Source organism: Panicum hallii, chromosome 7 (assembly GCF_002211085.1).
Source record: "Panicum hallii strain FIL2 chromosome 7, PHallii_v3.1, whole genome shotgun sequence".
Classification (NCBI taxonomy): Eukaryota; Viridiplantae; Streptophyta; class Magnoliopsida; order Poales; family Poaceae; genus Panicum; species Panicum hallii.
This window is the reverse complement of record NC_038048.1, coordinates 47,924,434-48,048,951: the sequence shown is the minus strand read 5'-3', so window position 1 is coordinate 48,048,951 and position 124,518 is coordinate 47,924,434. Positions and strand designations below refer to the sequence as shown.

The 124,518-nt window shown below is 47.0% G+C and overlaps 14 protein-coding genes, 1 long non-coding RNA gene, 1 other non-coding gene and 1 pseudogene across 32 annotated transcripts; 9 read left to right on the top strand and 8 right to left on the bottom strand.

The window, feature by feature from the left end:
- Positions 1-15,670: 15,670 nt before the first annotated feature.
- Positions 15,671-19,575, bottom strand: LOC112900925 (annotated as a pseudogene).
- A 2,397-nt stretch (positions 19,576-21,972) lies between these two features.
- Positions 21,973-22,053, top strand: TRNAL-AAG. Its single transcript has one exon. It is a non-coding gene; the product is annotated as a tRNA-Leu (tRNA).
- Positions 22,054-24,391: 2,338 nt separating this feature from the next.
- On the bottom strand, positions 24,392-25,756 carry LOC112901459. The gene is made up of 2 exons (XM_025970385.1): positions 25,524-25,756; positions 24,392-25,433 (listed from the first exon to the last, which is right to left on the bottom strand). Exons 1-2 carry the CDS (start codon positions 25,754-25,756, stop codon positions 24,392-24,394), a joined length of 1,275 nt encoding a protein of 424 aa, XP_025826170.1.
- A 21,238-nt stretch (positions 25,757-46,994) lies between these two features.
- Positions 46,995-47,390, bottom strand: LOC112901512 (cytochrome c-like). Its single transcript, XM_025970442.1, has one exon. The coding sequence runs from the start codon at positions 47,334-47,336 to the stop codon at positions 46,995-46,997; it is 342 nt and encodes a 113-aa protein (XP_025826227.1). The 5' UTR covers positions 47,337-47,390.
- A 644-nt stretch (positions 47,391-48,034) lies between these two features.
- On the top strand, positions 48,035-51,619 carry LOC112899316 (NAC domain-containing protein 82-like). 4 transcript variants are annotated; one of them, XM_025967739.1, is made up of 7 exons: positions 48,035-48,276; positions 48,391-48,658; positions 48,762-49,178; positions 49,395-49,672; positions 50,154-50,543; positions 50,638-51,036; positions 51,141-51,619. In XM_025967739.1, exons 3-6 carry the CDS (start codon positions 49,022-49,024, stop codon positions 51,028-51,030), a joined length of 1,218 nt encoding a protein of 405 aa, XP_025823524.1. In that variant the 5' UTR covers positions 48,035-48,276; positions 48,391-48,658; positions 48,762-49,021; the 3' UTR covers positions 51,031-51,036; positions 51,141-51,619. The 4 variants fall into 4 exon arrangements, with proteins under 4 accessions (XP_025823524.1, XP_025823526.1, XP_025823527.1 ...); XM_025967741.1 differs by having other exon boundaries at positions 48,391-48,661; XM_025967742.1 differs by having other exon boundaries at positions 48,364-48,658.
- Positions 51,620-51,834: 215 nt separating this feature from the next.
- LOC112899319 (ras-related protein RABC1) lies at positions 51,835-54,919 on the top strand. The gene is made up of 6 exons (XM_025967746.1): positions 51,835-52,106; positions 52,212-52,280; positions 52,970-53,035; positions 53,542-53,663; positions 54,098-54,226; positions 54,538-54,919. Exons 1-6 carry the CDS (start codon positions 51,950-51,952, stop codon positions 54,643-54,645), a joined length of 651 nt encoding a protein of 216 aa, XP_025823531.1. The 5' UTR covers positions 51,835-51,949; the 3' UTR covers positions 54,646-54,919.
- A 2,712-nt stretch (positions 54,920-57,631) lies between these two features.
- On the top strand, positions 57,632-59,919 carry LOC112899315 (ABC transporter G family member 5). The gene has a single exon (XM_025967737.1). It carries the CDS (start codon positions 57,888-57,890, stop codon positions 59,817-59,819), a length of 1,932 nt encoding a protein of 643 aa, XP_025823522.1. The 5' UTR covers positions 57,632-57,887; the 3' UTR covers positions 59,820-59,919.
- LOC112899318 lies at positions 59,888-61,920 on the bottom strand. Of its 2 annotated transcripts, none has more exons than XM_025967744.1 (7): positions 61,645-61,920; positions 61,365-61,467; positions 61,115-61,276; positions 60,970-61,016; positions 60,387-60,546; positions 60,240-60,303; positions 59,888-60,136 (listed from the first exon to the last, which is right to left on the bottom strand). In XM_025967744.1, the coding sequence occupies exons 1-7, from the start codon at positions 61,861-61,863 to the stop codon at positions 60,076-60,078; spliced, it is 816 nt and encodes a 271-aa protein (XP_025823529.1). In that variant the 5' UTR covers positions 61,864-61,920; the 3' UTR covers positions 59,888-60,075. The 2 variants fall into 2 exon arrangements, with proteins under 2 accessions (XP_025823529.1, XP_025823530.1); XM_025967745.1 differs by having other exon boundaries at positions 61,651-61,919.
- Positions 61,815-63,365, top strand: LOC112899321 (acyl-coenzyme A thioesterase 13-like). 2 transcript variants are annotated; one of them, XM_025967747.1, is made up of 3 exons: positions 61,815-62,239; positions 62,279-62,422; positions 62,977-63,365. In XM_025967747.1, the coding sequence occupies exons 1-3, from the start codon at positions 62,015-62,017 to the stop codon at positions 63,118-63,120; spliced, it is 513 nt and encodes a 170-aa protein (XP_025823532.1). In that variant the 5' UTR covers positions 61,815-62,014; the 3' UTR covers positions 63,121-63,365. The 2 variants fall into 2 exon arrangements, with proteins under 2 accessions (XP_025823532.1, XP_025823533.1); XM_025967748.1 differs by having other exon boundaries at positions 61,837-62,212; positions 62,977-63,362.
- Positions 63,366-66,448: 3,083 nt separating this feature from the next.
- Positions 66,449-69,505, top strand: LOC112899317 (probable magnesium transporter NIPA4). The gene is made up of 9 exons (XM_025967743.1): positions 66,449-66,970; positions 67,506-67,562; positions 67,650-67,740; positions 67,833-67,993; positions 68,094-68,221; positions 68,301-68,438; positions 68,799-68,891; positions 68,996-69,104; positions 69,193-69,505. Exons 1-9 carry the CDS (start codon positions 66,799-66,801, stop codon positions 69,315-69,317), a joined length of 1,074 nt encoding a protein of 357 aa, XP_025823528.1. The 5' UTR covers positions 66,449-66,798; the 3' UTR covers positions 69,318-69,505.
- A 266-nt stretch (positions 69,506-69,771) lies between these two features.
- LOC112899322 lies at positions 69,772-71,189 on the top strand. 3 transcript variants are annotated; one of them, XR_003230028.1, is made up of 5 exons: positions 69,772-70,031; positions 70,197-70,492; positions 70,568-70,623; positions 70,705-70,790; positions 70,868-71,189. It is a non-coding gene; the product is annotated as an uncharacterized LOC112899322 (long non-coding RNA). The 3 variants fall into 3 exon arrangements; XR_003230027.1 differs by having other exon boundaries at positions 70,173-70,492; XR_003230026.1 differs by having other exon boundaries at positions 69,772-70,492.
- A 375-nt stretch (positions 71,190-71,564) lies between these two features.
- LOC112899570 (thylakoidal processing peptidase 1, chloroplastic-like) lies at positions 71,565-74,182 on the bottom strand. Of its 3 annotated transcripts, XR_003230072.1 has the most exons (7): positions 73,605-74,182; positions 73,133-73,201; positions 72,987-73,055; positions 72,799-72,885; positions 72,580-72,729; positions 72,433-72,500; positions 71,965-72,038 (listed from the first exon to the last, which is right to left on the bottom strand). XR_003230072.1 is itself a non-coding variant. In XM_025968084.1 (6 exons), exons 1-6 carry the CDS (start codon positions 73,860-73,862, stop codon positions 71,969-71,971), a joined length of 621 nt encoding a protein of 206 aa, XP_025823869.1. In that variant the 5' UTR covers positions 73,863-74,177; the 3' UTR covers positions 71,565-71,968. The 3 variants fall into 3 exon arrangements, 1 of the variants encoding a protein (XP_025823869.1); XR_003230071.1 differs by having other exon boundaries at positions 71,565-72,038; positions 72,433-72,729; XM_025968084.1 differs by lacking the exon at positions 72,580-72,729 and having other exon boundaries at positions 71,565-72,038; positions 73,605-74,177.
- Positions 74,183-74,556: 374 nt separating this feature from the next.
- On the bottom strand, positions 74,557-78,625 carry LOC112899569 (farnesylcysteine lyase). Its single transcript, XM_025968083.1, has 5 exons — positions 78,040-78,625; positions 77,749-77,922; positions 75,453-75,812; positions 75,079-75,254; positions 74,557-74,986 (listed from the first exon to the last, which is right to left on the bottom strand). The coding sequence occupies exons 1-5, from the start codon at positions 78,532-78,534 to the stop codon at positions 74,698-74,700; spliced, it is 1,494 nt and encodes a 497-aa protein (XP_025823868.1). The 5' UTR covers positions 78,535-78,625; the 3' UTR covers positions 74,557-74,697.
- A 2,012-nt stretch (positions 78,626-80,637) lies between these two features.
- Positions 80,638-82,695, bottom strand: LOC112900176. The gene is made up of 4 exons (XM_025968952.1): positions 82,307-82,695; positions 81,722-81,978; positions 81,438-81,640; positions 80,638-81,352 (listed from the first exon to the last, which is right to left on the bottom strand). The coding sequence occupies exons 1-4, from the start codon at positions 82,684-82,686 to the stop codon at positions 81,314-81,316; spliced, it is 879 nt and encodes a 292-aa protein (XP_025824737.1). The 5' UTR covers positions 82,687-82,695; the 3' UTR covers positions 80,638-81,313.
- A 1,478-nt stretch (positions 82,696-84,173) lies between these two features.
- Positions 84,174-92,232, top strand: LOC112900396 (protein CHROMATIN REMODELING 24). 2 transcript variants are annotated; one of them, XM_025969231.1, is made up of 21 exons: positions 84,176-84,577; positions 84,939-85,187; positions 85,282-86,171; positions 86,452-86,582; positions 86,673-86,727; positions 86,907-87,140; positions 87,223-87,278; positions 87,376-87,466; positions 88,069-88,206; positions 88,292-88,375; positions 88,645-88,854; positions 88,946-89,017; positions 89,658-89,738; positions 89,813-89,931; positions 90,034-90,145; positions 90,512-90,580; positions 90,662-90,756; positions 91,137-91,265; positions 91,412-91,483; positions 91,571-91,703; positions 91,788-92,232. In XM_025969231.1, exons 2-21 carry the CDS (start codon positions 85,010-85,012, stop codon positions 91,965-91,967), a joined length of 3,129 nt encoding a protein of 1,042 aa, XP_025825016.1. In that variant the 5' UTR covers positions 84,176-84,577; positions 84,939-85,009; the 3' UTR covers positions 91,968-92,232. The 2 variants fall into 2 exon arrangements, with proteins under 2 accessions (XP_025825015.1, XP_025825016.1); XM_025969230.1 differs by having other exon boundaries at positions 84,174-84,577; positions 90,512-90,756.
- Positions 92,233-93,418: 1,186 nt separating this feature from the next.
- On the bottom strand, positions 93,419-95,132 carry LOC112901722 (protein STAY-GREEN LIKE, chloroplastic-like). Of its 3 annotated transcripts, XR_003230341.1 has the most exons (4): positions 94,744-95,122; positions 94,294-94,650; positions 93,801-94,152; positions 93,419-93,691 (listed from the first exon to the last, which is right to left on the bottom strand). XR_003230341.1 is itself a non-coding variant. In XM_025970691.1 (3 exons), the coding sequence occupies exons 1-3, from the start codon at positions 94,927-94,929 to the stop codon at positions 93,892-93,894; spliced, it is 804 nt and encodes a 267-aa protein (XP_025826476.1). In that variant the 5' UTR covers positions 94,930-95,122; the 3' UTR covers positions 93,712-93,891. The 3 variants fall into 3 exon arrangements, 2 of the variants coding, with proteins under 2 accessions (XP_025826476.1, XP_025826477.1); XM_025970691.1 differs by lacking the exon at positions 93,419-93,691 and having other exon boundaries at positions 93,712-94,152; XM_025970692.1 differs by lacking the exon at positions 93,419-93,691 and having other exon boundaries at positions 94,058-94,196; positions 94,744-95,132.
- A 6,391-nt stretch (positions 95,133-101,523) lies between these two features.
- LOC112899350 lies at positions 101,524-104,950 on the top strand. 5 transcript variants are annotated; one of them, XM_025967782.1, is made up of 6 exons: positions 101,524-101,821; positions 101,901-101,940; positions 102,316-103,279; positions 104,227-104,268; positions 104,353-104,427; positions 104,564-104,950. In XM_025967782.1, the coding sequence occupies exons 3-6, from the start codon at positions 102,374-102,376 to the stop codon at positions 104,675-104,677; spliced, it is 1,137 nt and encodes a 378-aa protein (XP_025823567.1). In that variant the 5' UTR covers positions 101,524-101,821; positions 101,901-101,940; positions 102,316-102,373; the 3' UTR covers positions 104,678-104,950. The 5 variants fall into 5 exon arrangements, with proteins under 5 accessions (XP_025823567.1, XP_025823568.1, XP_025823566.1 ...); XM_025967783.1 differs by having other exon boundaries at positions 101,565-101,821; positions 101,901-101,979; XM_025967781.1 differs by having other exon boundaries at positions 101,566-101,821; positions 101,901-103,279.
- The last annotated feature ends 19,568 nt before the right edge of the window (positions 104,951-124,518 follow it).

The window sequence follows — 124,518 nt, the reverse complement described above, 5'->3', positions numbered from 1 at the left end:
GAGAATCAGGCTGAGGGTCCCATTTGACTGTAATCCTCTTTATCCATCAAAGAAATTTGAAAAATAAGTAGTCGATGCCACGTACCCCGCAGCCCCCGAGCCTTAAATCCAAATCCCACAAATATGGAGATAAGGATCTAAAAACCGTGGCATGCAGGCTAAAAATGGTGACTTGAAAAATTACCAAAATGATGATACACTTGATGGAAACTAGATCATCAACCCGAAATACCCCTTTTTTGGGCTAACTAGCCCTGAAAAAATAATTAATCAAATATTTAATCCAAACAGTCCACCAAATGACCTCTCATATTCGGAATATTCCCAAAAAACAACCCTTAAACTTCGGAACAGTAACTTTCTCGACCCCGCTGGTTATTTAACCCCGCGACAATAGTAGGGAAAAAATTATGCTTTCAATCCGCATTTTTCCAAGAACCGCCAAACTCCCCAAACAGAGCCAAACGCCGCCGCCACCTCTCCGCAGAAATCCTCCCCTTCCAATCTTCCCGCCCCTCTCCCCGCAGCCCCCGAGCATCTCGTGGCCAGCGAATTGGAGATGGCGCCCAAGAAAGCAGAGATCGAGGGGAAGAAGAAGGAGGCGCAGCCTTCGACCGCGGAGTGGACACACAGTAAGTGATCCCTCAACCATCTTAAGAACCTAGTATTCGAGGGGTTGCTGCAAGAAAAGAACCTTATCAACTGGCGCCCCTCTTACCGTGAACCTTTTCCCATGGGAAATGTTGACGAAATCGCCACATTTCTCCATTTTGCCGAACGGGGGTTGGCCCTCCCCTCTTGTTCCTTCTTCCGGGGCCTTCTGTATTACTACGGGCTTGAGCTTCATCATCTCAACCCCAATTCTATTTGCCACATTTCAATTTTCATCTATTACTGCGAGGCTTTTCTTGGAATCGAACCCCACTGGGATCTTTTCCGCTTCCTCTTCCGCCTCAAACCACAGCCCACCTCCAAGAATCTTTCCGTTGTGGGGGGCGCCGGCATCTAACTGCGTCAGCAGGCCGGTGACAAATATCTCACATACAAATTCCCCTCCAACCTTTCTGGATGGAAGAACCATTGGTTTTACATCAAGAACCATGCTCCCCATCTCCCGATGAAGTCGAACAGACCACCTGTAGTGAGGGGAGAGTGGAATCTCGAACCCTCCGGCGGGGAGATGGATCAGGTCAAGGAGATGCTGGACGTCATAGAGGCACAGAAGAAGAAAGGAGTGACCGGCGCCTCCGTCATGTTCGTATTTTACAAACGCCACGTCCAACCCATCCAACAGCGCCATCACCTGGGATTCGAGTACACAGGCCCCGCTGATCCTTCTCAAATGTGCGCAGAGGATTTGCCAGATGTAGCCACGCTCCAGCGAGTTCAGCGGGTGCTGCTGGACGTGGACGCCGTGCCGTACATGCCCACATTGTTTTCCGCATGAAATCCACCCAAACCAGTGAGTATTCGACTTCTTTTTTGCTGAAGATAACCTCTGTTACTCCATTACTTAATTGAAGAACTCTCTGCAGGGGCACACAGAGCTGTACCGCAGCTACCCGCCGCGATCCGACATTCCCCGACCAGACCACCTCCTCCCCACTGCCGCCGCCGCTGAAGCCAAGAAGGCTCGCCTTGCTGCAGCTCAACGCAGCAGCGAGTCCACCGAGGGCGTGAGCTCGCAGGCGGGGGAAGGAGTTGAAGGAGAAGCACGCCGGGACAACTCCTTCGAGCAAAGCGTGGAGTTGACCAGCGCTTTGCCGATGGTGCCGCAAGGCCATCGACTGGGGCGCAAACGCAAGGCGCAGGAACTCAAAACCACCGGGTAAGAGCCTACTGGTTTGTTGTAATGCGGTACCTTAATGCTGAGTTGTACTTATGACATCCTCCTGTAGTCCTTCCGCGTCCTCCGCCCGGGCCGAGCCCGAAGAAGAAAGGACGAGCCCCGCGGCCGCCGCCGCCGTTACCATCGCCGTGGCGGGGACCGCGCCACAAGCTGGTGAAACCCCGCCGCCAGCAACGGGGACGCCGCGTCGGGCCGTGCAGATGAAGAAAGCCATTAAGAAGAAATATGTACTGTAAGTCTGCCTCTGGTTGCGCAGCAAATGATTTGATCTTTCGACCTATGTATTGACTGACTTCGACTTCATTAGTGCTGCAAGTGCCGCGGACCTCCAGCTGACGCCAGCTTCGGCTACCCCCGCCCCCGGGTCCCCAACCCGGGAGGAATCATCAAGTGCTGGGCCAGTCACCGCTGCGTCAGCCCCCAAGGCCTCGGCCCCAGAAGGATCAGCGCCCGCGGAGCCAACCCCCGGGACAGACGCGACGCTGCCCAACCTGCCGCCGCCTGAGCTCCGACAAGTTGAGATCGGGGCCTGTGGCGAGAAACAAGTCGAGACCCTTAGCGCCACTCCCACGGATGGCGCAGGTGAGCATCTGACCGCCCCGGCTGGCTACCGGGAACTGCATGCTGTATGCTGAGAACATATGTGATTGCAGGTGCGCAGCAGCTGACTACTGAAGAGGTCGCGGGAGCCTCCAGGGGACCCACTGAGTTGTCGCTGGCCGGGTCTGGTGGCCAAGATGCCGTCGCCACCGACCCGGCAGATGACCTGCTGTTGATGGACGACAATGTAGAAAACCTCAAGAAGGCGCATGACTTTACCATGGTAAGACCTGAGAGCCTTTCTGCTAGTGGCTATATCGAGTTGCTAATCTGGGTTTCCCCTTTTTATGCAGAGTGTGATCGCCCACTCCCGGAAGCAGGCAGAGGAATTGAAGACCCTTGACGGCGACCGCAAGGAACTCGCTGCCCTGAGGAAGCGCCTTGACGACGAGAAGACGGAAAACGTACATCTTGAGAAGGTCAATGCCGAGCTCCAACGACAACTTGAGGAGCAGAAGAAGGAGCTCGAGGCACATAAGGAGCAGCTCAGGGAGCAAAAGAAGGCGCACCAAGGTAAACCATTGCTTCCCTCGGGTACTTGCACTGTATGACTCAACCTGGGTTCTGAAAAGCTATCCACCACAGAGCTTAGGAGAATCTGAATTAGTAAAGAAGAGCTACTTACTGACGTGAAGAACCTGCTATATCGCCGTACAGATGACGTCGAGAGGCTGCAGAAGGTGATCGGCGACACTGAACAACAGTTCGTCGACAGCCTTCAGCGAATCAAGACGATGGGCGAAGAACTTGAAGGCCTCAGGGGGGCCGCTCGGGAGCTGGTGGACGTGGTGGATCCACCAGAAGAAGGCGAAGCAAACCCCCGGCCCCTGCTAGAGCGTCTCCGCGAGGCCCCCAAGAAAGTGATGAAGATCCTTTCCGAGGCACCTGTCACGTGCATCAACAATGCCCTCGCAATCGTGAAGTCCTTCCTGCCGAGCGCGAAGCTGGAGATATTTGCTCAAGGCATGGCGGTAGACTGCATCGAGGAGCAATTCGACAGATACCTCCTAGAGGCTCAGCCTGTATCAGAACACATAGTTCAAAGTGTAATGCAGGATTAGGATAATGAAAACAAGTATTCACTTCCTTGTACATATATGTTTTCATTTGATGTCTTTACTTGTGTATGTGCCTAGGCTGAATTGGTATTCAGGCTTACAAGGCGTAAGTAGTAGACACTACCCTGGGTGCAACGACCCTAAAGGTAGCCATAGCTCCATGTAGGAGCTTGTCTAACAAGTTGACCACGACCCGAACTTGTGGGTCTAAAACTGTTAGGAAAGAACGCGAGCATCGTCGCGCAATTGCCAGGCTTTAAGACAAAACTACCCCGAGTGCATCGACTCTGGACGTAGTCGGGGTTGCTCCTCATAGGAGCGCGCTCCGCAAGTTATATAGGACCCGGACGGACGGATCGAACTTGCTGGGAGTGAATGCGGGCGTCGCCGCTGGTATGCCATGCTTTTGGCCCGGACAAGACTACTCTGGGTGCAACCACGCAGGATGTAGTCGAAGCAGCTCCGTGCACGAGCTCATCCAACAAACTGGGAATAAACCAGTCGAACGGGTCGATTATGGTTGGAAAAATGCGACTGCTATCACGTGCGACCATCCAAGGTGCGGCGGAAATCGATATGTAGAGGAGTTAGACGGAGCCGAGGGTTCCATCACAGAATGAAGTCGAGAGGATATGAATGTGGCCATAGCCCCCGTAATATTCATGACAAGAAGTCAATTTATATAAGTGTTTGCACGTGACTGCGGCTATCGTGCGCGTAAGAGGGAATGTACAACCCGAATCTTGTGGCTCATAGCCTCCAAATTGATTCGAGGAAACAAAATCTTCCAAGCCCCCGGGGATTCAGCCATCATCGGGCCTCGTTTTATGGGTAAAACTTGCGCAGGTTCTGAATGTTCCAGGAGTTCGGGACATCCTGACCCTCAGGATATTGTAGCCGATAAGACCCAGGCCTTGTAACTTGCTTGACGACGAACGGGACCTCCCACCTTGAGTTGAGCTTGTGTAGGCCAGATTCGTCCTGAATGCGACGCAAGACCAAATCACCAACGCTGAATGACCGCTCCCTGACGTTGCGATCATGATATCGCCGGATCCCCTGCAGGTACCGAGCTGACTGAACAAGAGCGGTGCAGTGAGCTTCCTCTACGGAATCGAGCTCTAACTGCCTCGCCTCATCCGCCTCGCCTTCATTATACAGTTCGACCCTTGGAGACTTCCACATGAAATCGGCTGGTAAAATAGCTTCAGATCCATATACGAGGAAGAAAGGTGTTTGTCTTGTGGCTTTGGACGGCTGAGTCCGAAGCCCCCAGACGACATGTGGCAGCTCATGCACCCATTTGCCTCCCTTCTTGCTGTTTTCATCATAAAGTCTCTTCTTGAGGCCTTCGATTATCAAGCCGTTCGCCCTTTCGACTTGTCCATTGGCCCTTGGGTGTGCGACCGAGACATATTTAACTTTGATGCAAGCATTCTCGCAGAACTCCCAGAACTGGTTTGCCATTAAGTTTGATCCCAGGTCCGTGATTATGGTGTTGGGGAAGCCGAAACGATGCAAAATATCTGAGATGAAGTCGACGACCCGATCTGGCGTGAGCTTGGCTATCGGCTTGTACTCAATCCACTTAGTAAACTTGTCGATAGCCACCAGAACGTGGGTAAAGCCGCCTGGCGCCGTCGTGAAGGGCCCGATCATGTCGAGGCTCCAACAAGCAAAAGGCCAGGATGGCGGTATAGTGATGAGGCTATGGGCTGGAACATGAGTCTGTTTGCCAAAGAATTGACAATTTTGGCACCTGCGCACATGATCTTCCGCGTCGGTGACTGCAGTGGGCCACCAGAAACCGGCCCTGTATGCTTTCCCCACCAGCGTTCTTGAAGCCGCATGGTTTCCGCAGATGCCCTCGTGGATCTCCCGCAGTATGTCGTAACCATCTTCCTTTGTGACGCACGTCATGAGAACTCCTGACCGAGCGCCATGCCGATAAAGCTTGCCGTCGACCAAGACGAAACCCTTGCTCCTTCGCAGGACGCGCACCGCCTCCGCGCTCTTGGCATCAATTCCCGCTGGTAGTCTTTAATCTCGAATGAAGTCGATAAAAGCCTCTCGCCAGTCCTCCCCTAGCACCATAACCTCTCGATCGGGTTGTTGGGGACCCACGTCGATGGTTACCTGCGGAGAAGACTTGATGGATAGCTTCTTGAGCTCCTGGACAAAGACTCCCGGCGGGACCTGAGCATGTGTGGACCCCAGTTTGGACAGGACATCCACGCCAACATTGTGCTCCCGCAATACATGGTGAACCTCCAAGCCGGAGAAGTTGTTTTCCAATTTGCGCACTTCCTGTACATAAGCATCCATCGTCTCCTTGTTGCAGTCCCATTCCTTGTTGACCTGTTGAACAACAAGAAGGGAATCGCCATATACCAGTAGTCGCTTGATCCCTAGTGATATTGCCAAATGAAGCCCGTGAAGCAAGGCTTCATACTCGGCTTCATTATTGGATACCGCCCACAGGATCTGAAGGACATATTTCAATTGTTTGCCTCGTGGAGAAATAAGCAGAACATCAGCACCGCCGCCGTGGAGCTTGAGGACCCATCAAAGTACATGGTCCAGTGCTCTGGCTTATCTACTAGAGTAGGGACTTGATTCTCCCTCCATTTAGCCATGAAGTCGACTAGAGCCTGTGACTTGATTGCAGTGCGTGGCTTGAAGTCGATGGACAAAGCCCCCAGTTCCACTGCCCACTTAGATATGCGCCCCGTGGCATCTTGATTATGAAGAATATCCCCCAACGGGAAATCCGTGATCACAGTAATCTTGTATCGTTGAAGTAATATCGTAGCTTTCTTGATGTGATTAAGATTGCATATAAAACCTTTTGAACAGCTGAATACCGTACGTTGGATTCGGAGAGGACCTCGCTGACGAAGTAGACAAGCCTCTGCACTCCAAACGCATGGCCTTCCTCGCTTCGCTCAACTACAATGGCACTGCTGACAACATGAGTTGTTGCCGCAATGTAAAGTAGTAGATCCTCCCCTGGCAACGGTGCAGTAAGGGTCGAAGGTGACTGAAGATGATGTTTCAGATCCTGCAAGGCCCGTTCGGCCTCCTCCGTCCATTGGAACTTATCTTGGCGTTTCAGGAGCTTGAAGAAAGGTAGTCTTCTCTCCCGAGTCGGGAGATGAACCTGTTCAGAGCCGCCATACAACCTGTTAACTTGTGCACATCCTTGATTGTGGCCGGAGCCTCCATATCAGTGATGGCCGTGATCTTTAAAGGGTTGGCTTCGATGCCCCGATTGCTGACGATGAACCCGAGCAATTTCCCTGAAGGTACTCCAAAAACGCACTTGGTGGGATTGAGTTTCCACCGGAATCTGCGTAGACTGCTAAATGTTTCCTCCAAATCTGCTATCAAGTCGTTGGACACCCTGGTCTTGATGACGACGTCGTCCACATAAGCCTCAACATTCCGGTGCAGCTGATCCGCGAAACACATCTGGATCGCACGCTGATAGGTTGCTCCTGCGTTCTTCAACCCGAAGGACATTGTTTTGTAGGCGTAAGTCCCGTACGGGGTGATGAATGCAGTCTTAATTTGGTCCTCCTCCTTAAGCGCAATCTGATGATAACCTGAATAACAATCAAGAAAACAGAGAAGAACACAACCAGCCGTCGAATCGACAACTTGGTCAATGCCGGCAGCCCAAAATGTCCTTTGGGCAGTGCTTGTTGAGATCAGTGTAGTCGACACACATTCTCCATTCATTATTCTTTTCTTTACAAGAACGGAATTCGCTACCCACTCTGGATGGATTACTTCTTTAATGAATCCAGCCGCGAGACGTTTAGCAATCTCCTGTTTAATGGTCTCACGCTTATCGTGGGCAAACCTTCGCAGGCGTTGCTTTTTAGGCGTAGCCTTCGGGTGTACATTCAAAGTATGCTCGATCAACTCGCTAGGCACCCCTGGCATATCCGCTGGTTTCCACGCGAATATCTCTCGGTTAGCCCGTAAGAAGCTGACAAGTGCGAGTTCCTATTTGTCACCTAATCCCGCACCGATGACAGCGGTCTTAGATGAATCTCCCTCCTGAAGCTGGATCGTCTTGAGGCCACGTCATCAGTCGACTGGATGCTTGACTTGCTGGCCTTCTTGGAAGGAATCTCCAGTCCGGATTGGGAAAGCTGCTGCGCGGCCGCGAGTAATTCTCCCGAAGCATCTGGCACGCGAGTAGTTGAAGCATACTGGATTGCCTCCTGATTGCAATCATATGAATTTTCAAGTCGCCATGGAGGTGAGTACTCCACTGAGTCCTGTCATCTTAAGAAGTAGATAGACGTAATGCGGCACTGCCATGAACTTGGCGAGTGCCGGACGACCCAATATGGCATGGTAAGAAGATTCGAAGTTAGCCACTTCGAATTTGATGAATTCGGTACGATAGTTCTCCCGCGTGCCGAAGGTAACTGGGAGGACCACCGTACCAAGCGGGTGTGCCGCGTTACCTGGGACGATGCCGTAAAAGGGGGACTTGCTGGGAACCAGCATGTTCTTGAAATCCAGGCCCATTTTCTTCAGAGTGCTGACGAAAATGAGATTGAGCCCGCTCCCGCCATCGATGAGGACCTTGTTGAGCTTAACCTCCGCCACCACAGGATCCAGGACCAAGGAGAATTTACCGGGCTCAGAAAGCTCGTCCACTGGTGTCGCGAGAGAATGAGATGGGACCTCCGACCAACGGAGTGGTCGTGGTACCGCCGGCTCAATAGACAAAATCTCCCGGAGGAGCAACTTCTGGTCCGCCTGGAACCAAATTCCTCATCTCCACCGAAGATGACGTTGACGACCTCGAGGCGTCTTGAAACTTTCGGTTGCGCGCTTGATCCTCGTCATCCTCAGGTTCTTTGTCCATAGGCTTCTTGTTTTCTTGCCACCACCGGAGTTGCTGAACGTCCTCCGAAGGTGGTAACAGTCAATGGCGGCATGATTGGCACCTGGGTGCCAAGGGCACTTTTTCTGCAGGAGCTTCTCAAACTCCTCCTGCGTCGTCGACTTCTTGCCCGCGAAGGACGATCGATAGCCGCGATGACATCATCTGGCTTTCGTTTCCGGGGCGGATCCGAAAGTCCCGCTGGCATTGTTGCGTTGTCGTTTGGCGCCGCAGATATGTGATAGTTCATATACTTGAAATGCTAGACATATATTTGTTAGTGTGAAATATGTGTTTGTTTGTGTAAAGCTTGTGTGTGTTTGCGTGAAGCTTTTGAAAATTTAAAGTGCAAGTAAAAAGGGTATTTTGCAATTACAGAAAAACCTAGGGTTGTTTTTGCAAAATGTATTTGGATTAGGGTAATTTCAAAATAAGTGAAATGTGATTTTGGTAAACATGTTTTTCTTATGTTACCCCTTGTAAAAATATATGTTTATTTGAAAGTTGCATTTGAAATGTGTGTGTTGAAGTGTGTAAAAATTTTGGGTAAAATGGTGAAAATAAGGGTGTTTGTGTAATTTTATAAAAGTACAAGTCCTTTTATGCAAGTTTCTGATTTACAAAAGTAACTTTCAAAATTACTCAGGACTAAAGTGTAAAAGTGCAAGTCATCATGACATGTCTATCCACTCATTATGACGAGTCTATCCCGTCATTATGACGTGTCATAAATTCTTGCAATTAGGTCCTGAATATTTTAAAATTACACTCTTAGGACAAAAGAAATTCAAATCCAACTTTTGTTCAAAACTTCACGCGTAAAAATATAAATTTTGAGTTTTTGGACTTAAGCCATAAAGCAATGTTGTAGAGTTTGAAAAACTCTCCAACTTTCATTTTGGGCATTTCCTCATTAGGGTTTTGGATTGATGTGAAATTTTGCTTTATAGAAAGGTCCCTGTGATTTTCTAAAATTACGCATAAGTCCTTGGGGAAATCCACCCCTCCTTCTTCTCCTCTGTTCTTCTCTCTCTGTTTTATTCCTGCCCCTGGCGCTTATCTTCTTCCCACCGGCGGCATCCCCTTTCTCAGACCCCATCCTTATCTCCACCGGTTCCCTCCCTCTATCTCCCCTCCACGGGCACTGGCGCAGGGCACGGAGGCGGCGGCCGCAGGCGCGCCTGGGCGCAGCGCACGCGGGCTCGAGGGCGGCAGCAGCTCGTGGCGGGCGGAGGCTGAGCGCGCGCGGGGACGGCTCGGCCGGTGAGCCGCGGCGGCGGCCAGATGCAGGCCCGGGCGGGAGCGGGCCAGGCGCGTGCAGCAGAAGGGCGCGCGCGCAGGGGCCCGTGCAGCGGGAGCCGGAGGCGAGCCCGAGCGGCGGCCACAGCGGTGCGGGCGCGCAGGTGGTGGCTCGGCCCAGGAGCGAGCAGGCGAGCAGCGGGTCAGCAGCGTGGAGCGAGACGCGCAGGCAGCGCGGGCATACGAGCCCAAGAGCACGCGGGCACTGGTGGCTGGCACTGGTGCGAGGTGTGCGGTGAGCGGATCGTGGCAGGTGGCGCGGACTGGTGTGCAGAGCACGCGGCAGTAGGCGTGCGTGACGAGGAGGAGTGCGTGAGCAAGTGCTGTGTGCGGTGACTTGACGGGAGTGCAGACACAGGGAGCCGGCGAGGGTGCGGCAGTAGCGCGAACGAGCGCGTGCAGGGAGTGGGCGCGGCGTGGCCGGTACCAGAACAGGGGCAGTACGAGCGGAGGCAAACGGCCCGGAGGCGAACGGCCCGAAGCAAGTAGCAGGCGGCCGCAAATGCGGGTATGGACGTGGCTCGCGCGGGAGGCGTGGCGCAGACGCGTGAGTGGTACGCGGGCCAGACGGCGCTGAAACGAAGCTCGCGGCGTGGCGGCGCGCGAGCAGAAGAGGATCGGTGTGGCAGCGCTGGAGCAAGCTCGAGGCTCGCGGTACTGGCGCGCGCGTGCGAGTGGAGTTGCGGCTGCGGCATGCGAGCGGTGTAAGCAAGTTGCGACACGACCCAGAACGCGCGCGGTTCGGGCGGGCGCGGATGAAGGTGAGGCGTGGCGGGTCAGGACCGACCCGCACGGAGGGCAGCGAGGCCGCACACGGTGATAATTTGGCAAGGACGGCCACGGAGGGACCTGCGACGTGGCAAGGCCGAGGCGAGTGCAGGCCCGGCAACAGGAGGAAGAAGAATAACCATGCAGGGCGACGACGTGTAGAGCGATGATGCGTGGAGGTGGCGACCGGATGCGATGAACTCAGAGGAGCCACGCACGGCGAGCTCCCTCGGTCCTCGCGGAGGCGGAGAGGCGTTTATGGCGCGGCGAGTCAGAAAGGAGGAGTTACGGAGTGAAGGCAGTAATCGGGCGTGACGAGCTCGGAGGAGATGCGGTGCAACCAGGCACAGCGAGCTCCCTTCATCTATACGGAAGTCGAGGCGGGAGCAACGCGACGCGAGTTTGACGTGCAACGCATGACCGGCGAACTTCTTCGTCAACCACGGAATCTCGTCATCGTCGAGCTTTTCTCATCGCCGATCCTGTTCGCCACGGGAATTCACTTTTTACTGTTCTTCTTCCACATCCAAAACTACCCCAAGGTTTGCCCTAATTCACTGAATCTTCCTAATGCCGGCGACTACTTTGCCAGAATATCGTTGTTATCTTCCTGTTATCTGTTTTCCCGGACCAGGGACTCGATTGCTATGTTTTAGAAAGTTCTAGGGTGTTCTTTGTAAAATTTCCAAAGCTTTCTGTATTTCAAATTGATGAGCTTCTACACTTCATAGATTTTCATAGGAAGTTCATAAAAATGTAAGGTAAGTTTTGTTTGAAACCTTAAGTCAAACTCTACAAGTTCTATGTTATGATCTTGAGTTGAAGTCTTTGATGTGTGGTCTAGGTCAAATGTTAGGGAATGAATGTTTTATTGTGCTTTATATGGTATGCTTGTGTTATAACTGAAAAGTAAGCCATAGAATATAGATCTTAAATAGAAATATGTGATGTTTCGTTAAACCTTTCATATGAGTGCTCATATCCCTGCCATTAAGACATTGTCCCCATCTCGATTGCTGTTTCTTTAGATTCCTTGTCGTATAAGAATCCCCGTTAGTTCTTGTGCGTCTGCTGCTTAGCCAAAACATCTCGGCAGCTGTGCTTCAGTGTCAGGCTATCAGTTCAGCCGCTAAGCATTCGTTTTCCTTGAGTTTAGGATATTCTGTGTAACAGCTGTCAGTCGATACTTCTACCATCGGCTGGTTAGCTGATACGATTGTTACCTTTCTAAGTATCGGCTACTGCCGATACAGTTCTTTTGTTCTATCCTACATCGACTGCATATAGTCGATATATCAAAGGTGTATACATAATCTTAGGGTTCTTGCCATCGACCTATCCAAGCCGATTTTAGTTGCTCTCCATATCAGTTATGGCCGATCAATCCTTAGTTTTCTCGTCCTTATCCACATACTTCTATCAGTCGATTTATCGACTGAGAGATCGGCTATATATCTATCGGTCATATACCCTTAACCACATTCCGTTCGGCTATACGTCACTCAATTGTTGTGCTGACGTAATCGAGTCGATATAACCACACTTAGTTACCTAGAATAACACTTAAGCACATCTCAGTTAATACAACTGCTTTAGGAATCATCCTTCTACCAAAGTAATCGATGCTTTCATCGATCATCTAGGAACCTGGTGCACCTTTTCATCGGCTAAACCTCTGTTGTTTCCAATCGGCTCTGTTGTAATCTTCAACGAGTAGCCGAATCTAATTAGTTGTCCACCTAAAGCTCTGTTTAGGTTTAGCCCAGATCTTTTTGATTGTTATGTGAATAGTGTGTTATATAAGTGCTAGATTGCAGCTTTGCTGTGAAATAAAATAGTTTTGTGTGCACGCTTGAATGTAATATTGCATTACATGTAGATACGACTACTTCGGCAACGGTACCTACGAGATCTCCCCGGAGTCTACGGAGGATGTTTCTGAAGACCAAGTGAACATCACCAAGGAATTAACTGAAGCCCCGAACCAAAGTTCGGAAGATATTGACATTTCTGACTTCAACCCCACCAGTAAAGGCAAGCCCCGGACATATCCCACTACTTTATTACACTACAATCTATGTCTATTTATCTATACTTATGCATTAAGTCTAGGAGTTGTAATGAAACCCTAGATGCATGAATACTAGGGATCCAATGTAATGCTCCTGAGTCCTTATCGGATAGGTGCTCCGCTAATAGGACCGGTAGAAGTCGGGTGATTTCCTGTCACTCGCGCGATATAGGAGTTGCATGTTTACTATTCTGCAACCACTATAAGGATGACGGACAGGGTCATGTGCTGTGTCATGACCTGGAAGTTTACCCTGTCTGTTTCGTTAAAAGTTGATAAGGTCGATATGTGTGGTAGTGGTGGCTAAGCGTTTGAACAGTACTAGCCACATGCCGCGAAATATGGTAAAGCGGTAAGCCTAGTAACCAATCGGCCCGGTAAGTGGACATACTCCCACCACTCGATCTTTATGTTATGTTCACACGCACCGACCTGTTGGAGTACGTTCTGCATGGCAGACAGGAATACGGGTTTTGTAGTCGCGCTACAGACGTATGTCCTGCACGAGTGATGTGCGTACGGTCCTACAAGTCGCTTGTGGTGGCCTGTCCACGAGTCGGAATGAAAGGCAAACGGTTGCTTCGGAACGCCCTGTTGGTATTCCAAGCGTGTGTGTTAGGTTTACCTTGCAAGGTTGAATCTCGATTCAGGAATCGTCCGCCTCTCACGATGCATGAGACTGCTTATCCCTTCTGCCACATTGAGTAAAAAGTATAATTGTTGATGAGATAATCTGGGTGAAGGATAATATCTATCATGCTTGTTTAGTATAGATGCTAACCTAGAATGGCTAATCAAGCTAGAATCTGAAAGCTAAAACTTGAAAATAGTTTATACTCTCTGTTGCTTTTCAGCTGAAAATAAATCCAGAGCTTTTACAATGCCTTCATAAGTCTAGTTATGGGCTAAAGTATACCCAATCCCGGGTAAGCCTTGCTGAGTATTAGTATACTCAGCCTTGCTAGTTTTGTGTTTTTCAGGTAAAGCCCTTGAAGACCCTACTCTTTCCCTTGTCATGGCCCTGTGCTCTTCCAGAAGATTGGTCCGAGGAATGGGATCCGTCCCCGGCCAATACTGATGATCTCGAGTGATGTCGTGTCAGGGCTTAGCATGACATCCGTCTTGACGACATGTTGTAATCGTCGCGTATGTTTTCCGCTGCTAAAAATCTAGCTTAAACAGTTTATATTGTTTTCTCTAAGTTTGAAACTTTGTACTACTTTTATAAACTCTTGTAATGTAATTCCCTATTATGTAAATTGTGATGGTGATTGTATCTCTGGACTCACCTTCGTGTGAGGTAACCTTATTTGATCCTGTGTATCACCCGACAGGCCAAGGGATTATACCGTTTGAAGCATGTTGGAGCCCTCGGGAGTGGACTCGCGTACTTGAGCCGGTATAATTCAGGTTGGTTCTGCCACACCAGCGCCCCCTGCAACGGATGGATTCTTGGAGGTGGGCTGTGGTTTGACTCGGAAAAGAAAGCGGAAAAGATCCCAGTGGGGTTCGATTCTGAGAAAAGCTTCGCAAAAATGAATAAAGATGGAAATGTGGCAAATGGAGTTCAGGTTGAGACGATGGAGCTCAAGCCCGTAATAGTAAAGGAGGCCACGGAAAAAAGAACAAGAGGGGAGGGTCAGACCCCGTTCGGCAAAATGGTAAAATGTGACGATTTCGTCAACCTTTTCCATGGGAAAGGTTCGCGGAATGAGGGGCGCCAATTGACAAGATTCTTGTCTTGGAGCAATCCCTCGGAAACTAGCTTATTCAGATTGTTGAGGGAGCACTTACTGTGGGTCCATTCCCCGGTCGGCGGCTGTGCCTCTTTCTTCTTCCCCTCTTTCTCCGATTTCTTGGGCGCCATCTTCGGATCCGCTCGCCACGAGTTGCTCGGGGGCTGCGGGGAGAGGGACGGGGAGATCTGGGGGATTGGGGTTTCTTCGGGAGGATGAAGGCGGCGCGCGACTATATTTGGGGATTTTTTGGCAGTTTTTGGCGGATTGCAGATTGGAAGCACAGTGTTTGCTTGGCGTTACCGCGGGGTTAAATAACCAGCAGTTGGGGAAAAGTTTTAATGTTTTGACGTTGAAAAGTGGTTTCCGAAAATATTCGGAAGATGAGGGGTCATTTGGTGGATTCTTTAGATAATATATTTGATTAATCATTTTTTCAGGGTTAATTGTCCTGAAAAGAGGGGTTTTTCGAATTTCAGATTTAACTTCCATCATTTGTACCATCATCCTGGTAATTTACCGTGTGGATATTTTTGCACTGCATGCCACGACTTTTGGATCCTTATATCCAAATTTGCGGGATTTGGATTTAAGGCTCGGGGGCTGCGGGATACGTGGCATCGACTACTTATTTTTTTCAAATCTATTTGAAAAAGTAAGTAAGGAGGATTCAAGACTAATACGACACTCAGCCTGATTCTCCGATTCAACCTAAGGCTCGGGGGCTACTCCATATGGAGTGTGATTTTTCAATCGCACACCGTATTAAAAATATAATTCGGGGCATGAGCACCTCATAGTTTCGATGCAGCCAGTAAGTACTCGAAGAAGAACTTCAAGATGGATCTTCAGGAGAAGCCGAAGTCTACTTCAAAAGTACTCGATAAGCCTGCAGTACTCAGCTACGAAGAGCTCGGAGGCTTGTCAGACCCGGGGCCACGGGACTGTGTACATAGCGTAGTTTAAAGAGGTTTAAGAGATTAAGTCCGTCTTATCTCTTATTTATCTCGTTTATCTCTTATTTATCCCGTTTAAGTAGGAGATAAAGCTAACCGATACAGAAGGAATCTGCTCGAGATATGTTCTGGTACGATTTCTTAGCTGGTGTTGGTTAGTATCCTTGTAACCCTGGCCTCTCAGATATATAAGGGAGGACAGGGACCCTCTCAAAACAAGATCTCCAGATCATTCTACACCAAAGGTAATACAAACCACCACACAGGACGTAGGGTATTACACACCTCGCGGTCCGAATCTGTCTAAGTTTTGTGTTCCTTGCACCTTCGAGTTCCTGATCTCGGCGTCTCTTCACCTAAAACTTACCACCTTGGGTATATCCCTCGGTGGGCAGCCGGTTAAACACCGACAAGTATTACAACGGGTTTAGGGGGGGAAATGAGGTGAAGGCTCATCTCTGCTATCATTTTATTAGGGGAAAAAATAGAGTAACAGAGACTAGATTAGTAACTGTCGGAGCACACCTGTGGTTGATAACCTCCCAACATTCCCATAATATGTTGCATCCAGGCATAAAGCCTCTTCGTCCTTCAACACCCCCTCAGAACCCTAATCAGCATCCAAGACCACATTCTACACATGCCTAGAATTGTATGTTTGGGTTGTTCTTCAACTCCCCAAAGTATTCACAGACAAAAGCTCATTTTGAAAGATCAGCAAATGTGCGTAGCCCCGCCCCCTCCCCCCCCCCCCCCCCCCCCCGACCCCACCCAAACCCTTCTCTTCTCATGTGGACAACACCTGGGCAAAAGGAATAAGAAAGTAAAAACAATTCAACCAACCAGCATCCGTAATACCTGGACGCTGCACGAAAAGTGAAACCATGGAACATGAATCGACCCCGCCCCACCCCCCGTGCCCAAAACCCATCGAACAAAAAGAAAACAAAGAAAGTGAAAAGAAGTGCACACAGCATCAGCACCACATCAGTATTCAACTATTCATCAATATGAGTTCCCAGAAGCATTAGATATTTACCTGCAGACGTGTTATACCACATTGAACTACACAGTTACAACCACCTTTACTCGAGCATTCCTTGATAAATTTCCTAACAAGATGGCCCCTACACTGCTTTGTTGGAGCTTCATACCTGGACCTCTCGAGTGGACAAAATTTATTGAAGAACTCATGACATTTTCCTGGGAATCATTCAGAGAGACACAGTCATCAAAAAACAATGCCCAAACCAAACCGTCTGGTGTACATGCAAATTCACCCCCGGCTTCTCTTGCGCATGCACATGGTACAGGGGCAGACAAGCAGTAGCCGAAGCAGTCACCAGACTCAGCACAGCAGTCCCCGTCGCCAATTCTTGCAGAGATGGTGACATAGTTCTTCTGGGGAACAAGGTTTCACGGTATATAATAGAAGGAAGGTGGGGGTTTCTTGCTGCCAAATTCATTTGCCATTGATATCCTTACTTTTTCTTCTCCCTTTTATATAGCAGATGCATCTTGGATAGACCTTAGATGAGAATGTGCCAGATGCTGTGCAAACATTGAATTTGCTTGGGTGTTCTCTGAAGTCTTCCAAAATCAATTATTCTTCTACAGATTTATATTTCCCACCTCCCCTATCCCATCCATGCAACAATTGGTTCCACAAGTGAGGCCTCACTTGCCGTTGGCTCATTTGCCAGTTTTTCTGCCATTATCAAAAGCATGTGATTGTATATTATATCCTGCAGTATGATCATTGCCTAGTTGTGCGGCAGTGAGAATACGAACGGAAAATTAAGAATCTTGTATGAGCGAACACATTTATCCTCAACTATCCTGAAAACTGCTTCTAGACTGGGCATGCAGAATTTTGATGTGTCTAGGTCTATGCTGCATTTTATTGTCATCTTGACCTCACCCGTAGGGGATGATGCTATACAGAGTGCAAACAAGGTGCTTTCTGTGTATATTTAACAGCAGATCCTGTCCCAGTGTTGTGAATCACAGCTGTGTAATCGAAACTATTTTCCCACTTTTGAGGTTGCTTCACCATGCTGTTCATGGGTTAACAAAGGAAGTAGACATTGTCCTTGTTCTATAATGCTGAATTGGCGAGCCTTTATTAGGTATGATATGATAAGGTTCAGCAGAATCCCATCAGAGGAAGGATGTTAGTGGTAGTATCATAGGGGGGGAAAACAAGAATAAGTACTAGTTCCACAACCAGATTGATGATCGCTAAACATAACTAACTAATCTCCCCTGATGCATACAGAACTCAATGGGACAAACACCAAAGGACCATGATCTATGTATGAAATTTGAACATTTCCATGGTCTGTTATTTTAAGCACAAAGACTGACAGAATGATCAAATAGAATGGTGCATGCAAACCTGAAGAAATCTCTGATTGGTTTTGATCAGGTGGATGCATTGCTAGAGGACCTGCATCACCCGAGGAACAGGTGTTTTGAACGGATTGGAAATAATGCCAAGCTGGGTCTTGGGCATCATGAAAGCCATCAGGCTCGGGCTTGGGCTCTCTCAAGAAGACAACATGTCGGAAAACTCTAGAAAGGACAGCATGTTGGAAAACTTCATCCATCATCTGACTTGCCCTCTTGTGTGCAGTAGTAACAGAGGAGGACGGGGATGATTGAGGATCAATAGAGTGATCCGCAGCGAAATTAAGAGTTTGTTCTAGGCTGTGCGTTCTCTCCCCATCCAAATTGCAAGGACCACCATGGATGACAATGGAAGTAGAAGACTGGTGGTGACTTTCATCCAGCGCAACCGTTCTCGTATGGTAGCAACTAGCAACCATGCTCCGGCCCCTGCAACCCATCATTGTGAACCTCAGCAGCGGCCAGTAAGATAACTTAGTCTTTCCGTCCTATCGCTGATCCCATAATACTACCAATCTTTACCTATTTTCTAAAAAGCGGACTGCGGTATTTTGACTTTTGGTACGTCATCCATCGTTGACAACTGGGCAAAAAAAAAACACCTCCACCTATTACTGCTCGCGCAGCCTCAACCTTTTCTGCGCGTTTGGTTGGAAGCAACGAAGAGCGGAGTGGTTCCGGTACGGAATATTCGCGTGAGATGCGGAACGATCGCGCTCGCCCGAAACGACCGGACGCGAGCGCTCTCGTTCGCTGCCGCCTCACCCCCCCTCCCCGCTGGGCGGCATCCACGGCCGCTCCTCGCCGCCGGAAGGAGCACAGGCGCCGCCCCCCCCCCCCCACACCCACGGACGGGATCGGAAGGAGCGCAGGCGGCCAGGCGCCGCCGCACCCCCCCCCCCCCGGCGGGCGGGATCCAGGCGCCCGCGCCCCCGCCGGAAGGAGCCCAGCCTTGGGCCGCCGCCGCCCCCCGCTGCGGACGGGATCCAGGCGCCAAGGAGCCCAGGCGGCACAGGCGCCGCCGCCCGCGCCCCCGGCCCCCGCCTCCCCGCCGCGGACGGGATCCAGGCGCCAAGGAGCCCAGGCGGCACAGGCGCCGCCGCCCGCGCCCCCGGCCCCCCGCCTCCCCGCCGCGGACGGGATCCAGGCGCCAAGGAGCCCAGGCGGCACAGGCGCCACCGCCTGCGCCCCCGGCCCCGCGCCTCCCCGCCGGCGGACGGGATCCAGGCGCCCGAGCCCAGGCGGCCAGGCGCCGCCGCCCCCCGCCCCGCCCCCATCCAGGCGCCCGCGGCCGCCGCCGGGAGGAGCCCAGGGCCGCCGCCGCCCCCCGTCCAGGCGCCCGCGGCCGCTCCCCGCCGGAAGGAGCCCAGCGCCCCCCCCTCCTGCCCGCCGGAGGAACTCAGGCCGCCCGGGCCGCCGGAGGATCTCGAAGCCACCCTTCGCGGAACGTTGAATGAGATGGTTCTCCAACCAAACGAAGAACGGAATGGTTCCGCTCCACCGCGCTCTCCAACCAAACAAAAAATGGAGTAGCTCTGTTCCGCCTACCAAACGTAGAATGGAACGGCTCCGTTCTCAAAAATTAGAATGGAGCCGTTCCATTCAAGTCGGCTCCCCAACCAAACGGACCCTTAGTCCAAGGCGACCACCAATTGGCGTCCGCGGCCCCGCCGCCCGCCAGCGCCTCCGCCCACCCGCGCCTGCCAACCAGGCCGCCCCGACGCGCCGGCGCCGCATCGTGCCGTCGCCTCCAGCCTCCGCGCTCCGCGTCTCCGCGCCCCCGGCCAGCCCGCCGCCGCAGCCCCCCTGTCGCCGACCGTGCCGCGGCCCCCAGCCTGCTGGCAGGCCGCAGACACGCACGTCCCTGGCCCTGCGCAGCGCCCTGCGCAGCCGCACATCCACAGTCAGCGGGCCCGCCGCCATCCGCAGCAGCAGATCCCGCCGCCTGCTGCGCCGACGCACGGCCACTAATCTACTCCTCATCTATTCCTATTGCTAATTCTTGTGTTGGACTATGATTAGTAGAATAGCAATTGCTGAAAACGAACTCTGAATCTGCTGTGTGCTTGTGTGCTATGTCTGACAAACAGAATGCCTGTGAGGTGAGAACTTTACCCGAATAACCCGACCTGAAATTCCTAAATTATCCGAACGCCCAGGCCTAGATAAATTCATGTGACCTTTTCCTTTTCCTTGGATCTGTTATTACTTCATGGAAGTGTACCTCAGATTCTTCTTATTCTTCACTTTCATTGATCTTTCATGCAGATCCTAAGAAGCACATTGTCGGAGAATTTTTCCAGCCGGGCGGCGGACTGCACCCGCCTAATTCTAATTTAGGATAAGTTTGGGGAAGTCAATGAATGCTTATCCAGAGGTGCATGAACACGGAAAGCGCACAAGGGTTTAGAATGGTTCAGGCCTCCGGAGCATAAAACCCTACGACACCGTGAGATGTATTGCTTATTTTGGTGAGGAATAACTGACTCTGTGTGAGTGTCAACTTCCTTGTGTGTGTGCGCGAACTAGAGAGAGCATCTGAGAGAGCTTCCGAGAGCTTTGTGTGTGAGAGCCTGTGTTCTAACATGCGTGTTCTCCCTTTTATAGGCTCAAGGGGAGCGCGTACACTGAGCGGGGTCCCAACAGATGGATCCAGCGACATGTTAAATAACGTACACATTAGAGCCTTAAATGCCATAGATTCGGAAATCTTCCTCTTCGATCCCCGTGCGTATCCTCCCCAGCATATGGTCATATGCCGTCTCCCTAGCACAGGGTTTGCTCCCAGTAACATGCGTAGTGGGAGACGTGTTGTCACTATAGGGTCAGTTCCCGCTGATAGGCGAAGGGTCAGTTCCCGCTGATAGGCGAAGGGGCTATATTGACCTGCCGTGCTGTAGCCTTTGCACATTGTAGCAGAGCATGCCGTGGCCTTCCTGCAGCAGGTCATAATAACCCTTCGCTCACGCGAGCGGCGCTGTGATGTGACTACATGCCCCTCGCCCGCGCACGCGGTGCGGTGATGCGACGCGCCGCCTCGGTAACTGGCGGGCTTACCGTGGTGTCAGCGTACCTGCCCAACGTGTCAGTGGGCAGCCCATGCCCTGTCTCGGGCACGCGCACCTCAACCACCCGCATTCAATACGGTAGTTGGGCTGCCTTCTCGTAGAAGGCTAGCTGCCACCGACACATGGCGGTGCTGGTTTAGCGGCCGCTTCCTCAGGAGCACGTGGCGGCACCAGACCTCTTCCCCGGTGGGAAGGGAGGTCCGGGCCCCCTGGCTGGCCCAGACGCTCAGGCCCCCTGGGGTTCGGCTTCCACACGTAGGGGCCCAAGACCACCCCGCGATGGTCCAGACCCGCGGTAGCCGTTTCTGAGCACCTTATCCACACGAGCATGTGGAGGCGCCGGACCGAGCGCGGGGGGAGGTCCGGAGACCGTGCCCCCGGTTGTCAGGCCCGGGTCGTACACCCTGTCGCCTAAAGGCTTAGTGCGAGGTTACGGATAACCTCGCACCCCTTGGCTGGGCACACTAGTAGGAGGTAGTCCTGTCTGGATGCACCGACACACATCAAAGCTAATTACTCCAGCATGTGTAGTTCATGATATACTTACCAGATTCTCACTCTTACCCTTTTGGAAATGCTCCTGAGGATGTATATGATTCTTCATACGAAAGAGGTAAATCATAGCATGTATAATTAGCTCTATTTAGCGATTTTTGCGCTCACACGATCATAGCAGTAAGGCTGCATTTTTTACTGTTTTAGTTGTCCAAAATTAGCATACAAATAGATGCACAAATTGTATAATAATATGTCACACTTTTATAAAATCATTTCTAACATACACACGTAAGTTTTGTCTGTAGCAACGCACGAACATGTTGCCTATATATATAAATATACATAAAAGAGAAAACAATGTTTCTTTCTTTTCCATTTGAGGGGGGGGGGGAGGAGGAGGAGGACGAAGAAGAATTGGATAGAGATGTAGGTCGAGAATGGCGTCTGAGAGGGCGCGGTCCCCGACGGGCTCCCAGCTGCTGTCAACAATGGGATTCTTGGAGAATCCCATTGTTGGACCAATGGATTGGGAACCCATCCTTCCGCTCAGGCTTCGCACGCGGGGAGAGAGACCTCACTCGGAAAGCCAGGCGAGCGAAGGAGGAAGCTGATTGGGGTGTCGCATTCGTATTGGTAGGGTTTGCCTGGTTAGGTGGTGCCTGGGGGAAGAGGAAGGAATGGTAAAGGACCCAACCGAGGGACCCTTCTAAGACTAAAAGGTACATTAAAAACATTTATCGATTATTTCCAACGCGTTGAGATGGCCGAGTTGGTCTAAGGCGCCAGATTAAGGTTCTGGTCCGAAAGGGCGTGGGTTCAAATCCCACTCTCAACAGAGTGTGTTTATTTTTTTCTTTCTTTCTTTTTTTCTACTCTATGTGTTCACTCTAAGGTTTTAATTTACCAGCTCTTCCAGTTATTTTAGGAAGAAAACCATATTTATCTTCCATAAATCTCCTTCTGGATGTTTTTCTATAAATGTAAATGTTCTTCTGGACATTATAACATGTCTAGCTACTAAACTCTCATCAAATGGTCAGAATATAAAGAAATAATTGGCATCACCACACACCATACCTATAGCAGTCATGATTTTTCTAAATAAAATGTCGTCCAAGCATGTGCACTCTATTACTTTACTTGTGAACTTAAATTGCATACTTAATCGGTGCAAAGAAAATCAAATTTCTATGGAGTAGATCAAGTTTGAGAAGAGATGCATTTGTATATTTATATTGAAGGCTCAATATTGAATTCTTCATTGTTTCGTTAAATTGCATACTTATTTGTTGCAAAGAAAATCAAATTTCTATGGAGTAGATCAAGTTTGAGAAGAGATGGATTTGTATATTTATATTGAAGGCTCAATATTGAATTCTTCATTGTTTTGGACTCCGAGGAACACTAAAATTAAATTCGAGTTTTGGCCAAAGTTCATAATCATAGCTGCCTAATTTTCATTCCTTTTGAGCCTTTGGACTAAAGCTTTATCTAGGACTTATAGCCCTATATACCAGCTATAACTTTTGTAGAACTTTACAGCGAGTTAAAGTTCGAATTTGGACTACATGTATTGAATCCAATAAAAGATCAGGTTCAAGCACAATTAATGCACAGAAGATTCAGTTGAACCTTTAGGTTTCGCTCAAATAACAACTTTAAGTTTCGCTCAAATAAATGCAGAGCCGTCGATCTTCTCCTCCTATTCGTCAGCACTAGAAAGGCGCACGGCTTTGCCGCGCAGGACCCGTATTTCGTATCGTCGGATTATAGTTTATATAGACTTTAGTTCATGCACAGAGTAGTAATTATTGTATATGTAGGTGTCATGGTCTGCAGCCCGTTATTGTACTTGGTATATATTTTGGACTCTCTGTTATCGTGACACTACTATTTAAGTAGGATATTATTTTGGTATGGAAATGGAGCTATGTTATATTTAGTGTTTTTGGTTATTATTTATTTTAAAAGTTTGTTGTGTAGCAAAGCTTAAGGTTTTGAAATTTTGAGCAATTTTTGTATTCAAAACTTTTTGACATAAAGATGTTTTGGTGTCCGAATCGTAGGTAGAATGGATGTATTTAAACATTTATCTAGATGGACCATAAAAGTGCTTTGAATTTGAAATTGTACTATATAATAAAGCTATAGATTTTAAAATTCTAAGCAACTTTTGTATTGGACACTTTTTAATTTAAAAATATTTTGGTGTCCATATTGTATGTACGACGGATCGCATGCAAGCATTTGTGCAAACGAGTTGCGAAAGCATTTTAAATTTTAAAATTTACTCTATAATGAAGTTGTAGTTTTTGAATTTTTGATCAAATTCTATATTGAACAACTTTTGATTTCAACGTGTTTTGGTGTTCAAATTGCAGGTATGATGTTGCTCATGTAGAAGTAACGGATGGAACGAGTTGTGGTTTGATTTAATTAAAATCTGAGTGTTTTTTTAAAAAAAATCGAGAGAGAGGACCGGCGGGTTGATTTTATAAAAACTTAAGATTTTTCTTTGCCAATTGCCATGAACCGAGAAGGTTGGACGGCGGTTAATTCTAAGAAAAGTTGTGGGGTTTTTCGCAAAATTACTTAAGAGAGGAGGCCGTTGATTCCTCTAAATTCCAAAGATTTTTTTGCAAAATGACCTGAACTCGCACAATATGTGCCGCCTGTCCGGCCGATTCGACGGTCTGAAATTGCATGTGACGTGGCTGCGCTGGTTGCCCCTCTTTTGTTGCATGAATCGTGCATAGAGATGCTTGCTTGCAAGAACAGAGCAACGCTCGCGATCCATTTCGCGAGCTCCAATCTGTTGTTGCAGCTGCAATCCATTTCCTTGCGGCGTCCATGTCCTTGCCACATCCCTATCTAGAGAAACCACTCCAGAACGTAACGAACCAAACTCATCCTAGCGCAGTCAAACTGATGAGACCGCTAGCTAGCTGTTGTTCGAATGAATCACCGACGAGATAGCTCGCTAGAGTAGTAGTCAACTAATAATCCTTAATTAATGTACACTTACAATACGTACTCTGATCTGATCTACGTAATATAAGAAGATGATGATGATCATCGATAGATCAATCATCAGATGATGAAACTCGATCATAAATCATAATGCATGCAAATGCAATTCATAATAATGCACGTTGATGATCTATCGTATCTGATCAGAAATCTAGCAGCGTGGTGCTGAGGTTGAGCAGCGTCCCCAGCGCGCTGGGCGCGAACTTCCTGGCGAAGAGGTAGCACACCGTGGTGGGCCTGCCGTTGTACAGGCAGCTTGTGCCGTTGTTGCGGATGGCCGCCACGAACGCCGCCGTGGTGGCGGCCTTGCCGAAGCGCGCCGGGTGCGGCCCCCCGCGCGACCAGTCCACCCAGGTGACCGTCCGGTTGGCGTTGCGCGCGCCGTGCCACAGGTGCAGGTACGTCGGGATGTAGTGCTCGTCCGGGTAGCACGATGGCGTGCAGTGCCGCCGGAACAGCGCGTAGTAGCGCTGGTCCGCCACCACGTCGACGGCCAGCTCCCGGCTGAGCTCGAACCACTCGGAGCCCTTGCGCCACTGCTCCTCCAGGATCTCCGGCGCCATCCGCGGGTTGTAGCGCCCCGCGCACTGGGGCACGTCGATGTTGTACGACTCCACGTAGCTCTCCGCCGAGTTCACCAGGTACTCGTACACCGTCCGGAAGTTGAACACCGGCACGCAGCTCTCCGACACCAGCACGAAGCGCTGGTTCGACCAGTCCAGCAGCGCGTTCGCCAGCAGCCGCTTCTCCGCGTCCACCAGCGTGATGGATCCCCACGACACCTCCCGGCTCGGGATCTGCCGCCCGTGGAACGGCGACGACCGCCGGTAGCGCCCCGCGTACCCCGGCACCGCGTGCACGTACACCGAGTAGAGCCCCTCGTGCCCGCGGAAGAAGCGCTCCCACAGCGGCGCGAACGGCAGCGGCCCGCGCGTCAGGAACAGGAACGCCACCTTGGGCACGCGCTGGAACGGGTACTCCTCCAAGCGCGGCGCCATGGACGCGCGCCAGAACAGCTCCTGGTCCGACATCGAGTGACCCCACGGAGGCCCGGGGTCCACGAACCCACGGAACTCCAGCAGCACCGGCGGAGGAGGAAGGCCTGCTGCTGCTGCTTCGTCGTCGTCTTCCATCCTCATCTTCTTCTTCTTCCTACTGTTGCCGCCGCCGCCGCGGCTGATGCTTCTTGTGGCGCCGGGGACGACGACGACGGCGCCATTGTTGTTGTTGTTATTAGCTGCTTCTGCCCCTGCCTCTGCCTTCAGGGAAAGAGACGACGACCCCATGCTGCTGTAGTAGTAGTAGCGCGACACGTTGGCGCTGCCCGCAAGCCCGATCAGCACGCCGGCCATCAGGATCACCAGCGCCACCACGGCCTTGAGCAGCCCCGACGACCACCAGTACACTCTGCGCGGGGTCAGCGGGAAGCTGCTGTACTCCCCGCCGCCAGAAGCCTCCTCGTCGTCGCCGGCACTGCCTCGACGGGACTTGAGGGTTCCCGGCTTCATCCCTCAATCAACACAACAACTGCCGTTAGTTGCCGCCGCGCGCGCCTATCGATGATCAAATGATGAACTGTTTGTTGTTGATTTCTCGGCAAGCGCGCGATGATCCCAGCCCGCCTGCCGATCGCTCGAGCGTACATTGTTCAGCCAAACATGTCGCGTAGGACGAAACGGCGGGATGAATGAAGTTGCAGGGAAGCTCGATCGATGGCAATGGCATGCAGCAGATCGAGAGACAACGAAGCAGCAGAATGCCCGGCCCTATGGAGGAAGAAGCTGAGCACCGTACCAGATCGATCGAGGTTGGAGAGATGGCCGGAGATGGCGATCGACCATAGCCGCCCAAGAATAAGGGAGGGGAGAGAGAACAATGCATGCGTGCATGCACTAGCTAGCTGCAGATGGGCACGTGGAGGCCGGCCAGCCACTGCGAGCGACGCTGACGGGAGGGGAGCGGTCCATGGGCAAGGCAAGCTCGGTCGGTCGACGCGGCGCCCGCGTTCATCGCCTCCACTCTCCCCTTCCACTGCCACGTATAATTAATATAACTATCTCAATGATTTTTTTCATTCGCTTGAATTTTTTTATAAATATTCTTATAAATAGATAAATCTACAAACTATATCTTAAGTATTTTTTATGATAGACGATGTAGTTGTACTCATTTTATTTTATTTTACTGATTTATTAAATACTACCCATGGAGTTGGTCAAAATCAAACATTATCATCTTTGATCAATAATATCTTTAAAAATAATTAATTTTAAATAGAAAATTTACATGTTATGATAATTGATTTCATTATGGATCAACTAATATCATTTTTATGTATCAATCTTTAAGATTTACTATTTTATGATCAAAGTTTAAAAGGTTTGATTTGGGGGAAAAACCTAAAAATAGCTATATTCTGAAATAGAGGGAGTAAATAAGGTTGGCTAAAGTTTGGGTAAGAGATCAACAATGACATATATTTAAGAATGGAAACAACACTCTCTTTTCTATATAAACTTTACAAAATACATTACAAACACAAACATTCATATACACGTACTACTGTGAAGTGTGAACACATACATACATATTTTAGCTCTATATAAACACCACCGCGATACTAAACTAGCAAAGAAATCTTGAGATTGATAAAGTATGACAGATGTCTCATTGTCAATAGACACATTATTTACCAGTGAAAGAATAATAAGTGAAAATGCAAGTATTTGTGTTAAGATAATGATTCAAATCTGAATAAACAGATTTCACCATAAGAAATCTATTTAATAGAGGCACTCAGTTTGTAATAATGGAATATTTAGCGTTGATTATATTGGTGATGGTCACTACACCAAAGCAGCTCAATTCCGTCGGCCAGATGTAATTTCGTCGCCCAAAATTAAGCCGACGAAAATAAATAGTTTATTTCATCGGCCAACACAGGCCGACGAAATTAGAACTTATTTTCGTCGGCCACTCTAAGGCCGACAAAAAATGATCCATATTTTCGTCGGCCAGACCCTGGCCGACGAAACAAAGAGACTATTTTCGTCGGCCTGCCCTAGGCCAACGAAAATATATCAATTTTCGTCGGCCCATTTGGCCGACGAAAATAAAGGACCCTAATAGCGCCGTTCAATCGGATCTTGTTATAGGCCCGGCCCACATGCAAGTGTTCTCTCCCCCCCCCTCCCGCTACCGCCCCCGGGCCCGCCGTCACCCCCACGCCGCGGCCCTCGCCGCCGCCCCGAGGCCCCCGCCGCCGCCGCCGCCTCGGGCGCGCGGCCCCCCCTCGCCCCCCCCCCCGGCCCCCCTCGCCCCCCCCCCCCACACCGCCCACGCTGCGGCCCCCGCCGCCGCCCCTCTGCCCCCGCCGCTCGCATTTTGGATTTTTTTTGTTTCCTTTCTTCATTTATTTTTGCTTTACTTCATATTAATCATACTGATGGTATCTTTGAATTAATGCTATGTACTTCATATTAATTATGAACCAACCAGAAGTCTTGCTTGAGATAAACCAACTAGAGGAAATATGTTTCTGTTCTTGTATATTTGTTTCAGGACAACATCTTATCGTCTGGTTCACATTTCCAGGTGAATGGAGAGATTTATAACCATGAAGAGTTGAAAGCAAAGTTGACAACTCATCAATTCCAAACTGGCAATGATTGTGAAGTTATTGCCCATTTCGTAAGCCACATATCTATTTCTTACACCCTTTTACAGTGACATAACTTTTGCCAACAATTTGATTATCTTCATCGATGCATCATCATTCATCATAAGCTATTTAATCCTGGCAGTGATACCTTTTAATCTTGCTTTTACATAGTATGAAGAATATGGGGAAGAATTCGTGGATATGTTGGATGGCATGTTCTTGTTTGTTCTTCTTGATACATGTGATAAAACCTTCATCGCAGCCCGTGATGCTATTGGCATCTGCCCTTTATACATGGGATGGGGTCTTGATGGTATGTACAGCGAATAATTCATTCAATTTTTGTCCTTTGCAGAAATTTAGGGGTGTGAATGTTTATCCATCTAAAATTTATTTTCTGAAATTTGCAAATCGCTTGTTTTGTTGTACTACTGTTGCCGTAGTCAATCAGTGCTTGAAGGTCAGGGTCCAAATTCCTGGTTGCAGCCAGCCAGTTACAGCGAGTAACTTGAGAAACCGCACAGAAGGCTTTATTCAAATTTGAATTTTGAATGCTCATCTCATAGTAAATAAATAGCAGAAGCATCGTTTTCTATCCATTCCTGTAATAATTTGAAAAGAGCTAACAGTTGCAAATTCTAGATCTTACCATCTGGGATTCAATGCTCCAGCTGATAGGAATTATCTAAGGGGAAATTTCCTGCAAGGCCCTCAAACAAATCACGCTTCCTTCTATGGCCCTGGAAAACTGAAACGCCCTTTTGTGGCCTCCTTTTTATTTTCGTTCTCTTCCATGACCCTCCCGTTAGACCCGTTAGGCCAATCTGTTAGGATTTGAGGTTTGAGGTGAGAAGTAAAAATTTCTTGGACTGAGCGGCGCGCGGGCGGCGGGCGGGCTGCATGCGGGCGAGCGGCGGCGGGCGGGCAGCGGCGGCCGAGCGGCGCGCGGGTGGCGGGCGGCGGCGCGCGGGCGGCACGTGGAAGGCGGGTGGCGGCGCGCGGGCGGGCGGCGGGCGGCAGCGCGCGGACTCGGGAGCAGAGTCACCCCAGGGGCGCGGCGGAGGGCTCCCCAGGGGCACGCGCGGAGGAGGCCCACCCCTAGGGCTGCGCACGCGGCGGAGGCGCCAAGGGGCGCACGCGCACCGCCAGGGGTACTATTGTCTTTTCACAGTCATTTAACTGGAGTTAACTGCAGATGTAACGGCAGGGCCATCGAAGGGAAGGAAAATGAAATCAGGGTCAAATAAGGAAGTTGCAATTTTGCAGGGCCGTAGAAGGAAGCGTGATTTATTTGAGGGCCTTGCAGGGAATTTCCCCATTATCTAACTTGGTGTTCAGGATATGAAGCTATATTTTTTTAATGTTTGGATATACACAAGAATTTGCCAAAATTGGCTTTTATATGGAATTTGTTTCTGGAAATCGTAAGTAGTAAGTATGTACTGTCTGGACTTGTTCCTGGTTGTTAGACTTAGACTTGCTGCATGCAGACTGGTTATTGGCACGGTGTATTATTGGAGATAGGAACATGGGCTATGACCAAGATTGGTATCTACATGTCCATGAAATGTCGATAGTTTATGGTTACTGAATGTAAAAATCAAGGCGACAGTTTGGAGTTTCAGACAACCACACAGTTTAAGTGTGGCTCTTATGGACCTTTTGGTTTTCATTACCCGTCTGGAAGTAATGTCTATTCTGTTGCCGAAGAATTAAAAATAAAAAAAGTACTATGCAGCTATGTTATTTAGGAAACTATTGTTCTTGTGTTCGAAGAAGTGTTCTATGATCTAGCAGCTTGATGGAACCTCCAACGAATGGGGCTGGTGTAAACAAAAGGTATCATGGATTTGATACTTATGTTCCTAAATCCTAAACTTGGCTTGCATCTTGCATTGTTCGTACTGATTTCATCTGATGATGTCTTGCATATACAAAGCTTGGAGCAAATGCTATTCTCGCGGTGTCACTGGCAGTGTGCAAAGCTGGAGCTATGGTGAAGAAGATTCCTCTTTTTTTTAGCAGGGATCCGATTATTTTCGTCGGCCATTAAAGCCGACGAAAATATTACGTATTTTTATCGGCCACTTAGGCTGATGAAAATACGACCATATTTTCGTCGGTCGTATTGGGCGACGAAAAGTTATTTTCGTCGGCAGCCGACGAAAAAGCGCCTATTTTCGTCTACTTTATTTCATCGGCCTAATTTTGTCGGTTGGCCGACAAAAATAGCTATTTTCGACGGCATTAGGTCTATTTTCGTCGGCCGACGAAAATATACTATTTTCCTGTAGTGGGTATATCAAAACGGAAAATCATAAGGTTCGTCTTTCCTCTGTGTTTATTTCTTGATGGGTCTAGGGACCCGATGTCCCCAGCGGGCCTACTTCTTGCTGACCAGCCCGAGAATGTGCCCGGACGAGCGCCCTTCTTCGTAGTCGATAGCTCTGTCCAAACAGCCCAGGCCCGTTATCCCGACTGAAGTCGGTCAGGGCAAGCCTGACCTATGCCCCCGACCTGGGAGGTGATCGGAGACCATGTCTGTACCATGGCTCCGACTGAAGACTCTGACAGGGCTCCGCCCTGCACGTGCGCACCTCCCCAACCGCTAGGCTGGTCGGGAGGCCAAGCCCAGCGTACTAGCGAGCCCCAGGAGTAGGTGCAGATGATAAGGATGAGCCTCGGGGTCAACTTGTCGAACACGGTCAACCACTCGTTCCACGGGGGTGGTCATAGTACCCTCTGCTGTGGCAGCAGGTTGCCACTATTTCTACATGCCCCAACCTTGTGAAAGGATGGGTCGTAACATCATCATGATATGGCTGGCACGCCACCGTCACGACGGAGTGACTGGGCATGGCGCAAAAAGGACGGGGCGTGACAGTCATATCATACCTATCGACGTCCCCACAACCTCCGATCGACGGAGCATGACGCGCAGGGACAAGATAAGACGCTCACCCCACGACGCAGGACTTGGACGGTGGTCATCAGAAGACTCGATTGACGGGATGGGCAGACCCGACTGACGAAATTGACGACCCCGACCGGTGGGATTGGGAGTTCTCTCTTTCTATCCTTGCACCTTTAGCTCCCCTATAATGGAGTTCCTCTTGGGCTATAAAAGTAAGGATCATCCTCCTAGGAAAGAGATGCTATCTCTCGATAGATCCGAACCATAGACTCTCAAACCTCACAACTTCCGCTCGAAAGTTTATAATTCCCCAACTCTCACGAGCACCTGGGCTCAAGTGTGACACCCTGGGTGTCTAAAAGACTAAACAAAGATCTATAACAAGAAATCAGGTATAAAAGAGAAATAGAAGTATACAACGACCTATCAAAATCTATACCTTTTAAGCAAATATATATGTGTATATGTATATGCGCATATACATGTGAACCTTTGCAAACAAACCCTTGTAACTTTCAAAGTTGATCATAAATGACTCTAAAAATTTAATAGCACATCTGTCGTAGCAAGTGCAATAAAAGTCTAGTTGAACTCAAAGGCTAAAAGTGTAAAAATTCACATAAAATGACATATCATTTAAATACTAGTTTTTGGAATGTTGGAATGTTCAGGAGTCGGTTATTTACATAGTTGGGTCAGTCTTGCTGAGTATTAGTATACTTAGCCTTGCTCGTGGCAGGTGCGTCTTTTGAAGAAACGATAGCTGGTTTGATTTGGCCTTGTACCTTACCTCCTGGTTAGTCCGTGGAGTGGGATTCGTCTCCGGCCAACGATAACTCTACCGAGTGATGCTACGTACGGGCTTCATCGTGCATGTTTAGGAGCCGGTTATTTACATACCAATAGTCGGGTAAGTCTTATTGAGTATTAGTATACTCAGCTTTACTTGTGGCACTATTTTCAGGTGCGTCTTTTGAAGAAATGATAGTTGGTTTGACTTGACCTTGTACCTTGCCTCCTGGTTGGTCGGTAAAGTGGGATCCATCCCCGGCCGACGATAACTCCGAGTGATGCCACGTACGGGCTTCATCGTGGTATCTGAATCGACGATAGATGATCGTATTTTCTTTCCGCTGCTTTTAAACTCTGAATAAAGGGTTTATGTTTGGAACTCTGAAGTAATTGTTTTAAAAACTCGGCTTGTAATAAATAATTGTCAGACTTGCGAGGTAAAAGCTACAGTATGTTGTAATCTCTAGACTTGCCTTCGTGCGAGTTAAGTGTATGCTTTATTTCGATCAAAATATTAAGTGGTTGCATCGGGATTTACCCGACAGACTGTCGGATTGCTCTGTTAGAAGTGCATGGTAGCCAGCTCGTCTTTCTGGATGATAGTTAGTGCACTTGAGCCAAATTAATTCGGGCGGTTCTGCCACATCAAACAATACATCCGACTGACCCGACTGGACGTAAGGCACGATTGCCTCAACCAGTATAAATCTTAAGTCATTGTATGCTAGGTCATATCCGATCATGACGCGCGATACACATTTCGAGTAGGTTTAGCTGTCGGCCATTTCTGTAACCAATATTTTTTATATTTTTTTACTACAACAGGAAAGAAGATCACTGACTGATCATGTATTTCAGTTTCGTGGGTGGTATTAGCCAGAGGTGACCTTGCAACCTATGCAATGCATTGTTTTTGCACTGTTTTTTTTTTCCTTTTTTTAGGTTTGGGCATTAAGATAGCTCTTTTGGTGTGAGTACACTGCCGGAGAAAGGCACATCAGTGCCGGTCACAGGGAGACTTAGTGCCGGTCCCTGTGACCGGCACTAAATGGCCGGCACTAACGTGACAGCCGTTAGTGCCGGCTTTATTGACCGGCACTAACTGGCGCGTGTTAGTGCCGGTCTGTTACTCCAGCCGGCACTAACTTGCCCGACCCTGCCCGGCTCCTGGCAGCAAGGTTAGTGCCGGCTGGTATAACTGGCCGGCACTAAATCTTTTTTTTGTTTACCTTTTGTTTTTCGTTTTTATACGTATAGGGTTTAGGGTTTAGGGTTGATGTTCTTACCTTTTGTTTTTCGTTTTTCGTTCCATTATACGTATGGCTATGCGTATTTGTACCGTATGCGACTACATAATCGTACTTTTTGCATTGCACAGTAATATTAGGACAGCATATTACACTAATATTATATATATATATATTCATCATGTATGGAACACTTAGGAGTTTAAAAGTACTTGAGATATTACAAATTAGTAAGAACATCAACTATAGTAATTTATCAAATTCCCCGTCGTCGGATCTTTTTCGGCGACGCTTGTACGGACATCGCCATAAAATTCGCCCTTAGGATTTATGACTTCATCGAGCAGGAATCCGCATATTGCTTCTTGAATTGCCCTGATCCGAGCCATTTCAATGAGTTCTTCTTTCATCCGCCAATGCTGTCACATTTTTCGAAAAAACATGAGAATAAAAGATAATGAATTAAAATGATGAGCAGATGTGATTGTGCTCACGTACATTGAATGCCTCCACTGTCATTTGCCCTTTTTCACTTGCAAAAGTGTTGATCCACTCGCATACGTAGTATCCACATAAGTTGTTTCCTTGTCCCTGTCTCCAACACTATGGACAAATGTGGGTTAAGATATAGAATTTTTCTGATGTTTATTACGAATGACATTAGTAGCGAGAGTATATTCATACCGGAAAATCAGTCACCCAACAAAGAGGCTCGATTTCACCTATGGGCAAGCCTATGTGTTTGCGGAGGTAGCGATGCCATGCAGTATTTACCACCTCGATGAGATCTTGGTACTTTGATTTATCTTGCCTTAACGAGTCGTACACCAAGACCTTGTGCTCCTCAATCCGAATACAAAGCAATATCCAATGAAAGCTGTGCATATACATACGCATAACCAATTAATATTGATTAAAATAGTTATTAAATAGTATTATTAATAAGAAGGGATTGAAAACAAGAGGCTAACAAAGAATGACTCACTGATGGTTGTATGGCAAGAGAATGAAGGGACACATGCTATTCTTACGCAACCCCCTGTATATAATATTGACTATTTCTTCAGGGCTTTGCTCTACCGTTTTCTCGTGTATAATATCGGGGTCGAAGAACCCGACGTTATGGAAGTTCTTTTTTCGGCAAATTTGAATTTTTGACCTACGGGACACAAGAAAAACGGGGATCAGTCAACACACAAGGCTAAAAATAATGAAACGAGAGACAATACTCACATGCACCATACACTCAGGAGGGACTTGTCAAGGGCATCTTGATGGTATAAATCGTAAAGTGCTTCAAACTCGATATATACTTCACCTGCCCCCCGCCAGAAATGCTCATCTTTAATCCGGGCTGGGAACATCTCTAATTGATTAGCTTTAGATTGCACGGCATACCATTTGTGTAACTCGGCCATTCTCGTTGGTAGGAATGGTAATAACTCTGGCCATATCAAAGGTTCACCAAGTACAAACTTTTTCCTGCCGCGGGCATCCTGTAGGGCCTCCCCAAGCAATTGAGCCCTTGTTAGATCAGTTTGCAATATCATCCCAGCCATGGTCAACGGATCTCTTGATTCATCAGGACATTCTTCACGCGGCACTATCAACGAAGCGATCGATTGTTTGGACTGCTCTCCGAGCTGGGGAACGGTCTTTGCATTGATCCGTCGATTCTTGGGGTTGTTGTAGCACTTTCTGATCTGCCGATCATAATCCGACTCCCTTTCTTTCTCCTTGGTGGGATCTTTAATGAAGTATTTAACGAAGTGTGCCTTCGCAACCGGATCTATTTCTGGCTTCTTGTTCGCAGCCTCCCTCAGTAGCTTGCGCTTCAGCAAGAAGGTTTGAAACGATTCTTTTGCCTCTTTCTCTTGTGGAGCCTTCGCTTTCTTCTTTCTTTGCTGCTTATGAGATGGCTGGACCGAAGGTACCGTGTATGCCTTCTGTCGCTGACTCTGATTCTGTTGTGCGGCTGGTGATGATGCCGAAATTGGCTCGCTTTGTGCGGCTGGTGATGGCGGATCCATGCTGGGGTCCCGTGCAGGCGGTGGAGAAGGTGGGCCAACACTAGGATTCCTGTCATCAGGTGGCGTTGGTGATCTTTGCCTTGAGCACCGAGCGGAATCTGTGGCTGCTTGCACCAATCTTATGTCGCGCTTTGGCCACGCAATCCATGTGTGTACGGCATGTTGTAGTTCTGTTTCTTCAGGACTTATAGGGATCGGGAGGTCCAAGTCTTCCCAGCGTTCTTCAGTAATTCGGTCAACAAAGACTCTGGCGAATCCTTCAGGAATTGGCTGGCAATGTATTGTCCTGCCTTCTTCTTGGACTTCCGCATAACCCTCAGCACAAACTTTGAGCTTTTTCCCATAAAGAACCAGAAGCTCACACTGGGTCCTAACGGTAATGTCGTCGATGGGGTCCCTCGTCCTGTCGGCACCCAAAGCAGGGTGCTCTGTGGAAGCAACACTGCTACGACGCTGGGAAGGGGTGCTGAACTCCACATTGGCAGCTGGTTGATCCGAGCGTTGCCCAACTGCTGCCTCAAGTGACATTATCCGGTTTTCTAGGCTACAGATCTTCTCTGCCACTACTGCCTTGCTTCTGCATCGGCTTCGGTAGGTTTCGAGATCTCTGGAAAAGCCATATTTCCACGGAACTACGCCCATGCCTCGGGTCCGTCCAGTGTGTTCCGCATTCCCAAGAGCGTAAGTCAGCTCGTCATTCTCTCTGTTGGGCTGGAAGGTTCCTTCTTCCGTACGCCTCATTGCCTCGTCAAGTCTTTGGGCAGCCTCTCTTAGTACGTCGCTAGTCACAAACATTCCAGTGTCGGGGTCCAGTGTGCCTCCATGAGCATAGAAGTAATACCTTGCTCGTTTGGGCCAACTCAAGGTCTGCGGTACGATTCCTTTTGCAATTAAATTATTTTCCATCTTTTCCCATTTCGGAACAGCAACCTTATAACCTCCAGGCCCAAGTCTATGGAAGTTTGTCTTTTTGCTAGCATTCATTTTGCCTTGAATCGAGGCTGCCATGCTGTCAGCACTGCGCTTGTAATTCACGAATTCATTCCACCATTCTCGTTGCTTCTTCCAGACTTTATCAAAATCTGGTGTGAGGCCCTTGTTCACAAAGTTTGCCACCAATTTTTTCTTGAACGAGGCGAACTGAATTGCCATCTTCTTAAATGCCCATCCCTTTACTTTGTCAGCTTTGCCTGGGGGAAAGTTGAAGTGCAACGACACCTCTTTCCATAACAAATCTTTCTCTGAATCTGGCACGATATCTTCAGGTCGATCAGAGACTTTATTTCTCTTCCAAAGCTTGTACTTTATGGGGACGTTCTCCCTAACAAGATATCCCAATTGATTTACAAAGGTCGTCTTAATTTGACCAGGGGCTAGTGGCTCGCCGGTTGCTTCATTGATCTCCGTGATGGTCGTACATCCTACCATCTTCCTCTTGGAGCCACGTTTCCGTTTAGGCCTCGTCGATCCTGATGCCTGAAAGAATCGCAAATTTATCAAGCGGGTTGCTAGCAACTAGTGTACGTCACGGCAGGTATTGACAAAACGTTTATCCTGATGCCTGGAAGAATCACTAAATTTCATACCTCGGCTTCCTCGGCATTTTCTTCTTCCTCCTCACTAATATCTTGCTCCTGGTCGCCATGATAATGCAAGTTTAAAAATTGGCTGCCATCGTTCTCATCCTCATGAAACTCTGGAGCTACTTGCCCAGTACTACCACAAATGAGCTCGTGCATTAACTCGTCTTGGTTGTCCGTAGGATCCATTTCCACTACCCGAAACAATAAAAAAACATTAAGTATTTTCTAGTACTAATAAAATGTATGTATTTGCAAGGTTTAAAATGTATGTATTTGCAAGGTTTAAAATGTATGTATTTGCAAGGTTTCAGTCTTAACATTTCGAGGTTCGTACCCGTGCATTGCTACGGGCGATGAAAACAAATTACAGTAATACACAGAGTACAGGGAACACATAATACAATTAGACACAATATCACATAAATGAAAGAATAGCCTCTGTAATCATATTGAAATGAAAAAAGCAAAAAAAAATAAAAAAATCAACAGATCTTCCAGCAGCGTGATGCTTGATGATATCAACTGAAACCAACACATTAAGCATTGAGCATTACACGTACATCAAGCATTGACCACACGCAACATGTCATACAACTCTTAGATCACCAATTACCGAAGAATATAACTCATATACCTCCTCCATCGACCTTCGAGTTTGTTCGACTTTTATCAGTATTCCAATTACCGAAGAATATAACTCATCTACTAATGATCAAAGTTGAGAAGATCAAGCAAATGCAGATATAAACCTTCTTCAGCAGATTCTTCGGAGGGCGTGGAGGACAGCAAGTTCACCACCACAAGTAACCTGAAATTGTTATAAACACATTGAGATCAAATTAATGAATAATGTGCAGTTAGGTAATGCCTAGATACAAATTAGGAAAACTCACATGATGAGGTCAAATTAATGAATAATATTGGTAAAAATCGATATATGCAATTAGCTGATAACAATATATAATTATATATTAACTTGCACTTGTGCATCACCAGGAGAAAGTAACCTGCCCATTCCTTGACATAACAGCTTAGGGAGTTACTATATATAACAAACCAGAAGAGCAATATTAAGGCACCAACCAATTATAAACATAAGGTGAATTATATGAAATTATTCTATATTTCTTGCATCTCATACAAGTTAAAACCTGTAATATCAATTAATAGTTGTAAGATAAAATCAGAAAACCAAATTAAAAAGAATTGGTTTCTGTGCGAACTGCCCTGGCCCATTGGTTTGAATGTCCTAACTGAGAATACGAAGAGTGAGTAGAAGAATGCCCATGGAAGCGGGAGGAGGAAGAAGAACAGGAGAGCCCCCCCTGGGGCTCAATCCTGCCTCCGCCACTAAAAAGATAGAACAAATAATATGTGAGGGGAAAACTGACAATGTGGATCCTCATCTATTGCAGTCAGCAGAAGATGGTGATTGGTGAGTATATGCATAAAACAAACACTCAAACAAATCACACGTCATGAGGAAAGAATAAGATAACTTGGTTCGCTCAAGATGGGAAATAAGGAAATGGCAGACATGATAGAACAAAATCAAGGATCATATCTTGGTACCCTTTCCTCAAGGCGGTAACCAGGAAAAAAGAAGCACTCCATAAGACTTAAAATAGAGCTTGGATAGCTCATGAGGGGAATAAGGAAATAAAAAGTGCAGCTAAAAATATGAGAAATTACACAAGCAACACCTAGTGCAGTAAGCCAGTAAACTAAGGTGTGTGTAGAGTGCCCATGAGAGTACAGGTAAGGATGCCATCATCTCTCCTAATGCAAGATGTTTTAGGTCTAGTAGAGCATAACCAAAGCAAATGTGAATCAGTGGCAAGTGCAAATAGGTAGATGAATCAACAATACCTGACTGTGAGTATTGAGTAGAAGAAAATTTGAGATGGCCCAGGTATGTGCATACTCTTTGACTCAAAGAAGATAGATCATAAGTCAAAGATGTTTAACAAATGACGTGACACGAGAGCTTGAGTTCAGTGTTCTCATGGAGCAAAAGAATCACTAATAAAGGAGGTTGCAGAAGATAGGGCATCATGATCCATCTAACCATTCTAGCACTCGTGACACAGATCCTCATGTTGGCCATAGAAAAAATCATAAATCTAGCCAAAGACATCATAAATCTTTGCAAATAATGCTGCAAACTTCTAAACGCAAGACTACACACAATTCTTGCATGTTGGGCAGGGGGATGGGGCTATTAAACCTTCTGACACATTTCTGTGCGAACTGCCCTGGCCCAATGAGGTTTGCTAAGTGACTGAGACATTCATTTCTTGAGTAATTAGAACCAAATGAGGTTTGCTAAGCGAATGATAACAATTTAGTTTAATAGCTGTGGGAAAGAAGGGTTCTGTAGAGGACAAGGTGCTCACCGCGAGGAGGAGGTCCGGAGGGAGGGGTCGACGGTGGGGGCCGGAGCTTCGGGCGCCGCAGCAATGGCGGGAGGACGCCGAGCAGGGGCAGCCGGGCGGCCGGGCTTGCGCGGAACGGGCCGCGCGCGAGGACGACGAGGTGCGCTGCGGCCGGAGCTTCGGGCGGCGGCGGCAATGGCGCGAGGACGCGGAGCAGTGGCGCGAGGACCCCGAGGCGGGGGGGGGAAGACGGGCGGCCGGGCTGCGCGGAACGGGCCCCGCGCGAGGACGACGAGGTGCGCGGCGGCCGGAGCTTCGGGCGGCGGCAGCAACGGGGCGAGGACGTCGGGGCGGCGGTAAGTTGGGGGCGACGTCGATCTGAATGCGAAGGAGTTAACTTGTTGGGGAGATGGCCAGGTTAGTGCCGGCTAGAACTACCAGCCGGCACTAACGCGCCCACCTGACGTCAGGTGGACAAGTTAGTGCCGGCTGGAAATCCCAGCCGGCACTAACGTGTTAACGCGCCCACCTGACGTCAGGTGGACAAGTTAGTGCCGGCTGGTAGTTCTAGCCGGCACTAACGTGCTAATGTTAGTGCCGGCTGGTATTACCAGCCGGCACTAACGCGCACCATGCGCGCGGGAATTGGCGCGCGGGAACTGGCCACGCCAATTCCCATTTACACTAAATTTGTAGTATTCTTAAATTAGATCAACATAGGCTTAATAATTAGAATAATATAACAAACATTACATCTTATTTTTAGCTACACAATAATTATAGTAATTATATGTACACAATAATAATAGTAATTGAAGTAAATTAACGAATATGCAACCATTATCAATTATGTGTAGCGTAAAGGTTTATATGTGTATATGTTTCTGTTATTGATAATAAATCGAAAACATTTCATTTTGATTCATGCAAAATTGTTCAAAAAACTTTTCAATAGTAGCCTATGGAATGATGTAATCAATTCTCATATTACTTGATTATTTGTTTGTAATTTAATGTTTCAATGCTTCTAGTAATACAAATTAGTGAATGTAAATAATATTTATACCATGCAAAAATATAGTATTATCTGAAGATGATATTATGTCATAATTGGATAAATAGTATCAAGAATTGAGATAAATACGATGCGGTGCGTTACATTACATCACTGATTGAGAGAATTCAATACATAATTTATATAAAACTACTACTCATTATCATTATCTACTGGAACATTGATAATCTTCCTTTTGACGAAAGTGCCTTGAGCGTGATCACAGCGTAAGTAAGGTGTGTCCTCTTTGGATAAGAGGATGCTAGGGTCAACGTCAACTGAGAATGGAGGAAGGTCATCAATCTGGTCATAATCTTCCGAATTGTCCGAAATATCCTCAACTCCAACAACTTTTCTTTTTCCAGGAAGAACTATGTGCCGTTTCGGCTCATTTCCAGCCTTGTCTGCTTCAGACATCTTATCTGACTTCTTCTTCGGTTTGCTCGACATGTCCTTCACATAGAACACTTGTGTCACATCCTTGGCTAGAACAAATGGTTCATCTTTATATCCAATCTTTTTAAAGTCAACTATGGTCATCCCATACCGGTCCTTCGTTACGCCTCCTCCAGCCACCCATTCGCAACGAAATAAAGGGACAACTATGGGTCCATATTCAAGTTCCCATATCTCCTCTATGACACCATAGTAGTTGTTCTTTTCTCCATTACTGTTTACTATACACATACGGACACCACTGTTTTGGTTGGTGCTTTTTTTGTCTTGAGCTCTCGTATAAAATGTATACCCATTGATTTCGTACCCTTGGTATTGCTGGACAGTGATTGATGGTCCCCTAGCCAGCCATTGAAGTTCTTGATCAACTGTGTTGTTGCCCAATAATTTTCGTCTAAACCAGCCGTCAAAAGTTTTTATATGTTGGCGTGTAATCCAAGAAAGATTCTTTTGTGGATTTTCAGACTGTATAATATTCAGGTGCTCATCAATATATGGAGCCACCTTGGATGAATTCTGAAGAACCGTGAAGTTTGCTTGGCTGAATTCACTACAAGGGATGTGCACATTACATTTCTTTCCTAGTGTGCCTTTTCCCTTTAGTCGCCCCTCATGGTGTGACACGGGGAGCCCAATCGAATTGAGATCAGGAAGATAGTCAACGCAAAACTCAATGACCTCCTCGGTTCCATAGCCCTTAGCAATGCATCCTTCTGGGCGAGAACGTTTACGCACGTACTTCTTCAATACTGCCATGAATCTCTCGAAAGGGAACATATTGTGTAGAAAAACAGGACCCAGAATAGTTATTTCTGTCACAATATGAACTAGAAGGTGTGTCATAATATTGAAGAAGGAAGGTGGAAAGACCATCTCAAAGCTGACAAGACATTCGACAATGTCTTTCTGCAGCTTTATTAGATTATTTGGATTAATTGCTTTCTGTGAAATTTCATTCATGAATGCACAAAGCTTTACAACTGCCAATCTCACATTTTCCGGAAGAACACCCCTCAGTATAACCGGAAGTAATTGTGTCATCAGAACGTGGCAGTCATGGGACTTCAAGTTTTGAATTTTCTTCTCTTTCACATTTATTATGCCCTGTATATTTGAGGAGTACCCAGACGGGACCTTGATACTGTTCAAGCAATCGAACATGCTTTCCTTCTCCTCTTTACTCAGATTATAACTGGCAGGTTTTAAATAGTGGCGTCCTTTGTCTCTCTTCTCGGGTTGCAAGCCTTGTCGCCCGGCTAGCATCCACATGTCGCGCCTTGCTTCCAATGTGTCTTTTGACTTACCATACACTCCCAGAAAGCCTAGTAGGTTGACGCAAAGATTCTTCGATAGATGCATCACATCAATTGCGTTGCGAACCTGTAAGACTTGCCAATAAGGTAGGTTCCACAATATAGATTTCTTCTTCCACATTGGAACATGTCCCTGGTCATCCTTCAGAGCAGGTTGGCTACCGGGACCCTTTCCAAATACTACCTTCACATCCTTGATCATCGAGAACACACGCTTTCCATTACGGAACAGAGGCTTACGACGAGTTTCGGACTCTCCTTTGAAATGCTTCCCTTCGGTTCTTAGGGGGTGATCGGTAGGAAGGAATCGGCGATGGCCCATGTATACGCACTTCTTACAGTGTTTCAAATAAATGCTATCGGTTTCATCATAACAGTGGGTGCAGGCCATGTATCCCATGTTCGACTGTCCCGAAAGTTTTGCAAGTGCAGGCCAATCATTGATGCATACAAAAAGCAAAGCTCGGAGGTTGAAAGACTCCTGTTTATACTCATCCCACACATGTACACCTTCTTCTTTCCAGAGCAGTAAGAGATCATCCATCAAGGGTTGCAGGAACACATCAATATCGTTGCCAGGTTCTTTTGGCCCTTCTATAAGCACCGGCATCATGATGAACTTACGCTTCAGGCATAACCAAGGAGGAAGGTTGAACATACATAGGGTCACGGGCCATGTACTATGAGCGCTGCCAAACTCACCGTACGGATTCATTCCATCCGCACTTAGAGCAAATCTTATATTCCTTGGGTCGTTGTCAAATTGAGGATACTCTCGGTTAAGGTTTCTCCACTGGGACCCATCTGCTGGGTGTCTGATCATGTGATCCTGCTTACGGTCTTCTTTGTGCCACCGTATCAACTTAGCGTTGTCCTTGTTTTTGAAAAAGTGCTTCAGACGTGGTATTATAGGGAAGTACCACACCAACTTTGCGGGAACTCTCTTCTTTACCGGCTCCCCATCAACATCACCTGGATCATCTCGCCTGATCTTATACCGCAATGCGCTACAACAGGACAAGCTTCCAAGTTCTCGTATTTGCCGCGATACAGGATGCAGTCGTTAAGACATGCGTGAATCTTCTGCACGTCCAATCCAAGAGGGCAAACCATCTTTTTAGCTTCGTATGTTGTTGACGGCAGTTCATTACCCTCAGGAAGCATGTTCTTTACAATCTTTAGTAGCTCACCAAATCCCTTATCGGTGACACCATTAGTTGCCTTCCATTTCAGCATCTCTAGCGTGGTACCCAACTTCTTCTGCTCCGGTTTGCAATTAGGGAACAACGGCCTTTTGTGATCCTCCAACATCTTCTCAAACTTTAATGCCTCCTTCACAGTGTCACTGTCTTTCCGTGCATCAAGCAACGCCTGACCTAGCTCGTCAGGTGGCTCCTCTTGTTCAACATTTGCTTCACCCTCGTCCATTGGTTCATCTTGAAAGCTACCTGTTTCATGAACCCATGCCCAATCTGGAAGATTGTTATCACCATCGTCATCTTCTTCATTATCTTCCATCATAACTCCAACTTCGCCGTGCTTAGTCCAAAGGCTATAGTTACTCATAAAACCATTCAAGGCCAGGTGATTCCATAGAGTTTCTCTTTTCCGGAATTCCTTTTTATTTTCGCAAACACTGCATGGACAACACATTAAACCCTTTGGCGACCTATTTGCCACTGCTGCCTTGAGAAAAGAATCTAAACCCTGAATCCACGCCGAGGTGCTCCGGCTTCCGTGCATCCATTGCCGGTCCATCTGTACAAATTAAAAAAAATCGTGCTCATTATCCCTAAAAACAGGTTACTATGAAGTAATTCAAAAAAAATGTAAATGTGTCATAGGCTACCTATCTAGTAAATTTAAACTAAATAGCAAAATAAATTGGCACAATAACATATACACATGTCACCATGAAATAATTCAAAAAATCATTCTAAATATGTGATGTTCAAACTATATAATAATCATTCTCTGAAAAGCAACTAATCAATTCTACCTTGCTCAAATTAATGAACAAATTAGTGAATCATGCTCATTGTCCCTCATCCTTAAAATCCCTAAAATTTTGCATAGTAACATATACACATGTCACCCCTCTAAACTTTATGCCCCAGAAAACGAACACACCCTAAATCATGGCGAGTACTGCGAGTTCTAATTTGCGGTTGTTCTGGGTCATTTTATGTGATTTTACAAGTGCCCTGTTGCTTTGTTGATGACTTGTGTTTTTGCGAGTTTGTTGGTGGTTTTTGTTCGTGGTGGCGGTTGTTCCGGGTCGTTTCTGTTATTTTACAACTGCCCTGTTGCTTTCTCGTGACGACTTGCATTTTTGGATGTTATTTTCGAAACCTCTAAATATGGTTTTGGGAAGGATTTTGATGATTCTTAAAAAATTTATAATACAATCATGTGCCCACTCCACACCCTCCCATTCTTATGTATTAAGTACATAAATCTCCTTGCAATAATATCCATATATATCATTTTGAGAAAGTTTTATTTGCAGCCATTTGGATTTATTCAGTGTAGTGACATCTAAGGTTAATGTGCAATTTTTCATAATATATGCCATACCATTGCTTTGATTTGAGTTCGAATTGATTGGGACTTGGGAGCAATATCAACCCAATGAGATATGGCATCATTCCTTTTGTTGGATAGGAAGAAATACATCTAGTACATGTATATTGAGTGAAAATACACGAAATCTTTATCAACTTACATTCAATAGTAGCCGTACAGTTCGAAAAGTTCTACAGTGAATTGCCTCTGTAGTTTTACTCAAGATTTATTTGCAAAGCTTCGAACTATACATACATCGGGATATTTATAATTTGCAGAAATTTTTCTAGAGATTATAATATGGCTTGTGCATTTATTGTGTGCGGGTTGTCCAATAGATGTACTCGCCGTGATATCCTTAAAATTCCTAAAATTTTGCACATTAACATATACACATGTCCCCGTGAAATAATTCAAAAAAATTATTCTAAATATGTGATGGTCAAACTATCTAGAAAACCTTCTCTAAAAAGTAACAAATGGATTCTATTTTGCTCAAATTAATGAACAAATCGGAAAATTATGCTCATTTTTCCTCAACCTTAAAATCACTATTTTCTTTACCTAGAAAGCATGAAACAAAGAATAAACACCGTGAAAGAAGAGTGGAAGAAGCTACTAACCTTTGGTGCACTTGAATGGATGAAATTCTCACAAATTTGGGGAAAAATGGGCAGCACCTCCCCTGTAACACGCCATTAGAGTGAAGGAGGGCTCGGGAAGAAGAGTGGCAAATGAAATGGAGGGAGGGCTGGGATGTGGTGGCCGGTATATATGGGGCAAGTTAGTGCCGGCTGGTGGCTTTAGCCGGCACTAACTGTCTACGTTTAGTGCCGGCTAGAACTAACAGCCGGCACTAATTTGTAATTGACCAAGTTAGTGCCGGCTAGATATGCCGACCGGCACTAACGTGCGTTTTTGACCGTTGTGGCAGCCGTCTGACAGTTGGGGGGATGGCGCGTTAGTGCCGGCTGGTATCTCTAGCCGGCACTAACGTGCCCGCCTGATACTGTTGAGGCACGTTAGTGCCGGCTCGTCCTTGACCGGCACTAACGTGCTGGTACCGATAGACCGTTTTCTGGTAGTGGTAGGGGTGGTAACGGACCATAACTTTCTCTTCACGATCCAACTTGATCCTTATATATTTTTAACTCAAAATTGTATAAGATTAGAGTCCAGCTCTTTTAAGGTTCGGTCCCTAGATTATCTAGACTGAAATTTGAGATCCTTTATCATCCTTAGATGTGAGCAAAGCAGCAAACTACGAACTTATTAATAACTCCCCGTCTCTCATCCATTTCTAAGTTCTCATTATTCACCCTAGTATTTCCCAGTACTCACAAGCACAAACTCAAAGTAATCCGAATGGATAGCACAAACTACGTGTGGTCTACAAAACAATTGGGTGGGTAGCCCACCAAACCAATCGACCACCATAGTGAACGTTGCGTTGTGTATATGGTGGGCCATCTGGAAATTACGGAGTAATGTGATGTGTGTTTTCAGGAATTTTTTTTGTTAAATCGATCCCCTACTGAGATAATATGTTGTTTTTTGTTAACTCCAAAAGGAAGTGACAAGGAGGCGATGGAGGCTGGTGCTGAAGTTCTGAAGGCTGCGCGGCGTTGCACTTCCATCCAAGAGAAAAGACTCAACTGAAGACACCATACCGGGATGGTTCTACTGCATGCGGTGACACTGAATAGAATCTCTTTTTGCAACCTGAAGATGTTCGGGCCGGGATAGCCTGGAAGACAACCTTCTTGCTTAAGCTCTTGCGTTTTGAGACCACGCAGCTGTTGAGTCGTTTTGTAATAATTCCTGTGGTGTTGAGAGGGAACTCTCTGGAAGTCTTGGTGGTGGGTTGTCCGTTACAGCTACAACCCTCTATGCTCACCTGCTACCTGGAGTTTAAATAGTGGATTCTAGTATGTGGCTTAGTCTCTTTCTTGTCCTGTGATTTTATTTTTGTTAATGAAATCCGGGTATTCCGTTTTGGAAAAAAAATGAACGTTATGTCATGCAGTCAACATAAACATAGTTTAGTTTAGGCTGCAAGGTTTCTTGTGGTGGAACCTGTTCACCCGAGTGAGTTGTCAATTTAACATAGGTGCTCGCATTTTCCTGAATTTATTTTAGGATTTAACCAGCGCTGTTAAGTGGTAGGTGACATGCCCATCAATAGCGAGGTGCACGTGGCAACTTCATCAATCTCGAGAATTTACCATCTAAATCTCTCGGAAGTGCTTATAGTAGGGTTATGTGCGTATATTTACAGGGATGAGTGTGCATTCATGTTTGTTAGCACCTCCGTTTTTTAGTGTATTTCAAAAGAACATACTGCATTGCCCACTGCAGCTCATTCTTTTTTTTTCCAGCACATCTCCTGTGTACATACCGGAAATGAACGGAGATGGCTTGGTGGTGGTTTGCCGCTTGAAGGAAAGCGCAAAACCAAGCGGCGCGACGTTTACAACAATCTTTCATCAATGTATAGACACAAATCGATCTCAAGAAATATGCATATAAAGAAATAATGTATATAGCAGGTAATATAACAGATATTCATTGTTACACGTGCATGCAGTGGCTGCTACCGTACGTTGAACTGACAATAAGTAACCCGTACATAAATCGATGAAATTAAAAGAAGCCATCGTCATCTAGCCTTTAGGGTTTAGGGATGATGATGTGTATCATCAATAAGCAAGCAGCCGGTATAATAATAATAATAACTCTCTCTCTATATATATATATTAAGCCGCTGTTGCTTGCTTGAGGTATGCTATGAGGTCGGTGCGTTCCTTGGGCTTCTTGAGCCCCGGGAAGACCATCTTGGTGCCGGGGATGTACTTCTTGGGGTTGAGCAGGTAGTCGTAGAGGCTGCCCTCCTCCCAGACGACGGCCATGTTCTTGTTGGCCGTGGAGTAGGCGTAGCCGGGGGTGGTGCCGGACTGGCGGCCGAAGAGGCCGTGCAGGTTGGGCCCCTGCTTGTGCGCGCCGCCCCGCTCCACAGTGTGGCACTGCGCGCACTTGGTGCGGAAGATCTTGTCGCCGCTGCCGGCGTCACCGGCGGGGGCCTCGCCGAAGGAAGCCATAGCCACGTATGTATGTCGTCGCTGGCGATCGATGGGAGGATCTGATGATGATCGAATTTCTCGCCGAACCAACTAATAACAATTAGCACGCACAGATGAGAGGGCCGGGCCGGGGTTAAGTCGCCAAGACACTAAGAATAGGCAGGCCCGCAGGTAGCGCGATTAGCGAAGCGGGCGGGCTTTCACTCTTTCAGCGAGCGACCAATGGAATCCATCGTTACATACATGCAGGCATGCTATTTTTGGCAGTGAGTTTTGCATACTCTATATAGGCCGGCATGCACGCTCAGTGCTCTCGATCAACTCGTCTTCAACTAACTGGCGGTAGCCATGCATGCATACGAGTGGCAATTCCATATTGTTATTGATTATGAGTTACGAAAACGTGCATGAAAAATTAAACCAAAAATGTGTTTGGATAGAAGGATGCAACGATATATACTTGTGCAAATTTTGAGATTGAACAAATGCATGTGCAAGCAGGGGTGGATCTTAAGCGGCGCTAAGCCCCCTACCTCCTCAAGATCAATGGATACAGTCCGGCAGGAAAAAAAAAGGACAAAATCAGCATGCTATTGATGAAATGAAAACGGAGGCCCAACACAAACAAGCAGCATTTCGGCCCATTAGATCCGGCCCAGCCCAAGCACTCCCCATATTGATTGGTGGGGAGTGGAGGAATTGCGGGGGAGCGGCGGGGAGGAACCGAGGACGGAGGAGGAAGGAGGAGGGCGGCGCCAGAGCAGAGCACAGCGCAATGGAGGTTGCGCCGGCCTTGGTGTCTCTCCTCTAAACTCCTCTGCGCTCCTCCACTGTGGCTAAGCTGGGGTGGCGGCGCCGCCGCAATCCATTGCAACCCGCCGCAGCTCCACCACCGTACCTGTCGCCACGGCGGCTTCAGAGGCAGCGCTCCCAGCCCCACCGCTGCCGCCTCCCCCTCGTAAGTCTCCTCGTGACGCCTCCATTCCTCTTGCTCTTCCTTTCACTAGGACCTGGATCTCTCCCTAATACCTCTGACATTATTCAGTTGCCATCCCCCTTGTTGTTTATCTAGGGTTCATCCCATTCCATCGCACCGCATTACATCGCGGTGGTGCCCACAACGCCCCCCAACTCATTGCTACCGGCGTCTCCGCAGCATTGGTCCAACGCACTGTTCCTTCTCGGACGGACTAATTTTGCTTGCCAACGGATCACTGTTCATGCCTGCATCTGCACTGCAGTTGCCATCACATCCCCATTCCAATCCGCTCCAATCGATGGCTGCTGCTGCATTGATCTGAGAAGAGACTGCACACTGCATTTCACTTGCAGATATTCCAGTAGTGCCAATCGTGCTTCTTCAGGCTATCTCATTTTGTCATAAAGACAGGCAGTTTTCTTTCCAATCGTGTTCCTAACACACCCATGCACTCTTTCATGCAGGACTTTCAGATGTCTTTTGATATCACAGAAAAGGATTGCCCCTGCTTTCTCTGTTGTGGATTCCACGGACGCTCCACAATATTTCGACATTGGACTTAATACTTGGCAATCTTTGTTGTACTGCACGTTGCTGCTTGCTGTTTCAACCAAGGACGTTTCTTCTTTTCTAACTACATCCAGACCTTTTCCTTCTTTATTTCCAATTTTGTATCTCATTATTATCTATCTTACTACTAAAAGAGAACCGCAATATTCTCCCTATGGCCAAGACATCGCTTCCTCCTGGATTCCGGTTTCACCCAACTGATGTAGAACTCACCGTCTACTATTTAAAGAGGAAATTGTTGGGAAAACATTTACGCTGCAATGCTATTACGGAGATTGATCTATACAAGTTCGCCCCTTGGGATCTTCCAGGTATTGGACCAGAACTGTTTCACTTAATTTCTGTATATTTAGGAGCCAAAAGGGTCGGTACCATTGTGCGCATCGCTGTATTATTTGCTTCTTTCGCAGTATTGATTCTCCTGTATATTTACATTTGGCTGTAGCCTGTAGGTATCTTACTTTCAGATGATGGGTCCTTAAACTGTTCTGATGGCTTATCGTCACTTGTTTTTTCGCTTCTTGTAGAGAAAGCTTCCTTGGAGAGTAATGATCTAGTGTGGTATTTCTTTTGCCCACGCGATAGGAAATATTCTAGTGGGTTAAGAACTAACCGGTCAACCGGAGTCGGATATTGGAAAGCTACTGGGAAGGACAGGCCGGTGTTTTATAATTCTAGAACTGTTGGGATGAAGAGAACTTTGGTGTTTCATCTTGGCAAGCCACCACGAGGTGATAGAACTGACTGGGTAATGTATGAATATAGGCTGGAGGATGAGGAACTAGCTGCTTCTGGTGTTAAACTGGTATGAAATCTTTTTGTGTGTCTGTAGCACTTTCATTGTCAACCTTATGAAATGGATTCTTTTGCATAATATGATTAAAATCTATCCTTGTTTAGGCAGATTGCTCTCATTTTGCTGTATGTGGTTCTTATAGAGAAGTTTGTAAAGTGAACAAAACCGATGAAACTCTAAAAATGTGCTAGGTGATTTAGATATGTGGAGGAAAAAAATGTTCTTTTTGCTCCCTCAATTGATAGATCAGGACCCCTCCTTCTGGCTCAAACGGAAAGCTCCTATGGCTGTTTTGCAGTTAAAGAGTATTTGGTTGAGCGTAGTTCGTAGCTCTGAATCATTTGCCAAGCTACATGACTGAATGGATTTGTTAATTAAGTAGAGAACAGGATGGCACAAAAATGCCAGAATAGTTTGTAGCTCCTTGCTGAATGAGAGTCACAAGTGGCATGGTTTACTCTGTAATTCCTTTTTCACCTTCTCCTTGCAGGATGCCTGCGTTCTATGCAAAATTTTTCAGAAAAGTGGTCCAGGACCCAAGATTGGGGCACAATATGGTGCTCCATTCAATGAAGAGGACTGGAATGATGCCAGCAATGTGGAGTGTTCACCATTTGCATCTTCTGTGGCCCCTTGTGCACCTGAATCAAGTCATGGTGGGTTGAACTCTGCTGGTCAACACCTGGCTGTGAGTTATGATGGCAAGGTTTCTTTGGCCCCCTTGTCAGAAAGTAACAACGAACATACTGTCAATCGTGTTCATCCTGACAGACCTTCTCCCAGTATCCCTGTCGATAGCATACACATACAGCTGCTAGCTGAGATCATCAGATGTTCCTCAACAAATCTTCTATGTACTGCTGCTGAAGATGGTTCACTGGTAATTTCTTTTACGACTGGTTCCTTTCTGTTTGTGTCCTGTCCTTTGAGTTAGCTCCAGTAACTTTACTTTTTTGCTTCCGGCTTCAATGCAGCCTGATTCAACTGCTGGCTATGATAATGAGGATGGAGAATCATTGGATGATATTGAAACAATATTCTGTGGAGTGGATGAGCTTGCGTCTCAGCCTGTGGTGAACAACTCTAACCATTGTGACTCGTGTGAACACTTGATTCACCATATGCCGGAAGCACGAGGAACTGAACAATACTTGGAGCTAAATGACCTATTCTTTTCTCTTGCTGAGGGCCCTGATTCCTCTGGCATGCTGTTGTCCAATGAAATATCTGTTGAGCAACCGTTTGATCTTGAGCCCAGGATTGAGCGAGACTCTTTGGACTGCATCTCCAATACCGTTAATACTTCCACATCAACAGCTGATGGTCCATTTCCTTCAGTGTGCGCGGTTGATGTGCACAGAACCTGATTCAGAGTATGTTCACCGTCACTTCTTTGAGGCTTAATGATTGCGAATTTATGTGTGTGTCGATACTAGATAACAGACCTGGATAACAGTTGGTTTTTGTCATTTTGCAGGTGAGTTGTGTAGCTCGCATTTTAGTGGAGTCTTGGAGGACACGACATAGTGCTCCATTTCCCCTCTTTTCAATGAAGTGAGCACTATGCTGTTGAGAACTCGGGACATGAAGGCAGGTCCCCCAGCTGACGACACCATGAGTCACCTTTGTTGTGCAGCTACTGGTTGAATAGCCTCGATCCAGGAGCATTCCTCTGTCATCCGGTCCCTAGTCCCGCGCCGTGGCATGGGCTCAGCATGAATAATGCACTCCTAATGTAATTTTCATCTTTTAGCTAGAGTGGGGGGTACCTGCAGCTGTTGTGATGTAACATGTGCTGGTTTCGTTTCATGGATTTTCTTGGCAACTTTTGCAGTCATACTCTCAACTTTTAGCAAGGGCGGTGGGGTAGAAAAAATATGTATATTATATAACTGAATTCGCTACCCGCTGTCAGATCTAAAAACAAAGGGCCTAGATTGCGTGGCGCCGTAGCAATTCATTTTGTTCCTTAAAGGATGCTGAAGAAGATTGTTTTATTGTGGTGTTATATTTGAGAGGAAAAGAAGAAATTGTGAAAGAGAGAGGAGGGAGGAAGCCAGGAGGGGCCCAGCCCATTCCGGCCCAGCCGTGCGTGCTGGTGGGCTGGGCTGGGTGGTGGACTCGTGCTGCTTCCACCACCCCCCACTTCTGGAATCTGGACGTCTGAGTTCCGACCGACTTCCTTCTCCTCCCTCCCTCCCTCCCTCCCTCCCCTCGTCTTGCGTTGCCCGCAACCGAAACCAGATCAAACCCTAGATCTCGTCTCGCCGCCCCGATCCGAATCGCATGGATTCGTCGTCGTCGTCGTCCTCCAGCCTGAGCCAGCAGCCCGAGTTCGACTACCTCTTCAAGCTGCTGCTTATCGGCGACTCCGGCGTCGGCAAGAGCAGCCTCCTCCTCCGCTTCACCGCCGACTCCTTCGAGGACCTCTCCCCCACCATAGGTGACCTCTTCAACTCCGATTCCATCCCCCGATCTGATCGCCTCGCCGCATTAGTCTGACCTCTGACCTCAACCTCTATACGATTCCGCTACTCGTTCCCTTCAGGTGTTGACTTCAAGGTGAAGATGGTTAACATTGGTGGCAAGAAACTCAAGCTTGCCATCTGGGACACAGGTACAGCACCATCTCCCAGAACAGTGCTACTTCTTTTTTTCTTTTTTGGCCATGCATCCACCGCTTGACTCAAGTGTCCAACCGATCTGATGCCCACGGTTACTTTAGAGTGGCAAAATTGTAGGCCAGGCCCTAAACACTAGCTTGCTTGTCATTCACACCATTTGTTTGCTTACTGAAATGTCCGCGATATCTATGCTCAGTGCAGTAGGAAAGGTAGACCGGACCCCTGGTTACCTGGTGAAAAATAAGAGGAATCGATATCCGTGCCTAGTGCTGTACGAAATGTAAATTAAACTCCCCTTCTTTACAAACTTTAGTGCTGATCATAGACTAGCATCATTTGTCCATCCATTCACCGTTTCTCCTGTTTCCAATTTGTTTTACCATGTAAATGTCCAAGTTGCTCTCAACATGCGAACTGTATCCTATCTTTTATTTGATGTCATGTATCTTTTTACTAGCTATGATGTATAGTTATTTCCTCCTGTATGACTTGATTAATGTGGGATGAATTGGGAGTGCAATGTACTTAATACCTGAAATTAGAAAATTAAGCCAGTTGTTTCAAAGAGCTCATCCATTGCAGTATCATTCTTATTCTGAGTTCATTCATCTTTCCCCCATAGCTTTTACATTCTTGAATATGATTGCTTATGTTGTTCTGTGACCGACTACCTCATATGCAGCTGGACAGGAGAGATTTAGGACCTTAACCAGCTCATACTACAGAGGGGCACAGGGAATCATTATGGGTAATTATTTGTAACCCTTGATCTGTGAATCTGTACTTTCGTGTGCATTGTTTATGGAGTTTTTACTGTTGTTGCTTTTTTTTTTCCTTCTGTCCCTTTTGACATACGCCGATACATCTGATGAAATTAATGTCATATCACCGAGGAAAGTCTTGAATGCCTTTAAGTGAAGTTTGATTTTGAACTCAACCTTCAGTTAATTTTGCTTTCAAATTTTATGCTAGACGCACTCTAATTAATGACTATATACTGTGCTTTTGAAGTTTAAATTATTAGCGGGGGGAATTGTCTTTCAGTTAAGAAAGTGCAGAAATTCTATTCCAGATTTGTATAACTTTGGAGTCGCTAACAAGTAGGGAAAGCTTTTGCTGCTCATGTTTATGCATGTACATTGGTATCTGTCGTGACGCGCATTTACCCTTTTCTTCGTCTGCACAGATCTTGTCGGTTTCCATTGAATTCTTGCATGGAGACACATGATAATTAATGCCTCATCAAATTTGCAGTGTATGATGTCACTCGACGAGAAACATTTACCAATCTTTCTGATATATGGGCAAAGGAAATTGACCTGTATTCAACCAACCAGGATTGTATAAAGATGCTTGTTGGAAACAAAGTAGACAAGGTACTTCTTAAAACTGATTTTAAGTCTTGCCAATTCCGTTCAAACATGTGACATTTTTGTTCCAATTACGCAGCTATGCTGTGGCCTCTCCAATGGCAGGTTCTAAGCAGTTCCCATGCACTAAATGTTACATTGTGTGGTTGTTTCTATAGAAGACCCGGTTCTATATATAGAACCTGCTCCCAAGCAATAGAATATAGCTGAGAGTGGGAGAGAGAAAGGAAGGGGTGAGGGGTGTGGGTCCTGTTTATGTCCAACCATTGGTTCTATACATTGGAGCCAATATAAAATATGACATCAAACGTTTTGGGCACTATCTAAGAAATGGGGGTTAGTTCTATACATCGGAGATGCTTTGATTTGGTTTTTGGTACCCCCTTTCATCTTTATACAGTTTACTGTGCTATATTTAATTTGATGTTTCATTTTGTCAGGAAAGTGAGAGGGCTGTCACAAAAAAAGAGGGAATCGAATTTGCTAGGGAATACGGATGTTTATTTCTAGAATGCAGTGCGAAAACAAAAGTAAATGTAGAACAGTGCTTTGAGGAACTCGTCCTAAAGGTATGTATTGGGCCATGATATTTAGATTACTCTTTTGTAGTTCCCATATCAACTATGCTTTATTCTTCACAATTTTCTGAAGTACAAATTTGAAACCTAGACAATACATGTTCACCAAATGTCTGATCGAAGTACCAGGGCGTATTCTTGTATACTAGCCTGCACGAAGACCAAATCCTCGTGCAGGCTAGTATACAATACATAGTAGCAAGATGAAAAGAGTAAGGTGCATGGTTTTGGTCTAGCCGATCCTTTTGTACCATTGAAGAGACGAGTTGTAGTTATTGAGGTGACTTGTATGCACGTTGCAGATATTAGACACGCCAAGCCTCCTAGCTGATGCTTCGTCAGGGGCCAAGAAGAACATTTTCAAACAGAAGCCACCGGAAGCTGACGCGGCTGCCAGCAGCTGCTGTTAACTTGCGTGCTAATCCTGGTCGAGTCCTCCTGTGGATGATGATATCTTTGTTGCATAAAGTGATAAGCTTTGTTGTGTTGATTTATTTTGCTTTTGGTCCTGTATATTGCCATGCTAAAATTAGACCCGCGCATAACATTACGTTTGCAGCAGATATATAATGTATTAAGTTAAATCTACCTGACAATATGAATTGTTTACAACTGCGATCTGGAGTACACAACTATTTGGCTGTAAAGAACAAATGGTGCGCCCAGGGATGGATGATTTGCATATGCATATGCTTGATAGGTCTACCTCAGGTTTATCCATTCTTGATTAAAGCATGCATTGAGGGTTAGCTTTATTATCTATTCACATATGCATAAGCTTTCTTTGTTTTAGGGCTTTTTTTCCTGTGTCTTTTAATCTCTTATTTTGAGGTCTCGAGCCTAAGAGCTCCTGTAGTTTGACTGTAGACAGACATTCACATGTGAATGTTCAAGGTCGGAATTTTCCTTAATTAAACAAAAATGTAATCTCCTCTGCTCCGGGTCTAAGCTCACTCACCGCACAATGTGCCTGTTTGGTTCCGATTAAAATCGGATTGTCGGTGAAAAAAATCGAAAATCCCGCCAAACGCTTCGATTGTGGGCTTGATTTTTCCCACCGCCGCTTCTTCGAGAATCCAAAATACACTAGCGACCGCTTTTTGTGGCAGGCATCCTTTCCCTCGATTCCCATGAAAGCGACGTACTTTCCTCCGCGTACCCCTCCCTCAGCTCCCCACCCCCGTGTACCCCTCGCTCTCTCCTCCCACCTCTTGCGCCGCCGGCCTCCTCTGCACCGGCCGCCGCCCCCTCGGCGCCCCTCCACATCTCCCTGCCGCCGCCCCGCCCATCCCCGGCCGCCCTGCCGCCGCCCCCTGCCGCCGCCCCGCCCGCCCCTCTCCCTGCCGTAGCGGGCCGCCTCTCCCTGCCGCCGCCGCCGCCCCTCCCATCTCCCTGACGCCACCGCCGCCCCGCCCATCCCCGGCCGCCCTGCCGCGGCCCCGCCCGCCCTGGGCCCCTCCCCGCCGCCCCGCCCATCCCCGGCCGCCCTGCCGCCGCCCCGCCCGCCCCTCTCCCTGCCGTAGCGGGCCGCCCCTCCCATCTCCCTGACGCCGCCGCCGCCCCGCCCATCCCCGGCCGCCCTGCCGCCGCCCCGCCCGCCCTGGGCCCCCCTCCCCCGCCGCCTCTCCCTGCCGCCGCACCGCCCGCCCTGGGCCCCCTCCCCGCCGCCCCTCTCCCTGGGCCCCCTCCCCGCCGCCCCTCTCCCTGCGGCGCCTCCATCTCATGCTCCGGCGGCACTGCCCTCCCCCCGCCTCTACCTCCCCTCTGCACCCGCCTCCCCTTCCCCTGTAATTTATTAGTTTATTTTATCATGATGATTGTGTGTTTTATGACTATAATTATACTATAACAAAATTTTGGTACTAATAATATACTTAGAATTGAAAATAGTACAAAAATTCGATCAAAATGAGCTATTACAGGACTCAGGGGCATATAGGTCATTTTACAGTCAGAACAGACAATCCAGTACAAATAATCAGGATTGCCAAACACACTAGATTGTTCAGACAGCAGATTCTCCAGACAGCGGATTATCAGAAAATCTTGATTCTCAGATAAGCGATTCTCAGATAAGCGAAACCAAACAGGGCCAATGTATGATTGATTGCCCTATGTATGATTGATTGCCCTATATATATATATATATATATATATATATATATATATATATATATATATATATATATATATTCCGTTACTGGTAAGTTAGTATTGCTTGGCCAAGCTCGCATGTGAAGTATATTATTAGTAGGCCTGGCCAGTAGGTGAGAGGTGCCTGGTGCCTGGTGGGGAGGAGGGAGATTCACGGGCGGGCAAGACGGGCGATGACGGTGTCGTGTCGTGCGAGGCCGAGGAGGTCACGGGTCGCTCCAGCCAAAACACACGACAGACACAGCGGGGCATGGCCGGCGGCAGCTAGCTAAGCTAAGCGAAGCTCTCGTCCATGGTCACTCCGGATCCTCTGCACGGCTGCCTGCTGCCTCCAGTAAAACCTAGCAAAGATATGTACAGTAGCAGCGAGATATTTTGGGGAAGGTACGGTGGTTGTGATCGACGGCGACCGGCGACTCTTCCCTGGCCGCGAATTCACAATTCGTTTCCATCCATCATCTCGGTCCTCTAATTGCGAGCGTGAAGATTCTCGAAGAACCAACGACGACGCGTATGCCATGCCTGCCGCCTGGTAAATAACCTACTCGAGTATAGTAAGTACAAATGTAGTAGTACTCTTTACACATGATGTAGGCATGGAGGCCTGGCCTGGCCGGGATGTGTGCATGTGATGATGCTCCAGCAGCCAACCAGAAACTGGTAACGACCAACCACAGCTAGCTAGGTAGCTTTAGTAGTATCTGTAATGTAATGCTTGGTTCTTTTGCAATGCATTTTACTTGTACGTTCTACTGCTTAGTACTAGCTAGCTACTAAGTACGTATTTTCTTCGTTTAAATGATAGGTTATTTTAATTTTTCTAGACATAGCGTGTATTTAGATATATGGCAAATATTATGTACTTAGAAAAATTAAAACGATCTATAATTTAAAAAAGAGAGTACATAATAAAAGTGAGCTCTTTTGCCCAACCAATCTACATGTAATCGATCGATCAGTGATCAATCCATCTGCTACATATATACGAATGGATATATGATACAGCTAGTAGCTTCCTGTTCCCTCCGTTTTAGAAAGAATGTAAATCTCGCTTTCCGAAGAGTCAAATAATTTTAAATTTAATCAAATTTATATAAAAAATTACTAACATTTATATCTCCAAATAGATTTAATATAAAAATATATTTTATAATTAATCTAATAATTTTATTTTATAATATAAATATTAATACTATTTTATATAAACGTGGTTAAACTTGAAATTGTTTGACTTCTTGGAAACGAAAGTTGCATACGTACAAAAGACAATAACAACGTCATGGCGGTACAGTATACTATAAGCGTCTTTGCTCTCAGAAGCTAGCTCATTCATCATCAGCTCCATCCCTCTCCCTCGCTCCGATCCTCTCCTTCCACGCGAGCTGCTGCTCTCCCTGTGCTCTCCATCACTCCATGTCCTAGAGCTCAGCTACCTATCTAGTACTAGCAGCAGCAGCAGCAGCAGCAGCAGCAGATCAACCATAGCATAGCCGCCGCCATGCCGACCAAGAAAGCCCGCGCCGGCGGCTGCGACATCCAGGCCACCGGCATCAACTACCGCATCGCCGTCTCCACCCACCCTCCTCTCAAGGTCTGGAGCAGGTCAGACGACGAAGCCCAAGACCACCACCACATCATCAACGGCGTCCGCCACGTGCTCCGCAACGTCACCTGCCGCGCTCGCCCCGGCGAGCTGCTCGCCATCGTCGGCCCTAGCGGCGCCGGCAAGTCCACCCTTCTCGAGATCCTCGCTGGCCGCCTCTCCCCCTCCCCGCCGCCCGACCTGCTCCTCCTCGACGGCGCCGCCACCGCCAGCGCCGACCTCCGCCGCGTCTCCGGCTACGTCACCCAGCGGGACGTCCTCTTCCCGCTGCTCACCGTGCGCGAGACGCTGCTCTTCAGCGCGCGCCTCCGCCTCGGCGCGGCCCTGCCCGCCAAGGACATGGACGCCCGCGTCGACGCGCTCCTCGACGACCTCACCCTGCGCCGCGTCGCCGCCACAAGGATCAAGGACCTCTCCGGCGGAGAGCGGAGGCGCGTCTCCATCGGCGTAGAGGCCGTCCACGACCCTGCGGTGCTCATCCTCGACGAGCCCACCTCAGGCCTCGACAGCGCCTCCGCGCTCCAGATCGTCGGCGCGCTCCGCGCCATGGCCGAGACGCGAGGCCGCACTGTGCTGCTCAGCATCCACCAGCCGGGCGCGCGCATCGTCAAGATGTTCGACTCCGTCCTCCTCCTGGCCGCCGGCTCCGTCCTCCACCACGGCACCGTCGATCAGCTACGCTCCCTGCTCGCCGACGCGGGCCTCCGCCTGCCCCCGCACGTCGACGCCGTCGAGTTCTCCATCGACTCGGTTGACGCGCTCCGCGCCCACCACCGCCTCATCAGCGCCGACGGCCTGCAGCAGGCGCCGCCTCCCCAGCCCGCGCCGGCGTCCTCCCGGTGCACGCTGCAGCAGCTGTTCCAGCTGCACAGCAAGCAGGTGGCCGACGAGGACACCCCCACCATGGCTGTCCCCACGGCCACGGGCGGCAGCAGCCGGTACGCCAATTCGCGGGCGCGCGAGGTGGCGGTGCTGACGCAGCGCTTCTTCAACAACGTGGCGCGGACGCGGCAGCTCTTCGCGTGCCGCACCGTGTGCATGCTGGTGGCTGGGCTAGCGCTGGGCTCCATCTTCTACGACCTCGGCGAGGACAAGGTGGCGGAGCGCGTGGGCCTCTTCGCCTTCCTGCTCACCTTCCTGCTGTCGTCCACGACGGAGGCGCTGCCCATCTTCCTGCAGGAGCGTGAGATCCTGGCGAAGGAGACGTCGTCGGGGGCGTACCGCGTGTCGTCGTACGCGGTGGCGAACGCGGTGGTGTTCCTGCCCTTCCAGCTGGCGCTGGCCGTGGTGTTCGCGGCGCCGGTGTACTGGCTGACGGGGCTGCGGCGCACGGCAGCGGCGTTCGGCTACTTCCTGCTGGTGGTGTGGCTGATCCTGTACACGGCGAACTCGGTGGTGGTGTGCTTCGCGGCGGCGGCGCCGGACTTCGTGGTGGGGAACGCGGCGATCCAGGGGGTGATGGGGTCCTTCTTCCTCTTCTCGGGCTACTTCATCGCGAGGTCGGCGATGCCGGGGTGCTGGGTGTTCATGCACTACCTGTCGCTGTTCAAGTGGCCGTTCGAGGCGCTGCTGGTGAACGAGTTCGCCGGCGGCGGGAGGTGCGTGGTGCGGGTGCTGGGCACCTGCGTGGCGACGGGGGACGAGGTGCTGCGGCGCGAGGGGCTCGGCGAGGAGTGCAGGTGGCGCAACGTGGGGGTCATGGTGGCCTTCATGGCGGCCTACAGGGTGCTGGGCTACGCTGTGCTCAGGGTCAGGTGCAACAGAGGGGGCATGGCCATGGCCATGGCGGCCGCTTCAAAAGCCTCATCGTCCTCCTCCTCCGTGTGAGCTAGTGTGACTGATCAAATTCAACGGTGCTAGCCGCGCCAGATGATGTATAAGCTCAAACAGTGGGAAACACAAACAAGCTCTGCAAACTGAAACAGCAGATACACTTGGAGGGGAACAGCAGTCACCATCAAGCTAGCTCATGTAGAGCAGCAGAACCGTAGACGACTACAAGTTTGACATAAGCAAAGCAGCCACAAAACTAATTCTCACCTAAATGTAAAAGAGTTCATCAACTACAGTAAATCAGCAATATCTAACTGCTACCATCATCATTTTCATCAGCATCTTGCAACAAAGCTCCTCGTACCCTTGCCCTAAAAGAGCAATAGCAAACATCAGTACCAACATGATGCAAGGTATAATTAACTTCAAACCCACATAAAACTGTAAAAGTATGTTCCAAGGTTTGTGCACAACCTCCTAGACACATGGGCCACCCGCTTTGTAGCTTTAGCAGGAGGAACTTTGCTAGGTGAAGCCACTGCAGATTTGCAAATCCATTAGCTTACAGAGTTTTAGGTTCTTTCTTACTTGCAATTATGCATCAAGAAGAAGCCATGTAACCTAATGTTTGCTGCTGCACAGGAACAATAACTTGATCAGAGCTTAGAGGTGCACCAGATACACTTGGAACCTGATCAGACACCACTTTTGGCCTTGTTGCCTTTCTTCTGTCAAGGAACGAAAGGGCTTCAAGTTGTTTCTGCATTACCTCGTTTTTTTGCTGCGAAATGAAACAATAAATGCTACCAGGAACAAACATCATCATAATGCATTCCGGGAAAACTAATCATCAGAATACCCAAACATTGAACCAAGAAAACTAATGGATGGAGTGCTTTGCCATACAAAATTGTAATGAACCAAGATGTTGGAACTGTCATGGCACAGAAGGATTCCGGGAAAAGGACTGCTGGATACAAGCATTTTATATACATTAAGCACCCACGCGACAGGTTTTATGCTGCCAAAAACTGTATTGGCATTCTATGCAAACCTAGAGTAGACTGCTAAATTGCTTGGTATTCTGACAGCCAAATGTGTGTGTGTGGATTTAGTAATCTGCCTTTGATTTTCTTTACCCCAACTATATGTCTATATTCATCAAGCACCAGCATAATTATAAGTAGTGGCGGGGGAAACCTACTCTTTCAGATGCTAGACTTTCCATGAGCTGCGACACTCGTTCTTGTTCTGCAAAAGAAGTAAAACAGAATTGGGGACAAAGACGAGGAACAAAATTCCGAAAATAATTAGTCATAAAAGAAGAACTCCCAGTGACAAGAACCCACCTCTGGACGCATGTTCCTGCTTAGTCTTGTAAGACGCATAAAGCGCAAGGGAGAAATCGGCAATGACATCTTCGAGCGCAGAGGTAGCAACAGGATGGAGAGAGATTGTGATGCGAGGTAGCCCCTTTGCCTTGGTAGCCACAAGCTCAGCAGTATTAGCACCTGCGCAACATACGGCATAGGTAGGTGAAGGCGTGCCATTGTTCTTGTTCAGACTAGGATGGAGCAGGAGAAGAGATGAACTGAATACCTTGGGCGGCAGGGAAGAGGAGCTTGACTTGGGCGGAGGAAAAGGAAGAATAGAGGTAGTCGAGGAAGTCGGAGCAGGAGCCACCGATGCCAACGTCATCTTGCTTTTGGTTCGGATTTGAACCCAACACACACGAGACGACGCACATCAGGAGCAAGCGGGAATATGATTGCAAGTCGGAATTAGTTCTTAATAATATAGATGGATACTAGTAGTTGCTACTAGGCTAGGGTCTGCCGGGGTTGGCCTGGGGAATGAGAGGAGGAGGCATGCGACGCACACGTACAAGGTCTTGGAGGTCGTCGAGGTCGAGGGAGCAGTGCCAGGCGAGGGAGCGGAGGTCGGTGGCGACGACGCGGAGGGGGCCCTGGAAGTGGGCGTGGGCGTGGAAGAGCACGGGGCGGCGCGGGAGAGCATCGGCGTCGTGGTCGCCGTTCTCCGGTCTGGCCTCGCCGAAGACGGCGGCCATCCTGATCTCCGCCGCCGCCGCCGCCGCCATCTGGGTGGGAAGGCGTTACCTGCTTGCGGCTTATTACGTGAGTTGCCTTTGAAAGCGTAAAAGGGCGGAGGGCGTCTTCTCCCTCGCTTCCCCCCTCCGTCGTCCTCAAGTCGCAGGCAACCCAAGAACCGAAATTAGCAAGGGCATCGGGATGGCCTCCGGCTCGCACGACAAGAAGTTGGAGACGGCGCGGCGGCTGCTGGAGGAGACCTCCCCGGCGGAGGCGGAGCAGCTGCCCAGCCTGCCCTCGGGGTTCTACGACGCCTTCGTCCTCAAGGGAATCCGCGTCGTCCAGGCCCTCCAGCCCGGCACCCTCCTCTGCCACTTCACCGTCCCCTCCAGGCTACTCGTCAGCAAGCTTGCCTGCTCTGCTCCCGTCTCTCTCGGTTTCTGACTAATTGATTCTCGATGCCAGAACTCGGGAGGCTTCCTGCACGGCGGCGCAACCGCTTCCCTCGTCGATCTGGTTGCCTCCGCCGCCTTCACCACTGCCGGCCTCCGCACCAGGGGCTCACCCCTCGAGATGAACATCTCCTACCTTGATGCTGCTTTTGCCGACGTTGGTGACATCTCCGGTGCCCTGCCCTCTAGTATTTAGTATTTACTACAGCTGGCTCCTGACAAATTATCCACAAGGAACAATTGGCTGCAACAAAATGATGAGAGCCTCTATCTAATCTTAGATGAAATGAAACAAGACAATGTCATGTCCTGCCTGCTGGCTAGTGTGTGCTCTTGCATTCGATGCTGATGAATAAGTGAATCAAGGATTGCGCTAGGTGCCTTATGCCCTCATACCATTGTGAATAATAAGCGCTTTTCCAGTTTCTGCTTGTATTACCACGCTGAACCCTTGTTATGATGTTATCATGGGATGAGAGGGTTCCATCATTTTAGTTTATGAATTGTCATTGTAGGGTATCAAGATCACTCCATTTCACAGTTTGACATTAGCCAATGCATTTCCCCTTTTCCTCTGTCCAAGTATGTGTGGACGAGCATGCCAAACTATTGATTAAATAAATATTCAGTTTTGATTTCTGAGTTGAATTGTTGTGGATGTTGGTGTACTTGGATCTTAGGTGACAGACATGGCATGTTTGGTTTTCGCAGGAAGAGATTGATATTGAGGCGAAGGTTCTGCGTGCTGGCAAGGCTGTAGGGGTGGCCGTCGTGGAACTGAAGAAGAAATCTGGCAAAATCATTGCCCAAGCCCGCTACTCCAAGTATCTCGGTGCAGCATCTAGTAAACTCTGATCTGACTGGATCAAGGTGGCCTTGTGCCGTGGCAGCATGTTGTATTCTACTATTGTTATTATTCTCATGATGATGCATTGCCCCCTAAGCATATATGGTAGGTAGTATGTTGTGGTGTGCTTGGCTTATGTCTATGTGACCGAAAACAGCTTCGAGCACAGATGGTATTGTTTTGTTGTATACTTCTACTATCAGTCACTCTATATTCGATAATATCATTCTTGACTCAGTCAGTGGGACCATCAGCTAGTTATTCTTGTGTAGCTGAGGTAAATTCCAAGTTATTCCACCTTCAGGCAAATGGCAGAAAAAGAAAAAATTTCATCCAATCATTAAACCATCAAGGAAGTACTTTACATACACATGCTGAGAAAGAAGAGGCCATATTCAGAGGTTCAGTACACACTTTGGGCACCCAGAACCGAGAGATGTGACCTTGGACTGGGAACTACTAGGACTGACCAGGCACAACCTTGACCATTTAGAGGAGTTCACAGAAGCTAAATTTCTGGCAGTGGCCAGTGCGATTGCAGCGGAGACGCCAGGACAAGATGGGTACGTTGGCTCCTTTTTCAAATCTTATTGGAACATAATCAACGGAGATATGTGAGCAGCAGCAAACTATTTTTTCCAGCAACATGACCAACACTTCCACCATCTGAATAGTTCTCATGTCATCCTGCTACCAAAAAAGAGGGATGCACAGGAAATCGGTAACTATAGAGCCATAAGTTTAACACCAGGGGGGAGCTGCCCATTGGCCCTGGGGTCACAAGACTCCTATAAAATTTCATAAATCTTATAGAAATCTACTGTTTATTAGTATTGTTGACCCCATGGCATAAACGACATTTGCGGCTAACACACAGTATTGCTAAGCTAATATCCAAGATGTTGTCTATGAGGTTATCAGGAAGTCTGAACCCAAAGTGCTTTCATAAAAGACGCAGCATCCAAGACAACTTCTTATACACGCAGAATATCATCAGAGAGCTTTACAGAGCGAAGAGTTCAGCATTATTTCTGAAATTGGATATGGCAAAGGCGTTTGACTCGATGAGATGGGACTATCTGCTTGAATTGTTGGCTCAAATGGGGTTTGGCAACAGATGGCGGAGTTGGATCTCCACACTACTCAACTGTCAACTCAGCATCTTCATCAGTACTGCTGAATGGTGTCAGAGGTAACTGGTTCAAACATAGAAAAGGGCTGCGACAAAGGGGACCCACTGCCGCCGATGTTGTTCACCATAGCAATGGAGCCGCTGCATTTGATGCTGAAAAAGGCGAATGACCAACAATTGCTTTTACCAATTGCAAACAGGGCTGCCAACTTGAGGATTGGCATGTTTGCAGATGCTGCTGCAATTTTGATCAACACTGTTAAAGATGAAGTAAGAATCATACAAGAGCTCTTGAACAGCTTTGGGAAGGCTTCAAATTTGAGCAAGAGTCCAGTGTTTCCTATAAGATGTGAGAATGTTGATCTGACTGACGTAATGAGTCGTTTCCAAATTCCAATGCCAAGTCAAAAATTTCCCGTGCACATACCTTGGAGTTCCATTACATGTTCGGCAAATTAGAAGAGTTGATATACAGCCCTTTGATTGACAAGGTAGTTGCCTGGCTGGAAAGGTAGACTGTTAAACAAGGCTGGTAGGCTGAGACTGGTTAGCTCAGTGCTCTCCTCAGTCCCCACTTACTTTCGGACAGTATTCCAGTCGAAGAAATGGGCCATCAAAAAGATTGACAAAATTAGAAGAAGCTTTCTGTGGAAGGGAGCGGCAAATGGGGGGCATTGTTCGGTGAAATGGGCAAAAGCAATGAGACCGAGACATTTTGGTGGCCTGGGTATTCTAGACCTTGATCTCTTCAGTCTGGCACTCAGGCTTCGGTGGCTATGGTACGAGTGGACAGATGAAAAAAGACCTTGGGTGGGGACTGAACCACCTGTGTCAATAATGTCGATCGACAGCTATTCCGAGCAAGCACGGTGGTCACATTGGGTGATGGCAAGAAGCCAGCCTTCTGGCAGTCATCCTGGCTGCAAGGAAAGGCACCAATCGACCTGTTTCCAGAGTTGTACAAGCTTGCATGGAGAAAGGAAGGAAAATTGGCGGATGAATTGAGTAATCTGAACTGGACAAGGGGTTTGCGGAGGATGTCAACAATAGAACAAATGGCAGACTTTGTCAATTTGTGGGACTTGGTGCATGAAGTGGAGTTGTCTGATACGGTGGATTCCATAACATGGCGGTGGAAAAACGACGGTGAATACAGTGCAAAGTCAGCTTATGAAATACAATTTGCAGGTTCCTACAGGCAGTTCAATGGGACTTCCACTTGGAAGGCGCAAGCGGAGGGCAAACACAAATTTTTTTGCTTGGCTCCTAGTGCAAAGCAAGCTGCTAACTGCGGACAAGCTGCTAGCGAGGAACTGGCCATGTAATCCAATCTGTCCGCTGTGCAATGTTGAGGAGGAAACTTCAGTGCACCTCATCTTACGGTGCCAGTTTGCTAGAGTCATTCAGGCACCAGATCAGAATGCAGAGATGGAAGACTGGTGGAAGATGGAGCTTGCAAATCTACCTAAACAAGTGAGAAGAACAAAAGCAGCAATACTAATGTACACAGCTTGGAACATTTGCAAAGCAAGGAATCGGTGGATTTTTGAGGGTGTGAAAATGGATGCTGTGCAAATGGAGAATGAGATCAAGGCAGAGATCACGCTGAGAAGATTGGTCTGTGGAGGGCCTGCGATCCCTTAAGTTTCCAATGCGCTGTACTCTTAGTTTTTGTTTTCTTGAGTTTAGAGTGTTTAGTCTATGTATTTGTAATATCGCACTGTAAGAACCCAGGAACCTCTGCTTCTCTTTCTTAAATGACATTGCAGTGCTCCTGCAGGTAGTTCAAAAAGAAAAAAAAAATTCTTGTGTAGCTTTTTCTTGCTATTGAGCTAGCTTCTTGTCTATAACTGCTATCTACAGCTTGGCTTTTTCTGAACATCTAATTCAACTTGATCTCCTACTAATTTCGATTGCACATCTAATGAAAATCTATGATATTCCTATCTTTTGTCATTTGAAATGAAATTCAATGATTTCGATCAACTTATCTGGGTTTACAGTGGACCATCCTTATCGTTTTTCTTTGTATGATGCGCCTGAATGAATGCACAAACAGAAGCAACAAGCCGTGTACTATAATAAACAAGTCAAATCAAATGCTGAAACCGAGAGATCGTAAGGCCAAGTTTTTTAAAAAAAATGCCACCAAATTTAATCAGTTTTTTCCCAATTTGTTCGGAAAAGAAAAACGAAAAAAAAAGGTGGAAAAGCAAGAAACTTGAGCACTAGAGAGGAAAAAGGAAGAGGAGGAAACTGGCCGTCTCATCTCGCCGCGCCACCAAACCGACCACCGGCCGGCTTCCCCCGGTGAGGAGTGGAGACAAGCCAGCAAGGCAAAGCCACCGCCGTCCTTGAGATACCCCATCCGCCATCCCGCCGGACCTCCCAGGAGAGGGTGGGAGGGGGGAGAGGGATCTCGCCTTCGCTTGATCGCTTCGCTGCCGAACGCGCACCACGCCTCCCCATGACACCAGCTAGGGCGCCGCGAGCCCACGCCTCCACCTCCTCCTCGCGGTGACCTCTGGTGTGCCTCATAGCCTCGTCGGGCCGCATGGACGTCTCGGCCGCCTCCGCCTCGGGCGGGGGAAGGTGGTACACGGGCATGTCGGCGGACAACATCAAGGGCCTGGTGCTCGCCCTCTCCTCCAGCCTCTTCATCGGCGCCAGCTTCATCATCAAGAAGAAGGGCCTCAAGAAGGCCGCCTCCTCCGGCGTCAGGGCCGGTACCCTTTCTACTTCCCCCCCCCCCCCCCCCCTGTCCTATTGGTTCCTTGCATGCTTCTTCAATGCATCATGGAGAATTGCTGAATTGTGTTAACTCCATGCTTCACCATAGAACGGACGCCAAGTTGGGATGCAGCAGCCTAATCACCCCCTATGACCCTCATTCACGAGTGATTGCAGAGTGGATTCCCCTGAAATTTCGATTTTTTCATTAGCACTCTAGTTGACATGTCTGGAATGTTCATGCTAACTTGGACTCACTACCCATATATGAACTGAACTCAGTGCATACATGCCTCTCTGAATAATCATTATTGATATCTAGCCATCAGTGATGAAAGCCGATTCCATCCACTATTTTCCATGTTGCTGTTCATATAACAACTGCAGTTGGAGTTCAACTGATCGAAGCTTACTGATTTGCTACACCAAAATGCCACATCTCTCCCAAACAAAACTACTTTGTTGGTTGACTATGTGTTGCATTGCAGCTAATAACTGGTGATCTAACTTTCATGTTCCATGTTATGACAGGGGTTGGTGGCTATTCGTATTTATATGAGCCTCTTTGGTGGGTTGGCATGATAACAAGTCAGTGCTTGTCTCTTCCTTTTCTTTTCTTTCATTCTAATAGATACCTTATTGTCCTACTTTCTGTTTTGGAAAATTCTTTTGCAGTGATTGTTGGGGAGGTTGCAAATTTTGCAGCTTATGCATTTGCTCCAGCTATTCTGGTCACTCCTCTTGGCGCTCTTAGCATTATTATCAGGCACGAGTTTTGGGTCGCGGAACTGTATACTTTGCCTTACTGCAACCTTTGTTGATTTTCTCACTAATCTGGAGTTATGTTCTGTTCTTTAGTGCTGTACTTGCACATGTAATGCTACGGGAGAAATTGCACATCTTTGGCATTCTTGGATGTGTCCTATGTGTTGTGGGATCCACCACAATTGTCCTTCATGCTCCACCAGAGCGTGAAATTGAGTCTGTGACAGAAGTGTGGGATCTGGCTATGGAACCAGGTATTTGCTATTACATTGCTAATACACTAAATTGCCTAATGCTTCCTGGATAAATACACTGAACCACACCAAATCCTAACCACTTGATGTTGTGTTGCAGCCTTCATGTGTTATGCAGCTGTGGTAATTGCTATAGTTGCCATACTTGTTTATCGGTTTGTCCCACTTTATGGGCAGACACATGTCATGGTCTATATAGGTGTTTGTTCTCTTGTTGGTTCCATCTCGGTATGTGTTTCTTGATATTGCATGTATTTATCATCTCTGGCTGTGTGCTTTCTACAAAAGTGTTAGCCGAACTATGCAGGTCATGAGCGTGAAAGCTCTTGGTATAGCATTGAAGCTGACCTTTTCAGGAACGAACCAACTAATATATCCACAGACATGTGCATTTACTCTGGTTGTCATCTCATGTATCCTTACCCAAATGAATTACTTGAACAAGGTATTCTGTTTTTTTAAAGCACAATTACAGTCTTCCCTCTCTTCTTGCATCAACTCAATTCTATAATCTTCTCTTCCGCACTTCCTTGCCTGTATAGGCATTGTACAGTTGTTTTATTGATTTCTTATTTTATATATAAAATATAAATTGCAGTAGGGGCTTCCCCTATTCTTTTCACTAAGAAAAAGGTATTCTGATTTATTCTCTCTGAACTAAGTGGTGTTTTCCTCCTTCCATAAGGTAGCATAGTAGCACAGTATAAGGGTGCTTAGAATGATTGACCTGGTATATTGGTGATATGATTCGATGGCGAAGCTTTTGTTAGCACCCCCAGTGATTTCCTTTTGTCCCTGAATGCAGGCACTTGACACTTTTAACACAGCAGTTGTGTCGCCCATTTATTATACCATGTTCACATCTTTAACCATCTTGGCTAGTGTCATCATGTTCAAGGTATGAGTTTCAATTGCTTTAGCTTATCTTTCCAGGATCATAATGCTTGTAGTCAGAATACAGAAGGTGTTATATATTGTAATTTCATTTGTATCTTTGCACAGGATTGGGACAGGCAAAATCCAACACAAATTGTGACAGAGATGTGTGGCTTTGTTACGATCCTTTCTGGAACTTTTCTTCTACATAAAACAAAAGACATGGCTGATGGTGGTACGAATTTCTTGCTATACCGACATCTCCATCTTCCTTTGTGGATTGGCATGTTGTGAAACCATATTATTTTCGTCTGTGAATGTAGGGCTTTCGACTTCATCTTCCTTCCGTCTTCCGACGTCTTCGTCAGTGCGGTTCTCGAAGCAAACAGATAATGATAGTGAAGGAATTCCTTTGAGGTCGTCAGAGTCATTCCGGTCACCACATTGATGCATGTTTGCTAATCATTAATTCACACGAGTTAGGGTATATATATGTATATGGATGAGCTTGTACCAAGGCTACAATACATTGTAGAACTCCTCTTCTTTTTGTTTTTCATGGCACATTTGTATGTACACCCACAAAATATTCTCGGTGGTTAGCTCTGGAGGAAATGCTGTTTTAAGTGTTTTGTCGTTCAGTTTTAGTGGAATTCTCAAGCGGTCACGCAGGGTGGCTAGTAGTCAGCATGTTTCTACTCGTCCCTGGCCTGAAATATACAAAACGCTCCTGGGACACCGTTAGAAGGGGAACTTCGCTGGAGACCACTAAAAAGTTTGATCTACGCTGAAGGACACGGTTAAACTGAGTGCATTTGCTCAAAGACAACGTTAGCCTTATCCTCCCACGGGTCTTTCTTCTCCCACAGAAGTATCGCTCGCTACTCCTCGCGGCCACGCGAACAGGCGACGGCCGGCGGCGCGTCGATTCTCCCCGGCGGCAGGCATCCTCGGCGCGCAGCCCTCCCGCGCGCGAAGCCTTCCCCGCGCGCAGCCCCGCAGAGGCACTCTCGTCCCCTCCCGCGGAGTGCAGGCGCATCACTCCGGCGGCACCCCTTCCTAGCGGCCAATCGCGGCGGCCGTTGCGCAATATGTAGGCTCCACGATACCTCAGCGACATTTTCCCGCAGGAGGCGGCCGATCTTTTATGGGTTCCTGACGGGTACAGACTTCTTCCTTTTTCTCCTAGGGTTAATGCTAATTTTGAGCAATTGGGCTTGTTATCGCACAGTTATACTCATTTTTTCTAAGTAAATCATATTATGTGTTGATTCTACTATGATTTGTGTCATTGTTTGTGTAGGATGGATCCTAATTCGTCCTACAGGCTTGCTGTTCGTGTAGGTGCTTATGTTAAAATTAGTGCACAGCTGCAGGAAGGTCAAGGGAGAGAAGGTACAAATCAGCCGCAGAAGGAGAATCTGAAAGGAGAACCACATGATGCACAAGATGCAGATAGCTTGGACATATGGCAAAAACATGCAATAAATATGTATATGATTCTGATGCCCCACCACCTGCTCCTTCAATGCTAAAGAAAAAGCGAGACAAGAAAAGTGTCACCGTAGTACCATTTAGTGTTGTTGCCCCGCCGCAGGAACAACCATCACGTGTTGATCTATTGTGAGCTTTTTTACCTCAATCTTTGTGAATTTTTACAAGCCTTATATATATCTTACATATCTAAACAACTCACAGTGCTACACCAACTAAGCCATCACTTGTGCTTCTACACCAAGCCCTGTTACAAGGAGGTAGACCTGTAATTTGAATTTAAAATACTCGTCTTTCTTCTCAAATCTGCGATTTCACATCTTTCTACTGGTTGATTGCAGCATGTCAAGGAGGTTGTTGGAACTAGAGCCATCCACATCAACTAGAGCTATCGCTTCTGTTTCTACACCAAGCCCTATGATAAGAGGTTATAACTCTTCCACCCTTTATGTATTTCTATTTCTTATGTCTACTGTGTTGATATGCTTTTATATCCACTTGCAGCCGCAAAAGGACCTTGAAACTTGAAGGCATCATAGAGCCTGTTGCTTCTCCAACCACATCTTCGGTTGCTATTGAGAAGGGAAAAGCAAAGAAGTTGAAGGTTGTTAGGTCTAGAAAAACTTAGTATGCTGAAAACACATGAAGACATCATTTTGGAGCATTATAGCTCAAAATATGTTATTTTCTAGCGCTGTACTTGCTAGGGAAATGTGGCTGAAACATGTGGTGTACTTGATGCCAAATGTGGCTGAAACCATGTCATTTTGTATTGCTGAATTTGATAGTTAAATATGGATCAATCATATATTTTTCTATTATTGGATACGCTCCCGTTGCTGTTAAATGATCTATTTGACAGGCAGGGGTATTCTTGTTCAGATTTATATGTCTTGTGATTTGTTTGAGGTGGAAATGTTCATAGTGTCTTTCAGCAAATGGGTATATATTTATAATAGCTTATAGTAAAGACATACGGTGTCCCAGGGCAAATTTTGCCTAAACCAGACGATGCTAGCTCTGAGATAAGAAAATGCAGAGACTGAACTTATTACTATAAATGTTCAGTGGCATCATTTGTTTTGACAAAGCGTGCCAAAGATGCGCAATTTAGAGCTCCCTGCAGTATGCCAACAGGAAATGTAGCGAACGACACAGATTAACTGAAAAGAAAAACACGCAATCGGGTACAAATATACAGTACGTCCAAAGTTCTGATGCAAATTGCATTCAAGCATTCTGAGATTTACCATCGCCCATAAACTTCATCACCTAAGGTAACCTCTTGCAAGTTTTAGATACATTCTGCAGGTTCTACCAATCAACAGGTAATCATAAGCTCAACACACGACAGCCTGAGGACACGTGCCAACAGCAAGCGGCAGAGGTAACCTCTTTGACTTCCACAGCTGGGAGAAAGGCCAACACATACAACAATGCTACAGCATACTCGAGGGCAAGTCTCAAGTTGACGGATAAGGGCTTCCTAAATTGACAGATAAGGGCCTGGCGCCAGGCTCAGCCCAACTCGGTAACTACATTGATATGAAGCAACATCAGCCGTCAGGAACGTTGGAGATTATGAGTGGCATCTCTTCACCTCAGTTACTGGAAAGAGGATCTTGTAAAGGACGTCATGTACTTTCCAACGATGTTGCCGATGGGAAGAGGCCCCCTGTTATCAAAAGCACCACAGATATTATCACTATTAGTTCCCAGACAGATGGCAACAAAAAACAATCTGCAGATGAGCCATACAAGAATGACAAGACAACTGTAAATAGGCAACAGCAAACACTATTGTTCTTTCTTTAGTGAGGAAGCAATCGCTATTGTTCAACTCCTAGTAATTGGGAAATCACTCTTATACTGCTGATTCTTATCAATCTATAGCCAAACTGGATTGCCTCCACGTGTGCATGGGAGCAAAGACCGTGCATTTACTATGCTTCGCAAGAGATTTTTTTTTCAATGAAAATGTAGTAGTCTAGGATCATCTCGAGTTGAACATTCAGTTATATCTGCTACTAGAGGATTTGAGCTAGTGCAGGCATAAGCATGTTTCTTACCAGGCACGAGAATCACAGCTGTTATTCCGGTTGTCACCCATGACGAACACATGACCTTCAGGAAGGCGCTGCAGGAGTATGAATAGTTTCAGTGGAGGATCCAGGTATGCAGCCAGTGAGGAAAGATGGAAGGAAGAGATCATCCACCATCTGAGGCCTGTTGATTACAACAAGGCACTCAAGAAGTCAACAACATGGAGCAGCCAGTCCACTTTTGATCATCATCTTGTGGAGAATGAAAATTCTCTCGTCACATCTGTTAACCCTTTTGTTAACAGCACTTTAAAATCCCTGGACCTGGCAATATCAACTCCTCAATGTTGTTCAAGGAGACAATGCTCACAGAGTAGAGATGTGTGCACAAACCATTGCTTCCATTGTGTATAACGCATGGGTTGCTGTGTAATGCTCCTTTTGTGCAACACCATTTACAATAAGCTGCCCCTGGCGAACCTATAATAAAGAGGTCGGGTCAGAGGATGTTGGGTGACTCCACGCATCTTGCTAGAATAATGATCATATCGGATTGAATAAGCAATAGCGATGCAGGTTACCTCAATGAAATCTCCAGGTGTTGCCAATACCCTCTTAATAAAGACAACATCCTTATTGACACCATAGTTCTGAAATTGGGAGCTGCACATTTTCAGAATGGACAAGCAATGAATTGAAAGACGGCGGGACAGAACAAAAAGCAAACCTGCACGGCCGTCGGCACTTTGAAGAACACTATATCCCCAATAGATGGCCTCCGGAATAAGTATGTAGCCTGGAAGACGGCATAGAGAGTTAATGGATACTCCTAGTGTGTTACTTGGGGTCGATCCCCAAAAGATCCGTAGCTGTTGGTTTAGTAACGCGCAGATGGGCAAAAAAGGGGCGGTCTCTATTTTTTCAGTGCGCTAAACATTGGTCTTGGGGTTGTGGAGTATGACAGTGAGAAACACATGAAGCAGTCAAAGATGAAACGGCAGGTCAGGACAGCAAATTGGGCCTGTGTTTCCAAGATTTTTTCTTGGTCAAATGTGTCTGTTTCTGGAACATGTATGCAGCCCGGATCTAGCAATCTACTAGTAAATCAAGAGCAGGAGTAACGCATGCATTCGTCTTATTGTAACACTGCACTGATAATGATAAAAAGCAAAGCAGAAGAGGGGAAAGGGAGTGACAACCTTCTCGGCGACGGCTCGGTCGCCTGGCCGGAGCGTGGGCACCATGGAGGAGGAGGCGATGTAGCGGACCTCGGCGAGGGCGGCGGAGAAGAGGAGCAGCACGAGGAGAAGCTTGAATCCGTCGGAGGCGGGCGGGCGGAGGCGCGGGAGCGAGGGGAGCCAGTGGTGCCAGGAGGCGAAGAGCTCGTGGCAGGGCAGCCAGGCGGCGACACCCCCCGCCGGCGAAACGAGGCCCCGGAGAAGGCCGCCCACGGCCATGGATGCTTCCCTCTCCTCCCCTCCCCTCCCCTCCCCTTGTCGGGAGGAGTAGACACTCTGGTTGGCCGGGCAGTCAATGTGCTGTGCCGCAGGTGATTTTTTTTCTCACTCTTTTTATTTACTCCTTCCTAGGGCTGTGCTGGTTGCTTCCACACCAAGACACGCGACCAGGCCGCAGGACCGGCGGTTCTAACAGAACCGCTCGCTGGCCCGGCCGGCCGCCACGGTTGGTTCGTTTTCCCGCATCCCGCTGACCACAGACAAACCACCCCGGCAGGGTCGTCATGCGATGTGGCCCAGCCCATCAAACATGTCCACTTCTCTCAATCACACGGAGACGTAGTATTCAGAAGAAAAACTTTCAACCAGATCATAGTGTGCGTTCGTTTCCTCCCGCTAAAACCCGTCACATCAAAAAAAATCTTGCTATCCATAAGTATTAAATAAAATCTGTTTATAAAATTTTTTGCACAGTTGGGTACTAATTCGCGAGACAAATTTAATGAGCCTAATTAATCCATAATTTGCCATAATGATGCTACAGTAATCATCCGCTAATCATGGACTAATATACCTCATTAGATTCGTCTCGCGAATTAGCCCTGGGGTTCTGCAATTAGTTTTATAATTAGACTTTATTTAAGTTCTCTTTGATGTAGCATCTCTAAACTTTAGACAGCAGAAAACGCACCCATAGTCAAAATGTATCCATCCAAACAACGTTTATTACCAAAATCAATGTACCAAAAATGTCGCCGCAACTCAACATCGGCAGCTATACACGACGTGGTGCAAAGAGTCCCCATGCCCATCTAAAACCTACCAGTACAAAGTTTCACAGGTCGACATGCCGACGCCAGGATCCTTCTTCCTCCTCTTCTGTGAATGACTTGATATGAGGGGTAGGAGGCTCAACTCCTCGCTTCGGTAAAGAGAGCCTAGAAATGATGAGCCGCGCCACATTCTCCGCTGACACAGCACCCGTCTCCATGGCACTCGCTGCGCTCTCAAAGGTATTCACGTAGTACAGCTGCTTCCCGTCCAACAATATAGGAGCAAACTCTTCAGGGGCTTCATAGTGCGGGTAAGCAGCCCAGTTTATCCGGATCGTCTCTTTCCTTGCGCTGCTCTCACAACCAACACGACGACATATATTGACTTACAAACCTCGTCTTGTCCGAGCGACTTGCTTGCTACAATTAAAACTAGTACTTACCTGAAGATCTGATCCAGTAAACCATCATCCAGCTTTGCACGTGAGAACATCTTGTAGGTCATGTCATCTTTGCTGTACCTCTTCAGAACTGAGATGCATGAGAAAGGGATATCAGGGAGCTCTAGGGTACCAATCAGCTCTGGAATATCTGATGCTGAGTTTAGACCGAAATATCCCTGAAACCATAGAAACCAGCAAAAGCCAAGTGGCTTCTCGTCAGTAAGTAATCCCAACCAAGAAGAAGCTCTCACCAGCAACAAGTTCACAGGCTATTGGTTACCCACTACTCATTATCATTTTGCTGCCATCTTGATGCTAGGAACCACAAGGAAAAGAAGTGCCAATAATCTAAGTGTTGGTATGCTAACACTTACAGGGTTCAGCAGGCCTCTGACAAAGGTTGCATGTGTGTGCTGCATCTTCCTCGGTGGAATGGATATTGGAGGGCTAAACGTAATATTCACCTCGTCAAGTGGTGTTGCCACCACCGTCACCGTACAGTTGTATTCGCTCCCAGTATTGGATCTCAGAACATAACAATCCCCAGCATCAGTAATTGAGTCTATGCCTTCTTGGAGATGCAAGGTGGCGTTAGAGGTCTTTAGCAATCCAGCAGCTAGCTGCCAGTTTCCTCCTTTGACGGCCCATAATCCTGACTCAGACCCAGCTAAAGAAACAGCGCCAGCCAGGCCACTTATACGCGTGCTTTGGCCATAGTTGATCCTTGTGATCACCTGTAAGGGAGAGGATACATCATTGACCATACTTATCAAAAAGAGATTGCCTTGCCTTTATGGGGAAGCTAGATAGGATGAGGTTTCTCGGGTAACAGTCACAGTCACAAAAGTTCCCGGTACGTAGGTACGAGGAACGTGGTACGTGGGATGTGGATCGACAATTTTAAGATCCCGGTTCTTAGGGGGGTATACCTCTTCGGGACGTTTGATTCGAGGTTGGGATCACGATCCCTAGTTAATTAGGACGACGTACCCGGAACGTAGGTAAGGAACGCTAAGATCATGATCCTAGAGTTTTTAGGTCGACAATTATATTATAAGTCCGAATTTGACATTCATAAAAATTACGAGTGTTGCAATGGATTACGAGGATAAGCTCATGCTCTGAAGGTTAGTGAACAAGTGTTCTAGTCTAGTGCTCTTTTAGTCTACTTCACAAATCAAAACTCACAAATTACTATGTTAGTGACCATCTGACCAACATTATCTTCATCTTTACTTTAAACAATATATGCTATATAGTATATCGATCCTAGAGTACAGAGGACGACTAGATTACCGACTAGGATTGACTAGGCTCGACTAATCGGACCGATCAATTGTCATATCTTTCTTTTAGAAAATGTCGGATTAGATGTGTGAGAGCATCTCCAAGAGTTGATATTATCAAATAGAAATAGAAAAACCTATCAAGGTTGTATACTTAACAGGACAATATCATATTATCCACGCTCATATAAGTTAGAACAACTTACGGCTACCGATGATACGGAGTCTAATTTTGATACACTCATAATATTTAGTGTATTTTTGTTTTTATCTTTCTTTTGTATAACACTAATATCAAAACTTAAATGACTTTGTAAACAAAAACATACTACAGTTTTTATAATTCAGATATATTTCTCGCTTGCAATTAACATGTACAGTTCCTTATTGCAATGGAATACCACTCGGCTGCTGTATAGAAGGTTCAACGGTTGAATCTTAGTTTTGTCTGATTTTTTTTTGCCATTTTTCTCTGATTTTTTTGGAGCTGGCAAGCCATTCCCCCGAGCCCACACGTCAGCCTCTACACCAGCCTCCCACGCACCTCCTCGCGCGCCCGTTGGTCCGCTTGGGCGGTGGCACCAACGCCGGCAGTCGCTGGCTCGGCCAGCGCCGGTCGTGGGCAGGCGAGGCGGCGCGCCGGCCGCTCACCTCCTCCTCCCTTCAAATGCTGGCTGGCCTCCCCAAACCCTAATCCCCTTTCCCTTCGTCCATTGCCGCCGCCAGCATCTCCTTCCTCGCCGCCGGCCACCGTCAATTCGTCCTCTCTGGTGAGCCATTTTCCAATTGCTTACGCCATCACCTCCTCCTCCCTTCCCTCAACCGATTTGAGTGCTCAACCAGCCCTCTCCTTCGTCGTGCAGGGGCCCCCGGCGAGCTCCTTCCTCCAGCGCCGCCACTCCTCGTCGGGCCACCTCTCCGTCGTCGCTCTCCGCCCGTCCAAGCCCTGGGTGAGCTCACCGGCCGTCCGCCTTCCTCTTGCGCGCGGACAGGACTCGCCGCCGCCATCTGACATGGGGAGGCCGCGCCGCCGACGCTTCTGATGGTACATCATCCCCTTCTCTCCTTCTCTTGATCCGGTTCATTTTGGTACGCCGTCCCCATTCACGACCCAGGCACGTTCTTGCAACCGTACCGCGCCATCCCCGTTCCGCGATCTGGAACGAAAGTTCCAGGAACGGGGAACGCGGCACCGTACCGCAATCCTTGTGACTGTGGTAACAGTACAGAGAGCATCTTCCAGAAGAAAGCGTGGAAGAGTACTTTTGACAATATAGAGTATCGAGGAAGGTCTCCCCTAAATTATGGAAGCACAGAGCTGTGGCTGGCTTGAGATGAGGAAAAGACAGTATAGTATAGTGCGCGATGTTGAGAAGAAGCATACAGTGACAAGCTCTGCTATAGTCCGAGAGTTGAGGCCGGCATCAAGCAGCTCCTCCTCGAGGGTCCTGCGTGTGAGGCCATAGAGGCCCGTCCATTTGAGCATCTCCTCAACCGTGGCAAAGACTGGGCGAGACTCGAAGCCATTGTAGAAGAGCACAAACCTTTGCAGCATTTCCTGCATGTACGTAGTATTACTAAATTGAACTAGTACAAAGTTAGATTGGCAGAGCGCAAGCGAGATTTGTGCATCTTAGACATGAGCAGCGAATTAGAGGTGGACAAATTAAGAGACCTGGACAAACTTGTCCATCTTGAGCAGGGACAGGCCGTATCGCCTGAGCAGCAGCAGCGAGTTGAGGAGGCCGTGCAGCTTGCGACGCCACCAGGAGCTTCCGGGCGGCAGCGGGCGGAGCGTCTGGAAGACGAAGCTTTTGCCGTCCCAGATCCCTAGCCAATCGTCGTCGCCGCCGGCCTTGACGGCGAGGCCAAGGAGGTCGGCGAAGCGGCGCGCGTGGAGGTTGCGCGGGTGGATGATGGCGCCCCCGGCCTCGAAGCGGTCGCCGGCCACGGCGACGGTGGCGAGGCGTCCGCCCACCCTGTGACGGCGCTCGAAGACGCGGAGCTGTGCTCCATGGAGAGAGGTGTAGTTGGTGAGGAAGAAGGCGGTGGAGGCGCCGGAGATGCCGGCGCCCACGATGCAGATGTCGGCGGAGGCGCGGGGGAGGGGGAGCGCCGCTGGCACAAGCACAAGCAGCAGGGGGAAGAGGAAGAGGGGCAGGGGCACCATCGATCCGATCCGGTGGAGAAGAGAAGAGAAGAGAAGAGAAGAGGAATGGGGATCGATGGATTGAGATTGATAGGCGAGTGCGTGGATCGGATCGTCAACGTCTCAATCACGTGATGATGATCAAGGAAGTAAGACTAACTTTACTGCATCCTCCAACCAACCCTCAAAATCCTCTGTATCAAAATCCTCTCCACTAACACTTCCTGTATCATGTCCTTTGTACCCTACAATATAATTTTTAATAGTTATATCTGAAATAAACTCCAACTAACTCTTACCTTCCCTCCAACCAACTGAATCTTCTCCATGTATGTAGTATTTGCATCTAACGTTACTTCAGAATAAATTGGAAGCCTTGGCAAGAAAGAAATGCGGTAGTCTTGGCAAAGAAGAAATGTGTTAGTCTTGGCAAAGAAGAAACAACCAATAGATTATATATATATATATATATATATATATTATATATATATATATATAAATGGAACGCAAGAGAACAAAGTATTAGCACTCGTATCCTTCACATAGTCTCTCACCCATGGAAGGCAAGAATTTGGTGCTGAAGTACATTCAGCAGCATGATGAAGATTCAGAGGAAGAGATGGAGTTGGAGCTCCATCAAATGGAAGTGACGACGTTCATGCTCGCCTCCATGGATGAGGGTGGATCTAGTCAACAGCGAGGCCCCCGGCTACCTCGTCAGGTCGTCCAGCGTGACATCGGTAGTGGACACGAAAGGATATGGGCCGATTACTTCGCCCCGACGCCGGTGTATGGCCCCTCTAAGCTTCGACGTCGGTAAGCGCTACTCAAAAGAACCGTATTATTTTATCAATTTGTTAGCAAGCTAAGCATCTAATTTGGTATTGTTGAATATGCAGATTCCGCATGAGGAGACATGTTTTCAATAGGATTGTCGATGCAGTCCAACGTGTGGATACTTACTTTGTCCAACGTGCAGATTGCACGGGTCTGATGGGGCTCAGTGCCTTGCAAAAGTGTGTGGCCTCGATTCGTATACTCGCTTATGGTATCCCAGCTGATGCCGTTGATGAGTACGTACGTATGGGCGAGTCAACGGCTCTGAAAGCTGTGCGCCATTTCTGTAGAGCAATAATCACTGCCTTTAGTGGATACTACCTTCGCGCACCCAATGAGGCTGATATAGATCGCCTCCTCGCTGAAGGGGAGAGTCGGGGTTTCCCGGGAATGCTCGGTAATATAGACTGTATGCACTGGGAGTGGCGTAACTGCCCTACGGCATGGAAGGGCATGTTTACGGGACGGGGAAAGACACCTTCCATGATTTTGGAGGCAGTGGCCTCCCAAAACATTTGGATTTGGCATGCATACTTTGGCATACCCGGTAGTTGCAATGATATTAATGTGCTTAATCGGTCGACCTTCTTCTCACGGTACATGCAGGGAGAGTCAATCCCTGTTAACTTCACAGTTAATAGAAGGGCATATGACATGGGATATTACTTGGCAGACGGAATCTATCCCGACTGGCCAGCCTTTGTGAAGAGTGTGCGTAGCCCCAGGAAGCTGAAGCAACGCATCTTTGCAGAAAAACAGGAGGGTGCTAGGAAGAACATTGAGAGAGCATTCGGTGTTCTTCAGGCTCGTTGGGCAGTCGTTCGAGGGCCTGCCTAATAGAAGGGCATATGACATGGGATATTACTTGGCAGACGGAATCTATCCCGACTGGCCAGCCTTTGTGAAGAGTGTGCGTAGCCCCAGGGAGCTGAAGCAACGCATCTTTGCAGAAAAACAGGAGGGTGCTAGGAAGAACATTGAGAGAGCATTCGGTGTTCTTCAGGCTCGTTGGGCAGTCGTTCGAGGGCCTGCCTACGGCTGGGACAGGCAGGCAATCGGGGAAATCAGCATGCATAATCATGCATAACATGATTGTCCAAGACGAGGGCAAAAACGCCGAGAACACAAACTTTGATGTATCCATGAGTTATGTAAGTTTTATCAGATGAAACTATGTATCCTTTTAATTGTTCTATTAGAAGTAGTAGTTGAACTATATATGTATCCATGAATTATGTAAGTTCTATCAGATCGAACTATGTATCCTTTTAATTGTTCTATCTGAAGTGGGAGTTGAACTATATATGTTCTCACACAATACTTCTCACAAATAAAATTGTTCTCATACAACAGCTCTCACACAAATAAAATTGTTCTCATATAATAGCTCTCAAGATGGTGGAGTCGAGTACTTGGCAAGGATCTTTTCCTGCTGTGCCTTGTAGAACAGGCGCAGGGCAGGTTTGCATGTGTCAAGGTCAATACTAAGAATACATTCTTCCTCAGCCAGCATCCTTGACTCATCCTTCCGTTCTTCCCAGTCCAACCGCCTTGCTTCCAGAGCCAATCGACGTTCCTCAATATCAACCTGATGATCAATCTTCTCCTTCTCTAGCGCTGCCATTTGTGCGAGGTATTTGTTCTTCTCAGCTCGACCATCCTTCATGTCAGAGAACCTGTCTGCCCAAAGGTCATGCATCTTAGAAATATACTCCGAAGACGATGAGGATGAGGCAGCCTTCTTCCTTGATTCTTTAGTTGCATCCCATCCAAGTGGTCTCTTATTCCCAGCACTAGGTGGGGTTGATGAGTCACCACCAGTGTCAACTTGATTGGAGCCAGCAGTAGGTGTTCCATAGCAATCATCTTCAAGGTTAATTGTCTTTGATTGTCCAGCACAGGCCTCATGAAACTTTGGCTCATCTTTTAGGTATTTCCAACAATGCATCAGACTAAATGGCTTTTACATGGCTGCAGCATACCTGGCTAGAGCCTCTGTAGTCTGCAAGTAATGGACAAGTTGTTATCAGTAGTTCATCCAATTATTAGGCTCATTACACAGCTGTACTAAGACACAAGGAGATTACCTTGTCTGCATCAGACATACCACTTGGATTAATACGGAGAATTTCTGTATAGAAATCAGCGAACTTCATGCAGTATTCCTTGATGTAATCCCAATGATTCATCAATGACTTTTGTGATCTCTGTGGCTGTATCCCACGGGCTGCATTGTAGGCTTGAGTGATTCTAAACCAGAAACCTTCCTTTCGTTGTCCGGTGTTCACAACTGCATCAGTGCTTATGCCAATCCAGCACTTGGTTAGATTCGTATCTTCATCGACATTGAAATTTTAAAGCTTCACCTTACATGCCTTTTTCCCAGTAGAGGCAGTAGCAACTGGACGTTGTTCTTCTGTGAACCGCTGCACCGATGGTTGAAGTGGAGTCTGCTGCGGTGATGGAGTGGTGGTAAAATATGGAGGCACTTGTTGTGACATGGTGAATTGAGGGTTCGACTGCATCCATTGTTGGGCTACACTTGCATTGGTAGCTGCTTCCAGTGATTGACGCTCTTCATTGCTAGAGCAAGCTTGGAAAGCATAATTGATGACATGATCCATGCCCCTGCGCAGGACACAAATCTTTTAGCTGAGAACAATGTTTAAATTTCTCACATTTCAGGTTACAGGTACTAATTTTCCTTCCATTCGAAATACCTTCTCCTATGTGTTCTTGAGCATCCAAAGCAAATAAAATTCTATTATGTTCGCTACTTAAATATAGATAATCCTGGCCGAACAATTAACAAACAACGGAAGAAACATGCATATGACGGCAGCCATATACGACGCATACATAAAAGAAAGCCAACAACATAAACGATGCATGGCAACCAGCGCAAAGGAACTTGACATCTACTCGAAGAAGAATCGGACAGCATCTGTACGCGTACCTTCTCAAGCGCTGCTGCTCCAACACCGATGGCCAGTCAGTGGATCTCGACCTGGATCTGGATCTGGATCGATGTGTGAGACGCGTCGACCAGCGCCACTTCCTTGTCTGGCTTCCCACGCACTTCTCCCTCCCCACCTCTCCACACAGATGCACAAATGCCTCTCCTTCCCTACCTCGACCGCCGTCGGAGTCGCCGGACTCCAGATCTGCTGAGCGCTGCTTCCTCACATCTCCGACGTGCTGCCTTCTTGCGCCGCAGGTCTCCCGCGGCCGGCCTCTGCCGCACTCTCCTCTTCTCCCACCGCAGTCCGCCGGCACCTCCACGCTTCCGCCCAGGATCGCGCAGGAACGGTAGTTGCCGTCGGAGAGAGTCTGCATTTGGGGAGCGCAGACACCGTCCTTTAATTTAGGGGCTGTTTGTATCAGTTTGCAAAAACGCAAAAAAGCTGTAAACGCAAACGTGCCAAAGGAATCTTGCTAATTTGAAGTACTGAATGAAGTCTATTTACAAAATTTTTTGCATGGATGGGTTGTAAATCGCGAGACGAATCTAATGAGCCTACTTAATCCATGTTTGCAACATTAATGCTACAGTAACCATCCGCTAATTATTGCTTAATCATGGATTAATTAGCATCATTAGATTCGTCTCGTGATTTACAACCCATCCATGCAAAAAGTTTTATAAATAGACTTCATTTAGTACTTCGAATTAGCAAGATTTCTTTGGCATTTTTGCGTTTACAGCTTTTTGCTTTTTTTTCAAACTGATCTAAACAGGCCCTTAAGGAACTTTTTGCGGGGTACCGATCGTCCTATATATGTATAATAAGTAACGGGATCTTTTAGAGGGTACTGATAAACACAGTCTAATTGACCTTGGACCCGTCTGGGAGGATTTTTAACGTTTCAAGTTCATCTATTTTGTGCTGGAGTCGTTTTATAATATATACAAATTAGGATAAAAATAAAATGAACCAATTTTTTAGCTTGATCAGCTTCGGCTTTACCGGTGAAACCATCTTGGCAGAGTCCTCCCAACAGTCTTTTTTTTTAATCTACCGCACCTCCACAAGAGATGCCGCCGCGGCCGCGTCAGGGGTCTCTTCACGAATAAGAAAAATTTCTTATTCGCGAAAAGGCCTTCGGGAGGGGGCTGGGAAAAATTTTCGGACCTCCCGCCCCACAGACACCTTTTTTAAAAAATTTCCAAAACGGCACCCTTTTTCAAATTTAACTTTTTTAACCTTTTTTTTAAAAAAATCGCCACTATCATGGCAGGTGTTTCTAAACCGTACCAACATCTTACCTATTTGTTCCAATTTTTTATATCTTTAGTATCATATATTTCCTTCATTCCAAATTATAAAATATTTTAATTTTCTATGTTAATTACTTTTTTATGTTATAGATATAACATATATCTTATATATCTAGATGGTAGGTAGATATTACAAACTTTAATCTAGATAATTTGAAATCGTATAATTTTTTTCTCAAACTGATTCGTCTCTAAATCCCAGCATAAATCGTACCCAAAACCTGAGTTGATAAAGAAAACACCACCTTGGCTAAGAAAAGTTTTTTCTTTGAGAAAATGGCTAAGAAAAGTTGAGTGTTGGGATATTAAAAACTTTAATCTAGATAATTTGAAATCGTATAATTTTTTTCTCTCTAACTGATTCGTCTCTAAATCCCAACATAAATCGTACCCAAAACCTTAGCTGATAAAGAAAACACCACCTTGGCTAAGAAAAGTTGAGTGTTGGGACATTTTTGTTTTGAGTTCCGAGTATGGATGGAGCAGGAGTATCTTGTCGTTGTATGAAACGTGGACTGGGGAGGAGACCCGAGCTCTCCGCTCCGTTGGCCTGCTGGAGGAATTCAAAACTTGAAATGGCGACCGCCCCCTCTCAGGATTGAGATTGCCCCCTTCCTTCCTTGCTACTAAACCCAAGGGACCCTCCTCCTTCCTCGCGCTCCCTCTGCCCAAACCCGCCTGAGCTGCGCCGCCGCCCTCCCCAAACGCCCGCGCCTCCGCCCTCCCCAAACGCCTGCTGCCTGCGCCGCCCTCGGCCCCTCGCTCCCTCCCTCTGCTGCTTGCGCCGCTGCCCGCCCTCGGCCCTCCCTCCCTGTGGTGCCTGCGCCGCCCGCCGCGCGCCCTCCCTCCCTCTGGTACTTCGCCACCGCCCTCCCTCCCTCTCGCTGCTCCCCAGGCTACCCTGCACCCCGCCCTCTAATCTCCAGGAGTCTCCTGCGCTAAGAAGAGGTAAAATCCCTTCTGAACTTTGCACATTTTTTGTGGTTTGTATGGTTAGGTATTTGGCGCAAAGATTCAGAGATTATAGATCTAGCAAGTGTTAGTGCATTTTGTACTGCAGTTTCAGAGAGTGTAGATCTATTAATAGATTGTTGATGCAAAAATTCAGAAATTTCCTGTGGTTTGTATGGTTAGACATGTAGTACATGAATTTTGATACAAGGATGGTCATGGAGTATGGTACTTGATAGTCCAATTTTATTGCTCGTGGATGCTTATGCATTGTTTAAGTGCATAATAGTGTTGGTCTATCTTTTCGTAAATTTACCACCTTTACATACATTTGATATTATTTTTAATATTTTTTCAGAGAATCATGCTTCATAAATAAGCGAGGTCCAGATAAGTTGAATCAAATAGGGCCCTCGGCGGGCGGCTGGTATGGCATCTCCCCCGCCTTTCGACATTTGTGACAATCTTGACGACGAGCCAGTCACCGCCATCCCTGCCTGTCGCCATCACCCTGCCGCCACCCCCACGCCCAACGGCCTCAACGACCGCCTCCTCCGTCTCACCCGCAGCCGCCAAGACCCTAACCCTAACCCCAATCCGCCTCCAGGTACTGTACGCCCTTCTCACTCGCTCGCCTGTCTACCTGTCACCCCGCCCATCAATCAATAATCCACTAATTCATTTGCCCCCCTTTCTCACAGAAGCCCACGCTGAAGAAGCCAGGAAGGTCAAGCTCGCCGGCCGCCGCCGCCTATGCAAGCTCGCCACCACCTCCACCAAGCAACCGGAGCAGCAGCAGCAGCAGCAGGATAACGGCGACAGCATTCGCGACATCCTTGACGATCTCACCACCCGCCTCGACTCGCTGTCCGTCCACAAGCCCAACCCTACCGCGAGGCCTAGAGAAGAGCAGCTCGCGCCCCTGCCGTGCGACATCACCGCAGACCCAGATGACCAGAGCGCCAAGGATGGAGATACCCATGCTGGCGCCTCCTCGCCACTTCAGATTTCTTGCTCTGATGAAGCAGCTACAACCATCAGCAGGCGGGCTGAGGTCAAGCCAGAAACTACTTCAGTTGCCTCAGCCTTTACTGATTATGCCTGTTGTGAGGTCCCCCGTGGCATGGGGAAGAGCAAAGGTACCAAGGATGTGGGGAGGATGGATAGGGTATCAGAGGCCTCATCCTTCGTTGATTCTGATTCTGATTACGATGACGGTGATGAGGAGGAAGGAACATCAACAGCTTATGCTGCTAAGCATGTCAGAAGGAAGGCATTCACAAGAAGACCAACCAAGGCCTCGACATTCATGAACAATGACTGCAGCAGCAATGACATCCTGGGTCAGGAGAAGGAAAACCATGGACTTGTGGAGAATGATGCTGAGGACGTTGGATGGGAGAAGACGGAGGACTTCAAGATGGAGCCAACTGCAACTGCTGCAACATCCAAACCATACAAGCTCCCGGGAAGGATATTCAAGATGCTTTACCCTCATCAGCGTGAGGGCCTCCGATGGCTCTGGGTTCTGCACTGCAGGGGAACTGGAGGGATCCTAGGGGATGACATGGGCCTTGGCAAGACCATGCAGGTTCATCACGCTCATCTCCCCTTTTTTCACTTATACTCTTTTCTTGATCTTTTTACTGTTTTCTTGTTCAATTCCATTTGAATACATTAAGGCTTAGGGAGCTGAAAACAGTTCTCTTCAGACAGAAGCATACAACTCTTTTGTTGCTATATACATGCCTATCATTTCCCAGTTGGCTTCATATTGTGAATTTTGTTGACAGTTTCTCATCCTTTGCCACCAGTTCATTTAGTTGTGGAATCCACTAATGGAAGCATGGGATCTTATTTGTGCTGTGCAGGTTTCTGCATTTCTGGCTGGATTGTTTCATTCTCGCCTAATCAAGAGGGTGCTCATTGTCGCTCCAAAGACACTTCTTGCTCATTGGACCAAGGAGCTCTCAGTTGTTGGCCTTAAACATAAGATCAGAGAGTATAGAGCACTACATCTTCTATCCAATTCATATGATCTAAGTCCTGTTAGTTGGTACTAATCATCTATAATCCTTTCCATTTTTGACAGCTACTCTGGCCCCAGCACGAATATTCGCAATTATGAGCTTCAGTATGCCTTCAAGGCAAGTTCTTCTATCATAAGGATTACTTGGTCTGGCTTTCTATAACTTTGCAATGTGTAACACTTTGAAAATTTGACTACCCAGCCATTTTTTTCATACATCATCTAGAACAAATTCCTGAATCCCTCCCAAGATGTTGTAATTAATTCTAGCAAATGTTTAACTCCATCTTTTCACAGGAGGGTGGTGTCCTCCTAACAACCTATGACATTGTCCGGAACAATTACAAGCTGATAAGAAGCAATTCCTACAACAATGATGACGATGAGGAAGGAACATTGTGGAATTATGTCATTCTTGATGAGGGGCATCTAATAAAAAACAATAAGACACAAAGGGCCCAAAGCTTGTTCGAAATACCTTGTGCTCATCGCATTGTGATCAGTGGGACACCTATCCAAAATAACTTGAAGGTATCCCTTATCCCCTTCCTCAATTCCTCAAACTTATACATGATATACAATATGCTTTGCAATGAACCTGATTTTATTGCAGGAAATGTGGGCTCTGTTCAATTTCTGTTGCCCGGATGTCTTGGGTGATAAACAACAGTAATTTCATGCATTCAATTACTCTCTATTGTTCCTGTATTCTCAAAGTTGCTTGAATTCACAGTCTTGTGTCATTTATTTCTCTATACTATTACAGGTTCAAAACAAGGTATGAGATGGCTATCCTTCGAGGAAATGACAAGAATGCTACCACTCGAGAGAAGCACGTAGGCTCAAATGTAGCTAAGGTAGTAACTTCTATCTTGAACTTTTTTTGTTATAATATACTAATATATGGATGGTGTGTGACTCTGGCTTCCCTGCTATTGTGTTATATTCCAGTACTGTATAAGAAAATTGCCAAAAGGGAGCTGTACAAAGGAGAAAAAACAACTGAAAGAAATGAAAACTAATACCAAGAGAAAGAAGAGGACTGTACAGAGCAAACTCTCAGAAAGAAAGATTAAGGGAGAGAGTTTAGCCAAGTTAGGATATGGCTGGTCTTTTACTCATTGAAGCACACCTTCATCGTTGAGTTTTATAAAGTAACACAGTTAGACATCAACAAATTATAATACGAGTGAATCATTCATTTACCAACTAGGTAGTAGATTCATCTTTGATTGGAGCCTTGAAAGCAATGCATATATGCTGCACTCAGACTTAAGATTAACTCTGATCTACTTTCAGTTGAAGCAATAAGAGGGCAAACGTGTTAAATTAAGCCTTTTTTTAGTTTGCTCGCTTTTGTGTGCTCACCATTCCAGATTATAATACTCTTTAAGTATGTTGCTCATTAATTGATATAATTTAATGTGTTTTTTGGTTGGTTTTGAACTACATTTCACAGGAACTAAGAGAGCGGATAAGGCCATACTTTTTGCGACGCATGAAAAGTGAAGTATTCCTTGATAGTGGCGCATCAGAAGAAAAAACATTAGCAAAGAAGAATGAGTTAATTGTTTGGCTGAAGTTAACGGCTTGCCAGGTTTGACTCTAGTGTCATTCTTGTAAAAAATTGCTTGAGCTATTGGTTAATGGATGTTTTGCTGATGACCTTTCTCTGGGCGCAGAGGAAGTTATATGAAGCTTTTCTAAAAAGTGAGTTGGTTCATTTAGCTGTACAACCAAAGGGATCACCACTGGCTGCAATCACAGTAAGATCACCTTCAAAGCTTTTTTTTTCTTTTTAGTGATACTGTTTACATTCCTCTGCCTACATGTTTTCGGTTCATAGGGTCTTGAGGTCCAGTTCTTCGATTTTCTCATCATATAACATGTCCTTTTTTGTGGTTGGATGGGTTTGGTGGGTGGGTGCTTATTCTCTTGTTGCTCAAAAATCAAGTTTCATAGGCTTATAGAAAAGTTTTTTGGGCATGTTTATTGGTGCGAATATGTTTCGTAAACTGTCTTATTCTCTCCACAGATATTGAAGAAAATATGCGATCACCCACTGCTATTGACTAAGAAAGCTGCTGAAGGTGTCTTGGAAGGAATGGATGAAATGCTGAACGATCAAGACATAGGAATGGTAGAAAAAATGGCCATGAACCTTGCAGATATGGCTCATGATGATGATGCACTGGAAATTGGTCAGGATGTCTCATGCAAACTATCATTCATCATGTCCTTGTTGGTAAGTATTATTGGACGCGTGCCTATTTTGGTTGTTATCTATGTATTTGGCCCTAATGTTACATTCAAATACATAATATCTGGTGTTGCAGAGGAACCTTGTTAAAGAGGGGCATCATGTTTTAATATTTTCGCAGACCCGTAAAATGCTGAACCTTATTCAGGTATGTTTTTGCCATTTTAATTTTTTTGTGCTTCACCCTGCCTTAGCACATTTGCACATGACACTTTCTTGTGAATTTTAGATTGCATTTCTTCTATACATCGATAAGTTTCTGCTTAGATCCATTAATTCCTTTGGAAATTACTGGAGTCTCAATGCACATGGATAAGCTCCATAACTTGACAAGGACATATAAATGGTTAGTTGCCTTTTGTAAATGTTTAGTGAAACTAAAATACATGGACTCATTACTATCACCAAGCTGAAGGTGTAACATCACATCCTGTTCCGGTTGTCTTTGAAGCTTTAATACTGTCATTGGTAATCACTGCTGCATCAATATAGAGCTTTCTTTTCCCTCTGGTAGTATTTGAAATACACTTTTTTAGAAGAAATTAAAAGCTATTGGTCTGATTACATGATCATTAGCTTGCCAGTAGACTTTTTAGTGCGATCTACTTCTGGCATAATGCATCAGTGATGTTTTTGCGTTTTGGCCCCAGAATGTTCTTGCAATCTTCATTGGCAGCTTCTTTGTCAACAAGTATATCTGTTATCATAATTTTTTTCTGTCTGTAAAATGATACCTACTTTTTTGGCTTATTAGCTCAACAGTTTCAGTTGTTGGCTTGTTGTAACAGGAAGCCATATTATTAGAGGGCTACAAGTTCTTGCGCATTGATGGCACAACAAAGGTTTCTGATCGGGAAAGGATTGTGAAGGTTCTCTCCATGAGCTTTGTGTCATAGAGTCACCCATATCTGCTTTGTTGCTTACATGTACTTGCATCCTCCAGGACTTCCAAGAGGGTCCTGGAGCTCCAATATTTTTACTAACCACACAAGTTGGTGGACTTGGACTTACGCTTACCAAAGCAGCACGCGTCATAGTAGTTGATCCTGCTTGGAACCCAAGGTATCTGAACAATGACACCTAACTGCATCACTTAAGTTTTCTTGAATGGATGTTTAGCACTACAGGTTTTTTATCCTTACACACTTGTTTTTATATTTACAGTACAGACAATCAAAGTGTAGATCGTGCTTACCGGATTGGCCAAACCAAAGATGTGATTGTATACCGCTTGATGACATCTGCAACCATTGAAGAAAAGATATACAAATTACAGGTTCACAAATATCAGTTCTTACCTGCTGGTTTGTTGAAGCAATTATTAGGTGTATGAGCTTTCTATACATGGTTTTACATGGTGAAAATTTTCTTACATCCTTGTGTTTCTCTCTGCAACATCATAGACCCTACTACTGAAATTTTATTTCTAGGCGTAGAATCTGCTACTGGTTTTTGTTGATGTGAATGTAATGTGTGTACTGGATGTCCTTTTTACCACGCTGTGCACACAACTCTTTTTTTTTCATGGATTTCTCCAGCTTTGTGCTTCCATCTTAGCAAATCACTTATATATTTTTCTTTTGTAAAAGAACATGTGAAAGGAAAGCTAGACTGAGTAGTTAGAGATGATTCTTTTGTCCAGGTTTTCAAGGGGGCTCTGTTCAGGACAGCTACAGAACAAAAAGAGCAAACACGCTACTTCAGCAAGAGTGTAATTGTCCTGCTTCTATTTCTTGTCATTGTTGCTCAATCTCCTACTAGATACTTATGGCTATCTTGTTTGTACCCTCAGGAGATTCAAGAGCTTTTTAGTTTGCCACAACAAGGTTTTGATGTTTCCCTCACGCAAAAGCAGTTGCAAGAAGAGCATGGTCACCAAGTTGTTATGTAAGAGATCTGTTTTAATTGAACTCCGTTTAATTGTAGCACAGTTAATTTTATCTTGATGGTACAGTCTTATGTATCACTATGTAGATAATGGATGGCTATGATAATAAGTTTGTTCACATTATCACATAAATTTGAAATGTTCCCGTGGTGTAAATAAAGCACAACCTGCACGCTGCAAAGTGTTGAATTTCCTCCATGAATTTTGTAGGCATTTTGATGTGCATGAGGCATTCTTTATTTGCAGGAGACAATGCAGTGCCCTATAAAAATGTTGCTGCTTGTTTTTAGATGAATTTTCTGCACAATCAATGTGCAGTAGTTACTCATAATTCCAGGTTTACTGAGAACTACTGAGAAGTTTGTTATGCCTCTTACAGGGATGAATCCTTGAGGCAGCACATACAGTTTCTGGAGCAACAAGGAATAGCCGGCGTGAGCCATCACAGCCTCCTGTTCTCTAAAACAGCAACCCTGCCCACATTGACTGAGAGTGATGCACTGGACAGGTTAGCCTTACCGCTAGCATAGCATATGCTTCTTTTGGTAACAAAGGATAAAGGATATCATGCTTTTGAGGGCGTCTCCAGTTCCTTATCTTGCATTAATTTGTGCACTTGTTATTATTGTATATAAACTGGCTCATTACGTGCAGCAAACCTCGAGGAATGCCCATGATGCCCCAGCACTATTACAAGGGATCCTCATCTGACTATGTTGCCGGCGGGTAAGGATCCTCATCTGAAGTATTGTGTTTCTATTTTTGTGTAGGTTTGGTCTGTTGAAGCTTTGTGTTTCCATTTTGCATATGTAGGGCGGCTTTTGCATTGAAGCCAAAAGATGAAAAATTCACTGCTCCAAGGTACTCCCCAAGCAACAGAAGTGCAGAGAGTCCTGAAGAGATTAAGGCAAGAATCGACCGGCTTTCACAGACTCTCTCCAATGCGGTAACTCTCTCTCTCTCTCTCAAGTGGATCTTTGCATTCAGCTTGATGATCATGGTATGAGAGTAAACAAATTGTTGAATTTAGGCACTGGTGTCGAAGCTACCAGATGGTGGGGAGAAGATAAGGAGGCAGATAAGTGAGCTGGATGAGAAGCTGACTTCTGCGGAGAAGGAGAAGAGGGAGAAGGGGAAGGGGGCCACGGAAGTGATCTGCTTGGATGATCTGAGCGCAGATATGGAGAGCATAGTGTTGTCGAGTTTCTGATGCTGAAGTAGTGTCCGTTTAAGCTGGCTGGCTATGAGGGGGAGTGTGTTTTGAAGCAGGCAGCGGCTTAGTATTATGGAATGTTGTGTTGCTAGTTGCCACTTGCTAGACAAGACAAACCATTCATTAGTCACTGGGTTGTGACTACCATGTTGCTAGACTAACAGACTATCGTGTCCTTTTGTTATCCCTCCACGCTGGCTGGCTTTATTTGAACTAAACTAGTAGGAAATGGCAACAAGCTAGTCTACTCTTTGCTGGATCATTATCGGTGGTACATACATATAAGAAACTCAAAGACTGATTCTTTCTTAGCTAGCTGTATTGGTTACTTGCTTGCATGTAGTACAGCAGGCAGCTCATTGCCAAACGAAGCAAGCATGTTGGTTAGAGACGGTTTTGAGACAAAACACCAATTATATTACGGACTCTTGACTGAACTGAGAGATTTTTCATCATATAGAGGAGCGGTCAGAGGAAGATGAAGCAATCCATGGCGATGAAGGGATTGGTGAGTTCGTCTTCCGCCACCTTCTCCGTTGCCGGCCTCTGCCTCTTGTGCTGCTGCTGTAGCAGCGGTTTGGGTGGCGGTGCCTGCCGGGTCGGAGGCGACCGCGGGCGCTTGGGCTTGGGCTTGGGCTTGGGTGTTGCAAGCCTGCCATTGCCAGGAGGGTGGATAGAGGTGAGCTTGCTGCAATGGTAGGAGGACGACCTGGGGTCCAGCTCCACCACGTCCCACTCCCTGCTCTTGCTGCTGTTGGGGAGGAGGATGAGGTCACGCGGTCGTGGAAGCGACGAGGAGCAAGCCGCCAATGACGACGAGGAGGAGGAGTTGGATGTTGACCCTAGAGACAGCGAGGAGATGGTGGTGGTGGTGGTGCTGGTGCTGGTGCTGGTGCTGCTGATTTGCTGGTGGAATCGGGAGGAGAGGGGTAGCATTTGCTCACGCAGGTGCCCATGCTCCGCTGCTGGTGGTGATGGTGCAAGAATGAATTAGCAAAGCAAGAGCAGGCCTTGGTTCCTTCTGCGGGAAAGGCCATCGTATATGCTCTGATACTCCCTCCGTTTCAAATTGCAAGTTATTCTAATCTTTTTAGAGGGTCAAACTATTTTATGTTTGATCAAGATTATAGAGGGGATCACAAAAGTTTATGGCACCAAATAGATATACTATGAAAATATATTTAATGAAGAAACTAATGGTATGAAAATATATTTAATGAAGAAACTAATGCTACTTATTTGGTATCATAAATGTTAGTATTTTGTTGTATAAATTTGACCAAACTTGAGATAGTTTGACTCTCCAAGAAAGTTGGAGTAACGTACAATTTAGAACGGAGAGAGTAGAAATATATACACACATGATATAAGATAGGCAGAGTGATGGACCGATGACACCAAACCGACCTATCCGTTGCCAAGTTTTTCAGGGCAGGCTGTAAAAGAAAGAAAGAAAACCCAATTCCGTCCACTTCACTTTTTGCCTTTTTGTGAACCAATCGATCGTTTATGTAGGTGATACTGCATTTTTTCTTCATCATTCAGCTTAGCGTATCGTGCTGAATGATGAATCATTATATTGCTTCCTCTGCTGGATTTCTTGATATTGTACGTTACTACAGAATTCGCTTGCCAAACTTGATGTTGTCAACTACTGGACTGGAGCAGCAAGCAATCACCAGTCCTGAAAAAGGGGCAAGCACCCACATTGCAAATGGCAACTGGGGTGTCAAGCAGAGCAGGAGATCAACTAGCGTTTCACTTTGATGTATATGGTACATCAATCATATCATAGGAAGAACTTTTGATTAATAAATATGGTACACGCACCACAGGAACTGAAGAATGCACGTGCCAGCATCAGCATTCAGCAGCAGAGCAAAAGAATTATGCTGCTCATCCCTTGAACTTGCTCTGTCTGTCAAAGGAGAAGTGCCACCAGGGCGTTGAAGATTGTCTCTGGGCTCGCCCACTTGCGTCGCCTCCTGGTGATTGCGCTCTGCAGTTCGTCCAGCCGCCCATCCAGCAGGTTCCTCTTGGTGGCCTCCCTGAGAGGCCCCCAGCACTCTATCCGGTTGTACTTGCGGGAGCTGGAGTGGAAGTGCACCCACACCTTGGCCTCCATCAGCTCCGGCCGCTCCGAGAAGAGCGCCGCGTCGCCGTGAACCACAGCCTTGAGGACCTGATCGATCGATTGATGAGCGAGTAATCTTGCTTACTACAAGTCTGCAATTGGTAAAGCCAGCTGAAGAAGAAGAAGAAGAAGAAGAAGAAGAAGAAGAAGAAGAAGAAGAAGAAGAAGAAGAAGAAGAAGAAGAAGAACCAGCGGCAGCTCCTTGGAGAAGACGTAGTATCTGAAACCCGCCGCCAGCTCCTGCAGGAGGTTGGCGCCGCTGACGAAGCAATGCACGTGCAGCGTCATCTCCCCGGCGCCGGCGGCCGCCTCCTTCCACTCGGCCACCACGTCGTCCCGCTGCAGCGTCGATTGCCAGCTCTGCAGCTGCTCGCTGGTCATGGGACCGGTCACGGCGAGCGTCAGGTTGGCCGTGAAGTCGCAGTGGGTCAGGGTGTAGGCTCTGGGGAAAGGCTGCTTCTTGCCCCGCAGCAGCTCCTCCCCGGCGAACTCCACCTTGAGCTTCGCCGCGTTGAAGGTCGTGGGAGGACCCAGTAGCTTCGCGGCCTGAGGACATGGATCGACTACTGTTGATTGGAAATTGGAATGACGCGGCCGGGAGGGAGGGACCAATTCTAAGCATTGCATTTTGATTCTTACCAGGGAGGAGTAGACGTCCGCTGTCCTGGCGTCGCAGGTGACGACCAAGAAACGCGGCGGTTCCGGCCTGCAGCCACCCGCCCTCCTGCTGCTCGTGACAGCGGCGGCGGACGAGGAGGAGAAGCAGAGCGCGCCGCCGCGCGCCGCCATTGACGAAAGCTTCAGATGATGGAATCTGGCATGCATATCATGAGGCTACCTGGGGAGATCAGATCGATTCGTTCAGGATGCAGGAGCAGCAAGGCCCCCCATGTCAACTGGCAAAGCAAGGTGTGTCTGGTGGTGTTGCTGCGGCGACGTCGAAGCGCAGAGCCACCGTCCGCCGCTTCGGCTTGTGGCTGTGGAAGGTTGACGAATGACGACAGCTTGAGGCCTCCAGCCACGGGAGCCCCGCCGACAGCTGGCCTGCCTCTATTGGCTGCCCTGCCCAAATAAGGATAACGCGACGCCGCCAGTCCTGTGCAATTTTCTTTTGTGTGTCCTTCAGCAAAAATTGTAGGATTATTAGGCCATACCGGTTACATAAATACCATACATTTAATAATTGATTAATAGGTAAATAACAGCTTGGATCAAATAAGCTTTCTTTGACCTGAGCAATGTTAAGGACATGGTAGTTTTAACTCATTGGTGTGCATGTCTATCAAGTGAACTTTAAAGTTCGTTTTTTTTTTGGAAATATTGCAGGAGCTCTGCTTGATCATTTAAAGTTCAAATGCAATAAACGAAATGCACCCGATCAAGCCTCTAACCCACTTTAGACATGAGATAATTTTCCATATATTTGCTGAAGAAGCGAGAGGAAACGGTGGAGTATTTCATCAGGTCTTGGGAAACAGATGATGTACCATATCAATAGCTGCATTTGCATATCTGCCCATCTCGTTCAGGCAATCATTTCAAATTGCAAGGGAGGCGATTTACTTGACGGAGCCTTTTGCACAGCGGAATGGGACCTAATGTTACGGGAGTGCTCTTTTCAAGCTTTGTCTTCCCTGGTTTCTGACCACTGCCCCCTTCCGTCGGTGGGTAACACAATTGCTAAGAAGTACTGCGGGTTCAGGTTCGAGGTCTTTTGGCCAAGGGTACAGGGTTACAATGAAGTTGTCCAACAAGCCTGGGAGCGTGAGGTTACACCAATAAACCCGTTCCTCAGGCTACACATCAAGTTGCAGCAAACGGGAGCAAAACTGAGGCAGTGGTCCAGATCAAACATTGGGAACGTCAGGCTGCTTCTTTGTGCAGCAAAACAATTGATTGGCATCCTAGACGTGGTGCACGAGTTCAGGCAACTTTCAACACTGGAAGTACAACTGAAACGTGATCTCAAAGCATGTTTTTTGGGGTCTATCTGCAGTGGAAAAGAGCAGAGCCAAACAGCAGTCACGACTGACAGAAATCAAGGCAGCAGATGCACAATCCAAGCTCTTCTTCCTACAAATCAACGGCAGGAAACGGAAGAACTACATCAGACAGCTCCAAACTGACTCGGGTCAAGTACACACACATGCTGATAAAGAGCAGCATATCTTTGAGCATTTTAGCAACCATTTTGGACCACCAGGAGCAAGACCTTTCACCCTGGATTGGGAACGACTTGGATTGCCTAGGCATGACCTTAGTGTTTTGGAAGGGGAGTTTACTGAAGAAGAGGTGCGTGCAGTGGTCATGGAAATTGCAGCTGATAAGGCCCCTGGACCGGACGGCTATATTGGTGCTTTCTACGAAGCAAGTTGGGGAGTAATAAAAGAAGATCTACTGTGTTAGCACAGCAGGGTAATGGGGAAAAGGTAGGAGGGAATTGGAGGAAGAAGAACTCGGAGATAGTTCCGCCGAAGAGCAGAGGACAGATTGATTGGAGAAGAAGTTGATTGTTTACAGATTAATCGATGTCCTCTCTCCTCTCGAGTTCGCGTATTTTTAACTCTCCTTACACGGGCATTGCCCAGCTCATCGTGCAAGCATGTTGGCCCACTCGGGACCGGATACTCTTGGGTTGGGCTTCCTAGGCCGAGTACCTTGGTGAGGCCCATCTACGACCCTCGGAGCCGGGGCTGTAACACTCTCCCCCCCTTGAGAACCCGCTCGACCCCAAATCTTCCCAGGTAGCCATGAAATCCGGCGAACCAGACCAGCGCACCAACCCTTGATGCACAGAACGAGCACCACGAGCCACCATCCTTTTCTGCAGTATCGCCTCAGGAACACGCAGCAAGTCAACATCAGCTGGTAGTGTAGGACATACCTGAGCATCTTTCGAGACAGCCTGCTTTAATTGAGACACGTGAAAGACAGGGTGGATAGAAGTATACGCCGGCAAATCCAGTCTATATGCCACCTGCCCCACCTTGGCAACAATCTTGAAAGGCCCAAAGTACTTGAAGGATAGCTTCTGGTTAGAACGTATGGCTGCAACGTGAGGAATACCATGTCTCCCACAGCAGAGACGCGCTCAGACCGGTGCTTATCAGCTTGCCTTTTCATGCGCTGTCTGGAACGGTTCAGGTGTTGCTTAATAACAGCATCCCTCACTCGGCGGTCTTGAAGCCACACTGAAAGCTCTGGGACAGCCACGGCATCAGATGCTGAAATGCCAAAGTGTTTAGGACTGCATCCATACAAGGCTTCAAATGGCGATCGGCCAATGGCAGAATGTGCACAATTGTTATACCAGTATTCGGCTAATGGTAGCCACTGCAACCATTTGGTTGGACAGGATTCACAAAGCATCGCAAGAAAGTTTTCATGGTTTGATTCAACCTTCCTATGTGAGATAATCCATGAGTTTTGTTTTATTTTGACCAGTAGGGTCAGATGTACTTTGCTTAGCCATTAAGTTATAGACAACTGTTGACAGCTGTGAGTAGTAGTAAATTTGGATTTTGCTTTAGATGTAAAGCGCAGGCTAACATAACGTCGGTTACTGTAGTGGTACTGTAGCACCGACCTAAAATTCCTGCAAAAGGATATGTACCCCTCCTGTGTATCTAAGCTTGTGTAATATAGAAATATATATTGTTAGCTTCACTGCACAAAACCACTCCTCTCATATCTCTCTCCTGTTCTTAACAAAACAGAAGTGATTCTAAGCTAAAGAATCTAACGTTGTGTTGGTCCAATGGTAACTTGTGCTCATATGCAACTCCACACCAGCCAAGCTGAACAAGTCCTTCCAAAAGGCACTAGTGAAAATTTTGTCCCGGTCTGAAACTATTGCAGAAGGCATCCCGTGCAACTTGTAGACATTAGAGATAAAGGTCTTGGCGACCACAGCAGCAGTGATAGGGTGACTTAATGGCAGGAAGTGACCATATTTAGTAAAGTAATCCACAACTACCAGCACACAATTGGCATGGCCAGACCTTGGAAGGCCCTCAACAAAATGAAGAGAAATCACTTGCCATGCTGACTCAGGAACTGGAAGGGGTTGCAGCAACCCAGGAAGCTTTGTTCTGTCTGGTTTGGCTGGCACGCTGACAAGTGATACAAGACTCAACAAAGTTTTGGACTGCAGTTTTCATACCTTTCCATGCAAAAAGCTTCTTCATTCGCATATATGTGACAGGGACCCCAGAGTGTCCGCCAATAGGGCTGTCATGGCATGCTTGCAACAATTTCTTCTGCAATTCAGGATTATCTCCAATCCATATCCTATTCTAACCCCTTCTGCAAAGTATAGTTTGTCAAGGCAGAGGGATCAAGAGATAGTTTGGCTATCATAGCCAGAGTAGCTGAATCCAACTGATAGCCCTGCACCACTTCAGTTAACCATTGTGGCACACACTCAGACAGGGCAGCACACTGGCCCTCGCGAGCTGATTTCCTTGACAATGCATCTGCAACCCTGTTGTCACACCCTTTTCTGTACACAATTCTATACTGCAGACCAATTAGTTTGGAATAAACTTTTTGCTGCCAAGTAGTATGTAGCTTCTGCTCGGTTAATTGCATCAGGCTTCGCTGATCTGTAAATATTACAAATTCTCCATGCTGAAGATAAGACCTCCACTGCTGGACTGCCAAGAGAATTGCCAAATATTCTTTCTCATAAGCAGATAGTTCCCTAGATCTTGGGCCCAAAGCTTTTCTAAGAAAGGCCAAAGGGTGGCCCTCTTGCATCAACACAGCCCCCACTCCTTTGCCACTAGCATCTGTTTCAATAGAAAAGGGCTTGGAAAAATCTGGTAAGGCTAACACAGGGGCCTTGCACAATGCCTCCTTTAATGCAGCAAATGAAGTTGCATGTTGCTCAGTCCAAACAAACACATTATTCTTCTTTAACAGATCAGTGAGGACTTCACTGATAGTGCCAAAATTTCTGACAAACTTTCTGTAATAACCAGCCAATCCCAGAAAGCTTCTCAATTCTTTCACATTAGGAGTGGGCCATTGAGCAATAGCAGATATCTTCTGCGGATCTGTAGCAACACCTGATTCACTGATAACATGTCCCAGGTAACTGATTTGCCTTAAAGCAAATGAACATTTAGATAGTTTCACTTTCCACTGATCTTTAGCCAGCAGCTCAAACACCAATCTGATGTGAGTAACATGTTCTTCATAGGTTTTGCTGTAGATCAAGATATCATCAAAGAAGACAAGCACAAACTTCCTCAAATAAGGGTGCAAAGTAGAATTCATGGCGCCTTGGAAGGACCCTGGTGCACCAGTAAGACCAAATGCCATCACTCTAAATTCATAATGACCACAGTGTGTCTGAAAAGCTGTTTTATATTCCTCCCCATGAAATTTAAGCCTGATTTGATGAAAACCTGATCTTAAATCAAGGCTTGTAAACCAACTGGCATGTGCAAGTTCATCCAAAAACTCATCAATAACTGGTACTGGATATTTGCCCTGGATGGTTATGGCATTCAAGTGCCTGTAGTCGACACAAAATCGCCAAGAGTTGTCCTTCTTCTTCACTAACAGGACAGAAGAGGAAAATGGACTGGCACTCTTCTGAATTAACCCACTTTCAACATCTCTTTGACCTGGGCCTCAATTTCATCCTTAAATTTGGGCGCATATCTGTAGGGCGTGACACTGACACGAGCAGCACCAGCCACTAAAGGAATAGTGTGATCACAAGATCTTGGGGGAGGGAGCTCAGTTGGAACTGCAAACAACACTGCAAACTCTTCAATTAAAGCTTGGACCTCTTGGGGCAAGGATACTGTCATAGAATCAGAAGCTGTAATCTGGACAGTACAGACTTGTACAACAGCACCTTCAGGCAGTTCAGGCAGAGTACCATAGAGCACAGCTGTGGAATTCTGGTATGGAATTGCCATCCATCTCTGCTGCCCGTGCACTTTCATAGGGCTAAAGGACTCCAGCCAGTCAAGACCCAATATCGTATCATAAGCAGGAATATCTAACACTTTCAAGTCTGAATGGAAAAGGTTTTCATGAACTGACCAAGCAGCCTGAGGAATGACAGAAGAGCAGACCAGCATTGTACCATTGGCTACCTGAACTTGCACAGGATTAGATATTGTAGATATGCTTTGCAACTTGTTGGCCAAAGTAGAGCTGATGAAGGTATGAGAACTCCCTGAGTCGACAAGAATCTGAATAGGGCAACCCTGAACAGAGCCAGTGAGACACATGGTTCTTGGAACTGGAGCACCAGACACTGCAGCTGCTGATAAAGTCACAAACAATTGCTCAGATATCTGCTCCACAGAGTGATCAACCTGTGTCTTCAGAGAGCTGAAGAATTTCCATCATTTCTTGGACTGCATGAAGCTGCACCCTCTCAGCACATTTATGGTCTCTAGACCATTTCTCAGCATAATATTGACGAAGCCCTTGATCCCGGCGCATAGCACGCAGAGACCTCCATTTGTCTTCAGCACTTTTGTTCCTGAACTGATCAACAGAACGGCTGCCCTCAGCAAACTGAGAAGAAGACTTATCATCCTTAGGAGGAGCTGGCAGAGGCAATGGATAAGCACTGCTTGGCTTGATGGAACCATTGTAAGCTGGCCGCTTCATATCTCTTCTCTTAGCATTCACCGCCACCTCATCCTGCAATTGGGAAAGAACGATAGCAGTATCGAGGTCTGGAGGCCGCTGTATTAACACAGCTGCCTGTAAATAAGGACGTAAACCTTCAATGAACTGCATAGTAAAGTACATAGGATCTGTAGTGCGGTGGTAAGCTACTAACTGATCAAAGAGCTCAAAGAAACGCTCAATGTACTCTGACAGCGCCCCAGTTTGTTTGACAGAAATCATTTGGCGTATGAGAAGCTCAAAGAAACGATCTAGGATCAACTGTCATGAATCCAAATATATTATCAGCTTAACTGTCATGCATAATTTTTTGTTAAAATTAAGGTCAATCTATTCAAAATATTATAAATAATGCGAAAATAGTCCACTGCAACATGCACATGTACTTCTCTTTTTCAAAATGTTCAGAAACGTGTACCAATATTGATTTGGTTATAAAAATATAAATAGGAGTAAAATAGTCTTTTTACGTGGCTGGTAATAATGTTAGTACTCAAAACTAACGGAAAGATCAGTTTAGGGAAGAAATGAAGTTACGGGGCCAAATAGAGAAGTTTTGGAAAGAAAAAGCTAAGGAAGGAAGAGGTAAGTTCAGTAGGCACCAGGAAGGAATTTTCTCCGGAATTTAACGAGAAAAGGGCTGCCTGGCGAGTCACATTCCAGCGCGGAGCAGCAGCTGGCATGAGCCGCTGGACGGTGGGCCTTCGACCACCGCACCGCCAGATTCCACCAGTTCCCGCGGGGCCCGCCGGTCAGCGAGGGAAAAGGAGAGGACCCGTAGATCAATGGGGTGGTGTTCGTCCCCTCCCTCGCCGCCTCCGGCCAGCAGCAATCCCATCCCATCGAATCGACGAGCGAGCACTGGGCGCTGGGCAGGCAAGGAAGCAGCATCAGCTAGGTAGGAGGGGGTGATTCGATTGCTTGCCTGGCTTCCCTCCCCTCAAATCGAAATCCCCATGCTGATGCTAAGCTAGGAGCCTCGCGGGCAGATAAGATTCCCCATCATCAATTTCAGTCAGATATATCTGCTTCCCCTTCTTCCGCCGCGCGCGACAAGGTTAGCTGCTACCACTCGATCCATCCTTTCTTTTCTTTCGTTCGTCCTCCTGCTGACTCTAGTATGTGCCATGCTGAAGTGGCCCGTGCAGGTTCCCTTCCCTTCACACATCCAACCAGGTACATTCCCTTACCTGATTTCCAGCCTCAGCTCCAGATGTAAGTATCATCAACGCCAGCCTCCTGGATTACCATCAATCCCATCAGGAGCCACCCAGCCAATGCACACTCGTTTAGAGTAGACCACACCGCACTACAAGTAGCGTCAAGGGACATACCAACCAATCCCCCTCATCATTTTGTGATCTGGGTTGGGTACTCAGATTTCACAAGGACATGTGTTACACACACATCTTGGGGGTTGGGACCGCACCCTTACCCTCCACTTGTCCACTCTCTCTAGCTGCAATCATCTTATCCATGCTCTCTAGTTGTTCTGCTGCCCGATACGCATTGGCATTGACCTTATGATCGGCTACCTATTCCCTTCTTCAGTTCTGGACGAGATACACCTTGAAGTTTTGAACATCGTCAAATGATCCTCTGATCCGACATGGGCCTCAAGGAACAGCATCCGCAACCCAACACCACTGATCAAACTGACAACTCGCCTACTGCTGATGACCACCACAAACCGGGCATCCCCCGTGTATCAAGCTGCAGCACCGATAAGGATTCTGGCCTTTCACTTTGCCGGGTCTGTCATTGTGTCGAGCCTGATTTGAGAGGCGAGTCTGCCCTAGGTTTCTTGGGCATTGTGCCGCCTTCTCGAGAGCCTTCCGCCCCAAGGACCAACAATGACTCTACCAAGACTTCCACCAGCAAGGATGCCATCACTGGGCCAAACGATGGAACCAATGCTCCCAGGTTTGTTGAGTTTATAAGCCCCGAGGGGGAGATTTTCGTATGCTCTACTGACGTCGAATCAGGCCCCATGCACCAACAAGATCATCTTGTGGATCTAGGCTGTTCCTGCAAGAACGAGCTTGCCCTTGCGCATTATGCCTGTGCATTGAAGTGGTTCATCAGCCATGGATCCACTGTGTGCGAGATATGTGGAAGTATTGCTGCAAATGTAAGGCCTGACGATTTCAACAAGGTCCTCGCGTCCTTGAAGGATTATGAAGCTCTCAGGGAAAGGACATCTACAGGGGAACTCTCATACTTGCAGCTTGTGGCAGACACAGGTGTTGACCCAGATGCTGTTGCGGCAATACGAAGGCAGCGGCTTAGCGAGATATCATCTTGGTTCAACCCTCATAACTCTCACATGGCTGTCTCTCAAGGGCACATTGATCAACCGCCACTTAGTCCAAGCAATAATTCTGTACTAGAGCATAGTATCGTGGCAGCGAGGCGGGTACATACAAGATGGAGTTTGGAGAGTACTGGAGTTCTTGTTGCTATTGGCCTAGCTGTCATTGTTCTTGCATGGTTGGTTGCTCCACATGTTGGCAAGGTATGCATGTCTGAAAAAGTTCTGTTCTTATTTATGTATCCTCTGGCAGCATTTGAAAATTGCAACTTATGAATTCAACTGCACACCCCTTCGGATAATTACTAAAATTTTCTCATATTTCCATTTTAGCAGAACAGCAAACGATCCTCCCATTTGTTTAGCTGAAAAAAAAACAATCAAGCAGTCACAATTGTAATTAGATGCTTTATAGATGAAACAAAAAGGAAAGAACTTTATATATGCATAAAGCAGGTTATCGATCCTCTTAAGGTTCTCCACATGTTAATACCATCAACTGAAGGATACTGCTATCTGATAAAACATATTTGCATGTGTGATGATGTGGTTTTCTTTCTCTCTTTTTTTTCCCCTTACAGAAGTGCAGTTTGTAACTATTAGTGTAGTTTCAACTGCGAATGGGTGCCGGACTGAGATGGTTAGGTGGCCTCAGTAGCACTCCTCACGTCCTGGGTTCGACTCGCTGTGGGAGCGAATTTCAGGTTGAGGTTAAAAATCCCCTCGCCTGCCTACATGCCAAAGCATATGGAAAATAGCAACGGCCCGTGGATCGGCCCGCTCTCACACGGGTTACGGCCCGGGTAACGGTGCCCTGTGTAAGGGTGGGGCAGGGGATCGGGGGTTTTCTCGTCCTGCTTGAGAAGGTCTTCTACCTTAATTCACAATGCCTACCCCAACTTGCTTGGGACAAAAGGCTAAGTTGTTGTTGTTGTTGTTGTTGTTCAACTTTGAAGTTAATGGAAGTGGTCCTCTGTATTTGAAGGTTGTTATAATGACAGTCTTCTGTTCTGTAGATGTAACGTGTGAGTCTGAATTAGAAAATTTAGATGCTGTTGCCCCATTGTAGCCTTTGGTTGTTCTTGTACTCACATGCATATTTCTTTCTTTCCTTTTATAATTCTGCCATTTTGTCTATATATGATTTTCAGCTAATTAGCAAGGATTTCTTGCTCTTTGGAGGAAAAGGAAAAGTAATGCTTATGTATGCACAAAAGTAGTCCTATGAATGAAGCATTTGATGGGAAGTATGATTTTATTTTTTTTGTTTTGTGCAGAAAGCTGCTGTAATTGGTCTTCACATGCTTCTTGGAGGTTTATGTGCGTTGACTCTAGTAATATCCCTGAGATTTGTAAGTAGATGGTGATCTTTCATGATATAATACGGCATTTCCTTTTTGCCTGACCTTATTACCTTAGACTGAGAGTTAATCTGCAGAAAGTGATGTCCGTATACCTATGGTTTATGATGATTGTTTATGGTTGCAGGTTTTCCCGAGAATCCAGTATGGGTCTATGCAATATTGGGCAATCTTGTTTGTGTCCTGGTTCCTTGTGTTTGGTGTTTGGGCCTCACGAACTCGCAGCATACGCTCCTCATGAGCATGTAGAAAAGCATGAGTCACTGTGGCAGAGCCAGATTGAGTTCGCCATGGCAGTGTTAGGTACTGCATCCCTGTGTATATTCACCATACTATCCATATCGGTTGCTTTTGTAGGGAGTTGTTATATTTGAGATGTATATGCTTGACCTAAGAAAAGATGGGAAATCATGTTATATTTGAGATGTATATGCTTGACCTAAGAAAAGATGGAAAATCATGTCCAGCTCTGGATGTTATGGTTAATGGTATAATTTTGACTTGTTTGAGATAAGCAAACTATGTTAGTATTGTGAACTGAAACAGATAAAACTAGCCCACCCAGAACTACTAAAGTCGGGTAGGCTTTGTTAGACTTGATCTCCCTGGCCCATCGGATCCCAACGGGCCCGATGGGCCACCTCATCCCTGCGCCCTGATCGAGGGCGCCCCAGCTCAACTCTAGCTGGTGGGCTCCCGTCGCACCGCGCTATAAAAGAAAGGTGGGGGCCAGCGGCTCGGATCATGAGGTTCACCGGCCGCCGCCACCCCACCCACAGTCAACCCTAGCCGATCTAGCTTGTGCGCGGTCAGCGGCGGGAAGCTCCTCTGGCCGTCTTCGGCGCCCCTGCCTCGACTCTGAGCCCACGGACGCGGCCACACCTTCGGCCACCGCGAGCGTGAACGTCTACGGCCGGACCACCCCGAGCTCCCGCACTACATCGCCATGGCGGGCTCATCTGCATCAGCTGCCGCCCTAGGGCACGAAGGTATACCCGTGCCCTCTCCTGTCTCTCTCTTTTCCCCTCTGTTACTCGATTAAGTTAATTAAACAGAGCATCCCCTAGTCTAATCAATGCGGTATCCGATCCAAATATTTAACATTGGTATCAGTTGCCTAATCTACTTGCGTTGATTAGTATTGGAAGATCAAGAGGAAAAGAACCCCAGAAAAGATCCCAGAGAAAACCCAGTGCAAAACCCGCGAAACCCTAACCCTAACCCTAACCCTAGCAAACACACAGAAGAGGGGCGACGGTCACAGAAGAACTTACCTGGTTCTTCTTGCGCCACCCACCGTCGGCGTGCTCGGGACGCCGGTGCGCCGACCAGATCCAGCGAGATCTTGGACCTCGCGTGGACAGGGGCCGCGCGAGTTGCCGTGGAGCCGTTCGCCGCGCCGGAGATCTGGGCGCCACGGAGATGCCGCTCGACGGCGGCGCGCCCACCCTGCGGTGGACGCGCGCGCCGGCGAGGGGGCTCGCCGTGGCGCCGCCAGCTCCATCGCCATCGGTCGCCGCCGGTCGCCTCGCCCTCGCGTGGGTGGAAAACAGAAGGCACCGGGGGGATCGGGGGAGAGAAAGAAATGGATTAGGGTTTTCGGGGTGAACGGCTCGGGGGGGTTTTGATCGGCCGCAACGAACGCGGAGCCGTTGATCGAAATCAAACGGTCGAGATCGACCGAGCGCCACTGGGCTAGTTTTGGCCCAGGCGGGAGAAGGAATACGCGGCCCGGGCCCAGGTTGCCTCACCCGACGACGCCAGCGCGTGCGCGGGGGTGAGCAGGGGACGCGGGCCGGGCCTTAGCAGGCCGCGCGCGCGCGAGAGCTCGGCTTGCTGCTGGGCCGCCGCGAAAAGGATTGGGCCGGCTGGGCTGTTTTCCATAGAAAGCACAGTGCACCAGTCTTTCAATTTCAGAATTCATTTTGCTATAGAATTTGCTTGAATTTGATGAATTTCAAATTCAAACTTGAAAGAACTTTGATGCACTGCTTATAAAAGCCAAATTTAGACATATTTTGATAGAATTACAGTTTTTCCGCTGCAAAGATTACACAGTTTCATATGTTTTTGATTACTTGTCTTGAAATTTAAATTTGAACCAACGAGATAATTTAAATTATTCAAGGCAAATAGATATTTTTCTGAGTCGTAATATTGTTATCTTTTTGACCAACGTTAACAAGTGACAATATTGCAATTTTTTTACTGAATTACCCTTTATAGATATTTTTCATGTATTATTTCTATTTATGCCCAACGGTATTCTAGATTTAATACAAAAAGAGATTATGCCTCAATTTTTTGATAGATAATTTTCATGTATTATCTCTAATTCTGCCCAACGGTGTTTTAGTTTTAATACACAAGGTTATTGCATATTTTAACTTATGACCAACGTCGTATTTATACATATACAATAATTTATTTGACTTTATTTTAATGTTTTCACCACTCATGAATATTTTTCAGGAGGATTATCAATGATGATTTCCATCAACGATATTCCTATATTAAAGGGAGACAATTACAATGAATGGTACAGAAAGCTGGACCTCTATTTCATCATGGGTGAATTGGATTGGGTTCTAGCTACACCGACTCCCACAGAGCCTGTGCCTCCTGAGAGACAGGACACAGACACAGATGCTTCCTGGAAGCAAACAGAGCTTGCTTATAAGAAAGCAAGAGCAGATTATGAGAGGCTTTATGCAAAATGGTTCCCTGCCAACAAGAAGTGTTTGGCAGTGGTAAAAAACACGATTGAGCCTGCAATTATGGGCTCAATCCCAGATTGTGCCACCGTCATAGAATATCTTGAAAAATTAAAGAACCAGTACACTAGTTCTTCAAAAACTTACGCAACCCAGTTGATTAAACAACTGGTTTCAGAAAGATACACTGGCGGTGGCATTAGAGAACACATTCATCGCATGGTCAACCAGAACAACAAGCTTAAGTCATTGGACCTTGCCTTTAAGGAGGATCACATTGTCCATCTGGTTTTTGCTTCGTTGCCAAAAGAATTTGACACTTTTGTTGTCAATTACAACACCCAACCACAAACTTGGGATATAGAAAAGACTATTGCGATGTGTGTTCAGGAGGAGGAAAGGATAAGATCCACCACTGGCGGATCCTTAAACTATGTAAACAAGAAGAAGCATGCCAACTTTAAAGGCAATTTTTCATCTTTTTCTTCATCCTCCTCTAAAGGAAAAAGCTCTCAACAACACAGACCTCAGGAAGGACAGATTCTAGTTGATAAGGACCAATGCCTCTACTGCAAGGAAAAGGGACACTACAAGAAGAACTGTCACAAATATCTAAAGATGATCATGGAAAAGAGAGGTGAGAACATTATTTCTTTTGTAAATGAATCCTTGTATATAGAATATTCAAGAACCACTTGGTGGATTGATTCAGGAGCAACTGTTCATGTTGCAAATTCGTTGCAGGGATTCCATTCGACGAGAACCACTCAAAGAAGCGAAAAGCAAGTTAGAGTGGCAAATGGAGCTCAGGCAGACGTTGAAGCAGTAGGAGATGTTCATTTGGATCTCGACATTGGCTTCATTATTGTTCTTAGAGATATTTTATTTGTTCCATCTTTACACAGAAACTTAATTAGTGTGTCTCGCCTGGACAAAGATGGTTATTCCTGTCTATTTGGAGATGGCAGGTGTTTGATCGAATGTAATGATACAGTTATTTTCATTGCATTTAGAAAGAATGATCTTTATTTGATATCGTTACGCGAAAGTGTGAATTCCGTATGCGATAAGAGTGCGAATGTATTCTCGTCTACACTCGCGAATAGAAAACGTAAGAGAACTCAAGATGCGTCGTCGAAATTATGGCACTGTCGTTTAGGCCATATTTCGAGGGGGAGAATAGAGAGATTAATTAAAAATGAAATTCTTCCTCCATTAGAGTTCTCTGACTTAGATCAATGCATTGAATGCATAAAAGGCAAATTCGTTAAGAAAATAAAGAAAAATGCTAAGAGGAGCACAGGTGTATTAGAAATAATTCACACAGACATCTGTGGTCCGTTCAATGTAAAGAGTGTGGATGGATATGACTCGTTCATAACATTCACAGACGATTATTCCCGTTATGGATACATATATCCAATTAAAGAAAGATCGGAGTGTTAGGATAAATTTAAAATATTCAAAGCCGAAGTAGAAAACCAACACGATTTAAAGATTAAAATCGTAAGATCCGATCGTGGAGGAGAATACTACAGTCGATATACCCAATATGGCCAAGTTCCAGGACCTTTTGCGAAGTTTCTGATGGAACAAGGCATAGTAGCCCAGAACTCGATGCCGGGCGAGCCTCAGCAGAACGGAGTGGCTGAAAGACGAAATCGTACCCTGATGGATATGGTGCGAAGCATGATCAGTTACTCTACATTACCAGTGAGTTTATGGATGGAGGCCCTGAAAACCGCCATTCATATTCTCAACAGAGTTCCAAGTAAATCGGTGCCGAAAACGCCGTATGAAATGTGGACAGGAAGAGTACCCTCACTGAATCACCTGCGGGTGTGGGGGAGTCCTGCTGAGGTAAAAGTGTGTAACCCGACCATTGCAAAACTAGACTCCAAAACGGTATCTTGCCATTTTATTGGCTATCTAGAAAGGTCAAAGGGTTTTCGTTTCTACTGCCCAGACAGATCTACAAAATTTGTAGAAACGAGACACGCAGTCTTCCTTGAAGATCAAATGATCCGGGGGAGCGGCACAGCAAGGAAAATTGATCTTGAGGAGAAGCGGGTGTATACACCCAATCCCGGGAATCTTTTTTCCCGCTGCCCGCTGTGTCAACACCGCCAGTGCAAGTCACTGCGATGTCAACACCTGTAATGGCTCCTCCTGTGGTGATGATGAATGAGGAAGAGGAACCCATTCATCAGGCTCCTGATGAGCCAATTGCCGCACAAGAAGAGGAGCACCAGCAGCCCCAAATAGATGAGGCACCGCAGGCTCAGGCTCATGGGAGACCTCAAAGAACAAGGAAGCGCGCTATTTCTGACGATTATGAAGTCTATAATAGCGAAGAAATTCAAATGGAGAATGATCCCACTTCATTTGAAGAAGCCATGAGAAGTGAACACTCGTCGAAATGGCTTGATGCCATGGAAGACGAAATAAAATCGATGAGTACCAACAAAGTGTGGGACTTAGAGGAAATTCCTAAAGGAGCCAAAACAGTAGGCTGCAAATGGGTCTACAAAACCAAATACGACTCCCAAGGGAATATAGATAAATTTAAAGCACGACTCATGGCAAAAGGTTACACACAAAGAGAAAGACACAACGAGACTTTTTCCCCGGTCTCTTGTAAAGATTCTTTCAGAATCATAATGGCTCTTGTAGCTCATTACGATCTAGAGTTACATCAGATGGATGTGAAGACAGCATTCCTGAACGGGGATCTAGATGAAACCGTCTACATGACACAGCCGAAAGGTTTTGTCGTGGAAGGTAAAGAAAAATTAGGATGCCGTCTGAGGAAATCGATTTATGGGCTAAAGCAAGCTTCAAGACAGTGGTACTTGAAGTTCGATAAGACAATAAAAGAATTCGGGTTTAAAGAAAATGTCGAGGACAATTGCGTTCACGCAAAGTTCAAGAATGGGAAGTACATCTTCCAAATCTTGTATGTGGACGATATTCTACTGGCAAGTAGCGATGTCAGTCTGCTATTGGAAACGAAAAGATTTTTATCCTCGCATTTCGAGATGAAAGACCTTGGTGAAGCAAGATTCGTTCTAGGAATCGAGATTCATCGAGAAAGATTGAAAGGGGTATTAGGACTGTCGCAAAAGATATACATAGAAAAGGTCCCGAAGAAATTCAACATGCATAAATGCAGTGCCTCACCTGCACCTATAGTTAAGGGCGACAGATATGGGGAATTTCAATGTCCCAAGACTCAGTATGAGATCGATCAAATGAAAACGGTACCATATGCTTCTGCTGTGGGAAGCTTACAGTATGCACAAGTATGCACACGCCCTGATATAGCTTACGTTACCGGGTTACTTGGCAGATTCCAGAGTAATTCAGGACCAGAACACTGGAAATTGGTAAAGAAAGTTCTGCGCTAGTTGCAAGGAACCAAAGGCCTCATGTTAACGTACAGGAAAACAGAATCTCTGCGTATCGTAGGATACTCAGACTCCGATTATGCAGGAGTTGACAGAAAATCTACGTCAGGATATGTGTTCACCCTGGCCGGGGGAGCAATATCGTGGAAAAGTTGCAAACAAACCGTCACTACATCGTCCACTATGTATGCCGAGTTTGTTGCGTGTTATGAGGCTACAGGGCAGGTGAACTGGCTAAAGAAGTTCGTACCCGGTCTGAGGATGGTTGATGATATATCTAAACCATTACAATTGTACTGCGATAACGAGCCCGCAGTAATGTATGCTCACAACAACAAGACAAGTGGTGCTGCCAAACACATAGATATAAAGTATTATGTTGTGAAAGATAAAGTCCGAGATCAGATTATAAATCTTGAGCATATAAGCACAGTGAAAATGCTTGCCGATCCGCTAACGAAAGGCTTACCACCCAGCGTGTTTAAGGAACACGTAGCCGGCATGGGGCTAAGGGATAGCCTGTGATCTTCGGACTACAAGGGACCAAAAGGTTAAAGAATCCGTCTCTGAATAAAAGCGTGAATTGTAGCTGCTAAATCTATCGACAGTTGATCGTGACGATGAGGCATGCTCTATACACAAATCCATGATGAAACGCGAAAAAGTAAAAGTAAAAGAATAGTACAGGGTGAGATCAAGAGGGAGACTGTTAGACTTGATCTCCCTGGCCCATCGGATCCCAACGGGCCCGATGGGCCACCTCATCCCTGCGCCCTGATCGGGGGCGCCCCAGCTCAACCCTAGCTGGTGGGCCCCCGTCGCACCGCTGAAAGGATCGATGGACCAAGAGGGGGGGTGAATTGGGCCTTTTTCAATTTCTAAAACAAGATAAAACAACCCTAACCTATGCAAAAACTAGAAAGGCTCCAATTCACCAACCGGATAACTAAACAACCTACACAAGCTAGTTAAGATGAAAAGAGATAAAGCCTAGCAAGGTAGAGTTAACTAGTGATTCCTAAATCAAGCACATGAAAGAATTGCATGAAAGATAATGCTTGAAAAAGTAAAGTGGACAAGTGACAACCGGATTTTTTTTCGTGGTATCGATGTGTTGGCACACACCCCTAATCCACGTTGTGACACTCACAAAGAGTATTGTCACCTCCCAAGTCACCAAGACGAGGGCGCTCACTAAGAGTCTCCGTTCACCATCCCGGTGTGGTGGAGATCAAGCCACGTACAAATCTCTTCTCCGGGCTTCCACAATCCTTGGCAAGCTCCGCGAGAATTACCTCGATCACCAAGATCGCCTAGGTGATGCCAATCACCAAGAGTAACAAGCTAAGGCCTTCACTTGAGCAAGAACCAATCACAAAGAATGGATGCACACAAGCTTCTCTCTACTCAAATCGTTAATCTTGCTTCTTGAATGATTGAATGAACAAGTGTATGAAATGTTGAAGCTCAAAGTGGCTCTTGACTATAGTATGTGTGTTTGGATGTTGCCTGGTGTCAAGAGTAGTAGAATGACCCATTGGAGGGGTATATATAGGCAGCTCACACAAATAGAGCCGTTGGAGAAAAAGCTGCCAGAAAAACTGCGTAGCGCCGGTTAAACCGACGTCCCTCCAATAGTCATCGTCGGTTTAACCGGTGAATGTAAACTGCTACTTCTGAAAACTAGCCGTTACAGCTTGGGCAGATTAACCGTCGTTGCATCGGTTTAACCGGTGAGTGTAATCATCCATTGATCAACAGAAATACCAAGTCACTGGACAACTGCACCGACGTCCAATTTCAAATATCGTCGGTTTAACCGGTGAGTGTAGTTGTCCACTGATCAACTGAAAACCGAGTCTCTGGACAACTGCACCGACGTCCAATTTCAAATAACGTCGGTTTAACCGGTGTATTGACTTGTCCAGACCGGCTGACCTCGTTTAACCGACGTATAGAAAACTTCAGACGTCGGTTAATCCGGTGTTAAGGATTTTTCTGATTTTGCCTTTTCTGACTTGAGTCTTGAATGAAATCCAAATATTCTTGAGATATAAGTTGAGAACCACTTATTTGAGCTTCTAGAAACCTGAGTGACCATTGTGTGCATCCATTTTCAAATGACCATGTCCATGCTCAAGTTACTAAGCCTAAAACCCCTCTTAATAGTGCGATCACTACAAAACTATAAAACCTATACTAACCTAAGTGTCCTTCTCAACCTTATGACACTTAGGACTAGAAAGATCCTTAGTCTTGACACATTATAGAGTTGAATGCCGAGATCGCCTTTTTTGAATAATGAAAATTAGGGGCCTCTTTTGACATATAACCAAATGAGCAATAATGATCTATAAAGCTGCACAAACTCATTAGTCACAATAATGGTTGTCATTAATCACCGAAACATACCTTAAGGGCCTAGATGCTTACAATCTCCCCCTTTTTGGTGATTGATGACAACACGGACATAAATAACGAGAGAGCGAGAAAGATAAGGCACGAATAAACACAAGCAAACTCGAAAAAAAGAGAATCAAAGACCTCAATAGCTCAAACGAAATTCATAGATATGTCTCAAAAGCTCAGCATGCTCAAATGACAAATGTACATATCCATGAACTAACATCAAATATAATACAATAAGAGACAACAAAGTCCTGATCACGAGCTCTCTCTAAAGCTACCCTCCCCCTGACTCCCTCTCCCCCTTTGGCATCAAAGCACAAAAAGGCTAGCTACTGATCCGGGTGCCGCGGGACGGCGAGGAAGCGATCCGGGTCATCATCATCGTCGTCGTCAGACGGTGGATCCTCGGTGACAGACGGTAGCTGCTGATCTGAAAGGCCTGCTGGTGCTGAGTTGACCGGAGGTGTAGCTGTCGTCGAGGCTGTCGTCGAGGCCCTGGTGCTAGCACTGCCTGGGAGAGGGTCCGTGGAAGTAGTAGCCGGCTCAGCAGAAGATGTGTCAACATCTGAAGTAGTGAGTGCTGATGCTGCCGGCTGTGACGACTGCTGAAGTAAGGACACCTCTCCGCCTCCCCCTGAAGGTAATGGCTGTGGTACGATGGGGAGGCCAACGGACTGCACTGCTGAAGGTGACTCCTGGAAGAGTGAGGTCGCAGGCAGTGGAGAGAAGAGAGGACGACTCGCAGACCCAAGTAATGCTGACAGTGAGAACATGATCTCTGGGGTCGCGGAAGAAGCTGGAGCAGTAGTGGCCGGAGCTGGTGTGACTGCAAGTGGAGGTGCTCCGGTGCCCTGAAGGCCTGACGGTCCTGGCTGCTGAGGGGCGAGTCCGGTGTGAGAATATAGCTGTGAAATCATCCCGAACATCGCCATCATGCCCTGCTGCATCTGCTGAAACTAAGCGTCCGTCCTCTGAGAGACTCTGTCAATAAGGCCGACGAAACGCTCCTCTGTAGCAGCTCGCTCTCGGGCGGCCTCCCTCTGAATCTGTGCAAGCTGGGCCTCATGGGCTCTCCTGGCCTCCTCCTGAGCACGGCGATCCTTTCTCTGCTGTGTGACCAGCTGCTGTAGAAGTGCGGTGAGCTCAGACGGCTGAGACACCTGAGACTCTGAAACTGTAGTAGCAGCAGCTGTCACTGGAGCTGGCTCTCCGGAACCTCCTGCCTCGTGATCATGACTAGCTGGAGCAGGTGCAGGGAAGTATTCCTCGTCCTCGGAGGAGTCTGACTCTAGGTCTGACCAATGAATCTCATTATCTCCCCCGGGAAGCTGTGCCTCTGCAGCAAGTAATGCCTCGTCCTCCTGGGCCACTCGGGCCTGTACCTCCGGTGACAATCGTGCCATGGCAGCTCTATCAGCCTGCCTGCCTCTCCTCCGGTCCGAAGGTGCTGTCGGTCTGTAGACAGGAAACCAGGGGACCTCGTCCTGCCGGTATACAGCACTGACTGGTGACTCAGCTGGCACAATCATAGAGCAGATAAAACTGATCCAGTGAGCATATGGGAACTGACGCACGACTCCCATCCCATCAGTGATGACATCCTCAATCTCTGCCAGAATAAAATCAACAATATCGAACGGCTCGTGAGTGAGGATGTGAAGTAGAAGTAGCTGCTGCAGACCAGTGAACCCCTCAGGGTAGCCACTCCTCGGGAGCAACGTCCTCCGGAGTGCCATGTGAACAGCGTAGGCCTCTGGGGTCAGCAAGCTCGGTACTCTGGCGTAGGAAGCCGGGAAGGGCTGGCGGAAGCACTGTGAGATAGCCTCGTGAGAAGGTGCTATTCCGCCAATCATGGCTCTGCGCGGTGGATCTGCATCACCATACACCATCTCGTGCAGGGAGACGTCAACCAAGTCAACTCCTAGAATCCCTGCGAGTGTCGCTCTGGACAAACTAAACACCTGCCCTCCGAACATGAAGTGAACAGCTCTGCGCTCTGGGGCTATCCAAGCTGTGGCATAGAAAACTCTGACCCAGTCCTCAATATATCTGTTCCTCTCAATCGAGAGCAACCTGGGCAGACCCCTGAAGTGATCGAAGTGCTCCCGGACATCGGCTCCCCCTGCAGCAGTCCTCAGTGAAACCCAGTCAAGAACTCTGTGCGGAAATATCCTGTGGCCCCGCCTCTGGTAGGTCTCGTAGAAACTGGCCTGAAGAAGTGTCCAGAATCTGCGATCGACCCTGCTGTCTCGTGTCACCGGGAACCACTCCTCCTCCTGTACACTCCACCTGAGCCTCTTGACCTTCGCCGCATTGGCCTTGGTCAAGTTCTGGAGCAGCACACCTGGCTCCAGACGCACGACAGTGTCCATGCGGAACACTGCGCGCTCGGCCGCTAGGGCCTCGGCTCGACGAGCTGCTGCTGCTGCTGCTGTGGACCTGTGAGGCTCCTGTGGCTGGTGACCTCCTCGCGTCCTAGGTCCGGTGCGACGCTCGGTCGCAGGTGAAGTCTCCTCTGCGGGGGACGTCTGCCGGGTGCGGCCAGAACGTCGTAGAGCTGGTGACTGCTGTGTACCCTGCCCCTGAGACTGCTCTGACTGCTCTGACTCTGAAACTGAATCGGACTCTGCCGCTGAGACTGTCTGCTCTGACTCTGCTGCTGCTGCGGCTGTGGCTCTGGTGGCCCTGGCACCTCTGACTCGGCCCATCCCTCTGCCTCTGCCTCTGCCCCTGGCTGGTGTGTCCCTGATAGCGAACGGACGAGCGCGGCCTGACGCCTGCTCCTCGGCGGCCTTAGCCACCATCTCGGCCCTCTCGGCCTCTCTCGCTGCGCGAGTCCGCTTGCGCGCGGGCTCCTCAACCACTATCTCCTTCCCCTTCCTCTTGTCACGACCCATCTCGATCACACACGACACGGTGCTGCGAACTGGGGCAAGAGAAAGGAAGCGCGGCGTGAATGCGGTGTAATGCGGTGCAATGCGTGGGCAGCGGCACGGCGGAGGTGCAGGACGTGCAAGCGACGGCGTGGAATGCGCTGGTAATGGGACGGTGGAGCTTGGGCGGCGCTATGGTGGTGGCGACGACGCGGTGGCGCACGGGCGCAAGCGTGCGGGCAGTGGTGTGCGTGCGCGCGGGCGCAGCTGGGGTGGCGGCGGCGCGGGGGCGTGCGAACTGCAGACAGCAGCGCGTACGGGCGGCAAGTGCGAAGACGCGCGAGTGCAGACGGCGGCGGCGCGACGGGCGGCGGAGCGAGGCAGCGCGGGCGGCGTACGGCGGCGCGTGCGGGCGGCGCAAGGCGGCGGACGGCGGCGGCGGTGACAGGAGCGAGGGCGAAGGCGAGGGGTCGAGCGGGAAACGAAAGCGCGTGAGGGGTCGCAGGCGGGCAAGAGAGAAATATGACATGTGGACCCCGCAATTTTTCTTATCGTCGGTTGATCCGACGCTTAGGTTTTGAACACCGGTTGATTGCGTCGGTGTAGTTCACCAGAAACTCTGCCAAATTTGTATCTGTACGCCGGTTGAACCGATGATCTGAAAAGTGAACTCGTCGGTTGAACGATGCAAATAACGGTTGATTTTCAGGTCAAAATTGTGTTCTGTTCACCGGTTGATCCGATGCTGCAAACTTTGTATACACCGGTTGAACGCCTGAACTGACTGAGATGTGGCTGACACCTAGTAACGCCGGTTAAACCGATGGGTATAGATCCATTGAACGTCGGTTTAACCGGTGAACCCAATAACCCTCTCTCAGCTCACTTTTCTATGCTAAGTCCAATGAACTTATAAGATTCAACTAAACTCAAGTTAATGGACTTGCATAGGCGACTTTACCCCTCAAAATAGGATAGCTTAATAACTTAAATAGTTTTTCTTTTCAAAATCAAGGAAAAGTCGCAAGAGAGATAAGGCGCTAAATTAAAATGTATGAGCCATGTCATAGGAATATTGAAGGAGGAAAGCTTCAAACTCACAATGACATTGCTCACTAGGCAATAACGCACCTAACACTTTACTCTCTTCACTTCTCATGAATTAAGATCTTGCATGTAAAACAAGTCTCATCTTCATCAAGTGATCTCCTTTGTGACTTTTACGCATGCAATGATAATGCAAATTACAAACACATGTGAAATAAAGGTAAACATGAGATGCACAACTATATGACAAGAAATGCATAGCGAGAATTTAAGATCTACTTGTCAAGTTTGATCCCACGGAAAGCTTCATCATGATGAGCCTTTCTACAAGCCTAGAGGAAAACAAGTGGACCACCACCTCTAGCTAAATCCTTGCTCATCACTATCTTACCATGGTTAGACAAGTGTCCTATATGTATGCATTTTTCTATATGACATGGCAACTTACATGACGTTTGCCGCATCTAACACATTTAGCTCATTTCTTAGCCTAACAAAGGTACTCTCGTCTAAAGGTTTTGTGAAAATATCCGCCAATTGCTCCTCGGATCTCACACCTTGAAGGGAAATGTCCCCCTTGGCTTCGTGATCACGCAAGAAGTGATGGCGAATATCAATGTGCTTTGTGCGAGAGTGTTGAACCGGATTCTTGGCAATTTTTACGGCACTTTCATTGTCACAAAGGAGTGGTATTCTTCCTAGTTTCACACCAAAGTCCAAAAGGGTTTGCTTCATATATAGAATTTGGGCACAACATGCACCGGCTGCTATATATTCCGCTTCCGCGGTGGACAAAGCCACGGAATTTTGCTTCTTACTCGACCAAGAAACTAGAGAACGCCCAAGCAAGTGGCAACCCCCGGAGGTACTCTTGCGATCCACACGGCTTCCGGCAAAATCCGAATCCGAGTATCCCAAGAGATCTAAACTAGCGCCTTTGGGGTACCACAAGCCTATGCTAGGAGTGTGCTTGAGATACCGAAGGATCCTATTCACAGCAGAAAGATGTGATTCCTTAGGGTTAGCTTGAAAACGGGCACACAAGCACACACTAAACATTATATCGGGCCTAGATGCGGTAAGGTAAAGCAAAGAACCTATCATGGAGCGATAGAGGGATTGGTCAACCGGTTTACCGTCCACATCCAAGTCGAGATGCCCATTGGTTGCCATGGGTGTCTTGATTGGCTTACATTCATCCATCTTGAACTTCTTCAAGATATCTTTAGTATATTTTTCTTGATAAATGAATGTCCCTTCCTTCATTTGTTTGACTTGAAAACCAAGGAAGAAGGTCAATTCGCCAATCATGGACATCTCGAATTCCCTAGACATCATGGTAGCAAACTCATGGCTTAGTAAATCATTAGTTGAGCCAAAGATAATATCGTCAACATAAATTTGACAAATGAAAAGATCCCCGTTGACATCTTTTGTGAACAAGGTGGTGTCCACCCTCCCGATCTTGAAACCTTGCATGATTAGGAAGTCACGAAGTCTCTCATACCAAGCCCTTGGAGCTTGTTTGAGTCCATAGAGTGCCTTGTGCAACCTATAAACATGGTTAGGATTCCTCGGATCTACAAACCCGGGAGGTTGCTCAACATAAACAAGTTCGTTAATAAAGCCATTTAAGAAAGCACTTTTCACATCCATTTGATATAACTTGATATTATGATGTGAAGAGTAAGCAAGAAGAATGCGGATAGCTTCAAGTCTTGCGACCGGAGCAAAAGTTTCACCAAAATCCAAACCTTCGACTTGAGAAAACCCCTTTGCCACAAGTCTTGCTTTGTTGCGTACCACCACCCCATGTTCATCTTGCTTGTTTCGAAAGACCCACTTTGTGCCGATGATGTTCTTGTCTTTCGGAGGAGCTTCGAGGACCCATACTTCATTGCGGGTGAAATTGTTCAACTCTTCTTGCATGGCCATCACCCAATCCGAGTCCTCAAGTGCTTCCTCTATGCTAGTGGGTTCAATACAAGAAACAAACGAGTGATGTTCGCAAAATGAAGCATACTTAGAGCGAGTTCTTACTCCTTTGGAAGGACTACCAATGATTTGACCAATTGGATGATCCTTAGAGATGCGACCGTGCTTCACTAGCGGTATTTGCGTGGATGCTTGTTGGGGTGGATCATGAGTGACTTGTGCTTGTGGTGGAACATTTTGCTCTTCTTGTTCTTGGACTTGGGGTGTTGGCGTTGACACATTTTCTTGGGGTAGTGGATCAACTTTATCTTGATCTTCATTCGCTTGGGGTGCCGTGAAGGTGTTTGGTAAAAATGAGGAAGTTCCTCCCCCTTGATCATTGTCTTCATGCACCTCCTCCGGCTTGATATCCCCAATGGACATCTTCTTTAAGGCTTCTTCAATCTCTTCATCCCCTACATTTTCATAGCCAACAACCTCCTCTTGGGAGCCATTAGATTCATCAAACTCCACATCACATGCTTCTTCAACTAACCCGGAGGTTTGATTGAATACTCTATATGCTTTGGAGTTTGATGCATAACCAAGAAAGAAACCTTCATCACATCTACTTTCAAACTTACCGAGCCTTTTCTTCTTATAAATGAAGCATTTGCAACCAAAGACTCGAAAGTATGATATATTTGGTTTCCTCCCGGTGATGAGCTCATATGGAGTTTTCTTGAGGAGTCGGTGAGGATACACACGGTTGGATGCATGACACGCCGTATTGATCACTTCCGCCCAAAACTTTTCGGACGTGCCATAATCATCCAACATTGCTCTTGCTAGGGTGATGAGTGTCTTGTTCTTTCTTTCCACCACACCATTTTGTTGGGGCGTGTAGGTGGCGGAAAACTCATGTTTGACTCCTTCTTCATCGCACCATTCTTCAATCTTCATATTTTTGAACTCGGTGCCGTTGTCACTCCGGATCTTCACGATTGGGGAATTGTATTCCCTTTGAGCTTTTCTTGCAAATGACTTGAAGATTTCCGGAGTTTCACCCTTATCGCCTAGAAACATGACCCAAGTGTAACGTGAAAAATCATCAACAATTACTAGGCAATAGAGGTTACCACCAATGCTCTTGTATGAAGTTGGACCAAAGAGATCCATGTGTAGTAGCTCGAGCGGCTTGGAGGTAGACAACATCGTCTTGATAGGATGATGAGTTGCAACTTGCTTCCCGGCTTGACATGCTTTGCATAGCTTGTTCTTGTCAAAAGTGACGTCCTTTATGCCGGTGATCATCCCTCTCTTGTGGGCTTTCTTGAGGTTGCTCATGCCAATGTGAGCAATTCTTCTATGCCAAAGCCACCCAAGAGACGACTTGGTGAAGAGGCAAGTCATGGTGCTTGTTTGCTTTGAAGAGAAATCCACCAAATAGATATTGCCATGCCTAAACCCCGTGAATACCAATGACTTGTCTTTTTCATGAGTCACTACAACACCATTCTTGTCAAAGGCACACGTTAGTCCAAGATCACATAATTGTGCAATAGAAATGAGGTTAAAACTAAGTGCTTCTACAAACAAAACATTTGAAATGGATAAATCTTTTGAAATTGCAATTCTACCCAAACCTAAGACTTTCCCCTTTGAGTTATCACCATAGGTGACATGTTCATGATCGCCGGGGTCTTCAAGTGAGGTGAACATGCTATCATTGCCGGTCATATGTTGAGAGCAACCGCTATCAAGTACCCAATGTTTTCCACCGGCTTTGTAGTTCACCTACACACATGAGAATTTATTTTTGAGTTTTCGGAACCCAAACAAGCTTTGGGCCTTGCACATGTGTGACAAGAGCTTTTGGGACCCAAAGTTGCTTGGGGAGCTTCTTCTTCGACTCCTTAGCAATTTTACCAATAAACTTGGCCTTCACCTTGCCCTTCACTTTACTCAAGAGAAAATGATTATTTTGAAACATTGATGAGTAATTCTTGGGTAATTTAGGAAGAGGACGTGATGGTAAAGTGCACTCCTTTGTGTGGTGCCCGGTGACTTGGCAATGTTGGCAATATGAGCCAACTTCCTTGATGAAGCTTGTCTTGATCTCCGGAGAAGGAGTTGTAGCCATGTTTGGCTTCGGAAATGAACCAAGACCTCTCTTACCATAGTCACGGGCATTGTTGAAGAGAATCTCCTTGTGGATGTATTCTCCCCTTGAGAGTTTCTCCACACTACTCTTGAGACTTGCCACTTGATCCATCAATTCCTTTTCCCTAGAAGAGGCAAGCTTGGGCACAACATTAGTGGCATATGCATCAATGAGTAGGTCATCACATGAAGTAGAAGCATTGACCTTTTCATTAACAACTTTCTCAAGACTTGGGTCAATTACTTCATAAGCAAATTCAAGTTCTTGATACTTGTGAGCCAACTTCCTATGCTCTTGTTTGAGTTTTTTGTGGCTCTCTTCAACTTGCTTAGCAAGTACAAGTGACTCATTGTGCTTTTTGAGCAAGTCATTGTACTTACTAAGTAAGTCGGAGTGGGCAAGCTCTAACTTAGCATGAGTGCTCTCAAGAACTTTAACTTTGCCCTTTTCCCTCTTGATGACGGATGTATACTCATTGATGAGGTTAGTAAATTCATTTGGATCAAGCTCTTCATCACTATCATCTTCACTATCTACCTCACATACCTTGGTGTTACCTTTTGCCATGAGGCACATAGGAGGCGGAGGTAGAGAAGGTTCTTCATTGGTGAGGGCGATGGTGACAATGTCTTCTTCATCACTTGAGTCTTCGCTTGATGAGACATCGGTCACCCACTCTTGTTTCTCCACCAAGAAACTTTTCTTGGTGTGCCCTTTCTTCTTTGGGAAGAGCTTGGTCTTCTTGTCATGGGTCTTCTTCTTCCCAAATCTCTTGTTTTTGTTCTTCCTCTCCTCTTCTTCATCATCGCTTGAATCATGGCGATGCTTACTCTTGTTGTCCTTGCTTCTTTTGTCCGGCTTGGGGCAATTTGGACGGATGTGTCCTTTTTCGCCACAATTGTAGCAAATCTTGTTCTTGACATCCATTGGCCGGAACATTCCCTTCTTGGAGTCAAAGTTGAAGCACTTCTTATTGATCTTCTCATTCAAGCGTGTGAACTTTCTCATCATGAGAGCAAGTTCTCCATCATCTTCAATATCGGATGAGCTCTCCTGATGATCATCTTCTTCATTGCTTGAGCTTGAGTCTTGTTTGACCATCTTGAGCTTGCGGGATTTGTTTGTCTTGGTCTTTAGAGCAATTGACTTGCTTGATGTTGGCTCTTCGGTCATACCAAGAATGCTCATTTCATGAGCGCGAATTTCGCCCACAAGTTCTCCAACTTCCATTGCGGCGAGATCTTCCTTTTGAAGCATAGCATTGATAATGTTATACTTGGGCTTCGGGAGTAGCATGAGAATCTTGCGGTTGATGGATGCACTGTCAATTTTGGATATTTCAAGTGCATTAATGTCCTTGACAATGACATTCAAGCGAGAATACATATCATTGCAATTTTCATGAGCTAGCATTTTGAAGGAATCATACTTAGCTCTAAACAAGTGATATTTTTGTTCACGAACTTTGGTGGAACCTTCATGTATTTCAATGAGTTCCTTCCAAATATCACTTGCTAGGTCCATGCCATTGACTCTAGCAAAGACCTCCTCACTAATAGCTTCGAAAATTGCATTTCTAGCTCTAGCATTCCATTTTAATTGGTCGGGGGTGGGATCTCCGGTGAACCCGACTTTAGTTGCCAACCACACTTCGGGGGCAATCGCATCAAGGTATGCGGCCATGCGAACTTTCCAATAGGCAAAGTTCTTGCCCTCGAAGTGAGGCGGCGAACCACCCATCTTGGCCATAGCTCTAGGCGGTGAAGCCTAATGATCCAAATGAGCAACGAGGCTCTGATACCAATTGAAAGGATCGATGGACCAAGAGGGGGGGTGAATTGGGCCTTTTTCAATTTCTAAAACAAGATAAAACAACCCTAACCTATGCAAAAACTAGAAAGGCTCCAATTCACCAACCGGATAACTAAACAACCTACACAAGCTAGTTAAGATGAAAAGAGATAAAGCCTAGCAAGGTAGAGTTAACTAGTGATTCCTAAATCAAGCACATGAAAGAATTGCATGAAAGATAATGCTTGAAAAAGTAAAGTGGACAAGGGACAACCGGATTTTTTTTCGTGGTATCGATGTGTTGGCACACACCCCTAATCCACGTTGTGACACTCACAAAGAGTATTGTCACCTCCCAAGTCACCAAGACGAGGGTGCTCACTAAGAGTCTCCGTTCACCATCCCGGTGTGGTGGAGATCAAGCCACGTACAAATCTCTTCTCCGGGCTTCCACAATCCTTGGCAAGCTCCGCGAGAATTACCTCGATCACCAAGATCGCCTAGGTGATGCCAATCACCAAGAGTAACAAGCTAAGGCCTTCACTTGAGCAAGAACCAATCACAAAGAATGGATGCACACAAGCTTCTCTCTACTCAAATCGTTAATCTTGCTTCTTGAATGATTGAATGAACAAGTGTATGAAATGTTGAAGCTCAAAGTGGCTCTTGACTATAGTATGTGTGTTTGGATGTTGCCTGGTGTCAAGAGTAGTAGAATGACCCATTGGAGGGGTATATATAGGCAGCTCACACAAATAGAGCCGTTGGAGAAAAAGCTGCCAGAAAAACTGCGTAGCGCCGGTTAAACCGACGTCCCTCCAATAGTCATCGTCGGTTTAACCGGTGAATGTAAACTGCTACTTCTGAAAACTAGCCGTTACAGCTTGGGCAGATTAACCGTCGTTGCATCGGTTTAACCGGTGAGTGTAATCATCCATTGATCAACAGAAATACCAAGTCACTGGACAACTGCACCGACGTCCAATTTCAAATATCGTCGGTTTAACCGGTGAGTGTAGTTGTCCACTGATCAACTGAAAACCGAGTCTCTGGACAACTGCACCGACGTCCAATTTCAAATAACGTCGGTTTAACCGGTGTATTGACTTGTCCAGACCGGCTGACCTCGTTTAACCGACGTATAGAAAACTTCAGACGTCGGTTAATCCGGTGTTAAGGATTTTTCTGATTTTGCCTTTTCTGACTTGAGTCTTGAATGAAATCCAAATATTCTTGAGATATAAGTTGAGAACCACTTATTTGAGCTTCTAGAAACCTGAGTGACCATTGTGTGCATCCATTTTCAAATGACCATGTCCATGCTCAAGTTACTAAGCCTAAAACCCCTCTTAATAGTGCGATCACTACAAAACTATAAAACCTATACTAACCTAAGTGTCCTTCTCAACCTTATGACACTTAGGACTAGAAAGATCCTTAGTCTTGACACATTATAGAGTTGAATGCCGAGATCGCCTTTTTTGAATAATGAAAATTAGGGGCCTCTTTTGACATATAACCAAATGAGCAATAATGATCTATAAAGCTGCACAAACTCATTAGTCACAATAATGGTTGTCATTAATCACCGAAACATACCTTAAGGGCCTAGATGCTTACAACCGCGCTATAAAAGAAAGGTGGGGGCCAGCGGCTCGGATCACGAGGTTCACCGGCCGCCGCCACCCCACCCACAGTCAACCCTAGCCGATCTAGCTTGTGCGCGGTCAGCAGCGGGAAGCTCCTTTGGCCGTCTTCGGCGC

What these genes read in the sequence shown, in the direction of transcription:
- LOC112899570 (XM_025968084.1), bottom strand. Translation starts at nt 73,862, where the DNA reads ATGGCCGTGGGCGGCCTTCTCCGGGGCCTCGTTTCGCCGGCGGGGGGT. An exon ending in CACCTGGAGATTTCATTGAG is followed by an intron (nt 72,886 to 72,986) that starts GTAACCTGCATC and finishes TCTTTATTATAG; the next exon opens with GTTCGCCAGGGGCAGCTTAT. An exon ending in AGCTGTGATTCTCGTGCCTG is followed by an intron (nt 72,039 to 72,432) that starts GTAAGAAACATG and finishes TTTTGATAACAG; the next exon opens with GGGGCCTCTTCCCATCGGCA.
- LOC112900396 (XM_025969230.1), top strand. Translation starts at nt 85,010, where the DNA reads ATGGCATCTCCCCCGCCTTTCGACATTTGTGACAATCTTGACGACGAG. An exon ending in CATTCATCATGTCCTTGTTG is followed by an intron (nt 88,855 to 88,945) that starts GTAAGTATTATT and finishes CTGGTGTTGCAG; the next exon opens with AGGAACCTTGTTAAAGAGGG. An exon ending in AAAAGATATACAAATTACAG is followed by an intron (nt 90,146 to 90,511) that starts GTTCACAAATAT and finishes TCTTTTGTCCAG; the next exon opens with GTTTTCAAGGGGGCTCTGTT.
- LOC112901459 (XM_025970385.1), bottom strand. Translation starts at nt 25,756, where the DNA reads ATGAAGCCGGGAACCCTCAAGTCCCGTCGAGGCAGTGCCGGCGACGAC. An exon ending in TACAGCAGCATGGGGTCGTC is followed by an intron (nt 25,434 to 25,523) that starts GTCTCTTTCCCT and finishes CGGCGCCACAAG; the next exon opens with AAGCATCAGCCGCGGCGGCG.
- LOC112899321 (XM_025967747.1), top strand. Translation starts at nt 62,015, where the DNA reads ATGGCCTCCGGCTCGCACGACAAGAAGTTGGAGACGGCGCGGCGGCTG. An exon ending in AGCTTGCCTGCTCTGCTCCC is followed by an intron (nt 62,240 to 62,278) that starts GTCTCTCTCGGT and finishes TCTCGATGCCAG; the next exon opens with AACTCGGGAGGCTTCCTGCA. An exon ending in TTGATGCTGCTTTTGCCGAC is followed by an intron (nt 62,423 to 62,976) that starts GTTGGTGACATC and finishes TGGTTTTCGCAG; the next exon opens with GAAGAGATTGATATTGAGGC.
- LOC112899319 (XM_025967746.1), top strand. Translation starts at nt 51,950, where the DNA reads ATGGATTCGTCGTCGTCGTCGTCCTCCAGCCTGAGCCAGCAGCCCGAG. An exon ending in GGACCTCTCCCCCACCATAG is followed by an intron (nt 52,107 to 52,211) that starts GTGACCTCTTCA and finishes CGTTCCCTTCAG; the next exon opens with GTGTTGACTTCAAGGTGAAG. An exon ending in TTGGAAACAAAGTAGACAAG is followed by an intron (nt 53,664 to 54,097) that starts GTACTTCTTAAA and finishes TCATTTTGTCAG; the next exon opens with GAAAGTGAGAGGGCTGTCAC.
- LOC112899318 (XM_025967744.1), bottom strand. Translation starts at nt 61,863, where the DNA reads ATGGCGGCGGCGGCGGCGGCGGAGATCAGGATGGCCGCCGTCTTCGGC. An exon ending in ACCTCCAAGACCTTGTACGT is followed by an intron (nt 61,468 to 61,644) that starts GTGCGTCGCATG and finishes CCGAACCAAAAG; the next exon opens with CAAGATGACGTTGGCATCGG. An exon ending in AAAGTCTAGCATCTGAAAGA is followed by an intron (nt 60,547 to 60,969) that starts GTAGGTTTCCCC and finishes TTCATTTCGCAG; the next exon opens with CAAAAAAACGAGGTAATGCA.
- LOC112899315 (XM_025967737.1), top strand. Translation starts at nt 57,888, where the DNA reads ATGCCGACCAAGAAAGCCCGCGCCGGCGGCTGCGACATCCAGGCCACC.
- LOC112899569 (XM_025968083.1), bottom strand. Translation starts at nt 78,534, where the DNA reads ATGGTGCCCCTGCCCCTCTTCCTCTTCCCCCTGCTGCTTGTGCTTGTG. An exon ending in AGATGGACAAGTTTGTCCAG is followed by an intron (nt 77,923 to 78,039) that starts GTCTCTTAATTT and finishes ACGTACATGCAG; the next exon opens with GAAATGCTGCAAAGGTTTGT. An exon ending in CTATAGCAGAGCTTGTCACT is followed by an intron (nt 75,813 to 77,748) that starts GTATGCTTCTTC and finishes TCTCCCTTACAG; the next exon opens with GTGATCACAAGGATCAACTA.
- LOC112900176 (XM_025968952.1), bottom strand. Translation starts at nt 82,686, where the DNA reads ATGCAGACTCTCTCCGACGGCAACTACCGTTCCTGCGCGATCCTGGGC. An exon ending in GAGCAGCAGCGCTTGAGAAG is followed by an intron (nt 81,979 to 82,306) that starts GTACGCGTACAG and finishes TGTCCTGCGCAG; the next exon opens with GGGCATGGATCATGTCATCA. An exon ending in CTCTACTGGGAAAAAGGCAT is followed by an intron (nt 81,641 to 81,721) that starts GTAAGGTGAAGC and finishes GCACTGATGCAG; the next exon opens with TTGTGAACACCGGACAACGA.
- LOC112901722 (XM_025970691.1), bottom strand. Translation starts at nt 94,929, where the DNA reads ATGCATGCCAGATTCCATCATCTGAAGCTTTCGTCAATGGCGGCGCGC. An exon ending in CGGACGTCTACTCCTCCCTG is followed by an intron (nt 94,651 to 94,743) that starts GTAAGAATCAAA and finishes CCATGTCCTCAG; the next exon opens with GCCGCGAAGCTACTGGGTCC. An exon ending in TCTCCAAGGAGCTGCCGCTG is followed by an intron (nt 94,153 to 94,293) that starts GTTCTTCTTCTT and finishes TCGATCGATCAG; the next exon opens with GTCCTCAAGGCTGTGGTTCA.
- LOC112899317 (XM_025967743.1), top strand. Translation starts at nt 66,799, where the DNA reads ATGGACGTCTCGGCCGCCTCCGCCTCGGGCGGGGGAAGGTGGTACACG. An exon ending in CTCTTGTTGGTTCCATCTCG is followed by an intron (nt 68,222 to 68,300) that starts GTATGTGTTTCT and finishes CGAACTATGCAG; the next exon opens with GTCATGAGCGTGAAAGCTCT. An exon ending in AAATGAATTACTTGAACAAG is followed by an intron (nt 68,439 to 68,798) that starts GTATTCTGTTTT and finishes CCCTGAATGCAG; the next exon opens with GCACTTGACACTTTTAACAC.
- LOC112899350 (XM_025967782.1), top strand. Translation starts at nt 102,374, where the DNA reads ATGGGCCTCAAGGAACAGCATCCGCAACCCAACACCACTGATCAAACT. An exon ending in TTGCTCCACATGTTGGCAAG is followed by an intron (nt 103,280 to 104,226) that starts GTATGCATGTCT and finishes TATGATTTTCAG; the next exon opens with CTAATTAGCAAGGATTTCTT. An exon ending in TAGTAATATCCCTGAGATTT is followed by an intron (nt 104,428 to 104,563) that starts GTAAGTAGATGG and finishes TTATGGTTGCAG; the next exon opens with GTTTTCCCGAGAATCCAGTA.
- LOC112899316 (XM_025967740.1), top strand. Translation starts at nt 49,022, where the DNA reads ATGGCCAAGACATCGCTTCCTCCTGGATTCCGGTTTCACCCAACTGAT. An exon ending in CGCCCCTTGGGATCTTCCAG is followed by an intron (nt 49,179 to 49,394) that starts GTATTGGACCAG and finishes CGCTTCTTGTAG; the next exon opens with AGAAAGCTTCCTTGGAGAGT. An exon ending in CTGCTGAAGATGGTTCACTG is followed by an intron (nt 50,544 to 50,637) that starts GTAATTTCTTTT and finishes GCTTCAATGCAG; the next exon opens with CCTGATTCAACTGCTGGCTA.
- LOC112901512 (XM_025970442.1), bottom strand. Translation starts at nt 47,336, where the DNA reads ATGGCTTCCTTCGGCGAGGCCCCCGCCGGTGACGCCGGCAGCGGCGAC.